Genomic DNA, 123987 nt, shown 5'->3' on the forward strand with positions numbered 1-123987 from the left:
AGTCATGCAGCTCCACCTTTCAGCGAAAGAAAGATTAAAGACTGTTTAACAGTTACTGAAATGCAGTTCACTTGAACATTAGTATTTGGAAGATGTTAACCTTAGAGATGCTGAGGCTAACTTGGAATCCAAAAGCTTTGTGTACAGAAAACTGATCAAAGCTTTGTCCTCATCATTACTAAAAATATTTTGTCTTGTGATTAGTGTACACTAAAAAGTAGAGGCAACAGCATGTGTATCAAAGCACTGAAATTGATCTGCGATATGTATTTTTATACTGCACAAAATCAGAGCCTCTAGTCAATTGCAAAACAAAACTGCACAAGCTGAAAAAAACTGGCAAGTGCTACTGTAACTTACAATGTTCGTATGCATTTTGTATGCTTATATACTGTTACAGGTCCCAAGACACAATATTCTGTTAGAATCAGCACAGAACTCAAATAGCTATACAACTGAGAGGCAAGTTAAACAGAAACAAAAAGCTGATCCAAAAAAATTTCCAGACATGGTGTCACCCGATCCTCCATAGGGGCAATAGTTGTTTTTACTAAGGTGGTCCAATGAACAGCTGAAAAGGTCAGAGTGTGGATTAACATTTTTTTGATTTCCCATGGAGTCTTCTAAATCCATGCTTGCAAAGGGTATTCTGGCAAAGCTTTCTATATGAAATTGATACTGCCTCAATGATTTTTCCCTCAACTGAATTAAAAAAAAAAGTCTATCTCAATAAAGTAGGTATGTCGGAATATGTACAAATGTAGCAAACAGAAGGTTCAGAGAATTATCAACCCTTGACAGTTAAATAGACTGAGAAATACAAATGTCAGGTGTTATGTACATTCATTAAAAAAAAAATAAAACGGAAATTAAATGATAAATGGTTTGCAGTTCTCTGAAAATGGCTCTTCGAGTTTCAATTTTCCAAGCACTGTGTTAAGGCAACATCAGAGGATTAACTAATTATTTTGTTACGTACGGAAGAACATGGGGAACATGCTAAAAACATTAGCTGCTCATTTTTATTTTTATTTTTTCTAAATAGCCATTTTATACTGGAAAGAAGTAATACGAAGAGCTTTGCACTTGGCAAGATCATTCCAATCCTTGGTAAATAGTTTTTAGTCCTTAAAGAACCAGAGTATTAAAAACAAGCATCCTGGCTTCTGAATTAACTACAGAACAAAAGAATTTCTGCCCTCTGCCCCTTGGGTTTTAATCAATTTTAAATAAAGAAGTCTCAGTCAAAATGCACCTGCACATACCTAACACAAATTGCCTTTGTCAATATGGGTAATGAGTATAGTGTATGATATTCTGCATAGCTAGGTGCTATGTAAAGCTTTGCTCTGAGAGTGTACAGAAAAAAAATCTGCTTCAGTTTCACTACACATCCAAAAGGATAGCAGTGCCCCAGTCCATTCCTTCCTCTCAGACCCACAAAGATTTGTAGCTGTGTCTGTGAGCCAGTTAAACCTCCCATTAAGCCTGTACTCTCTGGTCAAACTATGGATACGAGATGAACAAAGTGCTGTATGTTGAAACACCCTCCGGTCTGCTTATTTTAAAGTTCAAGCACACACCAGTCAAGACTGGAACCTATGAGGAACTTTATATTCATCTTTTAGGTAAATTTTGGTGGCAGTTGGAAAGCAAAATTTCTCAAGGATAAGAAATGATGAAAAATGAATAATGGTCTTACTTTTTAAAAGGTGACTGTAATCTCGCTTTTTGCTGTCCTAATTCTGAACTGGTTGTATGTGTCCAGCATAAATAGGGACAAACAAGTGTTTTAAAATCTAACTACTGCTAATAAGGATGGCTACGATGCTGTAAGGAGCTGTTACACTAGCTGAACATCTTGATATCACTTCACTTGCAAAAGCATGCAAAAAGGATACTGAAGGCAGGAGTTGTCTCTGCCTTTTACTCTTTCCTCTTTTACTTCATGTCGGGGTCTTGTATGGGAGGGACAAGAAAAAATAAGCTTCTAGAAAGCAGAATGTCTTTGATTTTCCTGTAAAAGGCCAGAAGTAAAAGGCTGTAAACAGAAAAAAACCATATGCTGTTTCACATACTTGGAAGAAAATCCCTCTGTCATCTTAAGAGAAATAATACTTCTTAAAATTATCATTCTGATTACACCATTACCTTCTTCACTGTTAGTGGTAACTAGTTTATTCATCAAATACATTCACAGACACTATTTTATGACAGCACATTATTGCATTTCTTTCTTATAAGATAGTGATGGTCAGGAAAGTTAATACAGAGACAGGTGTTCTTTCTGTAGGTACTCTGGACAATTTCAAAGTATTTAAGCTGTGTTAACTGAGCAAGATTGCCAGACTGAGATTGCTGGATACAAAATCTCTTAAAAAAACCCGCTTTTAAAAATTCATTTCACACCAAATACCATGTTAAAAAAGTGTACATTTTATTTTAAGGGAAGTAACCAAGTATCAGATGTATGATAACCAATTTTACAAAAGCTCTTGTATTTGCAAGCTAAAAATCAAACACAAATGTTTCATATTTCACTTGTTCCTTTCTTATGTTCTCCAAGTGAATAAATACCAGTACAAAGAGTAAATTCCTTTGTTTTACTAGAAAAGAGACATTATGCTGTAAAGTTCAAACTGAAGGCAAATACTTATTTTACATTTCAGTTACCCAGAAGAAAATTTTATGATCTCCTCCGACTGCACATAATGGAAGAGTTCTATGCCATGTCAAACCGGATCCTACAGCTGCAGTGCCAGTAAGAATGGGCTTTAAAAAAAAAAAAAAAAAAGAGAGAGAGAAGTATCAATACAAATTAGCATATAAATGATTTTTATACCACATATGCCAAGTTGCATAGACAAATAAACACCATAGATTTAGCACTCCTTACAAATACAGTTAAAATACAACAGAAATCCAACTGAAAAATCTGATTATCTGCTACTTAGTTCCAGTAGCTACTTACTACGTTTAAGTAAAATACAGCAAAATATTCCATGATAACAAATGTTTCAACTATTTTCATTATTATTAACATTATTATTATTTTAAAGGCATACTTTCAAACTTAGAAACCTTTTTAAAGGAAATTACTTCCTGTTATTCAAGTGTACTCACAACTAATATGTTTGGAGGTAATATTTTTACTGTAAGCATTACAAATTTATACAAACTCCAGCAAAACCAAAATATTTCCTATGCTTTGCGTTCATTGTTTCTGGATATATTTTCATTAATGATTTAAAATATAATTAGCTCAAACCTGTAAAATACACAATCAGCTAGTTTTAGCCTCTTTAGAATTAGAAATACTGAAAATTTATTAAATAACAGGTTAAATGTGTTTTTCTTCCCCTTAGCACCGATAAGGCAAAGCAAAATAAAACATACAGATCAAGCAGCTTTTAAAAGAGCAGGTTAAGTGTGGTGTGGTTTTTTTTCCCCTTAGCATGGATGACACAAAACAAAACAAAATAGGTAGACTAAGCAGCATTTCTGGATGGTTTGGGCTAGTTTTTAATTGTAGCTTTTAACTATTTATGAGCCTGATTTGAAGAGAACAGATGCAATTCCAGTCAAAAGCTGAACTCAGAAATTTACCTGGGGATGTCCTAAATGATGAACAAGCAGTTGAGTAGTTGTCTTTCCTGGATATCCAGTGGTTGCAAACAGATTTTCATTCACTCGGGACCATCTATGAATAAAATGAATGTACTTTTCAAATATCCCTATCAGACTATGAGAAGTGCACACAAAGTGGAGTTCTCTTCCTTGTGGTTAACTGTGTGAAGCTGTCCGATATTCCACTAACATCAGAGAAATAAATTCAGACAAATGGCTTGTAAATGATTCACCACCCGCAGCCCCATATGCATGTCGTTGTAAAAAAGAAAAAAATCATGGGAATGTTACATAGATACTAAATGTAGGTCACTCACAAATTTCACAAAGTTTATAGACCAGGTCCCCCTAAAAATTATTTAAGTGAGACACAGCCAGGTCCCTAAGCTCATAACTGCCTGCATATACATAGATTTATATAGACAAAACCCACAGAACAGAGACAACACTTATACCTGAATAATCTGGCTCGATCGACATGGACGGGTCTTTTATCCTGTGGATAACTAAAACAGACATTCAGGGTAAAAACTGTTCTGCAAACAACTACAGCTCATACTGTAAGTACCAAAAGCATGTATCATTTAAACAGTGAAGGGGACACATTGTCTACTCTCTGTGAAGAAGCTGAGGGAAAACCAGAGCATTCCTGCAGCTTACATCTCAGTTTGGAGTAGGAAAACTGAAGTAGTTATCCAGTTTATTATGGTTCAATAATTATCTCTTTATGACTTAGAAGAAATTTTAACAAACCCATAAAACTTACAGTGAAAAGTACACAGTAGTGAGATGCTGTCTCAAATGGACAAAAAGACAGACAATGTTATTTTTAACAGATAAATAAAGATGAAACAAAGAATACCAGGGAATGATCTGTATTGATTTCATAATTCCTGATGAATGTTCATTTATTTACTGATTAGGTGATATAATATATAGTGCATTTAAGTGCTGTATTAGCAACGTAGCTACATCTCTTCATGCACTGCTTAAGAAGAGAATAAAGAAACCTATCTCCTGTGTATAAAAATACCTGGAGCGAGTGATATCCCAGATTAGCCAATCACTTCCAGCAACTGCTCCAATTTTAAGAGTATTCTTTAAACACCAGTCTGCTGACATCAGTGGTGTTTGTTCACACTCTAGGGAGAGAATGGCCTGCTGTGTAATTAGATCATAGAATCGTATTGTTCCATTCTTCTCCGCTACCATCAGCTGTTAAGAAAAATCAATAGAAAGTTGTAAACTTCGCATGTAATGAATCTTAGTATCTTTTCTACTCTATAGCAAACCTAGCATACTTTCAAGCAAATATTAATATTAAAATAGATACAATTTTTCACTTTGTAGCAGAAAACATTCTCCTGAACACCAATAAATAAAAAGCACTTTTATGCTACTGTCACATTGTTATACATAATGTACACATAATGTATCTTTAGGTACCTACGTATATAATTTTGGTGCTTAGAAGCACCAGTTCTTAACCACCAATGCACTGTGCATTTAGAATTGTATAGCAAAAAGTTATCCTTTTAAAATTAAAAAGTTCCTGTTCTGAGTACAAAGAACTGACTGACAGACATGGTGCTGTACAAGGAAACAACAGTATTAATCAGTGTAACTGTAGAATCTGGATTCATGCTTACTGATGTTATATAACATCTCTTGCTTCATCCTGTAACAGTTTGCAACAGATTTTATCTCAACTTTTTCCATGAAAGCAATATATTCAAGCAGTTGTTTATTAAGTATTGTAGAAAGAGCTTCCTGATTAAATGATGAAAGGTATTTTCTCCATGAGGAGACGATGGTTTCCAGATAGTCATGGAAGTCAAGGAATGCAAAGAAGCATTAAAAACAATACTCCAGTAACATCCAAGTTTATTTGGAAAAACCAAGCTGTCACCAAAACATGCTCTTCTGCAAACTACAGGACATGGTGCAGTAAGCCTTTTGATCTGCAATAAGCTTTTCAGCAACCATCAAGTCTGTCAAGTTTTACTAGCTTTTTGAGGGGGGGTTGGTAAAAAAAAAAAAAAAAATCCTGTGCCTACTCTTTGATAAGGGTCAAAGAAAAGACAAGCTAATATGTAAGACTGCAATATTTTGGGACAAATCTAGTAATTTTGCTGTGCTAACAAAGTAGCCCAGTAGCAAACAGTAGCAAACATTCAATTGTGATACCACCTGAATCAACAGTTTTCCTAGTTTTCTTAGTAAGGACTGGATATTGATATCGGTGTAAAGTGTGATGAGAATAGAAATCCTTCTTCCCTATTGCTATGTAAATATTTTGATACCTTATTTGACTGCTTTTCTCTGTTTTAAGTGTGTGTTTTTGTGGTAATCTGAACAACTATTTGTAGCTGCTTAAGGCAGTTATTGATTGGCACAACAGGAATAATAAATACAAGATTGCAAGGACTAGACCATTAATGAAGCTGAATATTTTGTATATATCAGCTGATTAATGCTTCCTAGTACAATAAACAGATAAGTATAAAAACACAGTTTATTGATTTGTTTTGATTTTTCAGCACATATTTCATATATTCCAAGCAAGAACAACAACAAAAAAAATCCCTTACTAACTTCAAACAGATACTTTTCAAAACTTGGCATGCTTTATAAGAGTCTATGTTATTGGTGAACTGTGTTACCATGACTGAGAAAAACTTGAACTTTTCACTGGTAACTGTAAGTTAATATGCAATCAGAACAGTTACCAACAACAATTGATGTATGTAATCAAGAAGGAATATTTCTGATGGGAGGAGTGAGGGACTGAGGGTAAAATGATTAGGATGAGAAGGAGAATTCATTTACAGTGACTTCACATTCGCAGATCCAACCAATATCCAGTTACGAAGTACACTAGCTCCCCAAACTTCAATCTTACTACAGCATCAAAGATTCATAGTTTAGATAAATCCACCCTCCTGTTATTTTAAAGGTGGTGAGGGTGAAGAGCTGGAAAACACAACCTTAAAAGCCTCCTCAGGATGCCAGCAAACACTCATTCCAGGAGAACGTAAAACAAAATGGGCCTTCTCATTTCCTTCCAAATCCCAGACCCTAAAGCAAAAAAACCAAAAAAGCACGAAGTATTAAACTATCTATTGCCATTTGACAGCAAATACATTAACTTTCAGTGCCTCAATACATTCACAAAGGAAGTGAATAAATGAAAAAATGTTTGTGCTTTATCACTTCAAAAGTCAGTAAAAGTGGTCAGTGCTGAAGGTAATATATTTAACGTTCATGAAGTAGGCAGAGCCTCTGTTTAAAAGGACAATATCAAAATAATTTGACAAGTTTAGTTGTCTAGACATGAAATCTAGATGATACATTCCCACTTTATTCCTAAGTCAACACTACAGCCTTTGTACTATACCATAAATAACAGTGAGACAATACAAAGCAGGAAGGTCAGTGTTGGTCTAGCTGATACAAGCAACCTATAATGAAGTACCAAGCAACTTAAATCATCCACATTACCATGTAAAGGATAAGACCATGCACTAAAGTATTTTGCTTGTCTAATCTATGAATTTCCATTTTTTCCTGGTAAGACAAGATTGGGTAATGGAAATATAAGCAACTAAAAATGAAGCTAAGACAAACAAAAGGATCCACACTAGGTAACACTAGCCCACAAAGGGTCTTGGCAAGCTTTCGACAAATAAATCACATATGCCAGTTTAATCTTTTCCTTTAGAAGCACCTACAGTACATATTGAGCAGTTAAAAAAAAACCCTAAAAAATCAACAATATTTGGTGAATATGGATTGACAGGGAAGCGTATGCTGAAACACCAAAACTAGGTTAGATGATGAGTGAGTTTTCTTTGGATGCATTCGATATGAGTGTTAATGAACCATGAAGCTACTTCATTTATAAAATGCAACTAAACCAAAACTGAGACTATTTTACCTCACAGCCACTGCTCAGCTGCCTCTTCTTCTACAAAATCAGTAGCTCAGTTGCAGGACAAAGACATCATAGTTGTGAACATCAGTCTGAACCACAAGGCTGCATGCTATTCATATGCATTTGCACACTGAAACATACACATATATCCTTCTTCCTTGGCATGCAAAGCCTTAGAAACAGCCAATTTTTTAAGTAGTGTTCTGCTCAGTCTTTTGAGTTAGATGAGTGGCTACGTACTATTATTGTTTATTCTAGAGGATTTTTGCTGACTTCCTCCAGACTTTTTCAGTTTATATCTCACCAGGGTGCTTAGAGCCTTATATTTAAGAGATTTCAAAAAACTCTTAAATAATACATCATAAGTCTAGACAAAATATATGGGAATAAAGTAAATATATTTAATGAACAATGTTGTTTTCTTATGCCAAGCCACAACAGATCAAATATTTGTTCTCCCTGTAGAAAACACAGGGTCTCTAATCTTGAAGAATCAGTGTCCTTATTAAAAAAAGTCAAAACAAAAACCTGACAACTGTTTAAAAAAATGAAATATCTACTTGATTAGGTAATTTAGAAACATACAATACTTTCTTCTACTGCCAAAAATTTTGCCTTGTAGATTTGTCCAAGTCAAATCAACACTTTCCATGTGTATTTACTGTGCAGGGAGAAAATTATGATATAACAGAAGATGGTGAATCATTTTGGCCAAAGGAGCATGCCATCATGTTTCTTTCCCTGAAATGAGTGAGGTTATTAGGTGTTGAGACAGAAATTTATTCTTTCTACCTCCCTATGTTTGTTTTTTATAAAATGCCAAACTTGTATCTCTTACTTTGTAAGAATGGTAAGATTGTTAATAACAAACAGTATAGGAAGGGGAAAAGAAGGATAAATGCCCCTCTTATATTTCCTTCTTTCTTGATTGATAACAAAGATGGTATCATTTCATTTTGGGGAAAAAAAACCTCAAACAAAAACCAAACAAAAAACCAAACCAGGCAATACATATCAAAATAGATCCTTGTCTGAATGCATCAAGCCCATGCTGGTATGGAAGTTTACAATTACATATGTGTTCAATTAACTCTTTTCAATATTTCTTTGTGACTAACCCAAGTAAAAAATGTGCAAAGACCAAAAATTTAGCCAAACTGATTTTCAGTTACTCAATTGCTCAGTAATCATAACCAAATCAGCTACAGATGCTAAAAAAACCCTCTAGTTTTGTCCACATTCCTATCATGTAAATCAATCCCATTCAAAACCCTTGAAACTTGACTAATATTACCATGATTTTATACCAAAGCAAACTAGTGTCTACTTTTCTTCAAACATCCTTATTTTTTGTAACCCTGCAATGTGTCACCCTCTTACTTCTCCTCCTCCTCCCACCAACCATTGTTGTATAGACTTGTTATTGGGCTTGTGGTATTTTTCTTGATATTTAAAAAAGCTTCCACTATAAATTTAAAGGAGAAAAGTTTGAATAACCACAGTTGAAACAAGGGCCAAAGTCTGAATAATGGAAAGCCTCAAAAATAATATGTAATCTGCTCAGTAAATTCATTATTTTTTAAGTAACTAAGGACTGAGAAATTACATACTGCAGTGCTCACAAAATTTAAACTAACACAAAATACAGATAGTTTGCAAATGCCGTTAAAGAAGATTGAGATACTAGTTGTCGTGGTTTAACCCCAGCCAGCAACTAAGCACCACGCAGCCGCTCACTCGCTCCCCCCCACCCAGTGGGATGGGGGAGAAAATCGGGAAAAGAAGCAAAACTCGTGGGTTGAGATAAGAACAGTTTAATAGAACAGAAAGGAAGAAACTAATAATGATAATGATAACACTAATAAAATAACAACAGTAATAATAAAAGAATTGGAATGTACAAATGATGCACAGTGCAATTGTTCACCACCCGCCGATCGACACCCCATTAGTCCCTGAGCGGCAATCCCCCGCCCCCACTCCTCCCAGTTCCTATACTAGATGTGACCTCACATGGTATGGAATACCCCGTTGGCCAGTTTGGGTCAGCTGCCCTGGCTGTGTCCTGTGCCAACTTCTTGTGCCCCTCCAGCTTGCTCGCTGGCTGGGCATGAGAAGCTGAAAAATCCTTGACTTTAGTCTAAACATTACTGAGCAACAACTGAAAACATCAGTGTGTTATCAACATTCTTCGCATACTGAACTCAAAACATAGCACCGTACCAGCTACTAGGAAGACAATTAACTCTATCCCAGATGAAACCAGGACACTAGTACACTTCTCGTCACCCACATCCTATGATTAAACAAACAAATGACAACTGCAGTTATCTCAAAGCGCGAAGATATTCAAACTACATCGGAACAACTATATTGTAAGTTGTATGCATGAATATGGATAATGACATGCTGCATATATGCAGTAATTTTATCACACAATGGACTTTAATAAAAGTTGGCAAAGTATTCAGTAAAACATCTGAAAACCTGTCTTGTGGCAATGGAGATGATCCTTATTTTATATTCTAACTTTCTGAATTCTGAATAATTCTAACTAGAGAGCAAACCCAAATCTAACTGAATAAAAATCATCATTTGCAATAGCAAAAGACCAAAACCATATCGCAACCTTCAGGCATTTCTCAAATCCCCAGGAGATGGAAGTAAAAAAGGGAATTCTTTCAACATAAGGTTTCCAACAATTTTAGTGAGTGGAGTGGGGGCTAGAACAAACCTTGACATCTGATACCATTCCCAACCACAAAGCATGATCAACTATACTTGAAACATTACTCACAGATTGCTGTGTGATCTACTCTTAAAAATGCCCAACATGTTTGTTTGTTTTTTTTTTTTAAATAATATCTAACTTAAATACCCCTCGCTGATGTTTCTTTATATCTCCATCGGACATATTCCATGTGTGAGGAAAATCCTATCACCCCTGAAAAGCCTAGAGGACTGTGGAGAAGGAGAGATTCCTGTTACAGAGATCACACAACAAAGTTAAAGAGCAAAGTTGTTCCTCATTGAGCACAACGAATGAGGAGAGGAAAATCTCAGAAAAGGAAAATGGAAGTGCAGAGATTAGTTAACACCATGGAGAATACCATCAACACTGGCCTTGTCTCAGGTCTTCTGCCAACTCCATATGGAGGTGGTTATCAAAGACCTAAATAGGATACTAGGCAGGACATGAAAGAACAGAAGGCTGAAGTGGAACTGTAGAAACCCCTTCTAGCCATTCAGAAGAAGAAAAAGGTTTAATATTCAAGATAATTTTTAGTCACTTATTTTATTTTACTGACAAAATAAAGAATTTAAGTTTTTATAAATCAGGTAATGCACTGCCCAACCAACTGTTCACCGCTGCAGAATCTGTAGCAGAACTCCCTATTCAGCACACTGTGCGAAATAAGCCACAAGAGTGGTTGCATGGGGAGAAAGGGGAAATTCATCTCTGCTGCCTAGCACTAGTCCACCAGGCACAGCCATCTTAAACTATCTCCTGACTCAGCATACAGGTTCCTAAATTTGTGCCTGTAGAACCTTTCCTTCACTTATTTTTGATCCATGATATAAAAGCCTTTTCACAGAGTAAATGTGTAAATACTCTTTCAGAAAGTTGATACATGTTCACCATTTTCTTTTGGTGGTCAAAGCAAATGTCAATGTTATTAAAGAATCAGTAATTAGAATCTTTCAGATTTGGGCATTAAAATCCATGTTACCTCTAGCCTCTTGTAATATCTACTTGGATATGCAAGCATTGATCTATTTTCACTGGTAACTGTGATTCTGATTATCCCCTGCAATGTTGGTAGAAGTGGGAGAGGCAGGGGAACTGCACATGTACTATCTCAAGGGTCTCAACTGACTTCTTTGCTATGCAAATTTCAGAACATGCACACTCAGAAATAAGTCCAAGAAATAAACACTACTACTGCTGAAATACCCTTAAAGTTATCTAGAGTAAAGCCAGAGACTAAGCAGTATTTTTGCAAAAATGTGAAGCTTCTGTTGTATCCTTTCAACCAAAGAAAAATTAGCTGTTAGAGTTATCAGCTTATTGTTTCAATGTTGATGTAAAACTAAATGTTTCTGTGGTATGACTGTTACTGAGAAACTCAACTACAATTCTGCCAATGACTTTCTAAACTACAAGGTAACTGCTAAGCAAATCTAATGCAATGATTTCTATTTAAAACAATTTATAGGCTAGACTACATTCTAGGACTGTAGCTACCATTTCATCCACATATTTTGAAGACTTTCAAACTAAAGGCTTATTCATCCACAGTTAAGACCAGACTGAAATAACTTTCCAAACATTTGATTTGAAAAGTGTGTTTGGTTTTTGGTTTTGTTTTTGTTTTTTTAAGCTGACTGGATACTGTAACAGGAGACCAGTTAATACTTGCATATTGATTGTGAAGCACAACAGAAGTTGTTGGTTAATACTTGCATTGTGGCTGTAAAGTATAACAGAAATTGTGTAAGACTACATTTGGGGGACATACAGGGATGCATACAAAAAGTGTGCAAAGTCAAAAGACTAGACTCTTAAAAATAATCCAAGACTCTCCTTTATTTTCATCAATGATAATACATAATTAGCTTGATAATTGTAATTGGCATACCTCAGAAAGGATAAACATTTTGGTGTGATATTTCTTATATTAAGAGACACTGGGGAATTCTATCACACAAATAGATGAAGATAGAACAACATGAAGTAAGATACCTTTTTTTAAAATTTTGGCAAAAATCCATAACTGAGTGCTCTAGGAATGGGAAGATACAAATAAAATATAATTTTGGAGGCAGGAATAAGTGAGGAAGGCAACTTTTCAATATAGCCAAAGACTGAAATATTTATTGAATTAACAAGGTAAGACTCAAGTGCAACAAGCACTGGCAACACATTAAAGAACACAAGACAAAAAAACCCAAACAAGTTACCATTGGCTTTCCTTCATATTGCCTAGAGAAAGACCTACACAAAATAACTAAGACATAAGAGTACCATGTAAACAAATACACTATAGATTAAAACCCCTGAAAACAGATGAAACACTACAATAAATTTTGAGACTCTAGTTAATTTAGTTTCCAGTGATATCAAACCTTTCCCTGCAATCTCTGTCCAGGGAGCAAAACTAACCTTCTGATGGACTGGCTTTTGTGGTATGTGCAAACAGAGAAAGCTGAACTTGACAGTGACTGATAAATATATTCACAAAGTCCTTCTCTATGAAGAAACATGAGCCACAACGTAAGTAACTGAACAGAACTCAGAATCAAAGAGCAAGTACATTCACAGATAAAGTGGAAGATAAGTCAACTGTACATTCTTTTCTATTACGCACACATAGAGAGAGGAAGACGATGTAGTTTAAGGAATAATAAAAAAAAAGAGAAAGGGAGGGAGAGGGATGGATGAGTCCTTTTCAGCTTTTTAAAATACAAGCCAATCCAGCACTTCATGACCATAAGAAAGTGCCATGCTGCCATTATTAAGGGCCTGACACTGTCAGTAATCTTTCAGTTCAGTATCAGTACGGAGTATGAGGTGGTTATCAATCAGATTGAATTAACCTTTTAACAGTCAGAAGTTAATTTTTAGCATGCATATGAGACTAGTGGGTTTTACCAGGACGGTATTTTGCATGAAATAATCCAAGAAACATCAGATAGTGTCAAAAACTACCAACAGCGGACGGGTGTCTGTTAAGCTCGTGCTGTTTTCCAAACATTTCCTATGTTCTTCTTGCAGAGGCTTCATTAAGTATCAGAACAAAATGATTTGTACATCTGAATCCCTGCAGCCTCCTGTATTGTGTTTCCAAATCACAATGAAAAAGCCAGCAATTTTTTTCTTTTTTTTTCTTTTTTTTTTTTTCTTTTTTTTTTTTTGAGAGGCATGCACAGGGAGTTGCACATCCAGTTCTCATTAGCAAAGCAGGACATACACGTTCCCATACTTAATGCAAATGATCAAAGAAGTGTATAATGCTTTATAATTTTAAGGAATTAAATGAAATATTCCTTAAAGCTATCATATAAGTTTTTTTCTTATTCATTAAGCATGCTCTTATGATACCAAGAAATGGACAAGCAAATTACTTTAACTACACATAAATATTACATCGAATTTTGAAACTGAGATATGAAAGGTAGATCATGAAGAAAAAACAATTAGATATGAAGGAAAACAATTAGATTAAATCCAGGAGGTAATTTACTTTTCTGTCATGACCAAGTTTGGCTTTCAGCAGAAATGTATAAATATACTAAATTTGATTTTTTAATGTATACAAAAGATATTTACTTGAATTTGTTTCACTTCAATTATACTCAATATGTTATAAATAAAACTGAGTCAAGTTTTTGTTTAGTATAACAGTAGTTATTTTAGCTATTTCCTCTGCCAGTCTTTTACCATTTTCTTTAGAATTTTGCAATCAAGCTTTAAAAATGATTTTATTTTCTTTCTCTATTTTTTAAGAAAGAGTAAAGCAATTATGAAATGCCTAAAAAAGTAAAATACAGCAAAATTTGAAAATTACAATATCCTGCCAAAGGTATAAATTAGCTATATGCTTATCAACTGCTTCATCCATCTTGGAACATAGCCACCCTTGGGACAAAATGAAGGAAGTAACATACGATATTTAGGACCCAGAATTTGAATTTTTCAATCAACTTTGCAGATGTAATTTTCACCTACAGGAATTTTGATCTTTAATATAAATGCAGTTGTAACTGCAGTGTGGTGGGTTTTAAGTGTCTTCCAAAGGTGTCTTCTTTCAGAAAAGCAATTCTTTTTAAGGTTATATTAGTTTTGAGATTCTCAGTGCAGAGAAATGTGGGATTATGAATGCGTACAGCATATTTACATACCAACACCTCTTCACTTGTCTATGAATGCACATAATGCTTTTCTTCACAACTATATAACATAGATGGCTACTGCAGTTATTTTTATGCAAGAGTATTTTTAATTCAGTTCTACTTCACAGCTGGGAAAAAGTCTTGTGTTGTGAGACCAACAAAGCCAACAAAGACTACGTGCAAGAAACAACAAGAATTCCTGAATGACATCGCAGCAATTTAATGGTAAGAACATTGAATATCACCAGTATCTGAGTTACACTGTCTGTCTTCCAACCAAAATGACTGAACCCAGCTCTGAGATGTCACTGTTGCAGCAGCTTGTAGCAAGATTTTTTAGTGCATGAAAACTGAAAATTTGAGTTCCTTGGATATCTCTGCTAAACTTACTGCTGAGTGAAAACCAGGTAAGATCTAAACATGTTTGTGTATATTCTGTACATACTGAGGCATTTATTAAGACTTAAAAGTGGAACTCTAACAGAACAATACCCAAGCATTCAAAACTTCATGTTCTTGTACTAATTGTTCTAGAACTTTATTCCAAAGGTATTAACAGATGATGTATCCTGAGAACAATTTCAGGATAGAAACTCAGTACAGACAGAAGAATTATTCCTCTTCTTACATTACTGCTGAAGCAAATTACACAGTAAGTAAGGAATGATTTTGGTAAGTCCCAAGGAATGCATTTTCCATTAGTTTTGAAAGTGTAACCTTTAAATTCAATAAAAAAAGTCTTCATGCTCCACATGCATGAATGGAAAAAATAAGAACTCAAGTAGCCAAAAAAAATCCTACTTATTTCCCATGGCTTTTAGCCAAAGGCATTATGGTTTACTGCATAAAATATCTTTCAGAGTTATTAAGTTGAAAACTTGATAGTATACATTAATTATATCATTTTTATTTCCTTTTAATTTAGTATCAATTAGACTACCGGTTTTAAAACAGTTCCCTTTCATCCCAGGAACACCGAGCATTTCATAAAATAAACAAAAAAAGGCCACACATTCAAACAGCTCTTTACTGAATAAGCCCAATATTAGTTTAGATTTAATGAAGAAATTAAGAATAGGAAATAAATCAGAACAAGCTACAAATAAGTCATATATTTCTACTCTTCATTCCTAACGATTTTGTTGGGAATATGGACAGGGCGTCTATGGAAAATCTGCCTACTGGTCTAAGTAGTATTTCTGAGTTCCCTAGGGGTGTTAAAATCACAGGCCTTTTAGATTTTCTATTTATGCAGGGCAGAGTAGCTCAACTAAAGCTACTAAACTGTGATTAATACCAGTTGATGATCTACCCTTTACAAAATCTCATACACAGAGTAATCATTCTAAGAGCTATTCCCTTCTCTCTTAAGCCATCTTCTATCTGCTAAGTGAAAAATGACCTTTTTTCCCCCCTGAGTACTACTTGGTTATTTATATAGGAATTGGTATGGTGGTAACTTCAAAGAGCAAATATAAGATTCATATAATCACAGAAAAAAAGCTAAAACAGTTCCTTAATCGAGAGAAGTTTTGAATTATCACAGCTATTACAAAGAAAAGTCAAAGATAATGCTTTCTCAAGTCTCTTGCTGCTACTGCAATGACTTGCAAAGCCTGCCTGCATGGCTGCCCTCCTGATCTCTCCAACTGCGAGCTGCATGGGAGAGGTAAGAATAGTAGCTTTATAGATTCATGTGCACTACTAGAAGAGGAGGATGGGGGACCTTTTGACAAGGAAAAACTCCCGTACTACAAAACCTTAACCAGCGTTTTTCAAAGTATTTAACCACCATGCTTCCTTTTTACTTGCAGTTACAAATAACTAAATACATGGGTTTGAAGCAGCTATAATCATGGTATCATGAGCTGCCAGTAGCACTGTATTAGTACGGTACTGTCCTTAGGCTATGTAATCCCACCTCCTAGTAAGGCTAATAAGTTTGGGTAGGCAGACAAGTTCACATACATATACTGGTTTTAAACTTGACTCATATGATGAAAGAATAGGTGAGAGAGGGACTGTATAGTTCAGTGCTGAGCTATGCATGTCCTCTCTCCTATTCTCATTCCTTTTATTCCTGTCCCAGCAGGGGAAATGATATTGTACATAATTCCAAGACAGAACAGTTTTTTTCACATTGTATCTAGTTAGTTCAAAATGTTGCTTTGAAAAAGAACAACCCCCAAGTCACAACAAAAAGCCAGTCCACAACTTAATTAACAAGACTAGTCCACTTGTTCTCTTGTTAGTGGCTATGAAGGCTCACCAAAAAAAAAAAAACAAACCCCCAAAACCCGCTTATTTATTTAGGCAAGCATATAAAGCATACACGCACAGAAAAAGCCAAACACTATTTCAATACTGTTTTGAAGAAAATGCATACCTGCAGGTGTGATCATCACTTACACTTGCAACTTCTTGACCTTCTTTGGGAGCAAACACCAGATCATTAATGTAATCTGAGTGGCCATCAAATGTCTGTCAACCAGAAAAAAGAAATACTTTTACCTTATCGCCGACTGTTCCATCAGTCCACAATGTATTTAATAGACCCACTAAAGGAAAGATGTATGAGTGTTAAGATAAAGCTATCATTTTACATGGAAGGTAAAAAAAGTATTTATCAGTAACTGGAGTTCTTTAAAATATCTAATACATGGGTAGATTCATATTGTAGGTGAAAAGACTCCCCACTATGCCTTGCAGTTGCTACAGAGGTCAGCTTGATGCTCTTGCTTGACAGAGATCAGTGAATCACACCAGAACTTTTTAACCTCCTTTCAACCACTGAATTTTGAAGGTAAAAGATAATAAATCTCAGAAAGAAAGAGAAGAATGAGCAGGAAGTGAATGTATGCATGATCTACATATCTTAAAGAACTCCGATTACTGTTAAGTAACTCTTATCTCTGAAGAGTAGTTTTTACTAGGGGTTTCTGCAAGCAGCAAGAGTTCTTTCCTGAAGGAGCAATAAAACACCACTTGTCCAGTATATGCCCTTTTCCTAGCAGTCAGCACACAAATTGCCTGAGGATATGTCCACTAAAGATGGCAGACCAAAAGGCTACCTTTCGAAAAAACAGTGAAAAAACTCTCAGTGAAAGATGAAACAAGACAATGCACACTGAAGACTTTAAGAAAACCAAAAATGAGGAACAACAGTACAAGCAAAACCAAGCAAGCTGTACAACACCTTAGCAATTAAGCACAATTTCTGTTATGCATTTGAGAAGAACAGACACAGTGCTTTGTGCTCTCTACTTTATATGCTGTTGTGCTGAAGAGGAAAGAAAATGGGGTATAGTGCACACTCTTCTTTTACTGTGAAATAATAGATCATCCATTCTCAAATAATAGGATATGAGCACTCATGGTGTAAATGTACATGTGAACTGTCACTCAAAAGCAAACATTTACAGTTGTATCAGAAAGCATGAAGTCATTTCAAAGGGAACCTTGTTACTGTGTAATTGTTCTCGCCTGAAGCTTCTTAATCGTGACATTTTTATTTCAAAGGACTGAGAATAATTTATCTGTAACAAAAACCAACTTAGCATAGCTTTTCTGAATAAAAGCAAAATCCCAGTTTTAGTAAAAATTAAAAGTTAGGTAATTTTTACATATTTTGAAGGCTTTTCAGCTATCTTGGCCATAATATCAAGACACCTTTTTTTTCTCAATTCTGTGAAGTGTTTTGTACTTATTGACAGACATCAGTAATCTTTTGAGGTTTATGGTATCCTCAAAAACCTAAGTTAAAGAACTTATGCATATTTAACATTAAGCAAACATGCAAAACTCATCTCATTTAGGGTCCAGTCAAAGTGTAAAGTACATTCAAATTCATTCACATGGGGACTAGGTATGAATAAAGAACCTCTGGTTTCATTAGAAAATCTGTAGCTAGTTAAGATACCAGTTTGCTCCATCTGAGGATTTACATGTATTTTCTCTCATTAAGTACACCTATGGTCTTTTTGACAGAAATCTCACTTAAAATTTTAAGTCAGGCAAATGTTCATGTGTAGATGTTGTATCTGTTACTGTTCCATCCTCTTCAGTCCCACTGATAAAGTCTCAAGGCATAGCTGCTCTTGTTTTGCCCAGCAAGGTATCATAAAAAGGAGACAAAAATATCTTCTCGATAATAGCATGACATGGAGAGATTGCAGAGGAAAGCAAGGTCGAATGAAAACAACCAGTTCCACAGTTTTCTGAAAGGAAAACACACTATCTGTTCTCTAAGGGTAGCTATTCTGAGGAACAAATGCAGAACTGATTAAAAAAAAACAAATAAAAAAAACTCTCAAGCATGCACAATACCTAAATCCCCCTCTAAAAATTTTATGAATGCCTCATCAATTCAATACAGAAACATTTTCAGCAGCCAACTTAATTTTTTTGCAATAGCTCATAATTTTATTAAAACCTAGTGGCTTATACTAGAACTAATACATCCTAAGATGATGCTGAACTATTTAGACAGAAATGCCAAGTTTTTTGAAAATTTTCAGCATTCTGAATTCAAATATCCTGCCTCATTTTACTTCCACAGTTCTGATGAAATATGCTTTTTATTAAACAAAATTTGAAGCAGGAGAAAGAAGCCACAATCCACTTCCAAATGAAAACCTCAAAAGAAGAAAAAGATTTCATGAAGATCCATCAGTCATATTTTACCTTTTGTTTGTTGTTCTGGGCTTGATCCAACCCATAAATTTTGGATTAGTCGTGTTGACAAAGTAATGGAAAACTCAGTATGCTTCAAGTTCCTTGTTGATAATTACACCAAGACACTTTTTCCACTGGGAAAACAGAGTAAGATTACTCCGTCTATCCCTCCAGAAGCAACACATACTAATTGTTTACTATAAAAGACAAAATGTTCAGAGATTACATTTTAACTGTAATCACATCCTTCCTTCAGCTTTGTTTGCACATTTTGTACCTCTCCTGAAAATCCCATGTGTAAAGTGTGCACCGTACAGTGGATCAAAGTCTTCCATATGTTCATTATGAGTTCAACCTCAGGTTTATGAAGTAGCTTTTCTGAGGTATCAATTGACTCTTAGTAAGAAACCACCATATCAAACTTTATTGAAAGCCAGCTCAGCATAGCTCACTGAGTATTTGTAAATATCTGAGATTTTGCAACTACTGAGAGTACTGCAGAGTTAGATGTTACTTTTTTTCTTGACAAGAAGTATATAGTACAATGATTGTCCAGGTAGAAGAAATTAAGATGATTACCTGGGGAAAATATTTTCCATACTTTTTGTCAAAAAAACCCCAGAAGATAGTCTCAAAGACAACATTTTTATCAATATAAACATACTAGTCCACATTCTTCCTTTTCACTAATAAGTTCCTCACTATTAGGTAAAAATAGGTATTTTTAGCTGTTTTCTGACTATTTTTAACATTAGACCAAGCTGACCCAGTAACAATATGGATTTTTACTTTTTCCTCAGTCTCAGTACATCCTTAATGAAGTTCTTAGACTGTTAATTCCAGTGGTGGAGCTGGCATAAACAAAGCTAATAGCTTTAATATTAAATTCAAGCCAATGATCTTTAGTCTCCTTAGTGTCAAAAAATGAAGAAGCATCCATGATATCTTCAGCTGACAAAAATCAAATCCTATGATCCTTCTGTCTACATTAGACACTAGAGGAGCTTATTTATACCAACTGGAGTTGAGTAATTAAGATATTGTAATTGCTTGTTTCCTTCTGGGGCAAAATAACTTCCATACTTCTAGTACTTACAGCTGTGGCTGTTCAGCCTAAATACCATGTTCTAATGTCCAACGCCTGTTGTATTAATACTCTGTAGTCTCTATACTCACTAGAAAAGAAGTCCTAATGGTAGAAGAATCAGTTCTCCACCGAACCTTTTTGTATGAAAAATAACTGCTATCTTAATGGAAATGTAAATGTGGCACTTCAAATTTATTACTAGGCATCCAGTCAAAGCTACTGTGTAATAAATTCCCCTAAATTAGAAGTGCATGTTTTAAAGTGTCATGTGTGTTGGTCAGATACCAGAAAAAAATCTTGTCAGAACTGGGAAAACAATAACCCATCACAGAAATTCTATTCTGAAAAAACAGCACTCAGCAGACTGTGCTACTGAGTTACCCCATTTGCTTCTCTGGTTGTTATATAGATCATGCATTGATAATAAGCTAGGAAAAATCATCTAATTGAGTATATTAAAAATTATTGTTGTTTTAAAAGTGTGTTGTTTGTAATCTCATTCTAATTCAGTAATAAACAGCTTACTAGAATTCTCCGTTAGAATAAACTTGCTTATTTGAACTTGTATGTTAAAAGTCTAAGCTCATGAATTATCAAAGGTGTGTTTCTGTGAAGTTATAACACTGATTATTTCTCTGGAAGCAATTAGTTCCTAATGAGCAAAATGGCAAATCCCATTGGTAATTCCTAGTGTTAAGTCTGGGCTGTATCCCACATCAAAGAGGAGAGTCTGAAAGCTGGTGCAGACATGAAGTCTACTCTGAAAGGTATAAAAGAATACATTTTGCTAGGGACCAGATGATGTAGGGACAGGAAGAGGTATGAAAGTTATGAACTATTACAGCTGTCACATTCAATTTGTGGCAAAAACACATAAAATTGTTGATCATTAATTAACCCCCAATAAAAATAATTAACATGTTTCATATTTATTAAACATGTGGAAATAAACACTCATCCATGGCTTGAACCAGTGTCCACTGAAGTCAAGAGACTTCTCATTGATTTGAGCAGACAGTCCATCGGGTCCCTTGTTAATCCAAAATAAATAAATAAATAAAAATTTAGATGCTGAATTTAGCTGAATAGAGCCTGTAGCACCACATTCATCCATATGTTTGATTATTTCCACTTATTAACCATCCATCATCTACACTGTTATTGATGATTTCATCCATTCTCTTTCTTCTGTGTGCTTACAAAGTTCTATAAATTTCTCAAATTGCAATAGACATACATAATTAATAAGTAACTTTACATTCTGCTAAAAAGTTAAAAGATTTAATTCACAACTTAACATTAAAGCCTGTTGTCTGCAGTATCATAAAACTGGCAGATATTATATAAATAGATAACTTTAATAAGGAATGACAGACATCAACTCACAAGCAAACGGCATTAAGAACTTTTAGAAATACTTTGTCAGAAGTGCCATCCAAGTTGATTGTAACTATGTCAGTTATCCTACTGCCTGGGTAACAAAGCCATGTAAGATGACCAAATATGAAAGAAGGAAATTAAGGGTACATGCATGTATGAAGTACCATAAAAAGTACTTTTTTTAAAGAAAAGACGTTCTGTTTTTTAGTAACATCCATCTTTTCTTCTTATGCCATGCCTTTATTCATTCCATTATCAGTATGGCCACATAAGTGAAATCTGCAATTCACTTAGTTTCTATACAACAAATATAGTTGTCTTACTAATACAAATTACCAAACCACAAATGAAAGTCTATTATTTTCTCCTTTATACTCAATACATAACTCTCACCAAAAGAGGCATTACCATATTCCAAAGCACTAAAAAAGAAGCAACCCTCTCCCCTGATTTTTATAGTATTACTTAGCCTTGCTTATTCTTGGCTGAGACCTCAACAAAACAAATTCAAATTGGTTAGCACAAACATCTAATTAATATTAGTACTTGGACTGGGACATTGTTTCAAAGGCAGAATTTTGAAGAATATGTACACACCCAAGTGACATAGGAGCTGACATGTCTTGCAAAGAAAAGAAATCGCCAGAAAACCAATCTTCAGCTTATAAAGCGAAGATGGTATTTAGACCTGGCTTCTTTTATATCACTGGTTTAGGAACACTACCACCTACGCTGAAAGAAAAGGAAGTGAAATTGTATTCGAAGTAGACATTTCCTTTGTCTCCATCTTAGAAATAAACAAGTGACAGCCTATGAGCATGTTTGGTGTATCTGTCTGCAGTTATGTACTAAATTCAGTATTCCTTCTATTAAATTTTCTACTGTTTGAAAGAGTTGTATTGCAACTTCCAGCTCCCCATGAAAGAGAAATTACTGAATTTGCTTTTCTTATAGAGGAGTCCAATAACCTATACCACATAAAATTTTACAGGTCTCTATATAAAGGAACCTTATCCAACATGGTACTTGAATTCACCCATAGAACATTCTGTTTGTGCGTGCATTTTAGATGATCCATAAGCCTCTACTTGCTTTTCTTCAATTTGGTTAAATTGTTACATAAATACTTTTAAATCAAAAGATCACGTAGCTGATAATTACAGTTATTCCCACTTTAAAGACTGAAAGGTATATACTGGTTTTGGCTGGAATAAAGTTAATTTTCTTCTAAATGTGTATCCCAATGTTTGATGGTTCCACCACCCATTGATCTCAGTGTAGTCCTTACCAATCCATTGTATCGCTACATTTTCCTGGAGGCTGGTGCGTGACAGGGGATGTGATATACCCACTCAATGCCATGCTCTTTGTACCACGTGTCTATGAAGTTGTTTCGGAAATTAGTCCCATTATCTGACTCAATTCTTTCTGGGGTGCCATGTCACCATAAGACTTGCTTTTCAAGGCCCAGGATAGTGTTCCATGCAGTGGCACAGGACACGTTTCCAGCCATCCAGTGGTTGCTTCCACCATTCTAAGCACACGGCACTTGCCTTGGTGGGTTTGTGGAAGTGTGATATAGTCAATCTGCCAGGCCTCCCCGTATTTATATTTCAGCCATCGTCCTCCATACCACAGAGGTTTTAACTGCTTGGCTTGCTTGACTGCAGCGCATGTTTCACGTTCATGGATAACCTGGATATATAAAATGGGGGGATTTGGCTGGGGGGCACCGCGGCTCAGGGATTGGCTGGACATCAGTCAGCAGGTAGTGAGCAATTGTATTGTGCATCACTTGTTTTGTATATTCTAGTAGTAGTAGTAGCAGTATTTTCCCCTCCTTTTCTGTCCTATTAAACTGCCTTTATCTCAACACACAAGTTTTACTCCCCCCCGTCCCGATTCTCTTCCCCATCCCACTGTGGGGTGGGGAGTGAGCAAGCAGCTGTGTGGTGCTTAGTTGTCAGCCAGGGTTAAACCATGACAACAATACAATGATTTCCCCTAGAGATGATGGATATAGGATCTGTCACAGTTCAGTGCTCTATCTCACGCAGGACATTAAGCAAAATGGGCCAGAAGGGCAGTTAAAGATTAGACTTCACTAAAGACTAAATAATTTTCTAAAAATCAGCTTAGCTGCCCTTACCTTAAATTCATTCTTGTCCTGCAGGTCTGAAGTGAATAGCCTTAACTTCCTATCAGAAGCCGCAGTACAAAACCTAAACTCGACAGACAAAGAAAAGCCCTTCAGTCAATTAACACTGCAATAGCTGACTTTTTATCAGTTTCTCTTCAGTTTAAACCTGCAAAGTGACATGCAAAGGAAAATTCAGATTTTGAAAAAACCCCAAAGTTTCTATCTTAACTTTTCTGCTTTGGCAACAAGCAGAGTTATAATTGGAACCCATTGATAAAATAGTGCGTATCAGGTGCCAAGAATACTTTTTCATGGAAAGAAACGCAAAATATTTTACAAAGCTAAATCTGAATCAACTATCAATTACCTGAAATATCTCTCATAACAGCCATTCAGACTTCCCTTGGAAGAAGTTAAGTGGCAGAGCACAAAAAAGAACCCTCATTATCAGTGTTTTAAAATACTGAAACATAAATTCATAAACCAATTTCTAACATATAAACACAAGACTGTACAAAAATGCAGCAGTAAGCACCATCATAATTTTGAAGAGGCTTACAAGCTATTGAGAACATTTTAATTCTTAAGTGCATATTTAATAGTTAACTATCTTTCTAGATCTACACCTTAATGGGTCTCACAAACATCTCACCTACTCCTAAACACAGCCCATACTATGCAGACCATTACAAATAGCTTTATAAAGCAGGCCATTACAATAGCCTCATACTTCGTAAAGTTCTTAAAAGAATTCCTTCTTCACAGATGTACAAAAGAAAGAACTAACTACATTTTAGGTCCATTAAAATAATGAATAAGGAAAAGAAAAATATTTACTGCTAGTTCACTGGGGGGAGGGGCATTTATTATAAATACCTTATCTGGGGAGGTAAAGCATCAAGTCTAGTTTCTGGACTCCATGCTATGGCATCAACTCGGATTCCATGATGAAACGTTCTTAGTGTCTTATATTGCATGCCTTCCACTTCCGCATCCTCCTCCTATAGAAACATTGTAGTTAGCTAATCCAGAACAATGTCTTGATGACTTCTAGCAATTCAGATTGATACGAAATTGAAAGGCTTTCAAAATTACATGTATCTGGGATCTTTTTAGATTGTAACACCCTCAAAGTAAAAACCTGGAACATAGAGAAAGTACTAACTTGAAATATGTAAGTACTTAAAAATACATGACATGATTCTAGTCTCAAGCCAGAGGCCAATGCAGAGCACAAAAATCAGAACTGAGCTACAAAGATGCTGAGCCCATTCTTTGTACAAGTAATATCTTCACAGATACAACTAAAGCCACTTATAGCAGCATGGTAACAAAAAACAATGGGAACAAAAGCAAGCACGTCATTTAAGCTATCTTCTCTCCAAGTTGTTTTTACACTATGGAGAAATGCTAGCACTTCCAGAACAACATTCTTCAAACATCAGGAGCTAGAAAGGTACCCGCTATCACCTAACATGACCAAAATTATAACTTGTCTATTCTTCCCACTGGTGAGCACACTGGATGGCAGGAAAGGTGAAACAGGAGTTGGGGCTGTGGACTTAGTCAATCAGCTGACCTCTAAAAAACTTTTAAAAGTTTTCAAAACATCTAATGGAGCACCTCAAAGGATATTTCTACAAAATTTTCTCTGTCACGATTCTGCTTTAAGGTAGAGAACCTCTCTGTGTGCCCTCTGCATAATGTCGAGGCTAGGAAGAACCTAGCTGAGGAAGCATGAAATTATCCAGAGTTTTTCAATGGTTCTTGAAGCAAGGAGTAAGAACAGCATTTTCTTCCCCTACTCTGAAATACTCAATGACTCTACATGTGGAAGAGAAGGGAGGATATGAAAATTATAGAAAAACTACCTTGTACCAGTGGTTGTCAAAATTTTAATTTTTTCTTTTCAAGTCCTGTACCAGAAACAAGATAGAGAGCAATACAGATGACAATAGGTTTTTGTGGTTAGCACTAGGTGCTTTTCAGAAAATTTCCAACAGTAAGACTTTGGGGAATAATAATAATAATAAAACCAGTTATGCTGTTATTTGTATTAGATAAAGTACAAAAATAATACTGTATAATAGAGAAGTGAGTTGAAGAAAAAAAGCTTAAATATAGATTCCAAAGATAACAGTTGTCTCCTACTGATTTTCAAGCATCTAGGCAAAGAAACCCCTAATTAAAAAAACTTATACAGTATAAAAATATACAGTACACAGTATTTTACATTTTTAAAACTTTCATAATATGATGACTCTAAATAATTTCAAGGTAAGAAAACATATTTTACTGTTTCTAACAGCCTGTGAGAGAGATCCAACAAAAACAACTGGGAAAGAAAAAAAAAAAAATTTTAGGTAATTATTTCTACAGTCCTTCCTTAAAAGAAATACCTAAAAAATTAACACAGACACTTTAGTTGTAAAGTTGAAAGTAGTTGTAATCTTTGCTGTTTCACAGGCTAGCTGAAAGCTTTAGAAGATAATTTAATCTAAATAGCAAATGTACATAGAACAAAATATAACTGTGCAAAAAAGGGAGCCAATTACCCTGTGATGATAAAGAACGTACAGCAAATATTAAATCATGTATTTCCAAAGTTGCATGCTTAAGTTCTCAGAAAGCAGTCACCAACATTAGCAAGAGATACTAAAATGGGATTACTCTTCCAGTAGAGCATTCCCATTTTCTTTGCAGTCTATTCAGGGACTGCAGTGATAGGATGAGAGCTAACGGTTTTAAACTGAAAGAGGGTAGTTTTAGATTAAATATTAGGAGAAAATTCTTTACTGTGAGGGTGGTGAGACACTGGAACAGGTTGTCCAGAGAAGTTGTAGATGCCCCATCCCTGGAAGTGTTCAAGGCCAAGCTGGATGGGGCTTTGAGCAGCCTGGTCTAGTGGAAGGTGTCCCTGCCCATGGCAGGGGAACTGGAACTTGATGATCTTTGAGGTCCCTTCCAACCCAAACCATTCTACAATTCTATTCAAAAGGAACTTTATACCAGCAGAATGGTAAGTTACACCAATGTGTATTTTGTATATATATTTATATATATATTTTTTCTTGAAGAACAAATATCCCAGACTTGTTAATGTGATAAACAAGTAAAACCCTCCCCTGATTACACGGGGAGGGAAGGAAACAGGAAAGCGACCAGGGTCTTTGTGCAGTAGAGGTGCAGGCAAAGTAAGTTTCAGGAAGCAACTAATAAAATCAACAACAACACAAACTAACCTGAAATCTGCACGTCCCAACAACTACGTAATTATTGCCACCATATGCAATGAGGGAACATGCATCTCCACTATCAAACGGATTGAATTTTACCACGTGCACATAATCTTCACAATCCACAGTGTAAGCAGTGTTTCTAGTAGAATCTTGCTTCATTGTCAGTGGACTAAGTCAAGGTATCATGGAAGTGATGTCTTCTTCAGGATGAAAATCTACATTCCTACATAGAAAGTTTTAAAAAGCATGCATTACTCATTTGCATGAAGAAAAAATGTAAAAGGTATTTGTGGCACAACAAATCAAAATTTCCTGTAATGTTGTATTTAAGAACACAAAAGCTGCCCTTAGGCTCGTTATTTTTAGGCGTAGCATGTAGTTTCATCAATCAAAAGATTAACTAACCTAACTAACATACATTCAAAACCATCTCTATAGACTTCAGCAATAACTGCAGGTTTTATGCTACTGCTGGCAACCCAATACCAAGACAAGAAATTACGTGACTGTACACACCAGAAGAGTCACATACAGAATTTTAAAATTTTCAACCAAATGACAAGAAATGATACATTACTACCTTCAAATTCTTTTTGCTTGTGTACCTCTTTAAAGACTGTGTGTGTCTAACTAAAAGCAGAGTTAATCATGGCTGCAAAGCTGTAAATGAGAATACTATCATGCATAATATTGAAACATGGTTTCATGACTTAAGCCACTCCAGCTGCGGACAGAGCACCTATACCTCTGGGTACCAAAGAACTTGTACTTTACTACATTCAATCAGTTTTCAAGAATATCAGGTTCCTGTGCTAGAACACAAGAGGCCGAGATACACAACTGATTTCTGAATCACTCCTTTTAGTCCCAGCACAGATTTGACACTAGTTTAAGCCTTTTGGGGAAATCAGACCTTTAATTACACACCACGTGGAAAACCAGCTTTAAATCTCAGACCTTTGACAGATGTTGCTGCGTTAACAACCTGCAGGTCTCAGCATCCAAGATTGAATACTTTGCTTAGGAGCCACCCAGGTCTGACACAGGCATCACTGAGACGCAGAAAGGCTCTCCGTAGTTGCAATGTTTATTTATTAATTAATAAGACAAACCACCACATCAACATAAATACTTTAGCCATATAAGTTGTACAGCTAACCCTATCCATGGTCTTCTTCCTTTAAGGCTTCCCACGAACACAAGCCGCCAGACTAGCTTTAAGCGAAAATACCAAGAATGCTATTAGCTTCAACCATTTAGGAAACACAATTCAGGCAACCGAGCCGTGTGGGTGCCCGTTACCTCCCCCCCACTCCCTTTAACTTCCTACTTCCTCCTTTTCCCTTTGGGGCCCAGCTGCCACTCCCGAGCCAGGCTGCCAGCGACTGCGCCGATGCCACAGCCCTACCGGTCCTCTGGCAAGGGCGAGGGCCCGGGGCTCGTCCGCACAGCACGCGGGCTCCTGGGTCTGACGGGGCGAGGCTCCGAGTTCCCCTCACCTCAGGGCGAGACGCCCGCCTCACACGCACCCCTGCGCCCCAAATCACCCACCGACACGGCCAGCGCCTCTCCCGCCAACAGCTAGCCGCCCCTCCCACCCCAGGAACAGCAATCCCGGCCTTCCGGGTCAACGGCTCCCACTCTCTCATTGGGCAGCTGCGGAGGATTTAAATTTAAACCGCCGCTGAGGACAGTTACGCCTTCTAACCGTCCCGCTGCGCGAGCGGCTCTCGCCTTCCCGCCCACGCAGGTAGCGCCACAAGAAAAGCGGGAGCGGTTCAGCCGCGCCGCGGGTGGGGTGTGAAGGTCGCGGTCCGCCGCGGGTTCGCGTCGTGCCTGAGGCGGGGGAGCTGCGCCAGGCCGGACCCTGGGGAGGGGGGGACGGGACGGGACGGGACCCTGAGGCGGCCGCAGCCGGGGGTTTTCAGCTGGGGGAGCGGGGCGGGGGCGGTAACGGTAGTGTCGGCTCGTAGGGTTTGGGGCTTGTTTCGCAGGCTTTTTGGCTTGTTCGGACTGTTTTGCTCCGAGTGACAGGTCTTGTCCCTTGGAAACCTCTCAGAGTGGGGTGAGAGAGGGAAATGTCTCCGGAGAGATTTCTGTCAGCCCCGCGCTGACTTGCACCTGCCTACCTGTTTCACCCTCTGTGGCCCGCATGCCTCGTTCATGTCAACGTAAGATAATAAAGTAGGCAGTCCCCTTCAAACGTTCTGGAGTGTAAGTAATTGCAGTTGCTGTTACAGTCTTGCTTGTTATCTGATGTCTCCTGTTTCCCCTGTCCCTCTCCTACATTTCATCATTTCTCCTGGTCGTACCAATCACCAAAAAAACTGCTGTGGACTGTGCCTTAGCTAGGTGAAATAAGGGGAAAGGTTGGTTTTGTGTTCTGAAAGTAAATGGTATGGGTATTGCTCCTGTACTGTCACTGCAGTGTTAGGGAACTATGTTTCAGTAAAGAACAAGTTTAAAGAGGGCAAATTTTTTAAAGAGTCTCATGTACCTGTGTCTTGACAAATGCAAGAAGGTGAAAAAGACTGGAGCGTGAAGCAGTCAAATTCAAAACTGATACTGAAACTCGTTGCCAAAGGAAATAGGGGAGATAATGACTTATCAAATGAAAAAAAGAAAAAACACTATATAGGTAACAAAAGCATTTAGAGATGTCTTTGTTAGTAAGTCTTACCAATATTAAATCTCTTGTTTCCAGGTTTAAAACGTTCTGATAGGCACTGGTGTGAATGTATAGTGAATACGGATAGTATAGAAGACACTCTCTGGGACATTCAGACTGGCTGCTTTCAGAGACAAAAGACTGTCATATTTGCGATAATGTTTATTCTTTTATGTTGGCATAACGTACAAGGAAAGTAAGGGGTTTTCGTGGAGACATGTCATACGTAAGCACTTTTAACCCCTTATCTTCATAGTTGCTCTGTCATAGCTGAGGCGAGTCTTACTAGACTTTTGGTTTAGTGAGAAGATTTTATTCTAGGAACTTGATCTGCAAGAAGATACAACAAGATTTGCACAGCTTATGCTGTGGTGGAAGGTGAAGTCGTGCATAGGCCTCTTGCATAGTAATATTAATTTTTATTTCTCTTAATTATTTCTGTCTTCTACTCTAGACAATGAGCGCTTTCCAGCAAAAGATTTTAAACTCGATCAAGTGTTTCAGAAGACAATGGCCTTTATTTTCAAACTCTGAAAGGACTACTGTATGTGGAGCAGACTGCATGCTGATGGCATTACAACTGTCAATGGCTGAAGTCAATAAACAGGTTAGCATTCTTTCAGTATGTTCTTGGTACTCAGTACATCTCAAACTTGGTTCACTTACTGCATTTTTTGCTTAGACACCTACCTGAAATGGCCATTTTGGTCACTTCATTGTTGTTTTAACTGAGAGTCAGATGCAGCAAAGCACTAAAATTAGTATGATTAAGCATACTGTTGAATCAGGGCTTAGAAAAAGAACCACAAGACAGATGGGAGGACGGAAATGTTTTAAGTGTATATCTGAGTTCTAAACTTTAATATTAAATACTAGTGTATTTTTCCTGATCCTGTAACTTTCGTTTTTTTCCATCAAATGTTTCTTCTGTGCTGTAGATCAGAGTGGGAGAACTATGGCATTTGGGATGCATCTTTTTTTCTGACTGCTCTGAAAAATGCTTGGAATGACATGAGAAGAATACGAGTATAAAACTGATTTGGTATAGGCTGCATGAGTTGTGCTTGCAGCAGTCCATTCTTGGCTGCTGTTTTTCCTGAGGCTCATCAGATGAAAACCTATACAGATAAGTTGTGAGTGTGTACCCAGTACCAGTAGGAAATATATGGCCTTCTTTGCATGTGTACAAGAAGTGTCTGTCAAATGATGAATGGGAGATGTAACCCGTAAGTGCCTCTGTAAGAAGCACTGTGGCTTGTCACTGCTGGAAGGTTGGGCATTAGCAATCATCTGAAACTTACCAAAAACTGTTGCAACATACTCTCAGGCCTTTGCATGTGTCTCATCTAATGAGAACAATTGCAATAGTCACTCTGATAATCTAAAGATATCTTTTTAGGTCAATACGCTTAATTATTGATGAAAACAAATTACCATTGTTGGAAGACTTACCCAAATGTTGCATAGTAAATTACACATGTAGTACAAGTCTTTAGTTTAAAAAAAACCCAACACACCACAAATAACAAAATCACACCAAAACCAAACCCCCAAACAAACAAAAACCCCCAAACAGATAGAAAACCCGCTTCAGTTTGTGCACTGCTAGTTGCAATGTATTATTTAAATTACCACTTGTACTGGAAGAAGCTTATATCTTGGAAGAAATGTTTCCAGAACCACTCTTTAACCTAACTGAATTCATCACTAGAAAAAGCTTTGTAGTCTAAAGTGTGCAGGATGGGGCTATCTCTTGTCTAAACATTACATATAAAACTGGTCAATTCATCCCCACTGTAATAAGCATTACAGTAGAAATATTAGAATCCCAAGATTCTACATTTGTACTTCATAGAATGTAATATATTCCAGCCAGGATCCCAGTGTCCTCACCATAACCATGTAGGTAAAACTAGAAAATTATTGTGCATCAAAATGAACTCTCAGAGACCTGATAAAGGACAATAATGCAAAACTACCTGTGGAGGCAATCACCGTTTGTCACGTTTGTTGTGATTCTCAAGGGAGAACTACAAACATTTTTCCGAAGCCAACTCTGGGAACTAAAATGTGTTATTCGGTTGGATGCCAAAAATTACAGACATGATAAAGATATTTTTATGGTTCATTGCTACTCTTTTCTTAACAGCTCACAATAAGCTCTTTTCTTCCCCTGGAGGTAACTAGTTTATTCCACTTTCTCCTTTTTTTCTCCTCCAGCAAAGATTCCTCCCCTCTAAAAGTATCTTTTCTTTCAGAGATGATCTAACAAAAATTAAAGCAATCCTTTTCAACTCACTTAATTTTGAAATATACTGCTTTTACTTCAAATCTGAAGAAAGACCAAGTGCTCAAAACCTAATTTGTTTTTTCTGATTATACTAGTTCGTCTAATAAGACAAATTAGGAGTATGTATAAACCTTGTCTTGCATATGTGGATTAAAACTATTTTATCCGTTGCATGTGCTGCCTCTGAAGTTCATTTCTTCAGCTGGATGTCCATTTTCATGTTTATAGTGTTAGAGTAAAATATGGCTGGTTTATTTTGTTCAGCACTGACACTTCAAATTAAGATGCAGAGTATTACAGTTGTAGGCATGTCCCTTGTTAGGTCTCTGATTTAAGTACAATAATTTTGTATTGTTAACGTAACGCCCGTAGAATAGAAGTTTATTATGATAAAGTCAATTACTGCAAGAAGACTATCTGTACTAACAGGATATTGACTGGCTGGATTGAAAAAAAAAAAAAAAAAACAAACCTACCACAAACAACAAAAAGTTATTCTTTTTCCTTAGGAGCCTGGACAGTTTTAATGGATTTGGTGTTTTAACTGTTATCTGTATCTGCAGTAGAAATGAAAAATAACAGAGCTTTTTGGAAAGCTCCAGAAAAGTTTGAAAGTCTTATAATTTATTAGTCTTAAATTTCACCAAGAATAAGGGTAGCAAACAGTGTGATAAACATTATCAAATAGCAGGGATGAAAAAAAAAATATCTACACTTTGAATTCCTCTGAAAATACTTTATGTTGTAGCACAGTTGTAGCCATATGGCATAAAGATAAGTGGTGTATGGTCTGTGGTGAAAGTTAATACCTTTTACCTAGACTGATCAGTATAGATCTAAAATCTAGGAAAACTTTCAGGAAGAACAACCTTTCTTAAGGTTTGAAATAAAAATAACAATTTTCAAGTTGAAGTTCAGTTGAGGGTAATTGCTTTAAGTTGACTATGTTTGCACCTGTGGATCAGCAGGGGTAGAAGATAGGTTATTAAGACAAATAATCACTTGTTTTCAGACCATGGCTGTTTTAGCTAGTAGTGGTGGAAACTGAGACATCATATAAACCAATTTTTTTTCCTGAGTCTGTGAATTTAAATTCTCAGACTTGTCTTTAATGTTTTGTAAATCTCTCTTGTAGCAGTAGGGCTGTGAGACTGGAGGAGAAGGTGCTTCATTGTTGATTTTAGAAATATATTTTCCCTTCAGAAATTTGTGTTTGTCTCTTTCTGATTCTGGATTAAATCAGTATTGGTGTGTGGTTTAGTTTACCCTGTGCTTCCATGAGTCCATTTTGTACACTGTCTGAAGAATATTATGTTCTGTTCAGTAACCTGTATTTCTTGAAATGTTTTCCCAGATCATCTTGTTTCCATGTTGGCAAATGAAGAAAAATGCAAAGTTGTTTTATAGCATTACTCCCTTAAACTGTTGTATGTCTCCCTTTTGGTAATGAGAAACTCCTACCACCTTTGTAGCAAATTTATATGATAAGTTTCTTGTAACATATTGTAAGGAGCTACCAAGAGACATTGTCTTGGCTGTTCTTTAGTATAATTAATTTTTCACAGAATCACAGAACAGTTGACATTGGAAGGGACCTCTGGAGGTCATCTTGTCCAATCCCTCTCCTCGAGCAGGGCCACCTATTGCCAGTTGCCCAGGACCATGTCCAGATGGGTTTCAAATGTCTCCAAGGATGGAGACTCCATAACCTCCTTGAGCAAGCTGTGCCAGCACTCAAATCACCCTCACAGTAAAAAAGTGTTTCCTGATGTACAGAGCAAACCTCATGTGTTTCATTCAGTTCATGCCCATTGCCTCTGGTCCTGCCACTGGGCATCTTAAAAAAGAGCCTGGCCCAATCCTCTTTGCACCTTTCCTTTGGATATTTATATTCAACGATGAGATCCTCCCTGAGCATTCTCTTCTCCAGCCTAAACAGCCCCAGCTTTCTCAGACCTTCCTCATATGTGAGATGCTTTTGTCCCTTAATCATCTTTGAATGATTCATTAGACTTTGTTGGACTCTCTTCAGTATGTCAGTTTGTCTCCCACATACTGAGGAGCCCAGAACTGGACACAGATGTGGTCTCACCAGTGCTGAGTAGTCTTCTCTACAAAGGGATATGTTCTTTTTTAGAAAAAATGTTGAAGTTTTGTAGAAAAAGGGCTGAGGTTATGAGTATTTCACTGGATTTTTTTAAAAGCAAATGATATACTGAGACTGTTGTACTGTCTTTCCCATACCCTGTGTAACCAAATCGTAAGTAGTTAAGTTATTATTTCTTGTATTTTTGTGTTGCTTAACAGCTGGAGTTGTTTTAACTGTGTTAAAACTCTTGCTACTTAAGTCTTGAGGCATCGTCTCTATCAATAGGACTTTCCCTTCTTTTTTTATCCCCCCCCCCCCTCCCCCCCCCGCTCCCTCTCCCTTCTTTATAGTATTACAGGTTTCTGTTCTGGGGAGTGGAAGGGGAAGCAAGAAGGTGGGGGTGGATTTTGTTTGTTTTTGGTTTTTTGTTTGTTTGGGTTTTGTGGTTGTTTTGTTTTTTTTTTAACCAAGAGTGTGCTAAATTTTCTATCTTGGTTTTATTACAACTATAGTTGATAGTGTTGACTTTAGAAAGTAATAGTTTGTTGCTTGGATGAGTACAATTTTTACTTTGTTTCAAGATGCTATTGTTGCAACTACTAGCTGTTCTGCTGACCCATATATACTGTAGCTCTCCAGTCCTCCTTAAACAGAGCATACCTCTACTCTCTTTGACCCTGGTACTTTTTGCCTTGGCACCCCTCCCCCCCCCCCCCCCCCCCCCCCCCCCAAAAAGATGTTTAGTCCCAAACAATTAGCCATGCAAAGTATACTGGCATTTCTCTAAGGTTGGGATATTGGCATGTAACTTCACTGGCTTTGCTTCTGGCAGATTGCAATACAACAACTATCAGATGCTTATGTCTATACACTTGTGCTTATATGAACCAGTTTCTAAATCTGTGCACGGCACTATCAACATTCACTGGAATGGGAAGTTATTCAAAATGCTGCTTTGTACTACTTTAACGTGCCTCATGTACCACAGTTTTGGAACTTCTTTCTTGTATGAGAGCATATGCAAGCAATGAAGGCTCAGTAGGACCAGAGGTGACAAGACTGCAGAATCACACAACTCTAGGGCAATGCCAGACAACTGTACTGCAGTCTAGGAGTATGCCTGAAAATAATAGAACTAGAGACAACACCTGGGTAGTGGTTAAGCACAGCAGTCTTGAACACACATATTCCAAAAATGGTTAGTGACCATTTGGAGTAAGGCAGGAGAGAACATGATATTGCTGAAGTACACATCACTTTCTCGTTTTAAAAAAATTTCTGTAAAAATAGAAGCTGCTTTGCTATGTAGTTAGCCCTAGAAAGCTTGCAATACCTACAAAATCCTAAAAACCGGTGTCTTTAGGCATAAAATGTTGCTACTGTATTTCACACATTCTACAGTAAGAGTCCAGGGAAGCTTACCATACTGCACTACCAAGAAGGGAAGATGCATTATAATACTTTGTTGTTTCTATGCCTATGAAACATAATACTTGCAATGCCTATCATGGAATGAAAGTATGGAACTTCTTCAACTTCCTTAAACTATTAGCCAGTTGGCATATGCTTACGGCAAAACACCACATTATTTTTTTAATTAATTTTAAAACCAGAGACTCTTGACAAATTGACTGTAGAAGTAACAGAATACACTGTCATAGTGAGCACCTGACTATGAAGGTTAATGTCTGGAGTGCAATTTTATTTGGATTTAAAATATTTTTGCAGCACTAATATAAACTTTGCTAATCTCTGCAGGTCCTTGGTCTGGTGATGAAAGGTTTTGATTTATTAGATACCATATTGAAGTTGTACTTTAACTTTGGTACTCCTGGGGGATTTTGTTTCAAAACAAAGTGAGAAAACAACATTTTTTTTCTCCAGCCTACTGCTGTTTTGATCTGTTTAAATTGGGTTATAATATGATTACATGTTTAATTTTTTGAGGGGCTGAAACGGAAAACAAGTGCTTTTCAGAAAACATATATGCCATTTTAATATTCTGGTAATGTGTGGAATAACATGCAAGTTCATAGTGCTGAATTATCTTAACCCATGCACAAATTAGAAAGCAAGTGCTCTGAAAGTAATATGCTGTGGTGGGTTAACCCTGGCTGGATGCCAGGTGCCCACCAAAGCTGAGCTGTTCTACCACACCCTGCCCCCCCTCCCCCCCCCCCCCCCCCCCCAGGTGGACAGGGGAGAGAAAATATAACAAAGGGGTCGTGGGTTGAGATAAGGACAGGGAGAGATCACTCAACCAATTACCATCACAGGCAAAACAGTCTCAACTTTGAGAAAATTAACTTAAGTTATTGCCAATCAACCAGAGTAGGGTAATGAGAAATAAAACCAAATCTTAAAACACCTTTCCTCCACCCCTCCCTTCTTCTTGGGCACAGCTTTACTCCCGCATTCTCTACCTACCCCCCTCAGCGGTGCAGGGGGATGGGGAATGGGGGTTACAGCCAGTTCATCACACTGGGGCAGGACTCATCACACCCTTCCCCTGCTCCAGCGTGGGGTCCCTCCCACAGGAGACAGTCCTCCACAAACTTGTCCAATGTGGGTCCTTCCCACAGGCTGCAGTCCTTCAGGCACAGACTGCTCCAGCGTGGGTCCCCCATGGGGTCACAAGTCCTGCCAGCAAACCTGCTCCAGTGTGGGCTCCTCTCTCCCCGGGGCCACAGGTCCTGCCAGGAGCCTGCTCCAGCACGGGTTTCCCACGGGGTCACAGCCTCCTTTGGGCATCCTCCTGCTCTGGTGTGGGGTCCTCCCTGGGCTGCAGGTGGATATCTGCTCCACTGTGGACCTCCCCATGGGCTGCAGGGGGACAGCCTGCCTCACCATGGTCTTCCCCCCAAGCTGCTGGGGAATCTCTGCTCCGGCACCTGGAGCACCTCCTCCCCATCCTTCTTCACTGACCTTGGGATCTGCAGGGTTGTTTCTCTTACATGTTCTCAGTCCTCTCTCCAGCTGCCGTTTCTGTGTCCCCTGCAAGTTTTTTTCCTTCTTAAATCTTTTATCCCAGAGGCGCTACCACTATCGCTGATGAGCTCGGCCTTGGCCAGCGGTGGGTCCGTCTTAGAGCTGGCTGGTATTGGCTCTGTTGGACATGGGGGAAGCTTCCAGCAGCTTCTCACAGAAGCCACCTCTGTAACCCCCCAGCTACCAAAACCTCGCCACACAAACCCAATACCCAATGAGTACTCTTTCATTTTCATTCCTAGTTCTTTGTCTAGGCAATATTAAAATAGTTGACTTTCAGGACTTTGGAATCATATATTTAACCAGGTGTATTGGGAAAGTTGTGCAAAGTATGCTAGAACCCTAAGGAGTGATCTTTTGAGCTGGAATAACATAAATTATTAGAACTGCTCCTGACCTGTTTTTGTATTTAGTGTTGTATTCAGTTGCAAATGGTGTTTGTAGGTAATTATTTTATCCAGATTGAAGTTACTTAATGTGAAAGTATCATGAAATAAAATAAAACCTTTGGACTAGACAGGAGTTATCTGCCATTATTGACATAGCAAAGCAAGGCTTGTCACTCAGTCACAGGGCATTTACATCATGTTAGATAATTAATTACATGACCATATAATATGGTGCTTTTTTGCTGCCATATACTGGGCAATGCTTTAGATACCAGTAGTATGAACTCTGTTTCTTTGGTGAAAACTGGAAAACTTGCTACAGTTGCAAAATTACTTGTTGCATGTATTCTGAGATCTAACTCAAATAGAAGGACCTCAGCTGAAAAAGTTTAAAGACATGAAGCGGGGACTGGTATGTAAATCAAAGAGCAGGCTGTGGATGAAAATGAGGAGTCTAGTTGTGAAAGAGGAGGGCTAAGAGTAAGCAGTAAGGAAGTCGCAGGTTTCAGGGGAAAGAGGAAGTGGTGGCGGGGAAGTGGCATCGGGAGGATGTAGAGTATGATAGTATGGAAAGGTCTGCAATAAAGATGGCTGTGGGAAGACAGAGATTATGATGAACATTGGATAAGACACCAAGATTTGGGAGCAAGGTGAAAACAGGCGCAGAATACTGCATATAACAAAACTCAACTGTAAAGGCAAAGCACTGGAAGACCTTCAGCTATAAGTAAGACCTTGTTTATTCTAAACCTAAATATTTAGATTGTAATAGGTTTTTTTAAATATATATATATGCAGCTTGTTTTAAAGTTATTTTTAAAGCTATGCTGAATAAAAAATATAATATTTTTGCTTTTTTCTGTTCTATTAGCACCATGGAGATTTCACAGTATCGCTTAGTGATGTGTTGGAAACTTGGAAATATTTGTTACATGACAAACTGGGATTATCGTATGAGAACATGAAAGAACCTGAAAATTATGCTGACGTAAAAAAAGCCTATCATGCCTTCTTAGCAAGAACCAATATGTTAGATCTAATAGACATATATCAGAAGTTCTATGGTCTTGGACTTGTATCTGAAGATGAAAGCTTAGCCCCTGTAAGTATTTGTTTGTTTGATCTCTGATATTGTTTTGACATATCTTTGATTCCAGTTATGGATTTATGACACTTCTAAATATACACAGGAGCTCTGAATTATTCATAAGTTGCTTTGGTCTTCTATTGGGGAAGCAGATGAGTTTAAATTACTAAATCTTTTAAAGAGATCTTAAATTCACTTCAAAATTATTTCTTTCTATTGTCCTGCTGGGTGGGTGGGTCCCACAGCTCTTCTATGAGTATATCACTCTTCGCCAGAAATGGAACTGAAAAATGAACTGTAGAGTTTTGGTAAGACTGGAACAAAGCTTGGTGATTAACACTTGTCATGGAGTTTTGGTTGTATGTTTGTCATGCTTTAACCCTAGCCAACAACTAAACACCATGCAGCCGTTTGCTCACTCGTCCCTGCTCCCAGTGGGATGGGGAGGAGAATCAAAAAAAAGAAGTAAAACTCATGGGTTGAGATAAGAACGGTTTAATAACTAAAGTAAACTAAATAATAATAATAATAATAAATAATAATTGTAATGAAAAGGAATAAAACAACAACAAAAGCGAGGTAAATAAAACCCAAGAAAATACAAGTGATGCACAATGCAATTGCTCACCACCCGCTGACCGACGCCCGAGCAGCAATCCACCCCTCCCGGCCAACTCCTCCCAGTTTATATACTGAGCATGACATTCTATGGTATGGAATATCCCTTTGGCTAGCTTGGGTCAGCTGTCCTGTCTGTGCTTTCTCCCAGCTTGTACACCTGCTTGCTGGCAGAGCATGGGAAACTGAAAAATCCTTAATTTAGGATAAGTGCTACTTAGCAACAACAAAAACATCGGTGTGTTATCAACATTGTTCTCACACTAAATCCAAAACACACTGTACCAGCTACTAAGAAGAAAATTAACTCTATCCCAGCTGAAAGCAGGACAATGTTGATATGCAGTCAAAATATTTTTAATGGTTATAATTTTAAAAACAGCATACTTTTAAAAGCAAAATCTTCCCTATACTACATGTAGTTCCATGTTAGATTTTTCCAGAAACCAGAAGAGGTTCCACTTCAGCCACTCAGTCAGCAGCTCTGTTGCAGTTTATTGTGGCTCAGATGTTCTTATGACACTGCATGTGAGGCCATCCTCTAGGCTAGAGAAGTTCTAGTGTGTGTTCCACTCTTAAACAATGAAAGTCTATGAAAAATGAATTTGATTAATCTCTATGTTATTGGATAAAAATGTATGTAAGTAGCAATTAAGATAAGTTTGAAACACAAGCATTCCACATGATTTTATTTGATTCTGTGCTCTCTAGAGCATGGAAAGGTCAAAAGGATATTGATACTGAAAAAAATAATCTTGGATTTAGATGCACATACTTCTAGCTTGTAATGAAAATTAGAGAGGAGTTAATTGTCTGCTTTTACTGCCCACTCTCAGCATTGCAGACTTTTTTTTTTATTCCTGTTTTCATGGGTAAGATAGAGAACTTGGGTACCTTAATGACCTCATTCTAAACATGATATAGAATACTAAATGTTCTCCAAAACATAAGCAGCTGCTTTTAGTGCAAGTGTATTACATAACTGTTTGAAATGTCTTTTCTAAGTTAATTTGAATCTTACACCTCATTTCTCTACTAAAACAGTTGTACTTTTAAAGACTAGAACCAAAAGTAGGTTGTAAGGGCTGTGTTAACCCCAAAACACTAGCAAGCTGGTGGAGACATAGTTTCACCAGGTTTTAATACTACTTTTGCTTTCTAGTCATCTTCATATTTAAGTTTATTCTAATTTTGTTATTAAAGGTTCAACTGTTGGAATTTATTTCTGGCATAATGAATGTACAAGAAAATAATGGTTATGTTCTTTCTACTCCTTCTACACCAGTCAACAGACAGAGCCAGCAGAATGTAAAGGTAAAAATTATTTCTCTTTTGTAATGTTCTGTATATATTGAAAAGATGAAATATAACAGTTTCCTTTTCCAATTACTGGTATTAAAATATTGCTGGTTTAAAAAACCAGAACGTGTGTATTCAAACTCTATCAGTTGAGTATATTGTAGGTGTGTGTATGGGGCTAAGTGCAGAAATTTATATTCTGGCAGACAGTCCTTTTACGGCAGGCACTTGATGTGGACTTAAATCTGCCTTGAAACACCAGGGAATAAATTTTTCAAGTATACTGTCACTCAAACATTGCCTTGACTAAGAGTTAAATGATTTGCCCAATGCTGCAAAGTGAAAGTGGTAGGTAAAGTAAAGTTTGATTTCATTTTATTAGCTCATATTCCCTTACACATGGAAGAAATCTGAATAGCCACTGTAGTGGTAGCTGTGGCAAAGCAAACAAGGTTTGTCTGTTCCAGTAGAGGACTTGAGAACTTTCTGGGAATACTGGATTCTTTTCTTTTACCCTTTCAACCCCCAAAACAAGAATCTCAGAATACTATATAACAATGTTTGAAATACTAGAGCTTTAGTCATTTCCAAGCTTGCTTTTCTCATGATAAGTGGCAATTTCAATTCAATATTTGGGTACAACTCAAAATATTTTCTGAATGAGAAAATATTTTCTGAACTAAGGTTCTCCCCAAGACAGCACTTCCACTGCTAATATAATGGCTTTCTTGCTCCTATGACTTCTGTAGTAAAAATATTCCTTCTCTTAAATCTATCTTTTCAGACTGTCACGTATACATGTTTTGGTTTTTTTTTTTTACTGCCTGCATTTTTGTTGTGTACATCCCACTGAGTAAGAAGAAATTCCATAGCAAGTATAGGTTTTCTCATTGTTTTTCCATTTGTTAATGGCCTTTTTTGTGGTCTTTGCTTGCAACAAAACTGTAAATTCTTCAGTTTTGGGACTGTTGTTCTTACAAGGTCCAGAACAGTGCTGCAATATAAACAATTACAATGTTATGTTTTGGTTATGTGGGTGAAGCTGGGTCACAATTTATGTACAAACTCAGTCAGTGGAGCTTCTGTGATTGAAATCCCCTGGGAGCCAAGGGGAAAATTACTGAATCTGGTGCAGAGCTGGCAAGTTGTTTAAAATCTTAGCCTATTTGAAGTTAATGACAAATCCTTATGTGGTTTAATAGTGCTAGTATTTTGCCTTGGGATAGAAAGGGAATATCTGTGAAGAGGTTTCCAAGTAGAAATTGATAGCCAATTTTAATAGCTAGAGATCCAACCCTCAAATATTTTGTGAATATTCAACTACAGTATATGTAATTTTAACATATTAATCATGCTTGCTTTTGTCAATACTTCCAGAATCCCCATACATAAAGTAGCATTTTGAAATTATGCAAGGTGAAATTCTTACTTTTCCAAAAATAATATCAGTACATATCTAATTAGCTTTCAAAAAAAAGGAACATAAGTTAGCAGCGGGATGACCAATTTGTGTGATGCTTTCTTTTACAGGTGACAATGCTGGCAAAGAAGTGTGTTTGTTCATATTTAAGCCTGTTGGTGAATTCTAAAGATGATCTGTCATTGGCTCATATTCTAAATGTTCCTGACAGAGGACTTGGTAGAGAAGCCTTCACTAACCTAAAACATGCCTCACAGAAGAGAAAAATGTCCATTTTCCTGGTATGTGTGTCAAATGAAACTTGCTGTGGATCAGAGGCAATGAAATAGCTCTATAAACATAAACTGTTGCTTTAATCTCATATGCGAGACTGACATTTGCAAGCCAAGTCAAATACCACCATAAACACAGTTTCTAGGTTAAAAAGACACAACAGAGATTCTATGTGAAGAAATTGGTGCTTGCTCAGTCATGAGATCTAAAGATGCACGGAGAAAATAATTGTGTGCATGTGTACCTCTAGAGCTCTAAAATGTGATACCATAAAAACAGGCATTGAGACTGTTCATCCCAAACAGTGACAGAAATCATGAAAACATTTACTATCTTAAACATGAATATAAGATATGCTTTTTATTATTGCTTTTAAAATTTTGAAGTCTTGGTAAATAGTGTGAAGTGAGGTCATGAGTATGCATATCAAAGAAAAAAGACAGAGGAAGAAAAGATGGCATTAGACTAGATGTTGCTCCTTACCAAATACCTCTAAAAGCAATTGTGGTGGGTTAACCCAGGTGCCCACCAAAGCCGCTCTGTCAGTCCCCTTCCTCAACTGGACAGGAGAGAGAAAATATAACAAAAAGCTCATGGGTTGAGATAAGAACAGGGAGAGATCACTCACCAATTACTGTCATGGGCAAAACAGACTTGACTTGAGAAAAATTAATTTAACTTATTACCAATCAAGTCAGAGTAGGGTAATAAGAAATAAAACCGAATCTTAAAACACCTTCCTCCCACCCCTCCCTTCTTCCTGGGCTCAACTTTACTCCTGATTTTCTCTACCTGCCCCCTGGCAGCAGCACAGGGGGACAGGAATGGGAGTTGGGGTCAGTTCATCACATGTTATCTCTGTGGCTTCATCCTCCTCAGGGGCAGGACTCCTCACACTCTTCCCCTGCTCCAGCATGAGGTCCCTCCCATGGGAGACAGTCCTCCACAAACTTCTCCAATGCGAGTCCTTCCCACGGGCTGCAGTTCTTCACGAACCGCTCCAGCGTGGGTCCCTTCCACGGGCTGCAGTCCTTCAGGCACAGACTGCTCCAGCGTGGGTCCCCCACGGGGTCACAAGTCCTGCCAGCAAACCTGCTCCAGTGTGGGCTCCTCTCTCCCTGGGGCCACAGGTCCTGCCAGGAGCCTGCTCCAGTGCAGGCTTCCCACGGGGTCACAGCCTCCTTCAGGCATCCCCCTGCTCCGGCATGGGGTCCTCCCCGGGCTGCAGGTGGATGCCTGCTGCACCGTGGACCTCCCCATGGGCTGCAGGGGGACAGCCTGCCTCACCATGGTCTTCCCCATGGGCTGCAGGGGAATCTCTGCTCCAGCACCTGGAGCACCTCCTCCCCCTCCTTCTTCACTGACCTGGGTGTCTGCAGGGTTGTTTCTTTTACATGTTCTCAGTCCTCTCTCCAGCTGCCGTTTCTGTGCCCCCTGCAACTTTTTTTTCCTTCTTAAATCTTTTATCCCAGAGGCGCTACCACTATCGCTGATGAGCTCGACCTTGGCCAGCGGCAGGTCCGTCTTAGAGCTGGCTGGTATTGGCTCTGTTGGACATGGGGGAAGCTTCCAGCAGCTTCTCACAGAAGCCACTCCTGTAGCCTCCAGCTACCAAAACCTTGCCATGCAAGCCCAATGCACCAATGAGTTTGGGTTAAAAAAATATCACAGAGCATTATTAACATTAACAAAACTAAGCCACTAACAATATATTACAATGAGCTTCAGTTTTAAAGTGCTGTAAGTATGTATTTTGGTTAAATAGTAAATCAGCATTTTTCTGTGCATTTGTTAAAATTGAGACATCTGGAATCTAAAGTATTTCTGTGTATAAATTACTTTTTTTAGAGCAACCTGGTGATAAAACCCTGCCTTTGACATGTACACTAGAACAGAGGCCAAAAATCGAAAGGGCGGTATCGTAGTATTTTCAGCTTTGACTCGGAATTTGGGGAGGGTAATGCTTTCCAGTTATTTGCAGCTTGATTGGTCTTGAAATACTCTTTAAGATGTGATTGGTATGGGACATTCCTGCTCATTTTATTCTCAAAGGCACAGAGCTGAAAGAAAAACCTTGAGACAGTGGTATACTCTCTCAATGCACTTGTGTAGGAATATAAAAAGTTACAGCATCAATGTGCAATGCTCACAGGCTTGCTGCTAAAGAATCTAGTTTGGTATGTGAGGTGTGTTTATACTTACAGTAGTTATAGTCAGCACAGAGCCATCTCAAAAATAGTTGGAATAAGATGAGTAAGAATCCTTTCTCCAAAGAACCACTGTAGTCCTTTATATTCAAAATAATCAAATTTTGCATGCACGGTGGCCTCAGTGCAGACAACAGCAGACCAAGGAAAAACAGTATGGGTATGTAACAGTCACTGAAGCAGCTGCATTCTCAGATTTTTATGGTTGAATAAATATGGAAAATTTGTGAAATCTCAGTTCCAGGATTAATTATTTTAGCTCCTAATGCTCTGTTAACATTGTATAAAAAAAGTATGTGCTTGGACTGGATTTATTACCTCTTCCTCACAGTTGCCAGAGGGGAAACTTCTCTACCGTGTAAAGAAATCTTCTTTTCTGGCATCTGTGTCTTGTAGAAATCTTGCAAAGCCAGAATATTTTCCATTGGGAAAGCAAGGTCCTATGAACTGTACTTGATCCACAGGAAATCTTTAGCACAAAGGCAGGAATATTGGCAGGTTTACTTTCTTTGCTAGAGTAATTCCAGTTGTACTCTTTCCAGTCCTAAGAGCTTTATGATTTAGCTGTATAGTCTGAAATTAAAATTTATATGTAGAATTAATGTTACTGCATCTGTGTCAAGCGTGTTGGATTATCATCTTTACTTTCACCTTTCTAGAGAACTGCTAAGCTTTTTATTCTGACTGTTGCCTTAAAGTTTGAGGAGTTGTCCTCTAAGGCGTACTGCTTTTGGGACATCTCTTGTTTTCAGTGTCTTTATAGAATATAAAAATATATGGAAACTTCCAGAATTGGGTACCTATATGGTATTTTCTGTATGACAGAAGCCTTAACTGTCACAATTATTCAGAAGATTTGAGTATATGTTATTTTTATTTGCGCCTCTGAAAATAAATATACTACTGAAGTCAACTTTTACATGCTTATGTTAAAATTGTTCTTGGGTCATAGACAGCTGTCAGAATATAACAGTAGTTTCTGTGAGGTCAGCACAAGCATTTAAACAGCAGCAACAACAAAAAAATTCTATACCCTGTGTTAATAAAGTTTTTTCTAAGCTGTCAAAAGGCCAATGAAAATATAAATTAGCTGGGTCACTTTTGCTTTGGCTTGTGGTTTTTTTTTAATACTGCTGCACTATTTAAGTATTGATCTTGCAAATATTTATGGTGAGGTGTACAAAGCTTAAGAGGTATTCTATTGATATCAGTTAAATTATTTCTGCTATCAACCAGCTGTTTTACAGTTTGCAAATCTGTAGGAGAGGCTCACTTCAACATACATATATTTTGTGTATTCTACAGTTTCATATTTCTGAATATTTCTTCTAATAGATGGCAACGTCTTTTATCCGAACCATAGAACTTGGAGGAAGAGGCTGTGCATCTTCATTATTTGATCCTTTAAGAGTCCATGTAAAGGGGCTTTCAAACTTTGTTAATTTTATTGACAAGCTGCAAGAAATTGTTGGTGAAACCTTAAATCCAAGGTAATAGAATTTCTGTTATATTTTTGTCTTGTTGAGCACCTCTTTTTTTTTTTTTCTTTCTTGTGCATGTGTCTCGAGGAGAGGGAGTGAAGGAAAATCTAATCATTTACTTATTTAATAATTCAGAGTAAATGTTTACAACTTAAACCTTATTAGGAAATATAAAAATTTGAAAAACAATTAGGGCAAGCTTATAGATTTTTAAGGTTACTCTTTGTATTACATTTTTATGAAATCAATGGATGTATGGGTATTTGGTTAGTTCCCTAGTTGTAAATGAACTTCCAAAGATTTCAATCTTGTGGGTCTGGTAAGTACCTAAACTAATATGTGCTTTACTTCTTGCTCATTAATTACTTTCTTTTTGTCATTTTATTTTATATACCTTTATATAAAGGAGTCTTTATTGCCCCTGACAAATGGTGACATCAGTTATTTAGCCTTTCTTTTCTCTTCTTTTTAACCTCATAAGTGAAGCATAGGAATGATTTCTTAGGAAGGCTCTGGTGAAGTCATTGATTTGGAATGTTTTTCAAGACCTGAAGTTAGTCTTTTGGGCAGGCTTATAAATGTGACATTAATTAGAGAAGTGTAAGTGTAACACAGGAATTTGAGTTGGTAAGTGCTGGCATTAGTACAGAGAGAAGACCAATTTTCTTAAGCATTATAGAAGTTAGTATTTTTTTTTCATTTATAATCAGTAATTTTTCTATACAAAAATTTAGCAAATCATCTGTAATAGTTCTGTCCTTGATACTAAAGAATCTTTTTTTAGACTGAATTGAGTCTAATCTTCCCAGCTGAAAACAAAGTGTTATAAGCAAACCATAAGCATTATTTAAATTACTGTTCAGATTGCAGTGAAGCTGGAAGTGGGAAGTATTTCTGAAGTTGTTTTGCAGTTTTTGTTTTACTTTTAAATTGTGTTTCTTTGTTTTTTCATTTCAACATCCTGGATGCCAGAGACATGCTGTCTGTGCTGGTGATTAAAGAAAACTTTTGATTCAACATCTAATGTATGCATTTTAATTTATTTAAATCATCTGGCACTGTACATTGATAAAAATGAGAAATGGAAAGACACTTATGTGCATGAACTTACTTTTCAGGGTGGAAAGACCACTTTTTCAGGTATATACAGTTCAGCAAAGTGTAACATAAAATGCTATGTCTTGTTAATTACCCTTCTGTTTAAGGCATGTGAGAAAAATCGGAGTGGGATAGTTGCTGGGAATTATCAGTTTCTAATTTGGAGAATTCTCTAGAGCTTGGAAATTCTTTTCAGCGTTCAGCTATTTATTCTGTTGCTTCCTCTGCTGTACCTGCTGTCCCATTTATTCTGGGATATAAATCTCATTAACATCAGATTCTGGTGTGTTCATTAGTTTGCATGTATACATGTAGGTGTTGTTGGTTGTATCACTGACCAAGAATGGAAGCTAGTTGTACTGTGGTGTTTCTAGTATCTCTTGTACTCTATATAGGCTTTATAACCTATGTAAATGTAAAATGTAGATGTAAAATACTGCTATTTCTATGTATGTATCTATATAGTAGCTCAGTGCTTATAGAAATATACCAATCAGTTGGCTGTCTTTGAAAGAATCTTCATTAGTATGCTGAAGTTCTCAAATATTATAGGACTAGTATGTAGCTTAGAAACTGTAAAAGTCACAACACTGGTGAACAAAAAAGTATTTTTCTGAAGTGTTTGGTAAGCCATATGAGCAAGGACTGTTTGTATGCCCTGCCTGTGATGTAACAGTTATGAATTCCAGAATATGCAGTTTTACACAAGAAATTTCTCTAGTTCTTTTGCTACTTCATTCTAAAGAGCAGAGGGAGAAAAGCAACAATGCAGCAAAAGATCCCATTGTTTAGTCTCTAGAAGCGTGCTGAGAAATCTGAGCAAACGACAACCTATCTGTAGTATTGCTGTTTCTCTGATGCAGAGATCAGCCAAGCTGCAAAAACCAGGTCTCGGTATTTGCTATGCCACAAGAAAAATGCAGTATTTTTGGTTGTTTACTTAATGATTAGAAGTCTGTTATTTCAGTTTCATCTTGTTACAGTGGACATCTTATGAAACTTGAACTTGCATAAAATACAAAGTAGCCAAATAAATGCTTGGTACATTGTGGAACACGTTGAAAAGAGGCTTTCTTCATCTGCCTGAGTTAAGTTCTTTTGCTTTGGAAACCTAGAAACCAAATTGAAGATGTTGGACAGTGATGAGGTGTGCTTAAGAATATTTTGAACATAATAGGACATATGGTGCAACCAAGCACCTGCCAACCTATGGAGAATAACAAAAATGTGTTTCTCATCCCCAGGTCATTAGGCTAAGAAAGTGAATAGTAGATAAATAAGGGAAGGGAAAACTGTCAGAGTGGAAATTTAATGAAACTATGATGATTTGATTCAAATATGGCACGAAGTGCAAGCAGACCTGATAGCAGGAGAAATGGAAAGATATAGTGAACTTGGGTAGTTTCAAGGTGTATTCACTGAGCAGAACCAACATTCTTACAAATCTCTGGAATTTTGAAATGGTTCAATTTTGCCTCTCCTTGTTCTCCAGATGCCTAAGATTAGAAGAAATCACTAATCTTTCAAGAATCAGTAGCATGAACTTTCCTTAAAGTTTGGGGATGCTGTAAAACTTGTAACACTAGAACTATTTACAGATTCTTGGGCAGTGTTTATGCAGTAAATAGAGAGCTTGCATGTTCTACTTTTTGTGCCTGTTTCTTGACAAGAAACACATCAATGTTGTGTTTGTCAGTGAAGTAGATGATTATTATACACCTGAGGATCTGGAAACTCTTTTCTGTTGGTATAAATGAAAAGGTGCAGTACTAATCCACCATTCTGGACATGTTTCTCTCTTAGGTCAGGCAATAATGCTTCTTGCATCTGGAAAGAACTTATTCTATTTCTGGAATGACTTTTTTCAAGTTCATAAAATATGTGTGTGACTTAAAAGTGAATGATGGAAGGGCATTTGTCTTATTGGTTACTGCACTTTTTGGTTCATATAGAGATACGTGTGTGTGTATATACATATATATATATATATATATATATACACTTCAAAAGCCCCAACTGATTTTGTAGAGTAGCAAAGTTGGTAGATGGGCAGTAAATTTTCGTCTTGAATTGGGCCCTGACTTCGCTGTAAGCACTGACCACTAGGTGCCACTATTGCACAGCTCACTTTAGTAGCTGTTTAAAGTTAGCTGTATTGTTTCATTCAACACATTTGAGTGAGTGTGATGCTTTGGAGTGGGACTTCATTTCAGGTCCATGAGCAGTCTTCTGCAGTCAACTGTAGAAGTTATACAGCTTGACTTGATCGTGCACGTGGATTAGTGCATTGAGCTTTCCCTTGACAGGGAAAATGCTATTTCTTATGTGTTGTCTTTGTGAAGCTGTGATTGCATCTGGACATGCAGTAGTATTTTGGGAAAGAAAGCACATGAGACTTTATCTGGTCTTGTGCTGAATGTTTGAGTTAATTGGATAGCATTCACGCAGCCCTGGAGTTTTGTGTTCTAAAGTTGCTGGAGGGTTGTGCAAGCATGTGCAAAACATTGTCTATAGGACTCCTTAAACGTAGGATCATAGAATGATTCAGGCTGGAAGGAGCATCAGGAGGTTTTTGGTCCAACATCCTGCTCAAAGCAGGGTCAATTATGGGGTCAGCCTAGGTTAATCAGGGCTTTATCCAGTCAAGCTTTGTGCAGTCTCCATTCCTGGAGGTTTTCAGTCTCTCTTGGCAACCTGTTCCACTGCTTGAGTGTCCTCATGGTGAAAAGTTTTTTTCCTTATGTCAAGTTGGGACCTCTCGTTTCAATTTATGCCTGTTGTCTCTTTTCCTTCCACTGACTGCCAGCATGAGGAGCCTGGCTCCATCTTTTTGGTTACCTTCTTGTAGGTATTGGAAAGCTGTTAGATCCCCCTGAAGCTTTCTCTTCCCTAGACTGAATAAGCTGTTCCCTTAGCTGCTTCTCACAGGGCATGTCTCCCTGACCAGCTTGGCAGCCCTCTGCTGAACTTGCTCCAGTTTATCAATGTTTTTTGTGGACTGGGGGGCCCAAAACTGGACACAGTATTCTAAATTTGGTCCAACTAGTGCTGATTAGAGAGGGATAATCACATTCCTCAGACTACTGGCTATGCTACCGTTGATGCAGCCAAGGATACTGTTGGCTGCCTTTGCTGCCAAGGCACGCTCCTGGCTCATGGTTAGCTTGCTGAACACGCATCAAGACTCCCAGGTCCTTTTACATAGAGCTGCTCCCTAGCCTGTATCATTGCAAGAGGTTATCCTTTTCCAAGACTTTGCATGTCCTGTTGAATTTCATATGGTTCCTGTCAGCCCATTACTCCCATCTATTTAGGTATCTCTGCATGGCAGCTCTGCCCTCAAGCATATTGACCATTCCATCCAATTTGGTGTCATCTGCAAACTTGATAGGCATGTATTTTTATCAGTGAGTCACCACCAGACATTTAAAAGAAAAAAACAGGTTCCAGGGTAGTCCCCTATGGTACTCCATTTGTTACTGGCCTCCAGATACAGTACATGTTTACTACCTTCTAAGCCTGATCATCCAACCAGTTTTTAACACATCTAGTTGTCTGTCCATCCAGACTATAACATCCAAACTTGTATGTTGAGAGTATTTTCTGACAGTGTTGAAAGCTTTGCTAAAATCAAGGTAAGTGGCATCCACCATTCTCCCGTGGTCTGCAGAGCCAGTCTACTATAGGAAGCAAACAGATTGGTCAGGCATAATTTACACTTGATAAATCTATGCTTACTGTTATCAGCCTGCACCTAATCCTTCGCATGCCCAGAAATGTTTTCTCAGAGGACATTTTACATTATTTTCTCAGGTAACAAAGTGAGGCAGCTGAGCCTGTGTTCCCCAAACTGCCCTTCTGGTCTTTTTTGCAAACATTTGTGTTTCTCCATTTGTCAGGGACCTCCCCTGTTTCTAGATTATTTGTTCATAACCTGTCCCTTCATCATCCTGTGTAAAGCCTTTTTGCATTGAAGCTCTGTCATCAGTTCACTGTTTAGCCAAGCTGGGCTACTGATATTTCTACATGTTTTTCTGAATATTGTGACGGACTGTTCTTGTGCTTGTAATATGCTGTCATTAATAACGTGTCAGCTTTCCTGAGCTCCTTTGCCTTTTAGAATTCTCACATGGGATTCCATGTACCAGTTCACTGAATAAGCTGAAATCTGCTCTCCTAAAGTCATGGTCTATACTCTACTACTTGCTTTCCTTTCTCCCCTAGGATCTTGAACTCCAGTACTGCATGATTGCTACAGCCGAGGCTGCTGCTGATTCTTTTTTTTTTTTTTTTTTTTTCCTCCACATCCCTGACCAATTCTTTGTTAGTGAATAGCAGACCCAGCTGTGTGTAACCCTGTGTGTCACCCATCCAGTATCCCTGACACCCTCTAGATATCTTGACTGCTTGCATCCTATTGTGATGCTCTTCCAGCAGATGTTGGGGCAGTGCCCTGTAAGAACCAGGGTCTGATACAGAGCCTGCTGAGACTTGCTTTAAGAATACTTTGCCTGTTTCCTCACATGGGTTGGGTTGACTATAGCAAACTCTGAACCTGATTCACAAGCTCTCAATGAGCCTCTTGTTTGTCCAGTAGAAGAGGTCCTCCATAGCTCATGCATACAGAGGGCAATCCCCAACCTTGTCTTTCCTGAAGAGCTTGTTGTATTCATCCTTTGCAGTACTCCAGCTGTCAGGCTGTCCCACCATGTCTTGGTTATTCCAATGAAGTTGTAGCTCTGTAACCATGAGGAGCTTATTCCTTCTAACTGGTTTTATTGTGTTTTATTGGATAAATCTATTTACACTGTTTTAGAGTATTTGCAATGTGCTGTTTCTTGGTAAAATACTGAGAACTTAGACACTCTAACCTTAGTTTCTAAACTAATAGCATCATTGAAATGAAGAATATTTTGGTGTTTAAATATTTACAGTGAAAGTTACTGATTATATAGAATGAGCCAAATTAAGCCTATATTACCATTCTATTCTACCATGTTAACAAACATTGTGCCTGTGACTTAAGAATGCTCTTGCATTTTGAAGAAATAGAAAAATATCAGAAAGGCTTATGTAAGAAAATAATTATTTAATAAGAAAAAAAATTATGTTTAAACCAGACTCTTAAAAAATTTTCCCTGAAAATGCTTGCCACTTCAAAGACTAATGTACTTTAACAGAATTTTGAAGTAAATTATCTGCTTTACATATACATCTAACTTTATAATGGAAATACTGATATACTTTAATCTGATTGTCTTCATTTAAATTTAATGTTGAGAATGTTTTAAAATATATTTAGAAGTAAAAAATTTTTAAAATAAACTTAATTGTGGTTTAAATTGGATTTGCAAGAAAATAGAAAACTTTAGTTGAAAAAGCTGATCTTTTGAGGGTAACTCTGACTTGAGACATCACAGTTCAAATGTGGTATCTTAAGTGTCCCAATTGTACAATACTGCATTTAATTAAATTGTGATTTGGTAATTTACTTTCCCATTCCTTAACTCCCTAATTTAGGCTGGTGCTGGAGAATACACGGAGCATTATGTCCTAGATATTGAAATTCAAGTATAGTCCCTTAATTAAAAAGAAGACACGGAGGCTGTGTTTCTGTGGCACTTTTATATCAGTGCTGGATTGAAAAATCTTACCCTTATGCCATCATACAGATATCAAACTACTAGTTCATCTGTTTCCATGGCCTCTCTCTAATCCAGATTTGAGAAGCAGTCTGGCAGCTCCCTGCCCATAATTCCAATCCTGGTAACTTTCAGTAAATTGCAGGAAAGTGATTATGTCTAGAGGGAACTATTAAGTTGGATATGTTATGGTGGAACAATGGAACCGTAGCATGGAACACGCATGGCTGCTCATCAAGAATCTTACTCTGACAAGAGTAGTTGTTTACTTTTATAGTAGCTTTGTCACTGGACTTGAGGAGCGTTGCTTGGTATGATTATCCAAAATTAATCTTGGTGAGAGCAGACACTCACAGAACACCAACTTTTTTTTTTTTCAGTAAGTTCTTGGGAGGGTGCCAGATCTTTTAGATGGTGGCACTTCCTGAGGAAGAGTCAGTGTGGTTTCTTCCACCAAGCTAAAAGATAGAAATTTTTGGCAATACAGCAAAAGCAGCAGCAGCGACATGGAAGAATACTTAGCAACAGGATTATTTTTTGCTGTGCTTTTACTGTGGGTCTAATAAAATGCAAAACTCCGAAGGGTCCAAGGTAGGGTCTTCACCTAATATTTAGTTCTGTATCATTTAAAAAATTAGAGTAATAATGCATTCATCTGTTGTTTGAGGTGGAATTTTTTAGTAGTATGAGTGTTTTGATACAATTACTTTTTCTTTTACAGATACATTTAAAATCTAGATAAGTTCACTGATACAATTTTATTGTTGAAATTTTGATATCCAAATTAACATGAACTACTGATTTTTTAAAAAATTTATGCATATAACATAATTAGAAAAAATATTGGGTTTACTTTAAAGGCACAGTTACTGCTCTGATAAAAGCATTGGTATTTTGTATTGTTTCTTAGATAAATTTTGTCCTGCTCTTCTACCCAGTAGATGAAGCTCTAGTTGACATCCTGCTTCTTTGCGTTTGAGAATAGACTTAGATTGCTACTCTTTTCATATAGTTTTAAATTAAAAAATTGCATAACTGTTCAGTTCTTATCAAGCTCTAAAACAGCTCTCTAAATCTATAACAAAGAAAAAGGCTGTGATCCCCTCCCACCCCATGATCTCTAGGTGTTTGTAATCTGTTTTAAGACATTTGTTCCCACTACATAAGTTAGATAGTTATATATTTGTGATCTATTTTTTACCTCTGTTGGAGAAGTTGAAATGAATGAATAAAAATGTTGACCTTAGTATAATAGAATTTTGATATATTCTTTTCTGTTCTTGGAATAGGCTTCAGGAGTCTGTTCTGCTTTTTATCAGGTTTTGAATATTGTCCATATCCTCAACTCTTTTTTTTTATTTTTTTTTTCTTCTGTATGCTACTTTAGTCTTTTCCACAAAGATGTATTTCCAGAAAATAAATAAAAGTGCTTCTGCATCATATTAACTTTGCACACTAAGGCCCCAGTTCTGTAAGAAGAGTTCTTGCAGATGTTATTTAGATTTTAGGTAAGTAGAGGAGCTTGTTTATGTGATAATCTCAGTAGGAGCAAAATAGACAAGGCATGCAATTAGTTTCTTATAAATTAATTACCTCAACATAAGAAAAGATGGTTTGATAAGGAAAATGAGATAGAAATAGATAGGACTGGGGCACAGGTGATGTAAGGCCAAAAGGGTTCAAGCAGGCGCAAGATCTGAGAATATTTTTAGTAGAAGCAACCAGTGACAGAAGATAGGATTTATACAATGCCTTGTTAACAAGTAGAGTTTTTACATTGTACTATTTTTTTTTTAAACTCCCTTTAGAGGCACTGATGCAAATAAGGCATTTTTAGCATGTGATTCACTTCATCTTTCATGTAGATATATGTTTTTCTCTAGCTATAAGACAGGTGAGATGAATCTCACCTGAACTGTCTACTCCTCTTTTAGTGCTGGTTCACACTGTTGATCTAAAATGTTTGGGAACTTGTTAATGTAAAAAAAAAAAAAGTTAACTGAATATTGTCAGCAAAACTAAACACTTAGAGGCTGCCAGTGAAGTCGTAGTTCAGCCGCCTGAGATGCATGCTTTAACATAGTCTTTAATCATGTGATGACATGCTTTCTCCTCACCACCTGACCGGCAGTCCTGGCTTTTGTGGATAGGAAATAAGAGTGTAAATTGAGACTGTGTAATGGAAGATAGTAGTGCTTGTTGGACACTCTCCAGCTGCTGAAGCAAATGAAGAATAGTGCATGCCATCAAAGAAGGGAAAGGGTGCTTGGTTCTAGGTCTCTTCTGCTATGGACTTACTATGGAATACTGGACAGATATGCTGATGGTCACATTTGGACTTTGCTGACTCCACTCAGTAGAAGATCACCACTGTACTGTTGGATCCAGGCTTTTGTGTCTGAACATTCCCTGCCAGACACTGGAAGGTGGTTGTTTCTAAAAGATTGGGGTTTTAGCATTTATAGTTACTCTGATGGATTTTCTTTGGTTATTTCTATCATAGATAAAGTTAGCAGTGGGTTTTCTAGTTGGGATTTCTTTCAGTTCATACTTTTTGAACAAAGGAATATTGTTGCACGTGACTCTGAACAGAAGATGATATTATTTATTAGCTTTTAAAAAAAATTGCTATTTTACAACATCTGTCATAGTGGTAACTGACAGATGTTTACTGCTAACTGGATTTAATAAGAGTCCTCCTTCAGTATGATTTAAAAGACCACGGATGTGAGACTGAAGCACTTTATCATAGAATATTTCATGCCAGCAGCCTATGATCTGAATGAAACATCAGAGAAAGCTTGTTAGCAGGCACGCTGACTGGAAAGGAACAAGGTCTCTCCAGTTCTCTATTGCTTTAGACAAATGGCATTGCTTTGTTTAGTGTATCAAGTTCATTCTTGAATTCAGTTAGGTTTCTTGCTCCTCTTTCAGAATTAAGAAGAACTAAAATTCATATCTTTTGCTGCTATAATAATTATCTGAAGACTGATAACTTTGCCCATGTAATTCCATATTCAAAACAAACTTTGCTGCCCTTCTAGCTGTTAGGAACTGCAAAGTAGATAACAGTTTTCAACCTTATTCCATTCATAGACTTATTTTTTTTCTAGTACAATGCCAGATATTTTAAGTTCATTTAAGTTCAACTGATTTGTTATGTAATATAAACCCATAAAAGAGCAATATCGGAGCAATCTGGCAGAGGGTGTCTTTTTTGTGTAAAAAAAAAAAAAAAAAAAAAAAATCCAACAAAAAAAAAAACCCCACCAAACCCAACCAAAACACAGCCAACCAACCCCCCAAAAACCCAAGTAGCATTTTTACCACATTTTCCTTTTATCTTCATGGTTTTAGTTAATCTTTTTAAACCTCACTAACAATGAAGTCCTAATAGTGCATCTGAAATTGCTCAGGTAACTTGATTGCTTTAAATGGAACTATTACATTTATTGTTGAATTAATGTATAGTTTCATCTTCAAGATGGTTGTTTCTTAAGTTGTTTTTTGATCCAGTGAATTGTCTTATCTGGGAAAAGGATGCTACTTTTTTTACCACAGAAAGGACTCTACAAACATGGACAGAGCGCTAGCCATCTCCATTTGTGCTCTAGATGGCATCTACAGAGATTAAAAGGATGCCTCTCCTACTGAGACTGACTTGACTGTACTTTTTGAAACTGCTAGACATGGTCAGTTAGGGCTTTCTGTAGTAAGCTTTGAAATATTCATGAAATAGCACAAATAAGGTAGATTCAACATTTTATAAGTATATTCAAGACTAATAAAACAAACCTCACAACATAACTTATTTTGTTATATTCTGGTGTAAAATGGCATAAGCTATGGCACACTGTTTCAGTACTAATCCACACACATTAGATCAACATTTTATGTCTTGGCCTGTTTATATAAATTCTGGTTGAAGTATGAATAAACTTTTCCTTTTCTTTGCTCCAGTTAGTACTGTGTATATCTGATGGGGGACTGGAACTCTTTCTTGGAAAAGAAGAAGGAATATGGGGAGAAAAAGAGATTAAATGAACTTTACTTCTAATAGCAAATATCCTTAGTTGGCATTGGGTAATAGAGGCAAAAAAATAAACATAGAAAATGCTTTTATCACAGTTTTTTTCTTTTCCTCAGTGAAAAGCTACAAGGTAATTGAGTCACAGAGCATAACATTTAAATTAAGGGCATAATTATTTTAATTAACTGATGCCCAGTGCTATATGTATAATAATACTTTTTCTTCCAGCATACATACATGTATATGTGTGTAAAATGTGTGAAAATTATAATGACATAGATAAGCTTAAGATACCTGTAGACAGAAAGGACTGAACCTGGCTTTCAAAGACAACTTCAGTCAATCCTTTCACCTGCTGGTTTGTCTTGGAGTTCTAGGTTCAACACAGTATTTATAGAACTGATACTACTCATTTAGTACAATGCTTTTCTCATTTGAGGGTATTATTTTGGAAACTGTCAGTTTAGGGCTGAGGGAAATAAAGCAGTTTGGCAAGAAGCATCAGGAGACTTGGCTACAGTTGCTATATGCATCTTTGAGACAACTTTTCTTTAGCAGTGCTCTCTTCTTACCCCTTGACAACTTGCACTGGATGATTTTTTTTTTTTTTCTTTTTTTTCCCCTTGAACTTTTCGTTCTCTTGTGGTTAGACTGAATTGTGGTTTTTGGAGCAGAGGTACACCAGCATCTTTTTATCCTTTTTTTTTTTTTTTTTTTTTTTTTTTACTATCCTTTCTAAGATCTGGATAGTTCTTAACCTGTGTGCAGAGACACTTCACATGGTGACTTTTCTTTTGGCTAAGTGCATACATTGTGCCTAAATTTCTGCAAAGCACAAGTTTTTCTGTTAAACCAAGCCTGCAAATCTAATGTGAATTGAATAATCTTTAATCTGTAGAAGTTAAAGCTGAGAATTGTGTGGAAATATTTGGTTTTGACCTGGAAAAAAGCCAAAAAAAAGTTTCAAGTTAACTTCAGGTTTTCTAAGTTATTTACAGGAGTCTTGTTCAGCCAGAATAAGTCAAAACACTAAGGTGTCTGGCCCAGTTCCCTCCATGTATTTTAACAGGAAACAATATAAATAAACTAGTTTTCCTCTGGCTCAATTCCTATTCTTACCTAGCTCTGCCCACTCATTTTATATTTTATACGAATGTAGACACATGGAGTTTCATTTGATGGAGGTTCTCCTAACTAGAACTCTAAAATGTATCTTCAGAATTTAACGTGTACAAAATATACCTTTCTTTCAATTTGCAAGGTATCCTTTTAGGGTAGGTAGGCAGGAGCATGGAGGAAGTTGAAAAATTAGTCATCATCTCACTCTTGGCTATGTCGCCTGGAGTAATGAAAAGCCTTTGCCATTGCTTTGGGTTTTTGGCAGAGCTGTGATTTGCAGCATCATAGATGTATCTAAAAATTCTACTATATGTGCCAATAGCAGCTCAAGAGTTCAGGGTGTGTGAATAAATATGGAGTTGTTTTGTACAGTCCATGGTATAGTTAAATCAAAAATATTGGTGTCGGAGGTAGATAGGCTGATGTTAGATTACGCTCAACATGCTGCATTTTTGCTTTGATTTGGATTATAAACCTAACTCTTAGGAAAAAAAGTTAAACTTCAGTAATACTCCTGTTAAAGGCAGGATTTAACAGGCTACTCTTTTTTAGGGTTGGCCATCCTATCCAATTGTTAGATGTTGCAGGAAAGTGGCTAGTGTTTCTTAAAGTCTGGAAAAAGAAACTGTAGGTTAGTTGGAAAGGGAAGATGGATGATTGCAATAGATCATGAAGCAGATTGACTGCAAAGGAAAAATTCTTGGAGCAGGAATTCAGAATGAACACAATTGCTGTTGCTTTTGCTGCTTTTGTCTGACATTATACTTTGGCTTTATAAAACTTTAAAAAAAGAATGCCTAACAGGAAATCAGTCTCATAATTGAACTTAGCATCGCAAGCATATCTGGCTTCATTGGAAATGTTTTGTCAAGAACATGGTAACTGGAAGGCTGAGGTGTTTTTTGCTTGTTTTCATTTAATTTTTTGAGTCACTACTGTTACCGCAGAGAATCTACGTTACTTTAAGGATATGAAATGTGATTGTACAACTCCAAAAGAAGTGTCCCCAAGCACAGGATCTTGTCTCCAATACTGGTAATAAATACATGCCTTGTAAGAACAGAGAAAATGTTTATGATACTTGTCCTGAGTGCTGTCTCAATTTTTAATTTCAGTTCAGGGTATTTTTCTGAACACAGAGTTCTACCTATTTTTCCTGGGAATCAGTTTTTTTGAAGAATAGGTCCTTTGTGCCTCTTGTTATGATTTTATTTCTTCCTTTATTCTTATATGTGTTATCAGCTGGTATTCAAAGGTGAAAATAACTATGTGAAAAAGTAAAAGGGGAGGGGGGAAAAAAACCCTAAAAATTAGAGCTAAAAATAAAATATAGACTACCACACTCTGAAAAAGATTGAGGAAAATACGCAGAAAGAGAATGAAATTGAAGACAAAATGTCATGGGGAAATAATGAAGTCCTTATGTATATGTGATGTTAAACAGAAGATAAATGATTGCTTGGTGAGGTGAGGAGAATCTTGATTATAATCCACTTTGTTGGTCTGGATGATGGGTCCATGTTCTGAGAAGACTGGAGAATTAATGATAAAGCTTCCAAGCAGCCTGCAACTCCAAAAAGCTTTTGGGAAAAGATGCAATATGATGTAGGAGCTGAGTGGTTCTTATAATGCTTTTTTTATTTGCCCAAACTCAAGCAAGGGTAAAACATACAGTCTTTTGCTTAATGTTTTGTATAGGTGCTGGACAAAATTATTAAGCTTTTAACCCGAAGGGTTTATTCTCTTTCACTAAATCTTCATTAAAGTAGTCAAGACACATTCGTTGTCTCAATATAGCTTTTGATCATCTCTGAGATAAGATCTGTGATCCCCTAGCTAATTCATTTAACCTGGTTCATAGTCATAGGTCATAGTAGTGCCTCATGACTAGCAATTCCTACCTTCATACTTCCATATGGCTTTTGCCATACCCACCACACATTACACTTGCAAAATGAGCAATTCACTCCTAACACTTGGATTTTGCATTCTTGTGATAGGACTATGCTCACTATCATTATAAACTTTAAGTTATTTTATTTTATTAATTTTGAACAGTGTTGTTCAGGGCAGCACTTTCAACCCTTGAGTGGAAATATGCACTTATAAATGGCCAGTGGAATTCTTGGAATTATAACTGCTTCTCCTCATTCACCAGGTCTGGGTAAATGAAGGTGCACTGTCACAAGAGCCTCAGTCCCTGTAGCTATTTTTTGGACACAAGATCTTTGGGTTTTCTTGTGATTCTTCAAAAATTGATTTTTTTTTTTTTTTTTTACATACTTGGATAATGTGGTCTACTTGGCAGCCTGTTCTGTTTCCATTTTCATAGAATATGTGGATCTTGCAAGTCTGAGGGAGCAAGACATGGTGCAGTTCTCTCAATACTGCCTGTTGGAGCATCATCTGTACAACTGTACCTGCTAATCAGTCAAGAGTTTCACTGGGGAGAGACCTGGTAGTTCTAATGCAAAAGTGATCCCAACAGTAGTCTATCATACATGCAATGTGGATGGTTCAAGGTACAGGACCACAAAATAAAATTAACAATCTAAACATAGTTTAGGTGCACTCACAAATGCTGCCTTATCCTTCTATAAGAAGAGTTGAAATAAAGCCCCTATATCAATCAGATTCAATTATTTATATCTTTAATGTCAAACTGCATGGACATTTCATAATTAAGCTACTAAGTTCTTTTCTGTAGGCATTTTTTCTAGTTGATGAAAAAAGAGATTAATAGTGTATGCCTTTATGGCAAACAGAGGTGTTCATCTAGTCTAATTAGTATCTATTTAAATAAAATTGAAAGCAGATTGATATTTTGAAGCACTTTCATGAAGCACAAAAGACTCAAAAAATCTAATAGCCTGTTAAATTGGAATGCATGTTCTAGTGAAACATTTTGTTTACACTTAGCAGCTTACGAGCAAAACAGTAACTATTGGTTTAAAGACAGTACTTCTCTTTGAACTTTTATGGAGAAGTTAGTTTTGTGTTGCAGCTCAGAGTATTACTAAATGCTGAATTCATTACCTTTCCTTATAATATTTTTTTTTTTTAGCAAACTATTATGTTGGACAATACTTCTACACTGCTGTTTGATTTAAAAGATCAAAGCTGTTCTCTGAAGAGTTTTGATTAACTGTGAAGACTGGCTATGTTCAACACTAATAGGTATACAAGTGCTGCCAAGATTAATGTGGAGATGACCCTGTGCCTATTTTCAGAATCGCAGGGGGGCGAATTCTGTCAACAGTGAAGATGCATTTGATAAAAGGCCAAAGCAATGGGGATCCTTTCTGTCAGGCAGTAGAGGAAGTTGTACAAGATTTGGATTTGAAGATTAAAAATATTATCGATTCACAACATGAAGTCTTGACTGCCAGCACTACTGGAGTCAGTCCAGCACGGGTAATGGGACTTTTCTTCTTTTTACTATTTAGCTTTACAAGAAAGCAAATGTCTTTTGCCTGTTTTGTTTCTTTTTTATTTTTTAAAGGACTTTATATAGAGTATTATCTTTTCCTAACAGTACAGAGCAGTGTCGTTTCCTCTACACTGTGGTTTAAAAGTTGTTGAAAGACTTATGCTTCAGGATTACAGTGTGGATTTCAAAAAGCTGATTTACTTAAACTAAACTTCTCACCTCAAAATTGTAAATAAAATACTCTTCAAAACTTAATTCGTTCATGCAGTTATAGATGTAGATACTTATAACTGTCAGGTTTGCCACTAATTTCAAGGCAGTAGAGCTATAACAGATTTCCAAACGAAAAACCCCCCATAAAAGTGGAATTAAGATTTGAGAACATGTATCAGTAATTTTGATTAAAATACACAGGTTTTAATTAGCTCAGCATCAAGTGTTTCAAAGGGTAAGGCATTCAAAGTAAGATTAAATATGAAAGAAGTCCAAAACATAGTGAAATGGGGAGTGGGAGGAGAATAAACATAAAACCCCAAACAATCAACATGTAAGTTTTGTTCTTTCAGTATTTCAACACACTAAGGAAACTATTAATTATTTTATTTTCACGGAAGGAATCAGGATATTTAAAGTTCTTTAAGTCAGATGTGGAGAGCAGAGTACAGGCTTTCTATCTGTGGTTTCTGTACTTTGAATCTACTCAGGTTTTATTATGATCTTTATAGTGATGAAAACATTAACCAGCTTTAATTATTTTATTTTACATTGTTGATATATAAAATACCTAATGTCATGTGTTTTTGTCTAGGAAACTCTTTAAAACTTATAGACACTTTGAATGTGTGTACATTGTTAGAATGCTTTGTTTTGTGAAATCACTGGAATTACCCTGTGGTAATATAAGATTTTAAACAAATTTTAATCAGGCTTCAAATATGCTTTTTCTTTTCTGAGAGGTTAAACCAGCCAGACCCTAGTGGCTATTTAAACTGGTTTAAATGTGTTTCCACTAAGCAGTTGGAGTATGTATTTCGTCCTCATTTTCCTATTTTCCCTGCACCTTTTATCGCTGTATTCCTCTGCTTCCCTTTCATATCCTTCTATTTCTTTCTCTTCCCCATCTGAAAAATTGATCACCGTTATCAGTTCTGTCTTTATTTAGCTACTTGTATTACTAAAAAATTTTTTAAAAAAATATTTAAATCATTATAAGCCAGGTAAAACTATTTTAGTAAAACTTCATTCTTCAGAGAATTAACCAAAAAATTGCTTTTCCAAAATGGTTTGTGTTTCTTATTGTTCTCCATAGGTCAAGTTCATAGTCTACTGACTCTGTAGAAATGTTTACCAGTATCCTTGTTGAGGCAGTAGATAACAAAGATGGTTGTATCCTGATGTTGTTAGGAAACGTGGTTAAATACTTAACTTCACAGTGCTCTCAATGGGATTAATATTTTTCTCAAAATGGGAACGTGAGGCCAGCTCATGAACTTAATTATATTACTGTGAGTCTGTGGTTCTATGTTGAAATTTTTATCGATTCTTGAGTTTAACTGATTGGTGGAACATCCCATCTAGTTGTGGATGGGCGGATTCTACTATAGTTCTTCTCAGTGAGGAAACTTGAGTATGTAGGAGAGGACGATGGGCTTTAAGCTAATCCTTTTCACCGTACTCACTATGGTACATCCATAGTCACCACAGTATGGATGTAACTGAGAGCCATCAGAGATGACTGTGGTCTGGATGTGACTGATGTGCCACTTGGCTTGACAAATCTAGTGCTGTATTGGGTTTACGTGGCAAGGTTTTGGTAGCGGGGAGGGCTGCAGGAGTGGCTTCTGTGAAAAGTCCAGAAGCTGGTCCCATGTCGGACAGGGCCAGTTCCAGCTCACTTCAAGATGGATCTACCGCTGGCCAAAGCTGAGACAATCAGCGATGGTCATAGTGCCTCTGCGATAACATTTAAGAAACGGTAAAAAATGCTGTGCAACAGCAGTTGGGAGAGAGGAGTGAGAATACGTGAGAGAAACAACCCTGCAGACTGCAAGCTCTGTGAAGAAGGAGGGGGAGGAGATGCTCCAGGCACCGGAGCAGAGATTCCCCTGCAGCCTGTGGGGAAGACCATGGTGAGGCAGGTTGTCCCTCTGCAGCCCACAGAGATCCACAGTGGAGCAGATATCCACCATGCCTGTGGAGGATCCTGTGCTGGAGCAGGTGGATGTGCCCTGAAGGAAGCTGTGACGCTGTGGAGAGCCCACACTGGAGCAGGTTCCTGGCAGAAACTGTAGCCCATGGAGAGGAGCCCACGCAGAAGATTTTCTGGCATGACCTGTGACCTCGTGGGGGACCCATGCTGGAGCAGTCTGTTCCTGAAGGACTGCACGCTGTGGAAAGGACCCATGCTGGAGCAGTTGTTGAAGAACTACAGCCTGTGGGAAGGAGCCGCACTGGAGAAGTTCATGAATGACTGTATCCCATGGGAAGCACCCCACACAGGAGCAGAAGAAGAAGTTGAGGAAGAACGAGCAGCAGAGATGAAGTGTTAGGAACTGACTGCAACCCTCGTTCCCCATCCCCCTGTGCCACTTGGTGGAAGGAGGTAGAAGAGTTGGGAGTGAAGTTGAGTTTGGGAAGAAGGGAGGGGTCCTATTCTGATTAGTTGGGAATGAATTACATTAATTTCCTTAAGTCAAGTCTGATGATGGTAATTGGTAAGCGAACTCCCTGTCCTCATCTTGACCCCATGAGCTTTTCATCATATTTTCTCTCCCTGCCCTGTTGAGGAGGGGAAGTCATAGAGCAGCTTGGTGGGCACCTGGTGGCTAGCCAAGCTCAACCCACCACAGTCCTTTGTGGTACCCAATGTGGGGCCTGACAAATTAGAGCTAAGGACAGTAATTGGGAGAGGTAAGGGGCAAAATGTGGACTGAACATCGCTAGAGAGCGGAATAAGTGTGGGGAATTTTGGGGTTTGTAATTGTGGGGACAAGGGGTGGAGTGTGTGTAAATTGTCTGCCTTTGTTGGTGTTGTGAAGATGCTATTTTGATTTTGGTGTGGGGAATTCTTTTGTTGATGTAAATGAAGTTTGTGAAGATTGTGTGATGAATGTATATTTTAATGATAATTCTTAAATATGTGATTCACAGAGTTGAGGGGTGGGAAAGGGACTGATATAAAATTGCTTATATTAGTGGAGCTTGGTGTGGAAGAACATTTTGCTAAGCATATAGAGCGGTAGGTTACCATTACTAATTAAAAAACAAAACAAACAGTACAAAAAAACCTCATAAGTTTTCCAAATGAACTTGAGCTGTATAAAAAAAATTAGAGCATCTGTATTATTCCATTAAGATCTCAGGACAGCAAAGATTAATGCTCTGTGCTGAGTTTTACATATAGCTTGTTTGTTTTGGTTTTTTTTTATTGTGTTTTGGTTTTTACTTTATAAAGAAACTCCCAAACCCTGATGCTATAATTTTTCAGAAAAATTGTTCTATATTCAGAATAAGCTCTGGTTCTGATAGGATGTTATTTTTTTTCATCTGTAAGAGATTGCATCATTTCTTTGAGTGCAAATTTAAATTCTGATCTTAACTATAGAGCTGAAAATGATGCCTCCACTAGCTCCTGGGAAGGCTACTTCCTCATAAAATGTACCTGAAAGGAATTACTTTGTTAAAAAAATATTTGCTTTTCTCCTGGCAGTGGCAGTTTTCTTCCATCATTGCTCAGTTTTCCTCCAAATACCTGTTTTATAAGAATCTAGATCTCCAGGAAAAGTTATTACTTTATGCAGCAGGAAGCACTACTTTGTGTTGAAGCCTGCATGAGTGACTAATAGGAATTATGATTAATTTCTTCCTGAGAAAATTACTGCTGTAAGTGGAACCTGGCTGATGTTTCTGGAACCAACCAGAAGAGTCTGGAGCAGCTAATGGTCACTACCCTTGAAAGACTGATCAACAGTTTTCTTGAAAAACCAATTCAAATCATGATTTTAAGCTTACTAATAAGATTTTTATGGCAGGGATTGTTGTCTTGCCTAAAGTTCTTGTTGTGCCTTGGACAATAGGATTTTAGTCTATGGTTAGTACACCAAGTCACTGTTGTAGTATATGAGATTTCTGAAGGTCATCTTTTGGCAGTTAGGAGGTTACGCTATATTCTAAGGATTATTTTTTTTCCTTTGTGTATAACCAGTCAAGATGATGCCAAATTTGTACTTTTCTCATTAAGACAAATTTACCGTGACACACATGACATTTTATAAAAATCTATGATGTGGTGATGTAATGACTGAAGAGGTTCAGAATAATTTTTGAGGAAATTAAATAGTACTGAAATAGGCCAATTCTATAAAGCCAAGTAACAACCATTTCTGTAATTGCTATTTCTAGCTATTGATTATAACTTATAGTAACTGACTGACATGTGTTGCTATGGTTTCTTGAAAGCTACATACACTAATTGATGTAATCAAATAGAGAGAGAAATAGAATTTGATCTTTTCAAGACTGCGTTTAAAAGGAGTTAACTGATTAGATAAATGTAGTTCATTGCTTGTCCTGTCACTCTGAACAAAGTCAGGCTATTCAATGTTTCTGTGTATTGGTAAATAAGAAAGCCTATAGTTTTTAAAATCTACTACTGTGTATTAAGCACTAAATTTCTCTGTGGAACTCCTAGTACTTTTAAAGAAAAATATAGCAAACTTGCAATTCTTGCAGTCCCATAGTGGCTATGGAGTTCTACATCTGTACTGCTGACTGTAGCATTGAGCACTTCCAGATGTGGATTATTATTTTCTTTAAGGAATTCTTTATTCTTGTGGAAAATTGTGAGGAATTCATCCTGTTCCAAACAACAGGAGATTGTGCCAAGTACCTCTGTTGTCAAATCTTGATGGAAATCTCACTTTTAACCAACTGCTTTAACAGATTGTTAGTCAGAGGAGTTGGACTTCACCACAATGTGTTTGTGTACCCCATAGCACTCAAATTTGTTGTGAGAAAATAATATGTTAATTTCTGCTGCACAGTTTCATCACAGATTTGTATATTTATCTGTGTGGCTTGCTCATCAGTGTATACCTCCAGATGGCAGTGATCCAAACTCTACTAATTGCTTGGGATGAGGAAGAAACTTTCCCATGGGCAGGTTCCTCATAAATGCTTACTGCGAAAGGGAAGGAAGGGATTCTCACACCTTGTGTTGATATGGGTTGCTTTTGGAGGTGAGCTATTGGTCTGGCTTGTTGACCTTTTCTGTTGTATGTTCCTTTTAATTTTATCTACTTTCAGCCAAAATTGCATTCCATAAATCATGGCACTGTGTATTGTGGCAGAGATACGGTAAAGGTCTTACTAGTTCTTCTGGATGAAGAAGCTGTCAGCCCTCCTACCCAGAACAAAGCAGAACTATTATATGATGATGAAGGCTTAAATCTGTTCGGAATCACCTCTGTTTTGACACTCTTCAGGTGAGTACTAGAAGGTTTTTTGTGTTTGTGTTAGGTGGTTTTGTTTTGAAACATCTTGTACTGAGTGGCTAACAAAGCATACTACTTACACAAAGCAAATGACCAAAATGCGGTCTATTGTGAGGTTAGCTGTAAAGGGAAAGCATGCTTAGAACAGTCTCAAGTTCTCAAAAGTATTCTACCTCCTCATTTGCGTTTTCTGTATCTTCAAGATACTTTTGCAATAACTGACTTTTTGAGCTCGTACATTTCTGGGCTGCACAAAATCCATGAAGGAATATCCTTTGCAACAAACCTTCCAAATACTCACCTCTTAAGTTGAGTTTGAACTCCTAAGTTCAAATACTGTCTGTTCAGTAGCTAATTAGATTCCTATTCAATTTGAAGATGCCACCTTTGTCTAGCTGTGACACAAGACATTTTTGGATTATATCCTGTTTTCTTCCTTATGTTATCATTTTGTGGAGACAGTTTTAAGTAGTTTTTTCATATCATGATCCACCAGTTGGGATAGTATTGCACAAAGGATGTTGGAGAAAATTTACATGCATGAAGATTTACTAGTAGGGTCTGTAGCTGATGGCATACATTGACTCTAATGGTGAAAGTTGCTTTTGGGGAAGAATAAAATCAAAAGAGGAGGGAGAGGAGAGGAAAGAGAAAACTCTCCCTGGTGGCTGGCTGGGAAGTAAAACCACCAGGGTTCCCAGACAAGCATCCTCTGAAGTACAGTGGTTGGTTCCCCAATAGTGCTTTTCCCAGTGTTACTATATTGTCTTCATAAGGACCTGCTCAAACCCCTTATTGGTTGTCCCTGCTTTTGGTGCCTTTAGTGGTGATTGGAGCATCTGTTCATGAGCGCAGGGACTGCGTGGCCAGTTGCTTATTAAGGTCTGTGCGTGCATGTTTGGGGGTTCCCTAACATAAGAGCTAGAATGAAAAGGGTAGGAAAAGTGGGGAAGAAGGGGGTGTTTCTTATGCTGGTGGCAGTCGTTTCCCATGAGAGCCCCACCATAACAACACTATCAGAGTGTGTAGGTGCAAGGCTGTGAGGATAACAGCAAGGAAAGAGAAAAACAGTGATAGGTCCTAAACTGGAAGATGGAGGATCCTAAAAGTTGAAGAATTTAAGGGTTCTATTAGATTTATCGTTCAACCTCTTTTATGAAACCAAAAGAACAAGCACATTCTAATAAAAGTTAAAAAAATTAGTTTCACTAATAAGAATTCTAAATAAACCTGTAATAGTTTTTAATTTAAAAGGCAGCTTGTAACAACATATTGTGGAATATTTCTTTTACCTCTCTAATATCTGAGGATGGCTGTAGCTATACATTTCTATTTCATTATGTAACAAGCCTAAAATAACCGTGATTTCAGTCTCTTATTTTTCCATTACTTCAGATTCAGGAAAATTGATCCACATTACTGTTTATATTGTTTCATTAATAAACCTCAGCGTGGTTGTATTTTTATCAGAATGAAAAGGAGCTTAATCAGATTTAGGCTAATGCTCTATGTGAATGGAATAAAGGCCCACCTGAATTCTTCTGAATTAAACACTGCTATTATTCAGAGCTAGAAATCTTCTTTTTTTTTTTTAAGTAACTCTTTAATTAAAAATGGGCTTTAAACCACTTATTTCTGAATAAGAGTGCCCACTGAGTGCTTTGGTTTCACTTACCCCATTTGATTTTTCAGCTGAATTTATTTTCTTGAATTTTCCCCCAAAGGATAAGACATTTGTTTGACTTAAAATCTTCTTGGTGTAGGTGTAAGCAGGTACTGCTGTCTGGGAATTTATGTCATAATCTAGGCAATTCTTATGTTTTCCTTAGTACTACTTAGGGGTCAATTTGTTTTAGATTTTATTTTCCAGTCTATAATTTTTTTAATATTATCTGTGTGCTTCTATTTAAAAATTTGTTTTAGAAGTAATTTATTCGAAGTATTGAATTTATTATCCTAAATAATTGTTTTAGGAATAAAAAACTGCAAAAACTGAAATGAAACTTGCAAACAACACCTGTTCTCAATTTTTATCAAATATGTGTTCTGCATTTCTCTGGCAGCTTTACTGTAAGGCTCCAATTGCTTTATGAATGCTGAACGCCTTAATACTACACAGGATAGTAGCTAAGGTGTCACTCTGATTTGCGTCAATATACGGGCACCTCTATGGTCCAGCACTTCTTTGTTAATGCTCGTGTCTCAAATATTTGATCTAGAGTGTTTGCTGTCTTTTTGCCAGTCTATTGTTAATAGTAATTCTGGAACAGTTTACGGGATAAATGGCGGTACCTTTGGCAGTAAATGTCACTGCAGTTTTCAGATTATTTTTGCTAATCTGATTCTGTGTATCAGATTGTTGGTCAGCTCATATGGTATTTATTGTTTTATGGTTTTTGATCACATGGTAGTTATCATTTTGAGGTTTTCCACAATGCTTTTTGTTGTTTCTAGAGACTTCATTACTGAAGAATCCCAAAATATGTTTAAAGTTTGTGAGTAGTTTTGTCTGGGTTCTGGTCAGTTTGGAAGAGCACTGTTAGTTTTCAGGTGAAGACTGAGGTTAAATGAGAGCACCTCTTTTTCAAAACTTCAGCAGTTCAGGAATTTTTCTTGATTTGTTTTACTCTTCTTTTAATAAACTTCTAGATCAATTGGGTAGATTTATCTCTCTGCACTGAAATCCTGCAAAAAAGCTACTGCTGAGAAGCAGCTGTTGTATTTAACTTTTTGTTGGCTTGCTTTAATTAAAAATATTTTCATTCTAATTTGTGAAATACATGCATATTTGGGAACTGAAAACATAACCACTGACAACACATCCTCAGTGTTTTACAACATCTTAAGCAAGCTGAAGTTTTTCTTACTTAATCTGTTCTTTAATATATCTGTCAAATATTTTCCTTCTGTAAGGACCTCATTTCAATCTTCTGGAAAAAATTCTTTTTTAGATATGCATTATAGAAGTCCAAATAAAATTCTGTTGCTATTTTTGTATTTTGAAGCCACATGCAAGGCAGAAGTGTGCTATTTTTTCCCCCTAGTATTTTTAAATTTTTAAGCAAACATAAAAATGTAGTGATGATATTGAAATCAAAATAAGGTGATTCTGATATAATTAATGATATTACTTATGTTTATTATTATTATGTTTATTATTAATTAGAGTTAAATTTTGCATGATCGTGGATTAAGTATTTTCATAACTTTTTGCAATAAAGGTTCTGTTTTTCTGGGTTTGCAGGTTCAACAGGTATTCAGGGTTTGGGGCAACTTTTTGTTTGCTGCTGTTTTTTATGTCATTCCCATCATCATCCTAGGCTATTAATGTTAAAGCCAGTCATTATTTCTTGCTCATTTCTTTTCTTGCTTTTAAAAATTTCCTTCTATTTAAGGAATACCCATGTTGATCTCGGGTACAAAACAATCTCTTGAAAACCCATTTCTGTGGGCACTGAAAAGGAAACTAATCTATGCATGCACTGGAGAAGCAGTGATGATTTAATCAGTCACTTATCCTGAGGAATCATTTGTTGTTGGAAAAGTGGGATGCTGAGAATTTAGTCATTACGGGTTACAAAGAGGAGTCATGAACCAGAACAAGTGTAGACAGGAGCATGCTGAAGCCACATATTTTGGCAATTTAAATAGCAAAAACATTGCAAGGTCCTGCAGAAATTTTGCACAACAGACAAATAGAAATAAATAAAATAAAGAATGAGCTAAATAAAATAAATTTTATTTATGGAATAATTGAATAGAATGAGCTAAATAAATAAAGAATGAGTTATTTTTTAAAAAACTGTCCTCATATGCACACTGGCCTGCCATGAGCATGAACAGAGAAGTAATTATTTACAGATGCACAGATTAGTTCTTCTTATTTTAAGACCAAAAAATCCCCTCTTATATGCATCAATAACTTTTCATTAATGTACGTAATTATTCACATACTGAAATATAGGAGGGTGGAAGCATTTTGTTTGTGTGAGTACTTCTATTGAAAAATCTGTAAATATGAGGAAAATTATTCTGGATGGCAACCGGATGCTACTCAAGGGGCTGTAAGTAGAATGGTGACTTGGTAACTAATCACCAGCATTACAAATAATAATACTGTGGCTGCAGAACTACAATATTGTAAGCATGCTACAAAATGATACCAGAAATTGGAACTGTAGGTTTGGTTTCATTATACTGTCTTAAGTTGTCACAGTACATGTAGTTACTTAGGAAGGGAGAAGACTAAGGCTCGGAGAGTGGAGATGCTTGCTTTCCTCTTTCTGAGGAACTTAGTAAGGTAACTATTTTTCTTAACTAATTGCTTTTACATGTTCTACATACTTCTTATCTCTTTTTAATATAGATCTCCAGCACAATCCAGTGGGTCTTCTCCAAAACCTCTTAGACAACGTGTTCAGAAATCTATGGATGAAAAAAAAATGAAGGTACTGTGCAGGAATTGCTATGCAACTATAGATGCACTGAAGTAATAATGCTAAAATGAAAACAACAGTGTTAAAATTCTCAAATACTTGGCTGAAATGTATCCCACAGCTAAAGAAATGTAATTGTGATTAACTTTTGGTAATTGGCCTAACTCGAACACATGAGTGGAAATATGAGTGTAGTATGTTGTAATATGAGTGGAAATATCTGAAACTCCAGAAGAGAAAGGCTTTAAACTTAAAAGTACTTCCTAATGAAGATCTCTTAATGGAGCCATACTGACTTAATCTATATCTCTTCATTTAACCATCAATGTATTTCAGGACTATAGAAGCTATGTGAAAACAGAGATAAAACTGAACACAGGCACCTGATTTCAGTTCTGATAACGTCAGCATTCTAAAAGTGTAATAATGACTTTTTCATTGCATTTTTTTAGTGTTGTTTTTATTTGTAACATTCTGAGGCCTTTTCCATAACATCGCTTTCTGAACAATAAAATTAAGATGCTAGTGTTTGCTATTTTGTAGATGAAATGGAACATTACAAGAATATGTTTGTATTGGGAGTGGCATTATTCAAAAGAACGACTTCAATGTTTCTGAAAACTGCAGTCTTCCAGTGTACTGCATTTTACATTGACAATTTTGAGGAAAAAAGACCAACTTGAATGTTGGGACTGTGGAAAGAGGCAGAGCTTGTATCTTTCACAGCATTTCAACAGAGAACTAAATAAAAGTAGTGACTTAATATTTTTGCAAACTTAGCCCTGACAACAGGTGAAAGCACAAATGTAATTAGCATATAAGGAAGAAAACAGGGGTGTTTTAATCCAGAATTAGTTCTAGAACAGCACAATGGAAAATACCTTTCTGCCACTGGATATGAGGGGAATTTTAACATATTACATGTTTGAGAAGTAGAAAATAATTAAAAGGAAGTAATGAAAAGCACTGTCAGTATTTCCAGCATGTGTTTTAAATATACTCCAACTTCATTCTGAGTGCTTTTTTTGGAATGAGGGTGGGGTGGATGATGGTCATTTTGGACACATGCACTAATTATGCTGAAATTTAGCTTAAAACTCGTAGGCAAATTATGAAAGACTGAAACTGATAAAGGATCTTCATTATAATAATTTTACAATAAACAGTATATTTAAATTGCAGCTTTACTCATCAAATAGCAAAAATGTGGTATGCTGTTTGCATAATACATTGAAATAGATGGTTTTCTTATCTAAATAGAGGTTTTGTAATTGGATTCATGAACAGCTGTGTTCAGTATCAGAGTACAAAAATTATTATCTAAAAGTAATTACCTGTCACATTTGAGACCCTTACTGGAAACTTACAAGGTTTTTGACAGAAACTATCAAAAATATGAATCCTGAGACTGATTCATATTATGAAACTATTTTAACATTTTTGGAAATACTTTTTTGCTAATCAAAAATACTAGATTAGCTACCATAATTTCTATGCAAATAGTAGTTCTTTCAGAGGTCTCTGAATAATTGAATAAGTTCTACTTCAGGAGCAGGAATTGCATGCAAAGGTTCATCATGACACTATCCTGTGCTGCTTTTGTAGGGCCTGACTCCAATAAGGGTTCTGTGACTCCTATGGTCCTTGTTAATACAATACAAGAATCTGACTTTTTTCTCTAGGACTCATGTCCTAGTCTTGCTTCACCATGATTGATGAAGTAGAACGTACCTGTAGCAAAATAGAATGAAACATCTAATGTTTTCTGGCAATGATTTCTGAGGTCTTTCAGTCAACTTCTCGAACTGATTTTGATGCTCACCAGGTGCCTAATACAATTGAGGATGACTATATTGAAATATAAATGACCTTTTGTCTTATGAAAACCAAAATTTAAAGAGAATAAGCACAGGTCTTAAGTCTGTGGTTCGCACTTCTAAACTTTCTTTGGCATCTTAGAAGACTGTAAAGCTTTCTTATAGTGTTATCTGTTGTAGATTAAAGCTGTGATGGTGGACTCTTCCTTTACTTTAGCAATATGGATGGTAACGCAATTAAAACGTTAAACTGAATGACTGCTTGGGGCTACAAAACTCATATCTTAGAGCAACATTGAGGCTGCTAGACTGCCTCTAGTAATCACAATCAGTCTTCTTCATGGCTTTTTTCCAGTGTATCCTATTGTACCAGAGAGACAAAGTACAGCATGGAACTGAGGCCAAATATCTCAAGATGTTTTTCCATTTAAAAAAATGAAAATAAAAATCATGCAGTTCAGAGTATAAATGTTCCTCAGTTATGTATCAGCAGAGAGTCCTCTTACTCAAGATAAGACGTTTGAGTGTTTCCCATTATGTTTGCAATTGTCTTCTGTGTATCAGCCAAACATTGCCATCTAAACAACACTATATTCCTGTGAAGTCTGGAATTATTATTCTGGTATTCCTATGTTCACTTTAGTCTTGCTTTTCCGTCCAGTCAACTAAAATTGCTGTTGCCAAACAACTAATGATTTTTCTAACTAAAAACCCGATAGTTCTCTGCCATTCACTTTTGATGTCCTTCCTCTCACGTAAAATCCTGCTTTCTTTCTTGAAACATTCATCTTTCATTTTGTCTTTTTCTGGTTTTCTTTCTACCTTTCTAACAATTTCTACAGATTTTCCTTTGCATGTTTCTACTCCTTCCTTTTCTTCCTTTTTCTATGAAGACTTTATAGGGCCCTGTCTTTCTCTTCTCTTTCTGTACTTTCTTTGTAGATGAATACATCTACAAACAGAAGTTCAGCTATCATCTTTATGAACAGTTCACAGATCTATGTCTGACCTATGTGTCCCTTCTGTCAAAACTGACATCTTTTCTTACTTCTATACCATCCTGTGAATATCCAGCTGTTGATCTTGAGGTGGTATGTCTATCTTTCCTGGTATATTTAACATTGAGGACTGTATCCTACCTGTTACTTTTTCACTCCATAACACCTCTGGAATATATTCTTCTCTATCCATATGTCCACTCAACTATAAGTTATTAAATGTTCGTTTTGCTTTTTGATGTGCTGCCATGTATTTTTCTTGTACTTGATAGTTGCCGCTTTGGCTTATCTTTCTTCACTAAGATTGCTGTACAAAAAGTTGTTATCAAAGTGATTAGACACTAGATGCCATTCTTCTGTTTGTATCTCAATCTGTTCGTTTAAGTTGTAGTACATAAGCTACTTGTTTTAACCTATCCCAGCATAAGCTACTTGTTTTAACCTATCCCAGCCCATTGATTATTTCTGATTTGCTGCTTTGGGATATGTCTTTGCTTACATTCAACCTGCAATACGTCTTCATTGTTCATTTGTTAATTTTCAGACTAGCTCTTTCAGCTGTCTGTTTTATACCATTTCTTATGGCTGAAGAGATTTCCTATAGGTATGGTATCTGCAGAACACATTATCCTCCTTTAAAACCTTTTTCAGTACCTTTAAATCAACCTCTCCCCAAAACTTAGCAGTGCTTTGTGTTGAGATGGATGCCCATTACAATGACTAATTTCAGTTCCTTTCTCTGTGAATCCATATATTTCTTGTCTTGGATTGTAATGTCTCTTGGCAGAAATAAATTTTGTTCAGTCTTTACTGTGTAGCACACAGCACAATGAATTCCTTGTCCGTGACCATAGATCTCAAGTGCTGTAGTAATATTTATCACCTTCTTACACTGAATATCAGTCTTCGTTATTATTTCATACAACCACACTGAAATGTGTACAGGTTGCTTGTAAAATTCACAGTTGTAAATTTTTTGATGCATGATGCACTCATTTTAACAATTGACTCAGAAGAGATACCAGACATTTGTTTTTTGAATAAGACAATAGCAACATGGTGTTTCTTCTCAATGTCAATGATTCTTCTGAGAAGTTTCTGATGCAGTATGTATGATGGAAGCATTAGTTCCATAAAATTGTCCTGAGGACCTTTTTACCATGCTGCCTCTGATAGGTGGTTAGATGGTTAGTCTATAGTACAAATTAATGATCTCTTATTAGAACTGGTCCCATAAAAGTCTCCCTTTTCCGTGATATTTGAGAGGGGAATTAAAACACAGTAGTGACAATTAGTTTGGTTGTATGCTGAGTCCCATCAAGACACATGTGTTGAATAAAGAAACTTAGGAAAACTCCAGCAAGTGAAAGGAGAAACACCTCTTTAAATTAAAAAAAAAAAAAAAAAAAAAAAGAGAGGAAAAAAATCATTATGTCCTTTCTTTCCTTAAAAGGAACTGATCTCTCAACTTCTGCAGAATTATGTGGAGGAGTGCAGATTGATAATATTTAGACCAAGGGCATAGCATCATGCATATGTGTTTAGTATCTAAAAATATGCAGAGTGGATGAAATATACAGGTAGCTATGAACTGGAATTGGTGTTTAAAAATAAAATAAATCTGTGGGTATTTCCATTGTGCCAAAATAAATTCCTGGCAACAGTGAAAGACAAAGAAATATTTTTGTCTTTCAATCCTCATGAAATACTGGAAGAGATGCAGAAAGATCACCTAACTATAACGGCATTTGTTAGGAGGCAAAGCTGTTGCTCTTATCCCTTGAGGAGAAAGAAGTCTGGGGAACTAGCATGTTGCATTTTTTCATTCCCTCCAGCAAAGCAGGTAAGAGTAATAATAAGAAAGTAATCTTCCTTTGAGAGACAATTTAGAGTTTCAAGTTTGTTATCTATTGTTTAATTGAAGTGTCTTCTGGTGAATGGTATTTTGTGGAAGGAGTCTTTCATTCAAAAAGGTCTATAGAACATCTACTGAATTATGTCTCTTGTTGTCAGTTGTCCTTATCGCTCCTTTCTGCTTTATGAAAATATGTAGAAAGTTTAATTGGACAGGAGAGAGGTATTTTATCTAAAAAGGGTACATCCAACCTTACGTCTGCTTCTTTGAATCATACTTTCGTTTATCTGAAATGGGTAGATACTCTATTGTTTGACTACTTATTTTGTTGATTTCAATAGGGTTATGTAAATCCTGCTTATTGGTGAGAGAGGGGAATGGAAGGGCTGTTACAATCACCTGCTTTGTTTAGGTTAAAGAGCAACTTAAGACAACAAAAATGTTGCATAATAAGATTTTCATCTTTCTTCTGCACCAGAAAAAATTAGTTAGACTTTCAATTTGTAGGTGAAATACTGTTCATGAACTAATGGGATTAGATGAAACCGAGAACTTTAGGAGTTAAGAAGGAAGGAACAAAAGCTGTCAGGCTGTAAGCATGCAATATATGAGAGAGTAACAGATCTTTTTTGTAAACTTAGGACTGTTTTGGCCCTTTGATACATTGTTTTAGAAATCCTGCTGCATTGTTAACACATTTACCCTGAAACAGCTGCAAGGACTTTCAGTAGTTTGGCATGTTTTTTTCCTTAATGTAACTGGAGACAACCTTTCCTATATGAGGCACTATTTCCCTCCAACTGGGAACATAACTGTAGTTTTAGTTTTAAAAAGAATTTGTGGCTTAAGAACTCTAACAAATCTTGGCATGCTTGAAGTTCATTGTAATTTTACTGTGTATAGAAATCCTTCCAAGGAAAAAGCTCCACAAAGCAAAAAATCCCTGTCTGCCTTTTTCATGTGACTTGTTCATGCCTATGTAAAATGACTTAATACCTAGCTTCATGCACTGCTGTTATTTTTCATTGCTTAGTTGTCTAAATGCTGTTACTTGAGAGCATTGTTTTGCCTATTTGTGATTCCAGTACAAATAAACTGTGACTTGGACAACTATCAACAGGAAGTTATCAAGAGTTTTCTGTATGCCCACTATAATTATGAGCAGACAATTCATAGTAATAGAGAAAACAATCTTCCTCAGGTCTCATCTATTGTAGCAAGAAATATTTATTTCTAAGTGGAATACAGTTATGGAGAACACTAAGCAGACTAGAAGTTTCAATGTGTATGGAGTATGCAAAAAATTAGTATCTGGAGGAGAGAGGGGGAGGGGAGGAAAAGGTTATGTTCAGCATAAAATCTGAAGACAGACATTAATATTAGCATCAGCTGATAAACCACACTTGTGTAGAAAGTACCACTTTTGTTTCTGCACGACCCCTAAACTACTTTGCTAGGCTCCGTAGCTGTGAGTTTTGAGTACTTTAGAAACCCAATAATGAGGTGATTTGAGGCTAAATGTTCTCAAAACAGTAGTCGGTTAATTTGGGATAGCAAAAAGCTGGTACAACGTCATGCTAAAAAAAATTTGGTAGTTTCAGTACAATAAAAACTTGCTATTACCTGAGCTATTCAGGACATTTTTCATGTTTGAATAATATGATGCCTTGGTTTGGCAATGATACTTACCATTTATTTTGTTACTCTCCCTTTGCAATCCCTTCCCTTTTTCAACTTTCTCTTTCAACTTACCTTTAATATTTTCCTTCTAAACAGACAAGGCTAAGGGTGGAAAAGAGACATTTTCTCTTTTTATCTCTTTTCCTCTTCCAAATAGTACTCTAAATGTTTGGCTAGAAAATAAAAACATGTGTTTGTTGTTACCGATGTAGGTTTTCAAATTCTATTATGCCATTCCAGTGTATAAAAAACCAAATCTCAACATTCTTAGTGACTAAATATTGGCAGTACTGTCTGTATGCAGATGCTGGAAGGAGATCTGGAATAGATTATCAACTAACTTTTAGAAATAAATAGAGCATGCACCACTAATATTTCATATAAAAGTGAATGTTTTATATTGGCATCTTGAACAACTGAAAAACTTCTCTAGATATAGAAGTCAAGGTGGGAAAATGTCCTGCTTTATCTACTCATTAGGACTACTAATTTACCTAAATGCTCTGAAACTCTGTCTTAAATTCTATCATACTTTCTTCCAGCTGAACAGCGATAACAGCGAACCCTTTTTTCTGAAATACAGCAGAATTTCTTTCTTTGTACAGGGATAATAACAACATCCTACTTGCTTGTGAAGAGGAGAGGGGATAGTAAGTCTGAGTTCATTGCACACCATTTGTGTGCAACTATTTGATTAGCAAATTGAGCTCCCAACATCCTTTTGCTCTCCCAGAGGTGTGGGTCATTGGGCTGGTGCCCTCAAAGCAGTGGATTTCAGTGAATTTAATGTAAAAGAATTCTAATTTCTAAGAGCTATTTCAAACTGTCGATGGGCTTCGTTATGTGTGCTTCAATCAAGTTTTAAGTCGCTCTTTTTTTCTTTTTTCTTAAAAATTCCAGTGAAGCTCTACTTTTTAATTCAGTGCTAGACTTCTTATGCTCTTTTGTTCTGCCTGCAGGCTATTAAAATTTATTTATTGCTACCTCACTCAATGTAATACAGTTGTTTTTACTAGTAAATATGCATTCCTAGACTAGTTGGGAAGTTTGACTGCTTCAACAAATTTAGCCTTGCACTCTTTATTTATATATACCCTCTAGATTAGTACTAGCATCAGCTGAAACAGTCATATTTGGTAGAGCTTTGTATACCATTTGCAAATGACCAAATAGTATGTGATGCAATACAGAGTGGAGTTTTGAGGCATATTTCAAGCTTCAGTGAAGTTGAAACAGACAGATGGGTTTGTGCTGCGAGTTTTTCAGTGTTTGGGCTTGACTTCTGTTCCTTGACTCCACATATTCTAATCCCTGCAAACTGAATCAGTGAAGTGTCAGATAGGAGTGGTAAAGAGAAATCCTGATGTCCCAAAGAATAACTGGATTTATGGTTGTTTATAGAATGGTAACTATCAGGGTTTCTTGCTCAAGTCTGGTGTTCTTTGTGCTGTGTTTATTATAGCTTCATCAACTCAGCACAAATTGTAGCTTATTTGCCTCTCACAATATGAATATGTGATAGAATTCTGTGCAAGTTATTGTTGCGTAATTTTTGATGTGTGTCATTTGCTGAAAAATAATTAAGAATCGAGGGAATTTTAAAGGATTAAGACGGAGTGTTTAAGAAACATAGCAAATACAGGAAAATATTTTTCATTAGTATTGCAGTAACCTTAAGCTTAAAGAAAATGTAAGCCCCTTATACTGATAGAATCATAGAATGGTTTGGCTTAGAAGGGACCTTGAAGATCATCTAGTTCCAACCCCCCTGCCATGGGCAGGGACACCTTCCACTAGACCAGGTTGCTCAAAGCCCCATCCAGCCTGGCCTTGAACACTGCCAGGGATGGGGCATCCACAACCTCTCGGGGCAACCTGTTCCAGCGCCTCACCACCTTCACAGTAAAGAACTTCTTCCTTACATCTAATCTAAGTCTATCCTGTTTTAGTGTAAAGCCATTACCCCTTGTCCTGTCACTACCTGCTCTTGTAAAAAGCCCCTCTCCAGCTTTCTTGTAGGCCCCCTTTAGGTATTGGAAGGCTGCTATAAGGTCTCCCCGGAGCCTCCTCTTCTCCAGGCTGAACAACCCCAACTGTCTCAGCCTGTCTTCGCAAGAGAGATGCTCCAGCCCTCTGACCATTTCCATGGCCCTCCTCTGGACCTGCTCTAATAGGTCCATGTCTTTTTTTGTACAGGGGACTCCAGAGCTGAAGGCAGTACTCCAGGTGGGGTCTCACGAGAGGGGAGCAGAGGGGCAGAACCCCCTCCCTCCACCTGCTGGTCACACTTCTTGTGATGCAGCTTACAATACTGAATATTTTATTTGTACAATACTGAATATTTTATTTGTACAATTCTGAATATTGTAATTGTACAGTAGGATGTTAAGTTTTAACTAGATTAGAGTTGCATTTTTAATTATTTCAAATTCTTAAGCTTATTCTGGTTATAGCTTCTCTATCCACCAAAACACTTTCTGAAAAGAGTATAATGACATACACTTAATGACTTGGTGATCTAAGGCATAAACTTGAAGCACACAAAACCTCGTAAATGTCTGTGTATATAGTCTTACCTTACAGTAAATGTTTTAAGTACAGAGTAGACTAATACTTAAAAAAGATTAGAATTGTTGAGAGTCAGGCTGTCTAGTTCTTCCTGTTAAATTTGCCTTTCTTTTTCAGGCTGTTATCTGGCACAGAGAAATTGCACTTTGGGAGTGATGGACAAGTGGGAAAATTGGGTCTTTTTGATTGTTGAAGGGAATACTGAGTTTAAAGTAAAACTATATATGTACAGACATAGTAAGTCAGAAAGAACAACTAAAGTTCTGTAAATAAGTGTGATTTCTTTTTTTTTTATTTTTTTCTTTTCCCCAAAAAGACTAGGTGTGTTCACCTGGACAACTGCAGTATCGTGAAGAGATACTTAGGTTGCATCTCAATGATAAAAAGCTAGAGTCTGTTAGCTTATATGCATGGAAACAGTATCTGATGAAAGTGGTATAAATGGTGACTCAATTTTGTGGATGAAGGCCCCTGTGAAAGGAGGTTTCTGGGAACATTTTCTTTCTTTCTGTCTAAATCTGAGATTTTTGAGTTGAAAGAAAAAGATATCTACAGGGGTCAAACCTGAAATGTAAGATTTAAACATGCCTGTGTTAAGAAGAGAAGTAGACTTGCATAATGCAAACTTTCTAATCAAAAAAATGGCTTTAAACCTGTTATTTGACAGATCATTCCTGTTATCTATATTTATGACTACATTTCTTTTGTGACAATTTCTTGCTTTTTCTTTTTCCTGACATTTGTACTGTAGCAGCTGTTCAGCTCAGATTTATTTGAATTCACCCGTGCTGTTGTAATAGAATTATTAGCTAAAAATCCTAATATATTGTAATTATCTGCTCTGTGCTATACTTCTCAACATATCTTAGTATAATCCAGTAGACTTTCAAATGGGAGTGAGGGCAGAATTTGTCTTGCAGAGTCTGTAGCATTTGTGATAAATTGGCCAGAATCTACAAAGCTTGACCCTGAAATTCTAAGCTGATGTGAAGCTGTAACTTAAGTGTAAACTGAGGAAGTTTGATGTGTAACCATTGATTCCATTAAATATGGATATATTGAATATATTGAAAAATTTTATTTAATTTTTTGTAGTTGAGCCAAATATTTTGATTTACCTGTACTATGAGACTAGGTTCCCAGCTTTCAAGACTAGGAGGTGGAGATGAGCATGCAGAACCAGATAATGGTCTTCAATACTGTAGATTTCTGGCAGCTTATGCTATATGGTTATGACAAATGTGGAATTAGACATTGGCATTCAATGAGGAAATGGCTTTATTTTGTGAGTAAAAGGGAAATCTGAAATTTGCCAAAGAAAGACCTGAAATAATACTTTATATTCCAGTTTTAGGTATAAGTATATTGAAGTTTCATTTATATTATCTATCATTCCTTTTCAGTGTTGCTATTATGCTTTCCTCTATGTATAAATTAGTTAAGTGGTGAGACTCTAATCCTATACTTGGCATTTATGAACTGACATCTCAAAGATGATGACCTGTAGAAGTATGATAATTGACTGTAGCAGCTACGACAGCTACTCAAAATGGTAGAGTCTGCAGTCTTTTGATAAAAAGAGGGGGCTAACTTTGACAGAATATCTTAGGTTGAAGCTTTAAAGGTTAATGTGTAACTTTCTGAAAGAGATGAAAAAAGATTTTAAAATTATTTTAGGACTTTAATAGAATAATTTATTAGTATTCTTGAAATTTATTAGTATTCTTTACACTTTGTAAATGAATACTTCATAAATATTTTTTATGTGAGCATACTCATTTTTCTGGTATTTTACGTGATCTAAAAGCATTCAAGACAGAAGAATGGGGAAACTTATTATTTTACTAGTCTTGCAGGTGTTGTCTTTTACTTTTGTAAATAATTAAATAAATAATTAAAGCTAATACCAGATTGCTCTTTGCAGATGAAGCAATCTTTAATCAATTCTCAGTTTGCCTGTACATATAAAAATGAGTTGAGTGAAATAAAAGGTCAGCACTTCCTCAGCAGTAGCCGAATCCCAACCTGCATACATCCTGCACAAAAGCAACATTTAAAAGCTGGATATCTCACAGGTAAGCTGTAGTAGGACTGAATAAATATATGTGATAGCTAATATTTCAAATGTTACCAATCAAGGTTTTAGTAAAACTCAACTATAAATATGTTTTCAAGAAAAAGACAGACGTGTCTTGTTGCTCTGTGTATGCTATGATCAGTTAAATGTCTTTGCATTAAAATTGTAATGCTAATGCTTTGAAAATATAAACCTGAAAAATGTGTATTGATGCTATCTTGAGGTAAAAAAATTGAGACATTTTACATACATTATGTAATGTTTCTTCTTATTTTACAAAAGCAAGCTAAGTGAAATTTGTGGTTTTGACATTAAAAAAAGGGGAAAATTTGTTTTACTCCACCATAAACCATATCATATGTATATAATATCTAGACCCTTCAAACATCTTTTCCAATATCTTAAAGCTATAAATCTACTTTCCTATTACGTGTTTTTGAGCAGTGTCATTTTAAACTGGCAGTATGCTTATGAACACATAGCAAATGTAACTGCAATGACCAGCATAGTTTTGTTTTACTGATAAAGCACTAGTTTTGATTTTAAAAAAATCACATGACAGTCCTCTGATAGAAAAAGGGTGAATAACCCCAGGTAACTTTTTATTTCTTCACATATGTTTTTGATATTCTTACATGACAGAAGGTGTGGATTCATGTCTTGATGTACCGGTGCTTGGAACTATTTCTGAAAATGTTCACCAGACTAGAAGTTTTACAGAAATGGGAAAGCTGAGTTGTCAGCCAAGAAACAAGAACTCCAAGAATGAACAGATGGATTTGAATAATGACAAAGTAATCTGTGATAAGGAAAGTGAACCATCTTTGCAAAAAAATGCTAAAAGACCTAAGAGTTCCAACAACTCTCAGAAGGAATTGGACAGCAAAATTGGTGGAAAAAGAAAACACAGCAAAACTACAAGCAAGAATAAGTTGATTGCTGGTCAGGCAAAATTAACTCACTTTTTTTGACTATAAGGTTTTGTTTTGACATACATGGTACATTGACTGGTTCAGAAGTTGTAAAATTTTGTGAGAAAAGGGTGAAATTCATTAATTGCTTCCTTTCATACTCAAATAAGTTGAAGTAGCTTGTGTGTAATATTAGACAAATACTTACAAGTCTGGATTATGCAGAAGTCTTTTATTTTTTTTATAACAATACATTGTTAGTAATTACAGCAATGTTCTTTTTTGGTAATGAATTATGTTTCCCTCTACAAGGCGATGGGAAAGTATTTTTGTATGCATGTGTATAGCCACACTAAAACACAGTAACTTCAAATTACATTAAATTCATAGTAAAATCTTTAATCTTCAAAGAAGGTGGTGTGGATCAGTAGTTTTCAGACTTGCCAACAAGGTCGATAGACTCTTCCCAGCATACACCTGAGCACTACAGCAAAAAAGAATCTTGAAAGTTTAAATCGTCAGAGAACTAGACTTCTTTATGGCCTCTGGAAATATTAATTCAACAAATTTAACAAACGCTTCTTCCCCTGTGCACCGAATTACAATAGACATCGAGTTTCTAAATGAACCTTTATCAAATTGCTATATAGGCATTGCATTATACTTTACCAGAATGAAATAATTTTTGTGTAAAAATGAAAATATACTTACTGTCAAAATCTCTTCTTCCTATAGGGAATTTAGCTGAATTTTCTTCATCTGCAGTCTCTCTTTCCTGTATTGAGTCAATATTTTGAAATTCAGTGTCAGCTGGAAAAGCCATGGCTCCCTTCAGTGCAAGATAAGGTAGCTGCTTTCTACCTAAGTTGGTTGGCATAAGATGATTTAAGAAATCATGTCGGGAATCTGTGTCCTGTTTTAAGGGAAAACAAGACTAGCAGTTTATCTTTAAATAAAGTCAGTTGTATTCACTTTTTATACTTGACTTTTTACACTTTATACTTAGCAGTGCAAGTATTTTATCTTTCAAGATGATATTTTAAAAGCAATGACCTGCATTACATCTTGGGCTGAAATGGTTTTATGGTAAAGAACATGATAAAATAATCAGTCTTATATTTGGTGAAGTTAATAACCTGTTGCTGCGTATAGGGACATGCTTAATCAAACATAAATACAGGCTTTTTTCCCCACAAGTTTTGGCTACATATAGTTCTGTAAAAATCAGATTTCTTTTATTCAACTGTCCAAGTTACACATTTAAAATCTTGGAATTAGATACTTACAGATGAAAATTTATTCTTTAGTATGCTAAAGTGATAGTTTTGCATATTCACCAGGTTATTGCTTTAAATTATTGTACTTGTTTTTCTTATTGGCTATAAAGAGAATTTCCATTTTACAATTAAGCCAAAACATAAAACTGAAAACTCACCAAAAACTTTATTTTTCTGTCATCATCTTCATCCAAAACACCGCTGTCTTCAGTCTCATAATGCTTCAGCAAAGGTATAGCTCCTCTGTTTGCAGTTCTAGCTCCATTTCGAAGAGTTTTTCCTAGATTTAATGTGGTTAGCAGCATATCTTCATCTTCTACCTTTTGCAGAGATTTTGAAACGGAGAGTAGAAAACCTTGAGAAAAAAGAGAGAGAGAGAGAATTAACATGTATGCTGAGATACACATTCTTAGTTACTTAATGCTTGCATAGAAGTTAAGCAGTTTTCAAATTTTAAGAAAGCTTTTCCAGTTGTAAATTAATATGTTCTCCATCTGTGCCCACTTTATATATTTTACAGATTGAATGGAAACTACTTCAGTGGATGATGAGTTCACTCTTTTAAAATGACTCATATTAAGGAGTAACCTTTTCTATAATCCTTCTAATCCCATCTGTTGTTCAGAACTACTTAAACATTTCTTTAGCGTGGATAATTTGTTTCTTTGTATGTTTTTAGAACAGCACAGATTAGTTCCTTTTGATGGATCAGTATAACAAAGTTCACAGAAAAAAGTGATGTCCATTTGTGTTGTTTATAAAGCCTTATACTCCAGTTAAGGCAATTTAAGAAAAGGAACTAATCTACATAAGTAAGCAGGACTGTTGTAAAAGTGTGATCTGTCATAGTTTTTGATGAAAACTGATTCACTAAAGAGTTGAAAAGCCTGAAATTTAACAATAGCTTAGACTGCTGCTGTGTTAGAGCTGAATTCATTAATTTGTGTTTCAATGTCCATTAAGTCAGGTTACATTATCCAGAGCTCATGTCTAGAAATCTTTATTAATACCCAAGTAATTATCTCTCTCTGCATTTTCTTTCTGAAAATGGACCTTTCCCAGCTACAAATATAATATAGTCAGATATGCTTGCTAAGAATGTAGAAAGGAAAGTAAACTTCAGTTTTTCATTTAAAAAGTCTTTGAAGTCTACCTATTACCCTGTGGAAGGAAATGTAGGAGTTTCTGCATAACATTTTTTTTTTACCTTATCTGGAAAGCAAATGGGGCCAGCTGAAATTTAGCTAAAATTATCTTTTAATGTCAGTGATACAAACCACCTGTTCAGTGGCTGTGTGCCTCTTAGTTGGTACCCAACTCTTGAATTCATGTTTGTTTTAACCTTTAGGTTAGGGCAGGGAACCAAGCATCCTGCTAGTCAAGGCAAACTGACGGGGGTGACTCAATCTCTCTTAAAAGGACTCCTAGTGAGTTTCAACTGATAAGGAAGGATGTGCTAGACCTTGCAAGCCGAGAGCTGCACAAGATATAAACAACTCAACATAAAAGGCTCTGTACTAATAAGGGACAAGGCCAGCGAGCCCTTGTCAGTTACACAGTAACAGGATGCAGTGGCCAAGGGATACGCGGAAGGGCCCGAGAGAAAGGGGAAGTAGTAATAAATCTTGTTGCTTAACTGCTAACCAATCATGAGCTCAGCTTTTGTAATATGTATTAGGTGATTAGCTGTTGTACCAATGAACTTAAGACACATACTGCTCATTGTTCGTCTAAAGATATAAAAATGACTGTTGTAATCAATAAAACAGATCCTGACTTGCATCAAGCCGGGTCTCCGTCTCTCAATCGCGGCAGCAAACCACTAGGAAACAGACCAAGCAGAAAGAGTACTGGTTCCCCCTTGTTTTCCTCCCTCACTTCCTGTTTTGCTTTTCCTGCTTTTTCTCTGTACTGTCATACACTAGGAACACAATATAAATTTTTATTAGCAAAAGTGATTTCTTACAGTGGTTCTCTCCCTCTCTCTCTCTCTCTTCTTTTTTTTTTTTTTTTTTTTTTTTTTTTGGTACTGATGTTCTGATGGTCTTCACTAGTACCTACCACTGATGTTGTGCAAAGGAGAAAGTAAGATTAGTATTTAATAGTCTAGACAAATCTACAGCGCACATCAATGGAACTCACAGATAGCAAGTATACATTTTGTCTTTGTAACTCTTACAAGAAGTCCAAGGAGGAAATATGAGTACTGCTAAGAGGTGTTGCATAGTCTTAGGGAAGTACGGAAAGAATAAGAGTGATTCCTGCTGAAAACAGGCAATGATACAACACTAATCCACAGACTGAGGATGTTATGTAGAAGAACTGACTAGTGTTGTTGGAACTGTGGTATTTTTAATCACTGTTCTCTGCTAAACTTCCTGGAAAAGCAGACTGCCTTGCCAAAGTAACTTCTTGGTAAGAAGTTTCATGGGAAAATATGTCCCGCTGGACTAAGAAGATTTTGACTAAGAGACATTTTGGGTATACCCACTTTTCCCCAAATGAGAAAAGTGCATTTAATCCTTTCTGGGCAGAGCATCTCTGACAAATAGAATTATTGCTTCTCATTCTTTTAATTTCCTTGCTGTAGAGCCTGTACTTGCCTCTGGGCAATCAAAGTGGTTTCTTTTCTTTGACTTTAATTGCCTGGCTACAGAGGAGACAAATTTGGAAGTCAATTGTATATGGTTTTATACTTCTCATCCAACCTCCCTTTGCTAATTTGTATTCTTCCCTCACATTCAGTATTTGTGCAGTTTTGTTCAATTAATGAAGCAAAAGCCATGTATGCTCTGTAACGGTACTTTTCATTTAGCTCAGCCTAGGCAGAACAGGAGTGCTTTGGAGCTGCCGTTGGCAGCAAACCTTTCTCTTTATATGTTGGTATATGAATTAAGAGTTGAGGAACAAGCTATCCACCCAGTAATTGTGTGCGTGGCAAGAGCTTCTGCTTATCTGAAGCTATGGTGCTTGCAGGTATGCAGCGTATATCACATATGGCTTGCTTTCAAATGCTTCTCCTTCATTTAATACACAGCACAGTTAAAATAAGAACAACTGTCCTAGATCAATTGGAAAGTCCATCTACAGCGTCTATTTAGTTTTCTACTGTGTCTACAAGCTGATGTCTATGGAAGAGTATAAGATCAGGGCAAACTTATGGTATTCCTCCCAGTATCCTCTAGTGCTTCTTGAACTGGCTGTTAATTTTTAAGGATTGTTGAAGATCTGAGGTAGTTCTAGTGATAATTAGTAGAACCTCCTAATTAGAATGCTAAGAAATCAAAAACTTCAGTGACTTTTCTGCCGGTTCAGAGCAGTAGATGGCATTTGTACACCTGCACATTTGCAGTGTACCATGTACATCTCTTCATAATGCCTCTGGGAATCCTAACACTCTGATGTCTGCTTTTTTTCCTTTTCATCTTGAAACTTTAAATTTTAGTAAAAATGTAAAATGTTTTAATATACCAGCTTCTATGTTTTATCGTTGTTTATCAAACTGTCTTTTTATTTTTATAGTAAATAATAACTTAGTGCTGCTTACAGAGCAGTAACAATTATTTTGAGAAGCTCTTCTGGCTCCTCCATTGTGTTGTGTAACAATGAAATATGAACTCTTAACATCTGAAATCTGATGTGGTATATGTGAGTAAATAAAATCTACATGATAATATGCCTGGAATTTGTGTCATACTCATTTTGAATTCTTCTAGGAATGGGTTATGAAACAATTGTAATAGTTTTATTTGGTCATGTAACTACTGTATTTGCCATGTACAGGTGTTTGAGCCTAATGCCTACTATTGACTGAACAATAAATAAAACAGGTGTATATTATATAAAGCCTTTTTTTTTTTTTTTTACTATTATCAGAACTGGAAAAACTTTGCAATGCAAGAGAAAGTATTTAAGCAACCTTAACAAATGATTTTACTGAATCTTAAAATAGCACAAAAATACCTGGTCAATGTTAATTTGCCCAGTAGCATACTACTTCTGATTTTAAAAGATGGTGGGTTTTTTTTGTTTTGTTTTGTTTCTTTTAGTTTGAATCTTGTAAATTTTATACAAACAGCTGTATTTTAGTCCTTTTTGAGTGCAGATGGAAGATATTTGTCCTTTGAACCAAGAGCCACACATACTGAGATTTTGGAAGACTGATTTAAAACCAAACCCAAACTCTTCATAGTGTTCTTGTTCATTTGTGCGATCCTCTAGTAGCAGAGAAGGAAATGCAGACTTTCTTATTCCTACAGAATGTAGAAGCATGGAGTTATGTGCATGAGACATGTATTTCCAGGGCGCTTAAAACATTTGGCTAGTTTTGAGTAACAACATAGCATTTTCTTACCTTGATATATAACTGAATATATTAGATTTTTTTTTATTAGAAAAAAGAAATTTGTGGCATTTCTTTTATTAAAAGATCCATTTTGGCAATAGAGTTAACAGGATACATTGTGCATTGTGTCAGAGATTTAGGTGAATCTGTTTTAATTTCTCAGGCGTAGATTTCCCCCCCCCCCCCCCCCCCCGATCCTTTTTCTTGTGACCTTGGACAGAGTAAAAAGAATAGACTGGTGGTATTAATTGATTTGTGCATTTTGTTTAGCACTGATACAAACGGAGGTAAAAAAAATTCAGAAAATATTTATTTGCTTAAGAACTGCAGTTCCTTCTTAAGCCTTGAAGAGGAATCCTAGATTTTCTGTACTGGCTTTGGGCTAACCAGTTGTTTTGCTTCAAACTAGAATGTAAATGGAATCTAGCGAGTGCATTTGACAAGAAGCTGCCTACAGCTGGTCAGTAGGAAGTAATGAGGTTATGAGTTGTATCTGAAATCCCAACCCCTTCTTGGGTATTAATTGTACCACTTATATTTACCCATACATTTGCTCATTTTGGACACAGAGCCTGGAACTTTCTCTTGAAGGTGGACACTCTTTTGAGTGACCTTAGCACCTCATTATATAGACTACCTTAAATACCTAACCTAAGTGTTTTAGTTCCAAACCCCTCCCACCCCTTATCCAACAAGCAGATGTTAAAGTGGAGATTCCCTGTGCTATTAATGGAAATAACTTCTGATCAGTTCATAGGACATAACAGAGGTAATTAGCACACTTCATTACTGACTGTAGGAAATTAAGACGCTGGCCTAGCACCGATTCATTGTTCCTCCCTGCTGAATTGGTAGTCACCTAGAATCAACAAGTTGATTTAGTGTGAATTAGGCACTATGCTGCTTATAACAGGACAGATCTGGACTTGTGCAGGAGCACAGCTCTAAATATTTGGAGAACTTAGTCATCTTCCGTTTATGTGGCAGGAGAATATACAAGGAAAGGGTGGGGATGAATCCCTGCAAACTAGGTGACTTTTACTGAATTTCTGCCCAAGATCCAGAATAGCAATTTCAGTCCTCTGTTGAATTATAGTCTATTGTCCTGGTTTCAGCTGGGATAGAGTTAACTGTCTTTCCTAGTAGCTGGTACAGTGCTATGTTTTGAGTTCAGTATGCGAAGAATGTTGATAACACACTGATGTTTTCAGTTGTTGCTCAGTAGTGTTTAGACTAAAGTCAAGGATTTTTCAGCTTCTCATGCCCAGCCAGCGAGAAAGCTGGAGGGGCACAAGAAGTTGGCACAGGACACAGCCAGGGCAGCTGACCCAAACTGGCCAACGGGGTATTCCATACCATGTGACGTCCCATCTAATATAGGAACGGGGAAGTGGGGGTGGGGAATCGCCGCTTGGGGGACTGGCTGGGTGTCGGTCGGCGGGTGGTGAGCAATTGCACTGCGCATCATTTGTACATTCCAATCCTTTCATTATTACTGTTGTCATTTTATTAGTGTTATCATTATCATTATTAGTTTCTTCTTTTCTGTTCTATTAAACCGTTCTTATCTCAACCCACGGGTTTTGCTTCTTTTCCCGATTTTCTCCCCCATCCCACTGGGTGGGGGGGGAGTGAGTGAGCAGCTGCGTGGTGTTTAGTTGCTGGCTGGGGTTAAACCACGACATCTATGTATTTCTAGAATGAAATGTTGCATTTGTTTGTGTCCTGCTTTCCGCTGGGACAGAGTTAATTTTCTTTCTAGTAGCTGGTATAGTGTTATGTTTTGGGTTCAGTAGGAGAAGAATGTTGATAACACACTGATGTTTTCAGCTGTTGCCAAGTAGTGTTTAGACTAAGTCAAGGAGTTTTCAGCTTCTGATGCCCAGCCAGCAAGAAGGCTGGAGGGGCACAAGGAGTTGGGAGGGGAGACAGCCAGGACAGCTGACCCAAACTGGCCAAAGGGCTATTCCATACCATGGGACATCATGCCCGGTATATAAACTGGGGGCAGTTGGCCGGGGCGGCAGATCGCTGCTCGGGAACTATCTGGGCATCAGTCGGCGAGTGGTGAGCTATTGCATTGTGCATCACTTGTTTTGTGTATTCCAATCCTTTTATTAGTATTGTCATTTTATTATTGTTGTTATTATAATTATTAATTTCTTCCTTTCTGTTCTATTAAACTGTTCTTATCTCAACCCACGAGTTTTACCTTTTTCCTTCTGATTCTCTCCCCCACCCCACTGGGTGGAGGGGAAGTGAGTGAGTGGCTGCATGGGGCTTAGTTGCTGGCTGGGGTTGAACCATGACAGCTTGTGTTACAAATAAATTTCACAGTTGGGAAAACTTTAAAATATTTTCTGCTGGCTGTTATTTTGAAAGGAATTTCAGAATTTCATTTGGAGGAACTGCATAGCAACGTACATATTTCTTAAGGAATTGTACAGCAGAAGAACAGAGTAATGCATGCATAGTTTCTTCAAGCAAAAGATAACAATAGGTGTATTGGTCATTGTGTCTGTCCTTTCTTAGGATTCTTCCTACTGAATAAAATGATCTGGTCTTGCCAGATCTGGTATTTGCCAATACACTATGCTTAAAATTAATTGAACTGTTCTTTTCACTGTTTAAAAACAAGCAAAAAACCCCCTGAAACCAATACCCCCTCCTAACAACTAAGTTTCTTATTCCAAAAGACCTTTTGCAAAACAGTCCATATGTAACTCTATTAAGGAATTCCCAATTAATCAGTAAAGTGGAAAGAGGAAGGAAGATTCCTCAAACAATGTTAGCTTCTTAATGAAGAAAAAACAGTGGTGATGGTGAACATGCTGTATAAAAGCTAGACTACTAGGCAAAAACTGAATAGCAGAATTATAAATATTGACCTATTGATTACAGCAGTTTCAAAAAATTTTTTACCTGCTGTTAGATTCAAGATAAATCTGTAAGCAGAGAAGCTTATAAGTATCATAATAAAAGGAATAGCTTTGGACTTCAGAGTATAGATGAAATCCTTATGTCATTTTTTTAAGCTTTATTAACCTCAGTTTGCCTTTAGAAGGCTTTGCTATGTCTGCTGGAATGCCTGGCCTTTGCTCATGCCTTTTTAGACTATTTGGTTTCTCTTCAGTCAATTCTACCTCATCAAACATACTCTATTTTTGTGGTGGGTTGACCCTGGCTGGACACCAGGTGCCCACCAAAGCCGCCCTATCACTCCCCTCCTCAGCTGAACAGGGGAGAGAAGTTGTAACGAAAGGCTTGTGGGTCAAGATAAGGACAGAGATTGATCACTCGCCAATTACCATCATGGGCAAAACAGACTCAAATTGGGGAAAATTAATTTATTACCAATCAAATCAGAGTAGGATAATGAGAAATAAAACCAAATCTTAAAACACTTTCCCCCTGCCCCTCCCTTCTTACCAGGTTTAACTTTACTCCTGATTTTCTCTACCTCCCCTCCAGCGGTGCAGGGGGACAGGGAATGGGGGTTGGGGTCAGTTCATCACATGTTGTCTCTGCCGCTCCTCCTCCTCAGGGGGAGGACTCCTCACTCTTCCCCTACTCCACCATGGGGTCCCTCCCACAGGAGAGACAGTTCTTCACAAACTGCTCCAATGTGGGTCCTTCCCATGGGCTGAGTCCTTCAGGCACAGACTGCTCCAGCGTGGGTCCCCCACGGGGTCACAAGTCCTGCCAGCAAACCTGCTCCAGTGTGGGCTCCTCTCCATGGGGCTACAGGTCCCACCAGGAGCCTGCTCCAGCGTGGGGTCCTCCCCGGGCTGCAGGTGGGTATCTGTTCCACTGTGGACCTCCCTGGGCTGCAGGGGGACAGCCTTCCTCACCATGGTCTTCCCCACAGGCTGCAGGAGAATCTCTGCTCTGGCACCTGGAGCACCTCCTCCCCCTCCTTCTTCACAGACCTTGGTGTCTGCAGGGTTGTTTCTCTTACATGTTCTCTGTCCGTTCTCTGGCTGCAGTTTCTGTGCCCCAGCAACTTTTTTCCCTTCTTAAATCTTTTTTCCCAGAGGCACTACCACTGTCGCTGATGGGCTCGGCCTTGGCCAGCGGTGGGTCCATCTTGGAGCTGGCTGTGTTGGACATGGGGGAAGCTTCCAGCAGCTTCTCACAGAAGCCACCCCTGTAGCCACCCTGCTACCAAAACCTTGCCACACAAGGCCAATACAGTTTTATACGTCAATCTTTGCACTTATATTCGTATTCTGTAAAAAGAGTTTGAATTGGTCTGTTTTGATGTAAAAATCTGCATTTCTGAGAGAAGTCCCTAGTGCACAAAATTATTGTGGATGAGCCACAGTCCAGTTTTTTGAAACCAACCGACAACAGGAACTTCTTTATAAGAATATTAAAGAGGCTAAGAAAGACTGGGCCCCTTTTCTTTGCAGGCAGATGAGAGGATTTCAGCCAAGAAAAAATACAGGAAAAAACAGGATGTGCAACTGCAGTGTTTTGAACTTCGTCTGAGTATAGGATACCTGGCAAAGGCCACGAACCTGGCTATCCAGTGCAAGTCTGCTAGAATTCCTGTGATTTCTACTCTTCACCATTACTGTTCATACGGTTTTGATAGCGCTGAGGTGAGCCATTTGCTTTGTGTAACTGACACTGAGGCAGGAGAATTTCTTTAGAAATATTGCCTCTTGAAAGTGCTGGGCCAATGTTGCTTGATCCATTAGTGGATCAAGCCCTTTAAAGGGCAGTGAATACTGTTGCTGATACACAATGATCGTAAGACTGACCGTGGCTTGCATTTGAAAGGAGCAGCAGTTCTTCTATTTGCAACTTTGTATGAAAGAAGTCTGGGTAAGGTAAAGGAATGTTATTATCAATATTGTCACAGGTCTTATCCATCAATTCTACTGAAGGTGTACTTGTGTTCCTCACACATCAGTACAGATTCTTTTAGTGAGCTGAATTCTCTGAGCCTGTTTGCATGATGAGAGTTGATGTACTGCTCACATGGGACAATAAGATGAATGAATCCAACTCTACCACAGTTCCTTTTCACAGACCAGGCGTACAGTAAATCAGCACTATGTTAAAATCCAAACAATTGGTTGTTTGTTACCTGATTTTTTATCAACAATGTTAATTTAGTTCTTCTTTACATTTCATTCCCTTTTAAAAAGATTTGCATCTTCATCCGAGTTGTTTCTACTAATGTTTTGTTTTGTTCTTTTCTTATGACAGAGTATAAGCCTCAAGTTTCAAGAATCTTGTTTCTTGTGAAGCAATAACATTGCATTATGAGTCCACAAAGTATTTTTAAACTGCTTTGGATGTTAGGTACATTCTTGAGACATGCTATTTTGTAAGTAATTCTCAAAATGAACACAAAGGCCAGAGGTGTTTACAAGAAGCTGTGATGCCTAAAGAGAACACAGAAATACTCTAGTATACTTTTCATGTGGTAAGCTGAGTCACATACCTAAGGCGTGGGTCTGGATTTCTCCTCCTGGGTCCTAGCACGAGGAATCAGGTGTCTTTCCATTCTGTTATTGTGAAGTGAAATTCAAAACCTACAAAGGACCCACCTGGTATTCTCTCTTTTGTTTGCCATGCCAGTCCTTGATACTGACTATTCTACTGTTTACTCTAGCAATGCCGTCTCCACGAGCAACCTGGTCTAGTGGAAGGTGTCCCTGCCCGTGGCAAGGGGGTTGGAATTAGATGATCTTTAAGGTCCCTTCCAACCCAAACTATTCTATGATTCTACTCCTGCTATTCATATGGTATTAGCACTGTGGCGTACAGAACTTTACAATATTTGTGAGCTCTTTGTTACAGCAGTAGGTCATTATTGCAATGCTTGTGGTTGTTATCCAAGATCTAGGAGTGACATGATTTAGTGACTATTGTATCCTTGTGACATTTTTTCTTGACTATTATCTATGCTGGCAATCCAGCCAAATTGTACCTGCTTCTATATCAATTACAGTCAGGTCTTTTTCATCCCAAGTATGTGAATTTTGTATATGATTGAAACATCTGTCTCACAGACTCTGAGGAAGAGGAGTTGCAGCCTGTTAATCATAGTGTTTCTACACTGTATTACCTTTGTCTGCAGATGAGACTGTGCTACCACTGATGCTCAAAAGTACAGCCAGATACTTATAAAAGTTTTCAAGAGTTACTGCACAGAATGGCAGTCACACTGGAGATTCCAATGGAAGCTCTCCAGGTGAAATCACGTAAGTTTCTGGACATATTATGTACCTCTATGCCAGCATGCCTTGTAATTCCCTTAAATGAGGGCCTGTTGGAGTCAGCCAAATTACTCTGGCAGATGTCTACTTCTTTAGTGTTGACAATCTAGATGGGTGGATTGTTGTTATCCAGTGCTTTCAGCAACTTTGAACAAGTCTATAAACACTGGCACCGGGACTGTTAACTGTGGCAGCAGTCCACTGGACAGATGAGCGTCAAGGTCTACAAAGATCAATACCACAAGATAAGGAATTACACAAAACTTTAGTTAATTAGAAGCAAAACCAATCTGCTTGTAACTTATCTCATTCTAGTTGTGAACTAATGCTGTTTTAATCAGGGTTGTCTTTCATGGAAGATAGCATTGTTGTCAGTCAAATATCAATAATTATTTGCATTGATACAGAATCGTGAAAGGTTTGCCTTAGCCAGAGTTATATTTTGTAACACTCAGTTAATTTCCCAGCAAAAAAATAAAATGGTTAGCCTAGTATATCCCTGTGCTTAGCACTTGTTTGGCGTACCTCATATTTTGAATATTAAGGGTCATTTTGCCCAAAGACAAGAAACATCAGCTATCTTCTTTGGGAAATGTACTGCTGCAATGACTTTTGATAAACATTATGACTTCAACTTGGTCATTCATTTAGATGCCAAATTTTCGATACAAGTACTGTTTGCAGCTAAAATTACTCTGTCTCACCATTTTGGGGGATGATGTCTGCCATTCATAGTTGTATCCACATTGATCCACATTCAGAGAATAATTACTTGCTGACAGTATGTCTGATTCTCTGAGATGTTACCAGCATGGATCCCATAACATACTCTGTTTTCATTTTTGCTGGCCCTGCCTGCTATGGACATTGAATTGTAAGTGACTTTGAAGGGATCAAGGGTTCCCTGCCCTTTATGCTGTACATGTGGGTATGAAGCAGCTGAGTACACATGATATTTATATATGAGATCTTAATTTTTTGAAATGGAAGTGGTACATATACACAAAGAATAGAACCAATATAGATTACAGCTTCAGCTGGATGACTCATTGCTACTTTTCATGGATAGTGATTCTTTTTGGATAGATAGTGATTTGCCAGTGTTGTTCTACTTAGGATTTGAACTCAGTGATAGTTCCTCACCATCGGCTGAACTCATGTACTGTATCACACTTCAAACCAGCTTGCCCTTCAAAATAACAGGCCTATTGAAGAAAAAACAAAAACAAAACCAAAAAACCCCAGCACTGTCTTAATTAGTATTATGTTGGGATGGTGCAATCTTGAAATCTCATCTATGTTTTTGACAAATGTTTTTCTTGTCCAAAATGGAAGACAAAGATTGCATTTACCCATTGCTTACCCAAGCTTAATTCAAAATTTTTGGAAACTTGAGCTACTAATCATTTCACAGATTTCATGCTTAAAAATTGCTGTTTAATGAAATTTTAGCCATTAGCTATTTTTCTGAACTGCTAAGATTGGATTCAGTTGAACTCATTTACAGTTTCTAAGATATTACTAGTATGCAGTCATGATCAAGAGTTGGTTGCCACGACCTGTTGATTCAGAGATGCCATCTATAATTACAATCATTAATTTTAAATAAACATACTAGGCAATTCCTGGCAGGAACAATCAGGTTCTAAGATTGGATTTTATTGTAAAATCTATAAATTCCTGCCTACTGGAAGGGCAACACAGCAGGTCATAAGCAGTCCAGGAGACATCTGGAGTGCACTGATGATGACTTCTTCACACAGGTTGACTGAAGAGCTGCTGAGGGGAAGTACTCTGATGGACCTGGTACCAATAGCTAGGAACTGGATGTGAAGATTGGTGTGTCCTTGGCTGCAGTGACCATGAAATGATGGAGTTCAGGATCCTGAGAGAAGAGAACAGGGCAAATAGGATCACAACTTTGAATTTCAGAAGAACAAAATTTGCTCTGTTTAGGGTTCTGCTTGGGACAAACCTACAGGATGAAGTCCTGGAGAGAAGACAGGTCCAGGATTGCTGGGTCACCTCCTCTAAACTCAAGATTTGTCCATCTGAAAGTCAAGGGAAGGTGGCAGGAGACCTGCATTGATCAACAAGAAGCTCCTGACAAAACTCAAACACAATTATAAAGGACGTGGAAGTAGGGACTTGGGAGACTACAGAGAGACACTGTCTGAGTGTGTGGGGACTGGCTTAGAAAACCCAAATACGAGATGGAGCTGAATCTGGTGAGGGGTGCAAAGGGCAAAAATGAGTTCTACAGCTTTATCAGCAGAAAAAGGAAGAATTTGGAAAATGTGTGTGCTGCTGAATGGGGCAGGGGACTGGGAACCAAAGGACATAAAAAGTCTGGAGTATTCAATGCTGGGTTTGCCTCAGTCTCTACTGATAGGATTTGCCTTGAAGAATCCCACATCCCTGAGTCCAGAGGGAACATCTGGAGTAATAAGGACTTTCCTTCAATAGAGGAGAATCAGATAGAGGGCATTTAAACAAACTGGACATACATAAAGGGGGTGTCCCTGCTTTAAGCAGTGGGTTGTACTAGATCACGAGGTCCATTCCAACCTCAACCATTCTGGGATTTATAATTCTGAATTCACTTTTACATCTCAGTGGAATCTCATGTTTGCCAAATTTACATTTTCCTAAACATTACTATACCACTAGCTTAACTTTCTTTTAATTTATATCTCCTGCTTCAGCCAATGTATATTTAACCTGCATTGTCTACCTGATTTATTAGTTCATCTACCAAAGAATCTGGAATATTCAATAAAAATGCTTTCTTCAGGATGTAAAAGTGAGTGGCAACAAGTTTAATAACAACAGGATCTGTAAGTGATCAGAGTGAACTGGTTTTCTTTCTGCTCTTTTGTAATGAAAATTATTCTTGTACATTTACTTAATGAATAAATGTCTGAGTTCAACATTTAGCATAAGTATTTTTAACCTGAAGTAATGAACTTGTTCTTTCTGTCTTGCAAGTCAAAAATATCTGTCTTGCAATATCACTGCTTTATGCAAGAACAATTTTAATCATTAACAACTTTTTGCAGCATTTGTATTTGTGACTTCTACTTCATACACATTTATCATGACTTTTAATTTTAAGATGTAATTATATTAACGTATTTTACACCAATATGTTTAATAAAGCCATAGAACATTCCAGAAAATGTAATACAAGACATTTCAATATGGATATGTTATATTTATTGGTATCAAATGATGGTAAGCCATATATATAGCCATATATTCATTGGTGGAAAGTGGTGGAGAGCCATTTTTTTCCTCATATTTTAATGAATGGGCAACAAGTGCATATTTATTACATTCCACGGGGTTGTTAAGCATGAATAGAAACAGAAGTCAGAGAAAATACAGAGAATTCAACTCATGTGGAATAGTTCCACACTTCTTGACAGTTTTGTACAAAGAATATGACCTACTTGACTTCTGAATCTGACTTAATTTCTGATTTATGCATAATATGTAATGTTGGCTCTAAACTGAATATATATGTTATCGAAGTCATGGAGTAATATGTGACGAATGGTGTGGTAAGATATGAAGTTCTCCAGGGCAGATGCCAAGCTGGTTCATTTGCTGCATCCTCCTCACATATGTAAGTTGAAAGAGGAAAAAAAAAATGTTTCTTACAATTATTATGATATTTTTATAGTAAAGCAGTGCTTAAGAGCACTTACGTATTAGTCCTTATTTGGCACTCTCCTTGCACTTCTGATTACATAATCTCTTGAATATTTTTGTAGATGAAGTCATAGATAATCTTAAAAACCAACAGTGTTTTGATGTTAGAAAAATGTATCAATTGCAATCATCTGGATTTTTTCCTGTTGTTGAATTTTCTTTCATAAACAAGCAAACATTTCTAGAATGGTAAGGAAATTGTTTATCATCAGCATACTAAAATGGGTACAAAAGCTAAACGGTTACATATGACATTGATTATATTGAATAAGATCGTCCCTGCAGTATTTGCCACATGGTGATTGTGCAAAATCATGCTTCCGATGACGTGCTTAATTGCAGTCCTTTAAGTGTTTTTTCATTTGAAATAGGCAAGCTCTACATTTTGCTAGGTACTGTCATTAACTTTACGTATTTTTGTGAGAGCTGTAAAGCTTAATGAAAAATTGGTTTTAATTATCAAGAGAAGCTTATATAACATATCCTTCCCATTTTAAACACTAACTTGCTCTTGTAATCAGTTAGAGATGAAGCTTGTCAAATTCATAAGCATTTTATCAACCAAGAGAGATCACTGAAGTTAAACTTATAATTAGACTTAGTCATACACCTGTTTTAGGAAATAGCAGAATTTGGCCATCGGATAATGAACTAGAATAGTGAAAATGTGGTGAAATAGAAAGCAGGTTAGGTTTATATTGAAAGTAATTGTTAATTATAGTTTTAAATATAAAGATAAGAAATTTATGTTGATGATTGTCATGGTTGAAGCCCAGCCAGCAACAAAGCACCATGAAGCTGCTCGCTCACTCTGCCCCCCGGTGGGATGATGAGGAGAAAATATAAAGAAACACTCGTGGGTCAAGACAAGGACAGGGAGGGATCACTCACCACTTATGGTCATGGGCAAAAAACAGACGCAACCTGGGGAAAAAACAAAATCAATTTAATTTACTACAAATCAAATCAAAACAAGGATAATGAGAAATAAACCCAAATCTTAAAACACCTTCCCCCCCCACCCCTCCCTCCTTCCCGGCGCAACTCCACTCCCAGTTCTCTCTCCCTCCTCCCCTCAGCGGCACAAGGGGGATGGGGAACGGGGGTTGGGGTCAGCTCCCCACACCTTGTCTCTGCCGCTCCTTCCTCCTCAGGGGGAGGACTCCTCACTCGTCCCCTGCTCCACCGTGGGGTCCCTCCCACAGGAGACAGTCCTCCACAAACTTCTCCAACGTGGGTCCTTCCCACGGGCTGCAGTTCTTCACGAACTGCTCCAGCGTGGGTCCTCTTTCCGCAGGCCACAGTCCTTCAGTCACAGACTGCTCCAGTGCGGGCTTCCCCATAGAGTGGCGGCCATCTTGGGGGGCATCCACCCCCTGCTCCGTCATGGGCTCCTCTCTCCCCGGGCTGCAGGTGGGCATCTGCTCCCCCGCTCCCCACCCTGGGCTGGGGGGGGACAGCCTGCCGCCTCACCACGGGCTGCGGGGGCATCCCCTCCTCCGGCACACCTCCTCCCCTCCTTCACTGACCTCGGGATCTGCAGAGAGGTTCCTCTCCCATTCCAGTCCCCCTACTCACTGCAGGTTCCCCTCTTAAATCTGTTCTCCCACAGGTGTTACCACCATCACTGATGGGCTTGGCCTGGGCCAGCGGCAGGTCCAGCTTGGAGCCAGGGAAGCTTCTAGCAGCTTCTCACAGGAGACACCCCTGCGGTCCCTCCCCTGCTACCAAAATCCTGCCACACAAACCCAAAACAATGGTGTGTTCCGTCATTTATTTTGAAAAGTATGATATATGTTGAACTAAGCCTACAAATGAAAATGCAGTGTTTTGTTACCTGTGTGTATGTGCCTACATTTACAGTAGTTTGAAAACATAGTGGGTCTCTCACACAGAAATTTCATGTGTGGGAGGTTGAGGTCTTATGCTCTCACAAGTGTCAAATCCATGACATATGTAAGTAGTGTCAATAAATACATTCTGTATATACCATCTGCTATAGAACAATTGTTTTAAGAATTAAAAAGTCTGAATGCAACTTTCTTGCATTCCTTGGTCAAAACCAGCCAGAATATTTAGTTACTATTAGTCCAAAAGAGCTCATATGTAGAGCAGAATGAATATAAATGCAAAACATTTCTGGTATTGACCAGCAATAGCTTTTCATTAAAGTAAAACTATCTGTGTAAATTTATACATAGACAAAAACATAGTATAGTTAGTTACTATCTTTGAGTATTCTGGGACTGGGAAATGCTCCAGTATCAATGGAACTGTATCTTGTTTGATGATACTCTGTTTGCAGAACCTACGAAAGCAATGCACATTTTCAGTTGACATTGAGTTGAAAATGCAAGATAACTCTGGAAGTTCATGGAAGATGGCTCTGTGCTTTTGGGAATAGGTGAGATATCAGTTCTTTCTTTGACAGGTAAGTCTCAGTTTAATCAGCAGTTCATATAGCCACGTGTGGTAAATTATGAACTTTCTGTTCCTTTAAGTTTTCAAATTAGGAAGGAGATTTATTTGGTAAATAATGAATCAACTGTAGTGCCTAAAATAAAAAAAGGTACATAGAGAAATATATTTTTTTCTCTGTTTTGCTTTATAAAGCTTGGGTCAGCATGAAGTATGCTATATACAGTTTTTCATATGGTGCTTGATAGTCACAAAACTAATGAGAGATCATCCCTCTTCAGTCTTTGCAGTCCCATGTGAACTATCCAAAAGGTTATACTAAGAGCAAGAAACTGCAACTGCACAGTAGTCACCTAAAAATCATGTTTAAACATGACTGACTATATATTCATCCATTGAATAATCTATCCTGTTAACAGAAGAAATACCTGCATAGGTGATTAGGTTTATGCACATATATCTGAGAGTGTGACTGGAGCCCGGTATTTGATCTTTTATATAAGCAAAAATCTTTGGAGTGAAGAGACTAGAAGCTATATTTTAAAATTGTAACAGTAACAACCAGAACTCTACATTTAATGTTGTCCATCTGCCCTAAGTAGGTAGGCATAGTGATTTTGCATATATTTTTCTGGCATACAACATGCAAAAGCATGCTTTCAAATGTTATGAACCATTTATTAACTTCTACAGCTTAATCTTTCTTTATATCTATTATTGTGCCTCTCCATTAGTGTAACATGCTCTGCTGTTTCTGTATAATTTATACACAGAATTAGGGTGCTCTCTCCAATACAACATCCTTGCATTTTTCATAAGCATTGTAGTTTTAAGGTTTCCTCATAATTTCTGGTGGGGTTTTTTGTGTGTAATAAAGCTTGTAGAATTCTCTAAATGATTTCTGTGTCTGCTTTAGTAACTTGCCATTTAGCTAGCATATTTCAAATTCACTTTCAAAAATCTCAAAATATGAGTTAGGTTGTTTTAGCTATAGGAGAATGAAGAAACACAGGGTTTCTTTATAGTTGCCTATGTCCATTGTATCTGTTTTAAAGTTTTAAGGAATGGAGGTTACAAACATTAAGATAATTTTAAAAGGATAAATTAAAATAAGATAAAAAGTGATTTTGGAGGATAATTTTGACAAAAAAATTAGGAAATTATAGAATACATTTTATTCTCTGTTAATTCATTTGTTTACCACATAATGTATTTGCAGTCCTTGAAAATATTCTGAGTTTGCAACACTATGGAGAATTTGGCCTTCTAAAATAATAAGGCAATGAGTAGTATTCCAACTGTAGTTTAAGCTATAAATGGAAAAGTTTAAAAGACAAGCTGGAGCTGTATTTAGCTAATAAGACAAGCTTTGAGCTAAATCCTATAACTTCATCCTTTTAATCATCACTTTCCTGATGTTTATGGTGATTTGGGATCTGGGTGAGGCAAATAACATAACTAGGTTTTGTGTGATTTATTCATGGGGTTCATTTGTCACTTCCAGAAGTGAAATGTATTAGTTAAGCACCTAATGAAAGAGTCAAAATAAGGCCTGTCTGAAGCATTCACAGATATACAATTATCACATTTTAACTAGAACACTTGTTATAGTGTGACCTTTCATGTAAAATACATATATATACAGCCACAAAAATACTTTTCGCTAAGAATTTATTCTGTGGAAGTATATTTGTGCTAAGTGCTTCTGAAAGTGAGAGACTACTGGTAGCAGGAATACTGTTTGTGGAAGGGGTGACAAAGAACTGCTGCAAATGAGACAGTAAACAATCACATTTGCTTCATCCTGCTTAGAGAATAAAAAGAAAAGTGAATTTATATCAACAAAGCACTTAACTCCATTTCTAACTTACACATGTCAACAGTATAGCCAGTGATTAACTCGGGCATCTCTTGCATTTTGCAGCACTGGTCCTGTGTTACTGCCCTGTGTTACAATGTTTACACTGTTCTATTGGGAGCAAAGTTCCTACAATGGTTTTTGATGTCATTGTATATCTGTTCGTCAACTGCTATTTTGTAACTGGGGCAGGTAATACACTACAATAGGATTGCCAGTAACATTATAACAGCTCTTTCCCAGTTCCAGTTTGGTGATTTCATGTGTAATCAGGGAAATTTAGTACCATGATGGTGAATATTAGTTCTTGTCACTGGCATTTAATTTTACCTTTAAATGAAAAAAACCTGTATTAGCGTAATTCAACTGTAATACAACCCTACACTGATTTGAAAAAAACTATTCTTTAGCAGAACACTGGAGAACAAGTAGTTCTCTGACATACACCATCCCATTCAGTTCTTAGTTTTATATCTGGCTGGCTCCAGAAACTGATGGGGAGTAACAGCATTTGCACTGCATATTTTACATGTGCCTCACTAGACCTAGGCAATTTATTCACCTGTAGATTATTCACTGAGAAATGTACTTGTGGCTTAACATTGTATCTGAATAGAAGCTGAATTTATTACCTAACCTTGTCTGATCTGCAAACAGGGGGCAAAAGTCACAAAATGATCATGATGCTATTCTTCTACTCATGCCCCAATGGTCAGGCAATTTGTATACTATTTGTTTTTGATGGAACATTTTTTAGTTTTCACTGAGTGAAAATAGTACAGCTGATCATGGCTCTTGTGAACATCCTTTCCTATTGTGCCCTTAAGATCATTGTATATAATAGTGAGATGAAAAAAGAAACCCCAAAAACTTGGGGTTGATTGAACACAAGACGGATGTTCCACAAGAAATTCAAGGTTCTCTAACCCAAAAAGGAATGTTAACATTTATGACATATGCCTGATGATTTTTAGCCTGACTCCTTAAGGAAATGAGACTTAGGCTGTCATACTGAGTGTGTAGATTTTGTAAGAGTGTGTTGTCAGCTTCTGCCTCTCTGCCAATTTCAACCAAATTTGTCTGCAAGGTGGAGGAGAAGTAGGGATCTTGAAGATAAATAACTTCCTATCAGTTTATTTGAAGTAAGTGGCTAGAAGAAGAGAGACCCATTAAGTTTCCCAACTGAAAGACAAGCTTCTGTCTGAGTTTATGCTTTCTTATACTCTAGGCAATGAATGTGGATGAGAGTTCCAACTACAGGAAAAGCTTCAACTGGAACGTATAACAATGACATAAGTTTGAAGCACACTAAGCTTCATTAGTTCCAATACTCATGGAAGTGTTTGTTTAGGTTGAAACTGAGTACTAGTTGATGCAACACCATTTAGAAAAATGAGCATGAGGTGGAAATTTAATCCCAGCTGTCCCAATGATTTATTCTATGACACTGGAAAGTTACTTTTCCTGACCCCCCTTTCCCCCCCCTTTTTTTTCACATTTAAGTATCCTGCAGCCCAGGAGACTGTTAGCCTTCTTTTGCAGCAAGGGCACATTGCTGGCTCATGTTCAACTTGGTTGAACTCAGTTAGGTTCTGGTCAGCCCTTTTCTCCAGCCTATCGAGGTCCCTTTGAATGGCAGCACAACCCGCTGGTATATCAGTCACTCGTCCCAATTTTGTATCATGAGCAAACTTGCTGAGGATATACTCTGCCCTATCATCCAGACCATTAATGAAGGTGTTGAACAGGATTTCACCTAGTACTGAATGTGGTTTACACCCTGGGGTGCATGGCTAGTTACTAGCCTTCAATTGGACTTTGTACCACTGATCACCACCCTCTGGGCCCAGCTGTTCATCCAGTTTTCAATCCACCTTACTGTCTGCTCATCCAGCCCATATTTCATCAGCTTCTTTATTAGGATCTTACAGGTGACAGTGATGAAAGCCTTACTAAAATCTACGTAGACAATGTCCACTGTTCTCCCCTCATCTACCAAGCCAGTTGTTTCATCATAGAATGTTATCAGGTTGGTCAGGCACGCCTTCCCTTTCATGAATCCATGCTGAGTATTCCTGATGACTAGTCCTTCATGTGCTGGAAATGGTTTCCAAGATTAGTTGTTCCATCACCTTCCCAGGGGTAGAGGTAAGGTTGACCAGCCTGTAGCTCCCTGGGTCCTACTTCCTGCCCTTTTTGAAGACAGGAATGATGTAGCAGGGAACCATCTGGAGACGTGAGCCGAGTAACAACCGAACACTGATACGGTTAAAGTTGTTCTCCCTTTATTGCCCAAATAGCGTGCTTATATACCTTGTCAAGCTAAACATCAGCTGTCCACGTGCCATAAGCTAAAATATAATTGGTTATACTAACTCTGTACATGTGCCTAAACATAGGACACAATTGGTTATACTAACTAAAACATGCGAAACTTGTCTCAGCCTAATTGGTCAAGATAAACTGCCGAATTGAGGTTCTTCGTGCCAAGTTCCCTTTATCTTGGAATGTGCACCTGTGTTCTTCTAATTGGCATCTTTCTTTTTTTGTCTTCTTGTTTATTCTGTTCAAGGCCTTCTAAAGGCGTCTGGAATGCTTTTGCGACCGTTAGCTAAATATGTGTCCGCAACAGAATGACATTTGATTTCCTACACTCCTCAGCCACTTCTCCCAATTGCCATGATCATTCAAAAATTATCGAATGGCCTCAAAATGTTGTCAGCCAGCTCCCTTAGTGCTAGGGTACATCCCATGAGGGCCCATGGACTTACATATGTCCTGCTTGCATAAGTATTCCCTAACCTGATCCTCTTTCACCGAGGATAAATTTTCCTTGCTCCAGACTTTGCCCCTGGTCTCCAGGGCCTGGGATTCTGAAAGGCTAATGTTGCTAGTAAAGACTTTGGGGAAAGAAGGCATTCAGTATCTCTGCCTTTTCCACGTCCTGTGGCACCAGGGGCCCTGCCCCATTCAGCAGCAGGCCCATGTTTTCCCAAGTCTTTTACCATTTCTGTACTTACAGAAGCCCTTCTTGTTGCCTTTGGCATCCCTTGGCAAATTCAGTTCCAAGCAGGCTTTGGCTTTCCCAAATTCATCTCTGCACGCTCAGACAGTGTCTCTGTTCCTTCCAGATTTCCTGTCCCTGCTTCTACCTTCTGTATTATTTCCTTTTTAAGTTTGAGTTTTGCCAGGAACTCCTTGTTCATCCATGCAGGCATCCTGGCATTTTTGCCAGACTTCCTGCTCATTGGGATGGACTGCTCCGGAGCTTGGAGGAGGTGATGCTTGAGTATTAACCAGCTTTCTTGGGCTCCCTTCTCTCTCCATGGCATTATCCCATGGAACTCTTCCAAGCAAATCCCTGAAGAGGCCAAAGTCTGCTTTCCTGAAGTCTGGGGTTGTGATCTTGCTTTTTGCCCTCCTCACAAGATCCTGAACACCACCATCTGACAGTCACTGAAGCCAAGGCTGCCTTTGACCTTCACATCCCCAACAAGCCCTTCCAAGTTTCTGAGCATGAGGTCCAGCAGAGCATCTCTCCTCTTTGGCTTCTTTGTCATTTGGGTCAGGAGGTTATCATCAGTGCTCTTCAGGAAACTCCTGGATTACATATGCCCTGCTGTGTTGTTTCTCCAGCAGATATTGGGGTAGTTCAAGTCCCCCATAAGAACCAGGGCCTGCAAGCATGAGGCTACTTCTATCTGTCTGCAGAAAGCCTCATCCGCTTGTTCTTCCTTGTCAGGTAGCTTATAGCAGACACCCAATATAATGTCACCCGTACTGGTCTGCTCTTTAATGCTTATTCATAAACTCTCCATTGGTTGCATGTATTCCAGCTGTTGTCACATGAAGGGCAACTCCACTGCTTCATCTTCCTGGCTTGTCCTTCCTAAAGAGCCTGTTTCCCTCCATTGCAACACTCCAGATATATGATCCATCATACCACGTCTCCATGATCATAACAAGATCATAGCCCTGCAACTGCACACAGATCCTGAATTCCTCATGTTTATTCCCCACTGAGCAGGCATTAGTGTACAGGCTGATTTCCCAGAAAGGGTTTGAAGATTTTTTCCGTAGTGTTGCCTTGTAGGCACTTCGTTGCTTACATACAAATACTTGAGGTGATCCTGCTTAAGCTATTTTGTGTTCACTTTCGTTCATACACTCCAGGTCCTTAGTTTGTCAGCTGGGTCCTTCAGTCCCTCACACGGCTGCTGGTATTTCTCTCCCTCCCCTGCCAAGGTCTAAGAGCCTGAATCTCTTCTGGAAATAGGTCTTTGTTTTCTGTATTGCTGAGGCGCTTTTGAAAGTTTTACTGAAGGAAAGTTATAAGCTCACTTATTTTAAAAGAATCTTAATTTTACTTTGTCATTCAATGATATACACTGATAGGTAGACAGATATATTAGTCATTGATTGGTGTTCAAGAATCATTCATGTCATAGTTATCGAATTCATATGTATATATCTGGAAGACTGGAGAGAGCAAAGTTTAGTAGATAAAATGATTATGCTTTCAGTAAGAATTTCTAAATTGTTTGTAGATATTTAAAGCCACAGTAGTTCACAGATATCCTAGATGATAGAACTTCACTTACTGATTTATATGCCAAACACATCTGTAAATAACCTTGAGTAAGGATCTTAAATATCACTTATGTCCTTGTTCGAAGATTTAAATTAAAGGAAAAGCCCCACTCTGACAATGTGCTCCTTACTTCTCATATGAATTTGCTGAGTTTCTGATCATTAGTTTCAATCTCTTTGTTGGCTAGCTAGTCAGAAACACCCCCCCCAGTATTAAAACCTTTATCTTCCTATACTGGAAAAAACTAAGTCACCTATTGACCTTTGTTAGACTATATGGGTTTGGTTTCTACAGTTCAGTGTCTAATGTAAAATCCTGATTTAACTGCATTAATTACCTATTTTATTGTCATAATACAGCCTGCAAAACAGCAATTGAACTTCCTTTGCTCTAAGCAGTGAAGTTTAATCTTCAAAACCTTGCACTGAAATATACATTGAGATTCTGAACTTCAAGATTTCTTACACATTGTATAATTCATTGTTATCTTGTTATTTTGACTTAATAGCATGCATAGGCTTAATATACCTGAAACTTTGAACCTGAAAATTAAAAAGTTATTTTTGCTGTTGCTCACAATAAGGTAAATATTATGAAACAGTAGAGTCATAAAAATAATTGAAAATGTATTAAAAAAAGGAGAGCATTTTTTGTGTTCTGTTGATACCCGTTCAAATACATAAAAGGCATGTCAATTCTGTGAAGTAGTGTACCATATGCAAGAATGCCACTGTTTTCCAAATATTACATCACATCTTTTCAGTATGATAATAGCTTTAGGCATGAAATAAAACTTTGATTGCCATTATTTTAAACTTATGTGGAAAGATGTTTATGGTACTCCTGGAAATACTGCATTGAATTGCACTTGTTTCCTAGATTTATATTGGGCTAAAAGAAGTCATTAACAATTTGCATTTTGAGAACATTGTTGGTACAATATGGTGGTGTGAGTCACCAAAAGCTTAGTGACATAAAGAATTACAGCCTGAAGGAAAAAAAATATAGTTTGCCCAGAGTACTGCATCTGATTTAGTATATTATGATCAGAGATTTGAATTGCCTTCTTATATCTTGTTTTTCAAAATATGAATTTAGTGCTGGTAAAAGGTACTGACTCAGAGTTTTGAAACGATTCCTCTGTGTCCTTGAAGAGGCACAGCAAAGGCAGCAGCAATTTGTGTCTGTGAACAGATGTATCAGAGGCAGCAGAATTGTGATCTTCCCCACACAATTCAACTATATGCCTTGAATATGACTTTAAAGCAGCGATGCAAGCTTCTGGGTAGCATGTTGAAATTGTTGTGTTCCCATTGTCAACAGAACACAGCAGTGCCTTTAATGCTGCTGTGCCAGAGTTCACTTTTCTGTTGTCTGTTGCTCTAATGGGCTACTGACTATGTGAAATGGACTGGTGTGATGATGATGGCAATATTAGCAGGTGATCAAAAAAAGTTAGCCATCACTTAACCCTTAGTTCCTCTAAGAGGCAAGATAACACTTTAAGGAGACTGGGCATATCTCCATTTCAGACTTACTGTTTGCTTCTTAGGCAGCCTTAACTGGGAATATAAGAAGTATAACCTCCAATGCTTTCTGGTATACACAGATCTTTCTTCAGAATTTACTATGTATATAGTTTTCCAAGGAAGAATATTTGAAAGGAAGAAAGTAAGCACTAATTTGGAACTGAAGAAGTGGAAGAGACTGTGATTTATCAGGAGCAAATCATTAATTTAGGGTTTATCCCATGGAAATATAGTTTCTGTTAATTGACTAAATTACAATATTTTGGTCAAATATGGATAAAACAAATTCTTTTGGCAGAGTAATAGGCTTCAGTTATCCTACACTAAAATTGACACAACAGTTTCGAGCAGTAGAAGTTTTATCTAGATAGGGAATTTTCAGCATAAATAGATGTGAACCTGTTTTAGCAGCAGATAGTTTGGGATCTTTAATCTAGATAAAACTACAGCTAGAGTTTTGTTTCCTGATAGCTATTACATATGAATATATTTCTTATTCATTTCTTGTGGAAAACTGAGAGGAAATCTCCAATGCCAATTTTAACCTTTTGGCTGTTTCTACTCCAAACTGCATGAACTTTTATTCTACACAGTGTTCACAACACTATCCTGGTTAGTTCTTTTTTCCTAGAGACTTCTTGTGTTTGCAGCCATATGGAGCATGAAAAAGAGGGAATAGTATCAGCTTTTTCAGCACAGGCTCGCCAGACTGCACAGTAATAGGAAAGGCTGCTGCTATAAACCTCTGCTGCTCGGAGGCCTCATCTACTAAAACTAGCATTGTTAAAGTCCAGCATTGACTTTGGTGATTCAGTGGTGTTAACATCATTGAATCTACATATTTGTTGATGCTTTTGTATTCTATAATCACGATATACAGTCATACTGCTTATAATGATGTTACTTCATATTTTACAACAATTCTTGACTAATATTTCATGACTAATTTTTCATAAGCATAGGCACTTTCATAAGCATTTAATGGAGGAAGAATGTTTATTAGATAGCTTTATTTCTTTAGGTTTTTTGCCAGAAAATGCATGTGGCTGGAGGACACAGAAACTTTTAACATTCAGGTATAGAATAGTAGCAGTAGCTCCAGTTTAAAACCGATCTTAAATTCTTTTGAAGAAAAATGCTGCAATGCTGGGAAAGCATGCAGCCTTTAAAAGATAGAACTTGTAAAATTTTAACTGAACAGTTTGGAACAGAGTAAGATACTGGTTCCTACTTTATGTTTTAACAAGAATATCATGATGATTCATCAATACTGTAGACTACACAGGAAAAAAAGAAAACCAAATTGCTCTATGAAAGCTTTCCCATTTAAGTTTATAGTTCAGACTATAGCCCTTCTTTCTGTGGGAGCATTAAGAGGATCTCATTATTCTACCCACTGTTTTTACATAAAACTTGTCGAAACTTACTGTCTTTGATATCTCTACACCTTACCAAATTTCTTGAAACATGCAGCCAGTTCAAAGTTGTGAGAAAAAAATAGATGCACTGCTACATGTATCATGATCACACAAGATTTATTTCTCTATGAAACCAGTATAAAAATATTTTAATGAAGAAAACTTAGTCTTTTACAGGACTTGTTCCTTTGTGTTTTATAAAAATTACCACAAACTAAATTTCATGCTTATTATGTTATTGATTCTTTTGTGTATCCTTCCACCAAAGAATGTAGATGAGTTCTTAATCAGATTCTGTTAAAGAATAATGCAATTCAAGACGTTAAGATGCTTTTTGCAAAGTGGGATTCTTTTCTTATACATAAGTAACACACCAGAGAGCAACTTCTTTTTCTGTCAAGGCAAATTGTAGTAGAGCATAAAGCTTGGCACAAGCTTGTTCCTCACCATAGGTATTCCCACAGTTTTTCTTGCAGGATTCTTCTGTCTGAGAGAGAACTCATAGGACCAGCTGATCTAGCTGCCTAAAGGAGAGAAGAAGATAGCTTTGTATACTTGTGCAAGGTCCTAACACCTGGCTAAACTATTCTTAGCATAAACACTTAAAAGAATTTATACTATTCTAATGTCTCTTACAACATGTTCATGTGCTGGTTTATTTTTAAAATATTTTTTAATTGGTTAAAATACCAAAACCAAACAAAACTGTAACCCACCCGCACCCCTCCCCCAAAATGTAACCTTTACTAAATCAGCCTGGATCAGTGTACATTGGGTAGGTCAGAGCTGTTTAAATATAAATTTAGACTGGTTCTAAACTGGGCTCCAAATATTTCTTAAAAGTGCTTAATTGTAGTCCAAAAATCTGTCTTTCAAACTTGCTTAAACTCATAGCGCTTGGAAGCATAAATACTTACTCCTACTGAAGTTACTATGATTTTTAAATATATTGCTTTTACAAGAAATGATATTAACTTCTCTGTAGCTGCTTGCTGCTATTTACTAGTGAATCTGGATGACTGTCAGAAATCTAGAAAGCTACTAGAAGTCTAAGCAGGAAAAAAGAGTACTTAAAGTGCAGCTGACTTTTTCTGGGTAATATCAGCTGCCTAAAAGGAAAATCCCCACCAGCTCTTTTTTGAAAATTCCATGTAAGACTTATGACTGTGAGTCTACTTGATCTAGGTGATGAAATTAATTTTCTTCATGGAATGCTTTTTTGCTTCTTATCATTTAAGTTTGCTTTTTATGATGATAGCGTTTGGATAGCAACAAAAACGAGCATTTCATTTTTTTAATTTGGTAATTAAAAGTAAGAGGGATTTCTTTCTTTTTTTTTCTCTCCAAGTTTTTAGTGAAATCTTAATTTGTTTCTATTTAACACCAAAGAGCTAGTCAGAAGAGCATTTGCACTGTGTCTGGCTATTTTGTTATTAGTAGAATAATCTATTTGTTTTCTTGGAATATTGTGGATTCCAGTGTGATGCAAAAACACTGAAAATGATTGTAGGGGAAGGTCATAGAATCACCATCACTAGCAATCTCTAAGTCAGTCATGGCTATACTCATCAGTGTCTTTTATTTTTGCCTGTCTTTGCTGTAATGAAATAAATGTCTAATCCCAGGATTGTCTTAGATTTTGAATTGTTTTGTGCCAGAGACATTGCTGTCTTTTGTCTGGATGAATGCATAGTTATGACAGTTCATTAATAAATAACACATTTAGTTATATTTTGTGCCAAAAATAGTTAAAATAACTCTTGTTGGAATGTGGATCCAAATACTAGATTTAGTTTCCTGTATTATTTCATCATTCTGACTCATTATGTCCTTCTTTCTTTAATCTTAGAATGCATACATTAGAGGTCTATCCCTCTTGTCTGCCCATAATAACCTTTACTAAGCAACTTTCCTAATGACTAAAAGTGTAAGAATCAACTAAAGCAGTAAACAATTCCAGACATGGTAAGAATGAATTATGTGTATATAAAAAAAAGAAGACGTTGTTTGATGGAAATCTTGACTTTTATGAAAATGTAGTAAGAAACTTGCAGTTGGAGGAAATATTGTAAAGCATTTGAAAATAGACCATCATAAGGGAAAAGCTATCTTTGACAGTTTTTCTTCCTATGTAGTTCTTTTCTTTGTTGCTGCTGGGAGTCACCTAGCTTCTGCTGCATGATCTGGTTTTGGCTGGCAGCATGGAGACTTGGGTCCCCAGGTGGAGGGCAGGCTCTGCACTCACACTACATTTCAGAAAGAATCCCATGGAAAAGCTAATTAAATAACAGAAAGCAGGTAAAGAGTTTAAAAATCAGGGTTCATTTTTTAATCAGCTATTTTACTTTTAGAATTTAGGAAGTGGTCCACCTGTGAAGAGAGAAGTCAGCAAGATGGAGCTTGTGCTTTGAAATCCTTCAACTGGTGGTATGTGTAGATACTAAGATGGAATTTTCCTGAGTGAAACAAAATTACTTAAGGTCACTGATGTTTTAGTGCATCTCTTACACCATCAGCAGATGGAAAAAGATTGTCAGGAAAAGAGGAACATGAGGTCAAGTGAGCCCTATCAAAGAGTATCTAGTGCAATATGATGGCCAAGTACAGTCCTTACAACTAAGAGGTGGAAGGAAGTTGTAAGATCTTAAATCAAGGTTCAGTTTCTGCTTGCATCTGTCAAGGTTTGTATAAAGCCTGGTAGCACCTTTGGCCTTGGTGACAGTGGAAAGATACCTGCAGACCCACCAAAAGTGATTTTATTTTGGGAGGCTCATATAAAATCCCTATCCAAAACCAGGCATAGACAGCACAGAGAGGTGATATTTGTCTCAGAGTTAGATAGTACAGTTGTTGCCTCTCATTTCAGCCCAAGGGGTCTCTGACGTCTTTGCCTGTTGTCAGAGTCAGTGAATTAAGTGTTAAGGGATTGAAACTGCCCCAGCAGTGAGATAGTTCGGTGAGAACGAATTTGAAGGCTTCTTTTCTTGATTTGGCACTCAACTACTAACAAGAATTGCATCTTGGACTTTAATAGGCTTTAAAGCCTACCTGTTTTCAGGTTTGTCAGTAATCTCAAAACTGCTTCTTTTGACAGAAATTGTTGCTCTTCCCTTTTTATCTGCTTGATTCTCCTTAAAAAGGTTAGACTCAGTGATGATATTGCTCAGTCATGCAGCTCATCCCATCAGTTTTGAGTAATATCAATTGCGTTAAACATAAGTTCAGAAATGAAAAATTCTAATTGTAGTTTATATCAGTTCTAAGAGCCTAGGTGATGATAGGCAGATAAATTCTTTACATGCCTTTTGGTGACATGCTTTTGTTCTTGTTGATTTGAGTTTGTCTTAAATAAGTGTTCCTTTATTCCCACTTTTTACCCTCCCTTTTTGTTATTAAATGCGTTTCTCTCTAGTTTACCCAACAGTTCTTGACTATTCAAACAGAGGTGATCCAAACTATGTAATGCTCTCTCACCAAGGAATGTGAGCTTCTTTTCTATAAAACTATTTACCTACCCAGTGATTCACTTCAGAAACTTCGTTTTTCTTTGTACAGAATATAAGATCTATGTTTGGAAACATTTCATCATTCCCAGTTTATAAGCTATAGATTTCTTCAGAGAACTGTCACATAAAGCAGCAGTGGTAATAACTGTCTGCACATTTATCTTCATTGTACGAATGTGATAAATTTTGAGAGACTCCACAAAGGAGTTTAGTTCAGTATAACTAATCTTTTTTAAAAAAAACTTAAGTGTTACTATCAATGTCAGTATTTCCATATGCATAAAATTTGGCAATGAGAGTCAATTACTTATTTCTCCGAAGATGGCTCAACATCCTGTATTTCCTCCAAGATCAGTATGAGTTCATTCTGCACCATGTCAAATTATGTTTCTAATCTAGGCCAACAAACACTGTGTAAGAATACTTTTTTCTCTAGTGGAAAAATGAAATCTTAACTAATTCTTGACGGGTATTTATTTTGCTTTTACATGGATTTTTTTTTTCCTTTTTTTTTTGGTGTTGACATTTTCTGTGCAGCAGGAGATCTCCAGTTTTCAACCAGATATACTTGCATGTTTTAAGAAAAATTGATAGTTCTTTTAGAACTGAGGAAGTTAGCTTTAAAAGTAAGATCTGTAGCTCTCAGTGGAAGTTAGTTTCAAGAAGCAGAAGTTAAGGAAAATAAAATAACTTTAGTAAATTAACTTAAATTTAAGAAATCTGTACTTGGATGTTGTCTGATTGCAATTCCTATTTCCTACTAGCTAACTGAAAGCTTTATATAATTTCCACTAACACTGGATTCTTAGCTCATATTGTTTGGCCCTTAGCTGGGTTTCTTCTAATTTCTTTTCAATTTTAGTCAGAAAACCTTGTTGGCATTTCAAGAGATTTGCAATCTGTAGCAGTCATATTATACAGAACAAGAGGAAGAGTCTGTGCTTGGTCTTCTGTTTAACAGGAAGGCTGTCTTCAACAGAAGTGCTCCACTGCTATTGCTTTTGCAACATATCATTACAATCAGTAGCATTTGTTCCATGCTTTTTCAGCATCTGTGAAGCAGCAGCTGGTTACTGCTTTCTTCATCATCAAAGTGCTTTCAAGGACATTGGACTAGAAACTTCTAGGAGAATTTTATTAATTTGCAAACACAGGAATATGAATATTTCAATGTTGTTTCAAATGTAGGTCAAGTAAGATGTTAAAAAATATTGGGGAAGGCTCATCCACCATGGATGGGAATGTGCGCATTGATCAAATATGAAAAATCTTCTTGGAAGCAATGGAATTTTCTTCGTATAATTTTGATGAATCTCCATTATTTTGATAATTTTAATTTTCTTCTTTATAATTTCCTTTTATTTTGCTAGGGATACCAGTAATAAAATTGGTCCCTTTAAATCTTCCTGTCGACATAAAATATCTGCATTGAATATACTTCACTCCTGGGATTTACACAGCTCTAACACAAATAAATCTTCTTCAAACAGAAATCTAGGGACATTCTAGCCACCTCTAGCCCTTCTGCAACATTAAACATGTACAAATTGCACTTAATTGATAGCCATCAACCTACATTTTACTTATGTGAAGTTTGGCAATAAAAGCAAAAAAATGTGGACATTTCAATTTAGAAGGCATCATGCTATTGGCATGTCCTTTGCTTATTTGTTCTTATGTGTAAGTGGGATTCCATTTATATGGTAAAGGTATCAAGAAATGTATCATGAAGAGGCAGTTGCTGTTTTAGCCAATCAGCAACTTTTTTTTTAATTATAATTCAACATAAACTTGAGGAAGAGAAGATCCAAAATGATCAACACTTAAATGTTTTAAATAGGTAAGAAACAGTGGTAGTGGCACTATGGAACATAAGAATATTAGATCATCTCAGTGCTCTGTCATATTCCATTTACTTAAGGCCAACCCATTGCAGATGTTGTTAACAATAGCTAACGTCTGATACAATCAAATATATAGATAAATTGCTTTGATGATACTTTAAGATGACATCTGTGTGCTATTTGCTACACCTAGAAATGCAAATTAATTCTTGCTTTCAAAGTTATTTTAGAGTGGGTGAGACTGGTGATTTTGGAAAGCAACATAGCAAACTTTGCTGTTCGGATTTCTCCACCTATCAACATATTGTTAAAGTACCTGTAATTGCATTGCACTTCCTTTGGTAAATATAAATTCAAGGAAGTACTTTAATTAGCTATTATAATTTTCCCCAGAGCACCTCATTTATTTTATCCTGTTATGAAATCATAGAATTGTTGAGGTGGGAAGGGACCAACCTCCCTGCTCAAAGCAGGGTCAACTACAGCACATTGTTCAGGACTGTGTCTAGTTGGGTTTGAGTATCTCCAAGGGTGGAGACTTCACAACCTCTCTGGGCAACCTGTTCTGGTGTTTCACTACCCTTACAGTAAAAAAGGGGGAGGTTGTTACGTTTGAGTGCAATTTCCATTATTTTACATACCATTGCCTCTTTTCCTTTCACTGGTTACCACTGAAAATGATCTGGCTCTGTCTTCTCTACTGCCTTGCCTCTGATATTTATACACATTCATAAGATTTCCCCTGAACCTTTCTTCTCATGGCTAAACAGTCCCAGGTCTCTCACACTCTCCTCTTATGTCAGAAATTGGAAATTATTTTGGATAGGTGAGGAAACCATCTTTTACAATTTTGTAATACAATTCTAAAGTTTATTCCAACTCCTTTACTGATGTATTTTTGTTATTCCTCAGAATTTTATTATAGTTATGCCACTGCTGACCCTAACAACATCACATCCTTCCCCCTCCCCACCTATTAAAATCTCCTGTGTCCTCTGCATGTCTCTTTAGTGCGTAAAGTGAAAGGATATGTCTAATCATCAAATATTTCTCATTAGAGTTTGAAAAATTATAAAATTACAGTAAGTGTCTGCAATTGCACTACATTTAAGGTATAGTGATTGGAACAAATATTGTGGAATAGTGAAGTGCATTTATTTAAAAGGTCTACTCTGCTTTTGATTTCTCTAGGAAGTGAAAGTGGTCCTTTCACATAATCAGCACTAGGAAAATCTTGTCTTGCTCAGTGTCTTTTCTATTGCTCCACCATCTTTTTTTTTTTTTTTTTTTTTTAGAATAGGAATGTATTCTGTTTGTTTTTTCTTTTATAATGGTTCCTTAGTGTTTGTGGCTCACCCTGTTCACACAATCATTTCCTCTTGGTTGATAATCTGTTCTTCCCTCCCTCAAAATGGCCTAAAACCATTTCCTCCCTTTGCCTTTTCCAGCATTTCTGCCTGACATTAAAAAAAAAAAAAAATTAAAAAAAAAATCTCCAAGCTAGCCCTTCCAAACTGGCAGTCTGGTTGCTGTAGCCCTGAATCCCTTAAAGCCAAATGCTTTAAGGCCACTTGAATTCAGGGGACTGAAATTGCCCAGTAAATGCCAAGAGCTAGGGTTATTCAAATGGCCCTAGGGAATTAGGCTCTCATTTCTTACTAAAAGACTTTGTCAGTACATCATCTCTGGTTCTTGGCCCTTTAAAATTGTCACTGTTGGTTAATATTTATGAAATTGCTCTTTTATTTAAGTTCTTTAAAATTCCAGCAAAACCACTGACAGAAGCTATCTATGTTTTTCCCTAATTTCTTTTTTTCAGTAACACTATCATATTTCTAACTAGATTTTCTTCTTCAAAATTTCTGTCCCATGAATTATTTCTAACTTCTCAGGATAAATATTCCCCAATTATATTAAACGCTGCAAGTCTGCACTCTTATCTACTCTCCTCTATGCACTGTCTTTCAACAGATAAAGGTCAATGAGGGACAAGAAATTTGACCTCAAATGAAAAAGACCAGGCAAAAGGTATTTCATGGGACTTGCATACAGTAGCAAGTGCTAAATGTTAAGAATTTTACTCTAATTCAGGTGTTTACTTAGACTGGTAAGCATGTCATTCTGCAGAAATGTGTAGGTTTTAATCTCTTTCTTGCAAATCTTTACATCCACAAATGAAAACTTAAAAAATCAATAGCAGAATGCTTTTTTTCCATTGGAGTATGCCTTAAAAGAATCACTCTTTTCTGCAAATTGCAGGATATAAAAATAAATAATAAAACACATGACTATGAAATAAATCAAGGTATTGTGATTTCCTAAGGAAATCCCAGGATTAGGGACACTGCATCCTCACTTTTTTTTTCTCATTGATTTGAAAATTAGGATATATGAACTCCAACTCTTTTTACTGTTGGTATATTCCTGCACATTTTGATAGTAACTGAAATGAGGTCAGTTAACCATATCCCTGCCTTACGTTGTCAGGAAATATGGCAAGGATAAAATAATGTAGTAGGAACTTTCTTTTTCTTATTTTTGATTTAAGTGTAAAATATTTACCTGTTTATTAGAATTTTTCCTCTTTGTTTTTCTAATTTTTTTGCATCAGTTACAGTTTTTCTTTTGCTGAAGTGTTGGAAGTACATGCCTCAAGCACACCAAAACAATTCTTTTTTGCAAAGTCTTTTTAAGTCCATAGTGTCTCTCCACCCCCATGGTGGACTTTCCTACCCTTTCTTTTTTAATTCATAGTTTTATAAGAATGATGAACAGTTTTTAAATTAAGCACATTTAGCTATGGAGATAGAGGGCTTTTTTCTAACTTATTGGTTCCTGCCATGTGCTTTTCTTCATATTAACTTTTAGGTAGCATTTTCATTTACCAAATATAGCTTTATTTGGAAACCCAATTAAGTTAATGGTTAAATTCCCCCCCCCCCCCCCTTCCCTTTTCCTTTTCCCCTTGCCTATGTGTTTATGAGCTTTGTTATTGTGAGGAATGTTATAATAATATTATCCATTTAAAATTTTTCAGTAACTCCATGATACTTCAGATCCGTCTTGCATCAATCACATTGAGCCAAAATTTATGATTTCTAATCAGTAAAGTTCTTGACTCTAGTGGGAGTTTTGCTCAATTTAAGACCTGCAGCATTTGGCCTGTAGTTTTTCCTGTACTAAAAGAACTCGATCATGTTTTCATGAAATAAACCTAGTATTCTTTTCTATTGGTTTTCCTTTCCAGGATCTCATTTCCTCTAAGACATCTGGCATGTAAAATTGGCTGACAGGAATGTTGCCTGGTGCATGAGCCTTGGAATGTTAGCACTCTAAAGCTGAGTGCCATATCATGAGTGTGTTTTTCATAATGTTGGGAAGAATGAGTTTCCAGTTTATTCTTGTGCACAGACTCAGGATTTTTCTTTTAACAGTGCCTTGACCAGTTGTTATATGTAGGGGCTGAACCTCTAACTGGTAACATACAGAGATCAGTAAGATGTTCAACTAACCAGTCTCAAAACAAGGCACTAAACCAGAAAGGCTGGATTTCCTTTCTCAGTTGAATGACATGAACACATTCAGAATGAATGTAGATGAGTTTTCCCCAACTTGTGTTTTTACTTATCTGTTGCAAGGTTGATGGCCTGTAAAAATATTTGCTTTGCAGAATAGTCATGCTTTATGTCTTTCTTGTAAAACAAACAAAACCAAACTCCAGTCCACCTAAAATCATTCTTTAGTTCAATTAATATGAAAGGAGAGGTTTGCATTGATCATACTAGATTTTGGATGGGGCTCTTAAGCAGGCTTATAGCTGAACTATTTTTAGTTTTCTAATATAAGGAATGTATAATTGAAATATTCAAAGCTGCTGTCACCTACTGCACATAGCATATATGAGTGGTATTATTCTGTTAGTCAGACTTGCATCGCATTTGAGCTGTCACACATTCAGCTATACTGAAGTCAGGGAGGTGCAGCTCCTCTCAAAACCCTCTGAAGGTTCTCTGTCTGTCATATTAGACAGTCAGGTGAGTGCCAAATTCACGGAAGCTCACCAAACTGCATATATTGAGGCTACAATTGCTGCAACAAGTTAGAGAAGCAAAGCTACAGAGCAAGTGGGGGTGGGGTGGAGGAGAAGGTGCAAAATGAGAAGGCAGGACTGAAAGCAAGCAAGCAAAAAAGGATTTGTTAAAATCAATGAGGAGAGGAACAAAATGTACACTGCTTAAGCTTCCTCGGAGGTACTCTGGGCAGTCATCCCTGGTATGCTTTCCCTATGCATCAATTTCTTGGGCTATTTTCTCCTCAGTATCACTGCTCCTCTTTCTTGGTCATAGCAGCCCGATACTTTCTAATATGTATGTTCCCACTCCACTGGCATATTTGACTTTCCTTTCCTGTTTGATTGTCCTTAATTCTGCATTACGCAAAAATTTTGGCTTTTGGCTGCTTCACATCTGTGGGATTCCAAGGGGAGAAATCAGATATTTTTTTACTAATCAACAACAAATATAACAGTGACGTACCCTACTAGCTGTGAATATCTTCACACTGGTGCTGTAATAAGTGTGTTTAAACTTTTCGGATTTCCATTGCGATGAAGGTAGAGAGCTTGCCTTGATTTCTGTGTTACTGAAAGATAGTAAGTCATCAAAATTATGCATTTTTTAAAAAAGTCTTATTTTAGAGAGCAGAACATTTTGCTTGCCGAGCATAGCCTTGAGTGTCTGCTGAGAATTTGCACCAGAGACAGAACTTAAAATAATATAGCCATAGAAAGGATACTGAATGAATCTGAAATCTGTGCCTGTTTCAAATTGCAGCTACTGCTTTTGCAAGAAGGAAATGGTTTCTTGTTTGTCAGAGGTAGAATAAGGCTTACTATGTTACATGTATGTCCAGTTTAGAGGAACATTTTTTTAAAGCTTTTGAAGGTGGGTTATTTATAATTTTCAGCAAATTAAGCAGTTTTATCAGAATGTCTTGTGCATAATGAATTTCAAAATTTACAGTAAAACCAGATTTCAACATCTCCTGTGCAGAATTAAAAAGAAATGTGCAGAATATAAATTCTGAACTCAACTATGCTCATCTGTAACATTCTGCTAAATGTTTAATATTTATGTCTTGCACTGTATAGATTCATTAATATCACTTGCCTGTCAGACAATGCAGGTCATGGAATGCAACAATATTTTAATTAATGTTTTTTATTTACTCTGCCATCTCTTTCCAAGACTAAAAAAACCCAAGCCTTTCATGTTTCCTTGTATATCATGTTTCCTAGGCCTCTGCTTGGCTTTGCATCCCTTTGAGTACTTTCTATTCAACACCATCTGTGGAATTTGATGCAAAAACAAAGTACAGTATTCCAGTGGAAGCCTTAACGTTTCTAAAATTGCTATGTTTTCTTTCGATTTTCCACTCCTCCTCCCCTAGTTTGAAAGATGCATTTTACCACAAATTAGCTCCTTTAGAAACAGCATAAATAATAGTTAAGTAAATTTTGTTTGTTAAAGATGAGGAGTATTTCTTCTTGTATCATTAAATCTATATGTAAAGTATTAGAAGAGCCGCTTTTTTTTTTTTTCTTCACTGTGGTCTTTTTGTATTAGGATGTGAGAAATTCCTTAGCACAGGAGTTGTGATTTACATGAGTGATGAGGCATTCTCAGTTGCTATATGAGAAGGCTTGGCACAATTTCTCAGTCCTTGATTTTGTGCTAAAAGAAAGGTGAAGCATTAATATTTAAAATATTAAGTGTCTACTAAGTTCATCCTATGTACGGTAGGACAAAATGATGACACTTTCGAGGACATTTTTTTGCACTGCTTAAAGGGAAGGCCTGAAAACTACAGGCTACATGTAAGTGCAATGAATGAGTGCAAATCCACAGTAGAGGAAGACAGAAACTTCTTGGAAATTCCTCTCTACTTTCTCTGTAGTGAGTCAAGCAGATGCTAATGTAAAGTTAGCAGTTGAAGTTAGCAGAAATGAATTGTAATATAGAAATCAGAAATCACTTGTTCAGTGTCTCATGATGGCTAAAATTCTACAGTGAGGTAGGTGTGCATTTGTTAATATGGATGACCAAAATTAGTACTTTAACCCCAAAGCTGTAACTTGACATTTAGAGGTGTCCCTGGGTCAGCTGGCATTCATTCCTCTTCAAGTTTCTACTGTGGATTAGCTCCTCTGCTTGCCCTAGAACATCAGAATGAGAATATTGAAACAAATGTTTTCACCTGAAAATACTTTGTCAATATATAATCTTCACATAATCTTCTATATCAAAATGTTTTTTCAACAAGTTTAAATTCTTGAAATATTCCAGACAATATTTTCCAAATATAAATCTGAGGCAGTCACCTGACTTTTCGTAAAGTAGGAAAACATGCACTATAATTTCTTAGTTACGAATCTGATCTTCTTCAGATCTTGAATTTAAGGTGAGATGAATGTTTTTCTTCAATCAATAATGAGATGCTTACATGCTTTTACTGCTTTCTTCTTGACACAATATGTAAACAGAGATGTCATTACCAAACCTTTAAAATAAGCAAAATTTTAGTCCTCTTCTGAGCAAGATGCATGACAAATAATTATCACATTAAATTAGTGTATTGTCTCTTCCATATTCAAAAACTGTCCAAATCTCATTTGATTAAGCATAAAAAACCTCTGTGAATGCCATTAGGAGTATTGATGAATACTCAGTTTTTCATTGTCTCCTTTTGTTTTTGCTAAGACATTGTTAGATTGCATGTTAGTCTTTCCTCTTATATGAATACAGTTTTATTCTCCGGAGACTGAGGGAACTGTTTTCACAGTAAGATTTTTTTTTAAGCATTTCCTTTCGCAATTAAAGTTGGAAACTTTAATCAGCTGGTAAATTAGTGTGTACTTGTTACATCTTGTTTGTCTGATGCCCTTGTATCCCTCATAAATATATTACAAGACTCTTAAATCTTACCAGCCACATGGTGGTTAGAAGAGGGGTCTCAGTTAGTAGGGATTCAAAAAGTATTGGTTTGTTATCTTCTTGAATTAGCTCGTTTTTCTTTTTTTTGTCTGTTTTGAAGCTTTTGCTCTTTTGACAGAGAGTAACGTCTGTTGTGCAGCCCTACTGACAGAGCAAGAGTTGAGAAATGTGTAGCAGTTGCTGATTTCTCCTAATTCAATATCAGTTGTCTGCTTACATGATGTAAATTCTTGTTTTGGTCCCATCTAGGCATTGATTTCTCAAGAGATTACTAGAGAGAGAGATAGAGATACAAAACCCCTTTACCATTTCTTTTGGTAGCTGAATTTCTGTGTATGTTTTTCCAGGAGACAAATGAGGCTACATTTTGGCAGAAAAATAATAAAAATAAACCCATTAGGAGGACATATGTAGTTTAGATTGCAATCGAAACTGCTATATGTAAGTGTTTACAGTGATTGTAGAATCCTATATCCTTTTGTTTGTAGAAGTTTTTAGAAGTCTGTGATATCTGAGGACTGTACTATATGGTGTTTTAAGTAAGACTTCTAGGCTGATGTCAGGATACCAGCTTACTGTCTTTTCACCTTTTGAATTTGCAGTCTGGTAGATTCTGATGTCTGAGACTTCCATACTTAAATTTTAGGGTGATATATTAATAGTGGGTTAAATATATTCCCTATATATGTACCTGATATGTTTATCTAGCACTATGTTCAAATGAATGTAATAGCTTATTTTTTCTTTGAAGTTACTCTGAAAAGTCTGGGTTGACTTTATGTATGTATTTTAGTACACAGGTTAAATTCTTCATCGACAAAGAATTTGAAACAGTGACTAAGAACAATTAAAAGGCAAACTTAAAGAAACAGGCAACATACTTAAATGTATGAAGTAGCATTGTCCCCTGACATATGAAGACAGATAAACTCTTTGTAACTGGAAAAGGATGTCATAAACATTTCAAAGGCCTTGACAGTACTGCCTGTTGATTTCAGTACCTTTCTCATCAGATCTATTCTACACTTGATGCTTTGTTTCCCAAATCTAGAATAATAGAATGTCTGTAGCAATATACTTCTTGTTAACAGCGAATATAAAACCAGAATTGGAATTCTCGAGTGCTGCTCTTGGTTCTGTTATGGACTAGCTGTATATTTTTTACCAAGTTAGCTAGAATTTGGTCTTTCACTTTTGTCTGATGCAAAATGAAGATAATTCTGCTTCATTTTCTTCTGAAAAACACCATGAGATGTTCCATAAGTAGAAAGAATTATTCATTCATGATCTCATAACGTAATTATCTGTACTAGTTACTGTCAATT

General features: G+C 36.9%; 3 protein-coding genes across 7 annotated transcripts; 1 reads left to right on the forward strand and 2 right to left on the reverse strand.

The window, feature by feature from the left end:
* Nucleotides 1-2415: 2415 nt before the first annotated feature.
* NUP37 (nucleoporin 37) lies at nucleotides 2416-28596 on the reverse strand. 4 transcript variants are annotated; one of them, XM_052790189.1, is made up of 10 exons: nucleotides 28505-28596; nucleotides 26979-27198; nucleotides 24613-24737; nucleotides 23746-23818; nucleotides 16842-16936; nucleotides 6615-6705; nucleotides 4661-4842; nucleotides 4083-4133; nucleotides 3607-3700; nucleotides 2416-2772 (listed from the first exon to the last, which is right to left on the reverse strand). In XM_052790189.1, the coding sequence occupies exons 2-10, from the start codon at nucleotides 27132-27134 to the stop codon at nucleotides 2659-2661; spliced, it is 981 nt and encodes a 326-aa protein (XP_052646149.1). In that variant the 5' UTR covers nucleotides 27135-27198; nucleotides 28505-28596; the 3' UTR covers nucleotides 2416-2658. The 4 variants fall into 4 exon arrangements, with proteins under 4 accessions (XP_052646149.1, XP_052646150.1, XP_052646151.1 ...); XM_052790190.1 differs by having other exon boundaries at nucleotides 28475-28583; XM_052790191.1 differs by having other exon boundaries at nucleotides 28527-28582.
* A 46-nt stretch (nucleotides 28597-28642) lies between these two features.
* Nucleotides 28643-83714, forward strand: PARPBP (PARP1 binding protein). Of its 2 annotated transcripts, none has more exons than XM_052790188.1 (11): nucleotides 28643-28725; nucleotides 30098-30250; nucleotides 38271-38501; nucleotides 40308-40418; nucleotides 41934-42104; nucleotides 45639-45793; nucleotides 60904-61087; nucleotides 66408-66586; nucleotides 70962-71043; nucleotides 81874-82024; nucleotides 82669-83714. In XM_052790188.1, the coding sequence occupies exons 2-11, from the start codon at nucleotides 30101-30103 to the stop codon at nucleotides 82995-82997; spliced, it is 1743 nt and encodes a 580-aa protein (XP_052646148.1). In that variant the 5' UTR covers nucleotides 28643-28725; nucleotides 30098-30100; the 3' UTR covers nucleotides 82998-83714. The 2 variants fall into 2 exon arrangements, with proteins under 2 accessions (XP_052646148.1, XP_052646147.1); XM_052790187.1 differs by lacking the exon at nucleotides 28643-28725 and adding an exon at nucleotides 29002-29189.
* On the reverse strand, nucleotides 83448-84621 carry PMCH (pro-melanin concentrating hormone). The gene is made up of 3 exons (XM_052789962.1): nucleotides 84373-84621; nucleotides 83649-83850; nucleotides 83448-83524 (listed from the first exon to the last, which is right to left on the reverse strand). The coding sequence occupies exons 1-3, from the start codon at nucleotides 84619-84621 to the stop codon at nucleotides 83448-83450; spliced, it is 528 nt and encodes a 175-aa protein (XP_052645922.1).
* Between the last annotated feature and the right edge of the window lie 39366 nt (nucleotides 84622-123987).

The sequence above is a fragment of the Harpia harpyja genome, chromosome 6 (assembly GCF_026419915.1).
Source record: "Harpia harpyja isolate bHarHar1 chromosome 6, bHarHar1 primary haplotype, whole genome shotgun sequence".
In the NCBI taxonomy this organism is placed as follows: domain Eukaryota; kingdom Metazoa; phylum Chordata; class Aves; order Accipitriformes; family Accipitridae; genus Harpia; species Harpia harpyja.

Bases quoted from the DNA above. Each gene is read 5' to 3' on its own strand.
- NUP37 (XM_052790189.1), bottom strand. From the start codon at position 27,134: ATGAAGCAAGATTCTACTAGAAACACTGCTTACACTGTGGATTGTGAA. The intron at 24,738-26,978 runs GTTAGTTTGTGT...ATGTTTCTATAG, and splicing joins TTGGGACGTGCAGATTTCAG to GAGGAGGATGCGGAAGTGGA. The intron at 23,819-24,612 runs GTATTTATAATA...TGTCGAGTTTAG, and splicing joins GCTTTACCTCCCCAGATAAG to GTTTTGTACTGCGGCTTCTG.
- PARPBP (XM_052790188.1), top strand. From the start codon at position 30,101: ATGAGCGCTTTCCAGCAAAAGATTTTAAACTCGATCAAGTGTTTCAGA. The intron at 38,502-40,307 runs GTAAGTATTTGT...TTGTTATTAAAG, and splicing joins AAGATGAAAGCTTAGCCCCT to GTTCAACTGTTGGAATTTAT. The intron at 45,794-60,903 runs GTAATAGAATTT...GCCTATTTTCAG, and splicing joins GGTGAAACCTTAAATCCAAG to AATCGCAGGGGGGCGAATTC.
- PMCH (XM_052789962.1), bottom strand. From the start codon at position 84,621: ATGTGTATCTCAGCATACATGTTAATTCTCTCTCTCTCTCTTTTTTCT. The intron at 83,851-84,372 runs GTGAGTTTTCAG...CCCTTAAAACAG, and splicing joins ACAGAAAAATAAAGTTTTTG to GACACAGATTCCCGACATGA. The intron at 83,525-83,648 runs GTAAGTATATTT...TTCGGTGCACAG, and splicing joins AGGAAGAAGAGATTTTGACA to GGGAAGAAGCGTTTGTTAAA.